Below are 111,920 nucleotides of genomic sequence, written 5' to 3'. Positions count from 1 at the left end.
ACTTCACTTATTTGAGAGGTTCTCTTTTTTCAAATAGAAGTATAATACACAATAGTGGTGCGTGGTAGAGACGTGTATTCAGTATAAGAATTAAGTATGTATTTGCCCAAAGGTAAAGACTTGGACCCAATGTCTTTTTTATCCCCTTCCATTCGCATGCTGCTCAGTGTGACAGAAATGCCCAGATTGCATGCCCTCATCACCTCACTGTTTCACATTTTTATTATGGAATGCTTGTTGCATACTATTTTGAAGCCTCCGCACTTATGAGCTGCGGCAGATGCTCCTTCGGGAGTTGGACCATGCTCTTCTTGTTTACCCCCCTGAGAGACTAGGGAGGGATTTTTTTTTTTTTAAACAAAGCTATCCATTGCTGCGATGAACTGCAAGTTAACTCCAACCTTAGGGCCATTCAGAAATTAATTCTGGTGACCGCGCACTACTATGTGGGTGTGTCCCGAGAGGTCGAGCGCACTCCACTCTCATTCATTTTCGAAGATAGCCCTTTTTGGTGCACTCTGAATGGCTTGAATGACACATTTGACCAACACTTTTAAGTTTATGAACAGTCACGGTGAACCACTGTGCGCTCAGAAATAATTTATTCTTGATCAGTATCGGGACACTTCCCCACTCTGTTTTGTGGGAATTGGTGAGATGGTGAGTCGACTGTGCAAATGGTGGACAACGCCGTGTGTCCAATTGGCGTGTTGTCAAACACATGGCCACTATCTACCCAACCATTTTTGTTAATTTGCAAGCTGTTTGAGTAACTTCAGCCATGATTTATTTAGTTGTTTATTTTAATATACGGAGCAATACGTGTTTCGTGTGACTATGCGCATGTACAACACTTGTCAAAATGGTGGTAAACAAGCCACAAATTGATGGAAGTCATAATTAACAGAAACCAAGCCCTCAGCAGGGGCAGTGTTATAAGAAGAGAAATCCTTTATTAGTCTCACAATGGAGAAATTCCCAATTCACAGCACAGAAGTCATGAAAGGAAGAAGTAGAAGAACAAAATATAGGAGCTGCTGGAAAGGCAGCCACACTCTCGCGGTGCCATCTTGAAGTCCAAATAACACAACACAACACATAAGACAGACAGTCGTGCAATCTTGATCACTTTTCCTGCATTCACTTTGTTGTTTGAAGCAGTTATAGATGAAAGAGGAGAGGATTAAAGTGTCCTTTCACCAGTGGCTCAGAGACGTCATGCTGAAATTTCATTCCTCCCAATCAAAAACAGTGCTGGTATACACATGTTGTCGAGAAGGCGCAACCACCAATCTCCTCCAGTCTCCTCCTTGATGAATGTCGTGCCCAAAAAATGGTGAAAAACAATCCACATCCGGTCCACACGATGCAACAACAAACACAAAGTGACAAAACAAACACAAAAACAACAACAAAAAAAGCAAGGCTCATGAGAGCACCTGCCTATTCGGGCGCCATCTTGGACTTTGAGTCAATATTCATATCAATATTATATTCGTAAGGTACAGGTAAAATTAACCAAGTGGGTGTCTTTGAGACGGTTGGCAATGATTCCACGACACTGCGCATCTTTCAATATGAAATGCTCCCACACTTTAACCATTTCGACACATTTTTCTTCCCACTGCACCAACTACATGTTGCCAAATAAAGTTTTGAATTACCGGTATTGATATTAGGCGAATATGAGAATGCCAATATTCTTCGGTTTTCTTTTTTTAACAAGCTGCATACATTCGCTGTGTGCTGAGGGCTTGACCGTAATACGCAAATTGCGCACATGTTTGGAGGGAACATTTTACAGCAGTTGGTTACCATATTTTACCATTGCACTTCCAAAAATGTCCACCATTTTTGAAACTGGAAAAATAAACTCTATATAACAAAATGTAAATGTACACACTGATGTATAGTATAAACCTAAAATGGTGCGTAACTATTGCTGCTACTTGGCGGTATCCTACTACCGTCATATGAAAACATTTCAGGAAATCAATACCATATATTGTCAGGGGTGTAGTGGGCGTGGTACGCGGGGGGTACGCCGTCCACCCACTTCTCCCGACGCCACATTCAATTTTTATTGAAATGTTTGTTGATCATTGTTCTAATGCGAGTTATGCTTAATAACGTTGGCCTGTGATTATTTTGTAGTAAAACATTAAATTTAACGTTAGTTCAACTGGTGTTGTAGCTTATGATTGATGTTCTGTATGTCTATATAGAACATCCCAGAATCGCGTACACCAACTTCAAAAATCCCCACTACACCACTGTATATTATTATTTTCCATTGCACATGACATCAACTCAGCACCACCAAAAATTATGTTCGATTACCAAATTACTGTGCTAAAAAAAGTATCATAATTTATTCCATTGTCATGGATTGAAATGGTACAAACACGGAGGCGGCAGCAGATATCCCATCAAGTTCCACGGTCATTTTGAGACCCCACCGTGCAAAACGTATTTTAATATGCATACCTGTCAACTTTTCGGAGCGCCAACCTGTATAAACTACCAAAAAATCCTTAAAAGGGCAAAAAATCCTTATAACATACCAAAGCATTTTACATGTCAAAATAACGGCAGAAAAAACCCAACGAAATTGTCAATGATATTATATATTGTAGATCTCCATAATACAATGTCTGGTTAATGTCTAATCATCATTCTAGTTAGTGGCATTACTGTGTTCAGAGTTGTATTCCTGCGTTACTTTTTTCACCAACTCCAAATGCTGACCCATCGGCTCGAAGTTACAGCATCCATTCATATTTACTTTGGAAATGAACTAGCACCATTCGGGGGGACGGACGGAAATGTTCAGAATCCGTATGATTTGTGCGATACGGCCATATACGTAAGATTCACCACAAAATCCGTATGAACTATGGCTAAACCGTATGAGTTGACAGGTATGATGAATATGAGACCCAACGCCTGGTACGTCGTCTTCACAAACTCTTAAACCACGAGCGAAGCACTAAAAACGATAAACCGACTGACACTGTATGAGGATATTAATGTGCACGGAGATTTCGCTTCATGGCTCACGGGGGCTCGTCTGCAACGTAGCATTACAGAGCAAATTATTTTAACAAAACATGGCATTTTAAATGTATCGAACGTTACTATTTTCACTCGTTTCTCCAAATCAGGGTTCCCCAATTAGTTCTCACTTGAAGCCAAATTATGTCAAGGTTGTCAAGGTGGGCCAATTTGTGTAGTATTGGGTTTTTTTTCCCATTGCATCAGTAACAAAAACAGCCCCCTCCCCCCCCCAAAAATGATCCGGAGTTAATATGTTGCAGCCATAATTTGCACCTGCTCGCGAAGGATGAGACTCCTCCCATCCCTCGTGCAAACTGCGCTGGCTATTGTGCCCCATTATCGACAGTCGGCTGATATGTTTCTACATCAATGACACAACTCTAAAAAGTCATTGCAATGACACGTTGTCCGTCTGATAGCCCCCTTCTAGCAGGCTTTTTGCTACAGCGCAACAAAGTGAAACAAACATCGAACTCGGGTTCACGAAAAGAATAAAAAAAAAAAACCAAGAGGATTAAAAAAAAAAGAACAAAGCGGTGGCGGTAAGTGTTATATCTGTTGCATAAAGAAAACGAGTGCTGCTGTTTGTCCAATTCTCACTGAACATCACATTCAATGATTGATTGCACATTAGCGGCTAATATTAGCTTGGATTCACACCAACGGTGTTTAGTCCGCTTTATTAAAAGCTGGTCCGGTCCTCAGAGAGACGGTTCCCGATTGGGAGCCGGCGTTGTTCAGTTCAAAAGAGGCTGAAGGTGCCAGTGTCTCCAATGCAACTGGTGCTGCTTGTTGTCTTTGTTGTTGTTGAGCATCCTCCAATTGGGCCTGATTGTTGCTTCGAAAGACGCTGCGTCCCGGGTACCAGTTGTTGGGGTTGTCGATTGGGGACTGTTCGTAGCCCGAAGGCACACCCAACACCGATTGGAGGTCGTTCCCGAGCTGGCCAAACTGTTGCTGCTGATGCTGTGTTCGAGTAAGTGTAAACAGGTAAACAAAAATATTTACAAAATCTCAACATTATTTATTACACATGACAATTTGACATTTCGGTACAGATTTTAGCAAGGATCATTCAAGTTGACACACATGATCCTCGGAGGGGCCACAAAAACTGACGTGGTAGGCCGGATCTGGCCCCCGGGCCTTGACTTTGACACAGGTGCTCTCTCTCTCGCTCTCTCTCTCTCTCTCTCTCTCTCTCCTCGCCCACCCCCGAGCATTCATATGTACATGACCGAACATGAAATGCTTGTTTATAAAATATTTGCAAAATAAAACAATTTCCACAAGATTTAACAGCAAACCATAACCACAAAGCTTTTAACCAAAAGCAAATAAATACTCATGCATAAAATACATTCAAAGTATTATATTTCTGTTGTCATGGCAACGAATCAAAGGTGATACGAGCCCCCGGGCAGAGTTGTGAAGCGTAACATAACGGTGTTGATATTTGACTTTAGTCCTACCTGAAACATAAAGCATAAAGTGGACATATGTGCCGACATTCATAATTCAAATTTCTAACATGCAGATTGTGCATTTCTGACACACGCTAATGATGTCGCGTCATCTTTAGCAGATGTCCCTATCAAATGACTAGATTGGTATATGTGTGGGTGCAAGATTGGCATATGTGTGCATTTTATTTCATGTAACCGTGACTGCGGATGGTATGATATACAACGACTACTTGTGAAAGTTGTTTGCTTGCTATGGTGGGTAAGTAGTGATTTTGGTAGACGTTGAATGTAAAAATGGAATATTCTTCATTTTAAACCGATTATTTGAGCATTGTAGACCAATTAGACATTTATTCCTTTAATGTGCAGTGAATATAAAACAAATATGGTGGAGTGTCACAGGGTCTAAAAATACTGCATCCATTTGAAAACTCACAGATATAAAAAAATTCCCCGAGGTATTGGGGTGGCCACAGAGTGACATGGAGTGACTTTGGCGACCCTTTAGCTCCGCCCCTATCATTACTGTGCAAACAGGCAGATGTCTCATTCTTAAATCCAATGGCTTTCAGCAAACTGCTGAGCTCGGTTACATCAACGCTTAACCATTTTTTTGTGCTAACCGAATCATGTTGATTTTTTTTCTTTTCTCCTGGGATCGGTTCGTCCTTACAGCTTGGCCCACTTTCTGTCATTCTCCTTGAATTTCTTGCCTGAACTGTACTGCTTGTGGAAAGAGATGGTAACGTTAGCTACAAATGATCTTATCATAAATCAAATCATTGAAATAGCGGATTGCCAAATCTCAAGTGTTTCACGGCATGAAATGTTATCTATCTCACACGTCCTGCTTCTTGCTCATGAGCTGTGAGGGCAGACAAATCTTCACACAAAATGAACTGTTCAGTGAAAGATAATGTGTCACCATCCAAAGTTATTACTTACACGGAATGCTTTTCAGTTTACAAGTCTTTCCTTTTTGGGGGGATTTTCAAGGTCGGAATCACAGAATAACTAATGATATGCTATAATCCCGATATTTTGCCCATTATGATCAAATGATCCAATTACAGACTCACCTCAACTCAGCTTTATTTACAGAGCGCTTTCACAACAGCTGAAGCTGTAACAAAACGCTTTTACGGCAGTGTTCTCCAACAATGATTGAGCCAAGGCACAGAGTATTTCACATCAGAATTTATTTTTAGGGCACACCACTTAGCAAAACGATTCATGAAAAATGGATACGCAGGTTACCGTATTTTCCGCACTATAAGGCGCTTTGGAGTATAAGGTGCACCTTCAATGAATGGCCTATTTTAAAACTTTTTTTCAGATATAGGGCGCATAGAATAGAAGATGCATGTTTTTGGAATGTGGGAGTACACAGAGAAAACAAATGCTAGAAGCTACACTGCGCTAAACGAATATCACCAACGCCATTGACTTTTCGACTTCAACTCAAGTTTCGTCATTCTAACATAAATCGCAATAAATATATAAATAAATAAATAAACCGTTGTTCGGGATTCCACCCCTGCTTTTAACGTATGAAAAAAGAAAACATTCAGTGTCCGACTCAGGACTGAAATGTGGATACACTCTTATTTCCCTAATTTTTGTTTGTTTGTTTTTATTGGCTGAGTGGCCCCGATCACTGAGGATTTCACTCAACATCATTTCAAGTGTTTCCTTTGCCAGCACACTTGGCACATAAAATGTTGTGTGAAACCCTCTGACTATTCGTCAAGAGGCCGTCTGAGGTAGTCTATGTGTTTGTCCTTTCTTTATATCAACAGTTTGACTAATACATGTCGCGGCATACTTCATGTTGGCATCAGCAATGAAGAAGCTGTCTGCGTGAATGATGTCGGTTGTGATTGCTGCCAAGGGAACCTGCCGTCCAGATTGTAGCATTTAAACAGACATTTCCTTGAAAGCCTGACTGTTGAAGAGGGTTGTTGAAAAAGTCATCGGGTTCAGCTTTTAGTTGTATTCAAATTTGCGATCATCTGCACGATGGATGGACATTCGACAAAACTGCAGCACATGCTGTGCCATTTAAAAAAAATATATATATAGTAATAATCCGTTCAAAAATAACATCTTCCAGGAAAATAGCTGCCTCATCCAAGAATGTTTGTCAGCGTACTTCCCACTCATTTTGAGGTATCATTGCTTTGGAAGCCAAAGGGTGTGTCTTGTCATCCGGCTGCTGGCATCTGAATTCAATATTCAGTTCTTAAAATTAACTGCTCTTCCACTTGGAGCCTTGGAGGGTTTTTGTCTGCTATTAAATGGAATAGCTTTGCAGATCACAATGTACAGGCTTAAGTCAACAGAGGCAAATGTATTCTGCAACAGGTTGTGGTCATTATTTATGCCTCATACATAATTATATGGAAGCTCTTTCAGAACCAAAATAATGGTGGTGTATTCTTAACGCTAAAATGTGATTGCTTTTATTCCAGGAATTTTAAAATGACATAAACTGACTTTGTCATTTCTAACATGCTAATTATTCTTCTTCCCCGAAGTGAGTGGTTCTCCCCACGACTTGCCAGCGACGTTGGGAAAACAGCTGTTCTATGTTCACAGCATTATAAAGAGGTAAAGACGATATTTTTTTGGAATATGTAATTTTGATATTTAAATGCAGAACAAAGTTTAGAGGATTCTTCTCCCCTTCTTGGGACTTTTAGCTATTTTCACTGTTTTGTTTTTGTTTTCTGTCAGCATCAAGAATCACGAGAGATTTTGTGCTACCGGTTACGGCTGTAACAAGAAGCCGAAGGTAAGAATCAATCCGTATCTCAATTGCTGACCAAAGGTTAGATGCACAATTAAGATAAATAAATAAATAACTACAACAGGTATGGGTATTTAAGTTTATATTTTGGGTCGTGGCTGTGCTGGAGCCCCTGCCGGCTGTCTTCGGGCAGCAGGCGGGATACATTCGGAACTGGTTACGAGCCAATCGCGGGGCACACATTGATAAACACCCATTCTCACTCACAATCACACCCAAGGACAATTGAGAGTGTTCAATTATCCTACCGTGGATGTTTTTGGAACGAGCGGTGTAACTCGAGTACCCGGGGAAAACCCACACAGGCATGGGGAGAACATGCAAACTCCACACAGGAAGGCCAGGCCGGGATCGAACCTTGCACCTCTGCACTTAGAGGCGGATGTGCTAATCAGTCGCCCAGCGTGCTGCTGACAAACCTAGTTAACATTACGAGAGAGTTAATTCTTGTGAAAAAATGCGTACAATGAGCTCTTACACTGTACAGTAGTTTTGTGCTGTCCTTGAATTGTAATCGTTATGCTATTTTATGGAAAAAACAATCACAGAATGTGATTTATTTAATTATCCAACCATCCATTTTCCGAACCGCTTGATCCTCACTAGGGTCGCGGGGGGTGCTGGAGCTGTCTTCGGGCAGTAGGCGGGGGACACCCTGAATCGGTTGCCAGCCAATCGCAGGGCACACAGAGACAAACAACCATCCACGCTCACATTCACACCTAGGGACAATTTTAGCGCGTTCAATCAGCCTGCCATGCATGTTTTTGGAATGTGGGAGGAAACCGGAGTACCCGGAGAAAACCCACGCAGGCCCGGGGAGAACATGCAAACTCCACACAGGGAGGCCGGAGCTGGAATTGAACCCGTTACCTCTGCACTGTGAAGTCGACGTGCTAACCACTGGACTACCGGGCCGCCCTTATTTAATTATTTATGCTTCAAATCTTTGTTGTTGAATAGTGGAGCAGTATAGCATGTGTTTTGCTTATTATTATTAGTATTGTTATATGTATGATTCAGAAGTGAGGCGAACCTTCAATGAATGGCTATTTTGTAAAAAATGTTCATACATTGGACGCTTCGCATTATAAGGCGCAATCTACAATGCCTCCACTAGATGGTGCTACGCTCCTTCCATTCAACTCGAGAGGCGTCCGTTCAACTTGAGAGGCGTTTATGACCACTTCTGAAAAACGTAAATTAACTATTACTGTACTGAAATGAAACTACGAAAATTGAAAATAATGCATCAAAACAGGAAAATCAAGCGAGGAAATCACAAAATAAATTCTATATCCCCCTAAAGAATATATATTTCAAGGATTTTATATCCCCCTAAAGAATTTATTTTGTGATTTCCTCACTTGATTTTCTTCGTGGTTTCATTGAAGTAATAATTAATTTTACGTTTTTCGGAGGTGGCCATGAACGCCTCTCAAGTCGAACGGAAGAAGGCACGGAGACAGACAAAGACGTACCTGTATTTGTTGAGACTATTTTTATAAAATTAACACCACAGCTCTCCTTTTTTCGGAGCTGCAACACAAACTTATTTAATAAAGCAGTGACACAGTTCACTGAACCAACAGCAAGTTATAACATTGGAAGCATGTCTCCAGGAAGGAGCCATCTTGGAGTCGACGTATTACCTTAATGACCATACACAAGATGCACCGGATTTTTAGGCGCTCGGTGAGCTTTTAAGGAATTGGAAGACTTTTTGGTGCGCCCTATGGTGCGGAAAATATGGTACTAATCTGAATAATGCGTGCATGTGAACATATTGGCTATTCTCATTCATATGGTACTTAAAAATAACGCAAAGGGAAAAAAAACTTTCATGTTTCTCCTTGATTGTTGTCCTGTCGGTGTTCCCCTTTTTGCTGGAGTGATGAACTGAGAGGTCCCAGAGAGAAAAAGTGAAAGGGCGCAAGATTATCACAATAGCGGGGACACTTGAGTGAACTCCAAGAATGGCTTTTTACACATTGAAAAGCCTCAATACTTCAAAACCAAAGTCTTGAAGCTTGATTCCGCTGAAACAAATTTACCCGTTTGAGGGGTGTGTGTGTGTGTTTGGGGATAGGGGGGGGGGGGGGGGTTGGATCGAAACACTTTCGATCCACTTGTAAAATGTTATTTTCTACTTTTATCCTTTCACCTTTAAAAGTGCCATTTTTTTTAATGGGCTAAAATCAGCAGGATCATTTATGCTGTTGCCGTGGAACTAATTTCATCCATTTCCCTAACCCAAACAACTCACCACAATTAGTCTCTCGGGATGAAAGCGGCTATTGTGCTCAAAACATCGAGTGTTCTTCTGATTGTGACTCAGGGTTGGTTCCTTCCCGGTGTCCGTTCACGATAGTGTATCTCTGTCAAGTGGTTGTGCGGCTCTGGTTATGTGATCTCGTGAGGCTAAGCTCGCCTCTAGAAATTGAAGTACACAAAGACACATCTCCAACTCCCTTTCCACTCCCACGTTCTCTCTCACTCACACACACACACACACACACACTGTCTGTCTGACCTGGAGGTCAAGGTGCATTGACTTTGAGGGTTGTCTAACTGGGCCTCTTGAAACTTGCATTCCAGCTCCAGGAGGAGGAGGAGGGGAGGGGGGGGGGGGGGTGTTGTTGCAAGCCAGGCTTATTACCAGAGCGAGAGAGATAGAAAAAAAAAGGAGGGATTTTGGGTAAGAGAAAGCAAGAGAGAGTGGTGGGGGTTGAAAGAAGCTGGAAGGTATTATCCCCCGTTTCCTTGCCTTCGAAGAAGCCGCGGGTCGTTCCCTCCCACTCCGTCGCCGCAGCTTCACGACAAAGTCGAGGGAAACGGCGAAAAACTTGAACCTGCTGTTCGACCTCGGCCTTCGAACGGGCTCACGTGTTTTCCTTCCCCGCTCACTCCCTCTCTCTCTCTCGAGCTCCCTTCTCGCTTGCCCTCTCCTTGTTTGTCTCGCTCAGTTTTCCCTGGGCTGCGTGTAAGAGGATCACTTTGTTTCCGTTGCCTTTTTTTTTTTTCCAACGGTGCCACAATCCCACATGGACGAGAGGATTGCATTTGAGCAGATACTGATGGGGGTGCACAGCTGCAAACGGTCCCTTTCCATCGCTCTCCGCGGCAGAACTAATGTCTACACCCCCCGCCCCCATCTCGGTCTACCTCGCTCTCTCTCGGTCTCACTCTCTTCTTTCTGCCTCTCCGAAGGGTGGGGGTGCTGTACGGAAAGAAAAAAAAAATGGAAGGGGCATCGGACAAAAGGGGAATCATACATTCTCTCCGGGATATTGGGATCTCTGTGGTAAGTATTTTTATTTTTCTCAGTTGGCTCTTTGGACTTTTGAAAGTTTGTGTACCACTTGAAAAAGGTTGATTCAGCAGCATGGTTCGCGGGGGAAAGGTATTTTTTACTCCATTTTTATTCTTTTCATTCTTCCAAGTCCAGTGTCTCTTTTTGTTATGAATTGAAGTGGTAAGGAAAGGCTTTCGATTTGTGTTTAGGGTCAAGGTAGAGCGAGAGCAGAGGTGCGCTAGGGGCTGACTGGGGGAAGGGAATAGTGGGGGCAACACAGTCAAGCTGAAACTTTCAACTTGATATGATAATCATCTTTCGATTGGCTTGTCGATAGTCGAAAAGCTATTCATACAGAAGAAATCAATCAGCTGCATCATGCAAATTGTTGTTCATTGTTCAATAACTGATTCTGAACTTTATCGCTCAAAGTTGGATGTTTTATGTTGTACGATTCCACAAGTCATGAGTATTCAAGGCAGAGAGTAAAATTAGTGCATTTGTTATAATAGTTCTTGCTTTATGGTCGAATTTTACTCATGGGAAAAAAAAGGATTTTTTTGTTCTTCATAAACGTAGGCTAAGTCTGAAGTAATGTGAGGTGTTATCTTGACCGCTCTGATATATTAAACCCGATACAGCCATTCAACTGTACCTATTTTCCAAAGGGGCCACGTGGAAAACTGAAACGGATTTTGAGGGCCACGCTAATCTCAATTGTGTTCCTCATATACGTAATGCATTTAAATAAAAGATTATATCGTATTGTTTGAAAGAGCTGCTAATTGGGGAGACATGGCATATGTTCTCAAAATGAGGAAAGAAAAATATTAACACTATCAGCAGTCATGAAAATCACATATGGACACTTGTTAAATATTCAACATTCAGGAAAACAAACGGTGTGCACTGCATATATTTTTAACCCTTTCATTGAGTGGACACCTATTCACATTGTTGTTTTCTCTTATATGAATCAATTTTAATGTCACAGTTGTGCATCAACCACTACAATGGACGCTTATGTGTGTTACCATCCACTGCCATATTTTTTTTATTTTTCACATCCCAAAAAACTGGAGAGAAGAAAAATCCTGATGTAGGTTATTATTATTTGTGCATGAAAGGGTTAAAGTCAGCTCACATTTTGTCACCAGCTGTACAGTATTAGCCGTTCCTAGTTGAAACCCTGAGGACAAAAAACCCTGGCCCCCATTTACCGCCTATACGCAAGAAAAAAAGAAAAAAGATGCAGAATTGAGAACCGCTAACGAAATTTTTTTGAAAGGGCTCCAAACGTCACTAAATATCAAGATGATGCCGCAAGGTTAGCTCCACAAAAGACACAAGTCGGTGATCTTGCAAACCTGTACCACCTTGAGTGCATATCAAAATAGAGCACTTTCAAAACAAAAGCACCTCATTTTTTTTTGTAATTTTATTTCTTTCTTTATTTATTTGATTTGACTTTAAGACTGTGGAATGGCCCGATCAGAGACTGTGTCTGCGCCAGATGAGGCCCACGTGTTGTACTTCGCCTAAATCTGTCATAGAGTCCTTGTAAACTACCACTATTTGAAGAAAAAAAAAAAGTTCATCACGCCTCATTTTGTTTTGGCAATAATGTTCTTTGTTCCTTGTGTTCTGCCGTTTTGGTTTTGTAATCCGAGCAACCTATTGCTCATGTTCGTAAAACTTGCTGTGGGCCACAACCTCTTCTGAGTCAAAAATATACACAAATTAAGACAGCAGCAGAATGTAGCTCCCTATTTTGAGCAAGTGGGTCGTAATATAATGACGCCTCTGAGCCGCGTTAATGAGGTCTCGTCAACCGTACGGTCAAAAAGTTGCGCTGTTCTGCCGCAATTAAGTTTCTTTTGATCTAGAGCTCTTTGACTATGTCTCTCACCTGTTTCAAAGTTATCACGAAAATCATCTCTGTATGTGATGTGAAGACTTGTTGGTATGGTTTGTATTGCTGGCTTGTTGTCAGATAACCTGCTTGACCCTCCCACACAGCCAATTATAGCTTCTCTTCGGCGTGCGGCGCCTGGTTATAAATTAGCCCAGTTGTTGTTTGCAAGCAGTGAAAGGAAAAGCTCACTTAGTAGCTGTGATTTATTAGTTGTGATCCTGCTGCTGCCACGTGAATGACTGAGGTGCCATTCAGGATGAAAGCAGCAAATCAGCCAGCTAGTGTGTTCTCACAGCTTGAACAAACAAGAAATAGTTTCCTTTACTGACACCCTTTTCTGTCTAAAAATAAACAAACAGATTGGCCTTTGGACGCATCTTTTTAATTGTAACCTCAGCAAATATTTGGGCGAATGTGACCTGTTGCAGAGCACGCAGAACAATGACGAGCAGTCTTTGGTGCAGGGTTAGAATGGTTTGGGATTTTTCCTGATAGTTAGTTTTAATGTGGCTTTTTTTTTAACCCTTTCAGGGACAGCGGTTACTAAAGTGGACAGCTTATCATGTTATCAGGTTACAGCAGGGGTTTCAAACCCATTTTCGTTGTGAGTGACATTTTATTTACCATTTCCCTTGGAGGGCCGTTATGACTGAAATCATAAAAAGAAGTCAAGAATAACGGTTTATTCAACTATTGTTTAAGTTACTTTAATGGGGTGTTTGGCAACAAGAACATGTTTACAATATCTCTCTTATTTATTAAATATGAGAATTTGAAATTTTGGTCCGTATTTTAGCAAGCATCATGGGAGTTGCCATGTTTGATTTGCTTTCGCGGGCCATATAAAATGATTTGGCGGGCCAGATCTGGCCCCCAGGCCTTGACTTTGACACCGGTGGGTTACAGGCTGCATGAAAGGGTTGAATTGAGTTGGCTTTAAGGTTTTGCTGTTTTTAGTTTTTATTAGTTTTTTCTTTAATGATTTATTTTTGAGAAAGTTTTTTTTTTTTAGATGAGTTTTTATTAGATTTAGTATTAGTTTTAGTTTTTCGATATATGGAGTATTTGTCGAGTGTAAGATAAAAAAAAGTCACTTAGTATTATTAAAGTAAAGTAGACTGGAATTCTCAAACGACTGTTTGACTTTGCTTCTTCCGAACAGGCGTCCAGCGATTCTGAAATGAATACAAAAGATTTATGGTTTCTTAGTTTTAGATTCGGGGGTTTCCGCAGTCAAAGTAAAGAAAAAAAATTCTTGCATTTAAAATGAACACAAAAAGCTCATTGTTCAAAAATGAAAACAAATTACATTTTTTTTCTACAAGGATAATAATAGGTAGGTTGATGAATGTGAGATTTAGTTTCATTATTCTTTTTTCTTTTTTATTGCGTTTCGGGAGCAAATATGTTTTCGTTAGTTTAGTGAATTAAAACAAAATAACTTTTGGTGGACCTTTATCTTTGCATAAGTCAGCTTCATCCGGAGCCCTATGGAGGAGAAGTGCGATAGAAAATAAATGAACGAATGGAGCACAAAATAGACCTCAACTTCATATCATTGACCCTTATTTCTTGGCAGTAAGGCATAGCTCAATCGTGCAACTCAATCTACTGCGGAGTATCAACTATCCTTGTGTTTCTCCTCAAACGCAAGGACAGCGACGTCTGTTTATACCAAAAGTTGCGTGCTCGCTTAAGTTCCACCCAGTTTCTTTTTTACTGACAAAAGTTGTGAAAGGATCGTTTCAGTCTACTGGGAGCTTCAGTGACTCCAACATGGCCAACGTTCCCTTAGCTTGTTTTCTAGGTATGACTGGCACACGCCGACTGAGAAGATACTATCATCTTTATTATCTAATAAACCAAGCTGTCTTTTTTTTTTTTTTTTTTGCCTTGAATATATATAACCTATAAGAGTAAAATATTCATGTTTCATAAATCTGATATTGTTTGTTGTTATACAGAATCATTTATTGCTTGTGGTTGAAAAAAAATACATGGGAGGAGAACATTGAAAAAAAATTATCGCATATTAAATCGCTATCATAAAATTTGAAAGGGGTAAAAAAAAAAATCCCAATTAGGTTACTCTTTATGGTCGGTCATCCTTAATGAAAGTCACAAAATTCACATCTACAGATCAATTGCACATCGTTTTCAGATATGATAAACTGTTGCTACAAACAAAATGGGTCCATTCTGGTCGTAGTGTTTATCAAGGAATATATCCATACTTATTATTGGAGGTCACATGAATCTAACTATGTATAATATGTAGGACTTCCATTTAAAATAAACGATACGCAAAAAATAGCAACCCCTAAATTAACCTACGGCTAGCTCAACGATTTCCGCGTTTTGTTTCATCATTTTTCACTAATTGCATATTTAACCCTTTCATGGGCCCTGTAACCTGATAACATGATAAGCCACAGGTGTCAAAGTGAAGGCCCGGGGGGCCAGCCCGGGGGCCGCCACATGATTTTATGTGGCCCGCAAAAGCAAATCAAGCATGTCAAGTCCCATGATGCTTTTGCTACAGTCTGAACCAAAATGTCAAATTGTCACATATAATCCACAATAACAGTCATTATTCTTGACTTCTGATTTTAAAACCAGCTATTCATCAATTTGTTGTGTGCTGTGTATGTATATGTGGAGGGGATCAAACATTTATAAGGTTTCCCAAAATTCACAACGGACCTCCAGGGGGAAACCGTAACTACAATGTGGCCCGCGAGAAAAATTAGTTTGACACCCCTGTGATAAGCTGTCCACTGTCGTAACCACTATCCCCGAAAGGGTTAAATTAGATTTGGAAAAAATAAAATCATAATAGTCAAGCAAGTACAACCCAAAATCATCTAACTCCTCTGAATTTCCTCTCCAAATTTTAACCCTGCACAGGTTTTGTTTACATCACATGACAGCAAAAGACATTTTAGAAGCCGATATGAAATGATTACTTGCTTTGTGTTTGATGATTTCTAATTATAGTGCAGAAGCATGGTGAGGTTAGTGGTTAGCACATTTGCCTCACAGTTCTGAAGTTGGGGTTTGAATCCCATGTGACATTTTGCATCTTCCCCACATGATTTGTTTGTTGTCCTCCCACCGCCCCAGGTATTGATGAAGTCGCAAAACTATGCATGGTAGTTTAGTCAAAGTCTCTAAATTGTCTGGATGTCTTATGTAAGTGGAGATGGTTGTGCAGTGCAGGCTGTGCCCGGCCGCCGCCGCAAAATCAGCTGGGATAGGCTCCAGCACACCCGCGACACTAATGAGGACATGTGGATGGACAAATTGAAAGGGGTCAATCCCTGCCATTCCATTTACAATACCTAACATAATCAAATGTTGCACTTTTATTTCACTGTTAAAATGTTGTCATAATACGTTGCGTAATAGCTCCAATTTGTACTTTGGTTTTAGTACATTTCACAACTTAACGCAACTGTAATTTCATTACAAATAGTGACATATCCACCAATGAATACAGTAATTCCAAAAGACTTAATTCTTGAAACTACACGAGGAGAGACCTCACAAGTCAGATCATGTTTGTTGAGTAAAATCGAGTCATGTGTGCAGGTTTAATAAATCACTTAAATTTTGTTCAAGGTCTTGTGCCTTTTCTTTCATACCTTTTTTGAATGGAACTACCACATGTTGATCCATGACATTTATAGCTGTGATTTTCCAGGCATCCATTTTCTCTACCATCCATCCATCCATTTTCCAATCCGCTTATCCTCACAAGGGTCACGGGGGGCGCTGGAGCCTATCCCAGCCATCTTCGGGCAGTAGGCGGGGAACACCCTGAATAGCTCGCCAGCTAATCGCAGGGCACACGGAGACGGACAACCATCTGCATTCATACTCACACCTAGGGACAATTTAGAGTCTTCAATCAGCCTGCCATGCATGTTTTTGGAATGTGGGAGGAAACTGGAGTACCCGGAGAAAACCCACGCAGGCCCGGGAGAACATGCAAACTCCACAAAGGGAGGCCTGAGCTGGAATTGAACCTGGGACCTCTGCACTGTGAGGTGGACGTGCTAACCACTGGACCACCGGGCCGCCCCATTTTATCTACCCGTTAGACTAATTGGAGTTGCGGGTGAACCGAAGCCTGTTGCAGCTAACTTGGAGGAGAAAGGCGGGATACACAGAAAACAGGTTGCCAGCCAATCACAGGGCACAAATAAACTCCCAAAAATTAAGCTGGAACCCGGATTCAAACTCCCATCTTTATAACACACGGACATATGCGGAAGGCGGTCTCCAAGTGCCCACTTCACAGATTTGTGATCACCTTGGCCAATTTTACATCATCCGCTCACAGAGGTCTGCTTGCAGTTCCTTCTCAAACATCTTTTGCACTCTTCAAACTTTTTCACATGGACTCCAGAAAATCGTTTTTTTCCTTTCACCATGTCAGAGACGTGCAACCTCTCGCACTCCGATTTTAATGAGCATAAGAAGCACCACTTTTATTGGCAGCGAATTAAATTGCCTGTGTTCAATGTCCACAGCAACACAAAACGCTAATTTTCAACTGCACCAAGCTGCTTGTGTCTGCGAAAATACCGAAACGAAGGCTAGCCCGCTCTTGCACAGATTTACGGCGTGCCTATCGCCAGCGTTGGTGTGTGCAAAAAAAATTGGTTTTTTTTTTGCACGTTGACTTCACAGTGCAGAAGTACCAGGTTCAATTCCAGGTCCGGCCTTCCTGTGTGGAGTTTGCATGTTCTCCCCGTGCTTGCTTGGGTTTTCTCCGGGCCCTCCGGTTTCCTCCCACATTCCAAAAACATGCATGGCAGGCTGATTGAACACTCCAAATTGTCCCTGGGTGTGAGTGTGAGCGCAAATGGTCGTTTGTTTCTGTGTGCCCTGCGATTGGCTGGCAACTGGTTCAGGGTGTCCCCCGCTTGCTGCCCGAAGACAGCTGGGATAGGCTACAGCACCCCCGCGACCCTTGTGAGGATGAAGTGGTTCGGAAAATGAATGAATGAATATTTGTTTGGTTTTTTAAAAATGTTTTAAAGCAGGCTCCCATTCTGGGTCAAGAGATCAATGGCAATTTGTTTAAACTGACAGCAGCCCATCCGTTAGTCAAGGGGGTGTAGGGCCTTTTTGTGTTTATCAGTTGGATGTGTAAGTTCGGGTGCATATTGAGACGACGTGTATGTATTTCCTCTGTGCGGGCAGCAGTGGGTCGCCACGTTCAAACCGTGGGGTGGGGAGGGGTTGACGGGTAATGCGGACACAATGGGCAACGGCAAACATTTGCAGTGGGACAAAGGACGTTACGCTCGGGTCACTGAGTGGCTAACTCTTCCCATTGTCCGTGGGGAAGTGATCTTAACCCTTTATAGGGTTCTCGTTGGAATACTTAGCAATTCAAAATCTCAACTTCCAGACATTTATTGGAGTACATGACAACATCTTTACAACGGAAGGATCTAGCATTATAATTGGAATATGGTTATCAATATTGTCGTGATTATTAACCCTTTAAGGGACAGCGCCTACTGCAGTGGGCAGCTTATCGTGTTATCAGGTTACAGGGCGCATGAAAGGGTTAAAGTTGACTAATTGGCGGGGAAGAAGCATATGCTGTTTTGGGGTGTTTCTTGGAATCAAGCAATATCGTGTCAGCAGCATTTTCTAATCATCTCAGCCTTAATAAGGTCTTATAAAGTCAGCAGTAACCACACATACATACACGTGCACACATAAAATAATCAAATTTTAATTGAACAGGCTAACAAACGTCAGCTTTTACTATAGGTATGGTGTAATAGATCCTGCTGTGGTGAAGGCCCGATGTATTTAGTTAGATAAACAGCCTATCAACTTGGGGTTCTGATTTATTACCCGAAAACAAGCCATCATTTACTAAGTACACCTATTCATTAACCTTGTCAAAAGCATACTTTTTTTTTTCCGTATGTCATTGTTGCTACACTGAGAAGAAAGTTTGCATACTTTAGGCACTGAACCATAATCGTCCATGCGTCATGTATGCTGTGTGTATGGTGATGGAGGGAAGACAAAGACTTTTTTTTTTTTCAAAATGTGTCTCGTGAACATCTTCATATTCACATGCAGTCGTCCCACAGTTTCTTGTGAGAAACCCAATGCGTGTTTGTGTGACTGAAGGGCCATTATGGGATGGGCTTTTAAGCCAGACCTGGGAAGTGGAAACTTAATACTGCCTGACTGGCTGCTCTCGTTTATATGAACCCCGCAGCTGCGAGAAGAAGAGGAGCGAGCGACGGGGGGGGGGGGGTTGGAGGAGAGTGCGGTGTGCTCAGTAATTAGGTGTCTGGTTTTGTATTGACCAGTCTGGTGCTGAGACCTTAGGGACTGTTAAATTTGCTGTTGAAAGTGAAAGGATTATGCGCCCAAAATAAATTAAACGGGAGCAATGAATATTGAGGGAAGCAAGTCAGACCACTGGGTTTTCTCTCCTTTCCTCTTCAACCAGGGTTACATTTTAGTTTTAAATTCTTTTTTTTTTTTAAGACCACAAACTGCTCACTTTATGTTCCAAATCCATGACCGATCATTTTATTATGTAATAACTCACCTATGAAATAAAATGAGTGCATGTGTTTCCTATTTGTGTCCACAAAAATTCAATTCAAAATGGGTTCTGTGAGGGAATGTCGTAGGCTGTGTGAAATGTGAAGGTGGAGACGAGCAGACTAGATTGATGGTGAAACCTAATGATCAAGAGCAGTCACCAGGGAGGAGGCCACAGAGCTACGAGGAAGTGTGAGTTGCTACGCATTGCAGAGCGGAAAGAAGGAGCAGCAACAGCAAAGTCAACATTTCTCTCGTGTGAAGCTTTCCCACATTTGAAAGTAAAGAACAGAGCGAAACATGGTGGCAGCGCGTGTGTAGAAATTGGCGACGTGAAGAGGGGGTTGGACGAAACGCTAGCTCGTTAGCACGGAAGCTAACCGCGGACGTTAGCACGGAAGCTAATTGCGAAAAGTCGCTACGCAGCTGGAACCCATCACCAGAGACCAACCAGCCGAACGCCAGCGAGCGTGAGGGAGCCGGCAACCCCACTTGCCACGTTAGAAACACCCAGCAGCAAGCCCACTGGACACGTCACAAACTAGCATACAACTGGCTAGCAACGAGACCCGACAAAATGCCACCCAAACAGAAGCAAGACACAAAGCAGGATGAGGATTTCCTGACCCTCACTCAAGTAAACGAATTACTCCAGCAACAAAAAGAGCTTTTTACGGCGCTCTTGCAACAACAACAGGAAAATTTCAAAGGATTTGTCAAGATGATAATAGACTCAACAAACTCACGACTTGACACTTTTACCAGGGAAGTCCAAGAAATAAAAACCAGCATCAACTTTACCCAAAAAGAGGTAGACGACATTAAAAAAAATCTAATCTGTCAAACTGGCCATTCCAAAGACATGCAAACAGAATTCTACAAAATATGTGACGGCATGCTTGTATTAACAGACAAGATGGACTACTTGGAAGGACAGTCAAGAAGAAACAACTTGGTAATTGATGGAATTGAAGAAAAACCGGGAGAAACGTGGACTGAAACAGAGGAAAAAGTTCAAAAAATCCTCAAGGAGAAGCTGCTGATACAGGGGCAAATTGAGGTGGAGAGAGCTCACCGCACAGGAAGACAAGAACCTGGAAGACCTCGTCCGAGGCCAGTTGTGGTGAAATTTCTCAAATACAAGGACAGATCAAGGATCCTACAAAAAGCAAAATACTTAAAAGGCTCCAACATCTACATCAACGAAGACTTTACAGATGCCGTACGACAAAAAAGAAAAGAGCTCCTCCCAAAATTAAAAGCTGCACGTGACAGAGGGGAAACTGCCTACTTAAGACATGACAAACTTATCGTCCACCCCCGCACCAGTACTCCAACACAACAGGCTCGAGTTCAACACCATCAAGCAGCATACTGAGAATTATTCACCACCCGAAGATATAAACTCTGACCCTACTGAAGCAGGAAATTCACATACCAAAAACATGGACTTCGAACCCTTTGATGACCCTTCCAACCCTTTGATGACTTCCAACCCTACTGACCACAAGATATTTGACCCTGAGAACAACTTGGACCCGGACAATAACTTTTTCAAGACCGACCGACCGCGAGGGAGCCAGCGACGACCGACCGTGAGGGAGCCAGTGATGACCGCGAGGAAGCCAGCGACGACTGCAGGGAAGCAAGCGACCGCGAGGAAGCCGGGAGACAACCAGCCAGCGACCACCGCGAGGGAGCCAGCGACGACCGCAAGGGAGCCAGAGACGACCGAGAGGAAACCAGCGACGACTGCAGGGGAGCCAGTGACCGCGAGGGAGCCGGGAGACAGCGAGCCTGAGGGAGCCGGGAGACAACCAGCCAGCGCGCGTGAGAGAGCCGGGAGGCAGCCAGCCAGCGAGCGTGAGGGAGTCGGCGACGACCGCAAGGGAGCCAGCGACCACGAGGGACCCAGAAGACGTCCAGCCAGCAACCGCGAGGGAGCCAGTGATGACGGCGAGAGAGCGAGCGACGACAGCGAGGGAACCAACGACGACCGCGAGGGAGCCAGCGACGACCGCGTGGGAGCGGGAAATTCACATCCCAAAAACATGGACTTCCAACCCTTTGAAGATATTGACTATAAGCCATTCGATCCCGAGAACAATTTGGACCCAGACAACAACTTCTTCCAGAACAAACAAAGGGTAACAAACTCTGACTATTACCTGGATGAACAATTCAACACTAATATAAAATTGGAAAATGCACTTTCAGTAATACACTTAAACAGTAGAAGTCTCTATAAAAACTTCACAAAAATCAAAGAATACCTGACTAAATTCAATAAATTTAAAATAATTGCCATATCAGAAACTTGGCTTGATGAAGATAAAACAACTGAAATGGAAATAGAAGGTTATGAAATGTTTGCAACTAATAGGGAAAACAAAAAAGGAGGGGGGGTTGCAATATATGTAGACAAAGCACTTAAATGCAGTAAAATCGAGAGATTGACAAACACAATAGAAAACCTAATGGAATGTCTAACCATTGAAATACATAATAAAAAGGCATCAAATATCATCATAAGTTGCATCTATAGGACACCAGGATCATGTATTGACACATTCAATAAAAAACTAACAGATATGCTCAGTTACAACAACGATAAGAAAACACGAATAATATGTGGTGACTTTAACATTGACTTATTAAACCCAAATGGACACAAAAAAACAACCGACTTCATAAATACTATGTACAGCAACAGCTTTTTCCCAGTAATCCTGAAACCTAGCAGAATAACAGTTGACACGGCCACATTAATAGATAACATATTTATAAATAAGATTGACCATAAAATGGAAAGTGGACTTCTCATTAATGACATAAGTGACCACCTACCTGTTTTTGCAGTTTTTCATCATTATTTTGATAGAAAAGCTAAGTCAACAACTCACATAACAGAAATAAGACTAAGAACCCAACGCTCCACCGACGCCTTTAAGCAAGACCTAGAAAAACAAAACTGGACCGAGGTCTACTCAAACGAAGACCCAAATACAGCGTTTGAAGTATTTCAGTCTACCATAATCTCTTTATATGATAAACATTTTCCATTAACTAAAGTCTCCAAAAAGTATAAAGACCCAAGTAAGCCATGGATAACGAAAGGCATAGAAAACGCATGTAAAAAGAAAAACAATTTATATAAATTGTTTTTAAAATTGAGAACTGAAGAAGCAGAAAAAAAATATAAGACCTATAAAAATAAACTAGTAAATATTATAAGAACCAGTAAAAGAGATCATTATCATGCACTATTAGAGCAGAATAAAAGTAACACACAAGAAATATGGAAGATACTTAACCAAGTAATCAGAAATAGTCCTAAAAAAATGTATTATCCAGAGTATTTTATCAAAGGCAAAAATACTATTTTGGAAAAAACTGCAGAAATAGCAACTGAATTTAATGAGTATTTTGTCAACATCGGCAGTAACCTAGCAAAACAAATTCCTGATCCAACAAACTTGTTTGAAATAGATAGATATGTAGAAAAAAACTCCTCCACGATGTTCCTTACTGCTGTAAAACAAGAAGAAGTATCAAATATTATAAAAACTTTTAAAAATAAAAAGTCAACTGATTGCTTTAATATTGACATGACAATAATAAAGCAGATTATAGAATATGTAGTGCGACCTTTCACGCACATATGCAACCTGTCATTCAAAGCTGGTATCTTTCCATCAAAAATGAAAATTGCTAAAGTTATTCCAATCTATAAAAGTGGAGAAAGACATCGGTTTACAAATTATAGACCAATATCACTACTACCACAATTTTCAAAAATATTAGAAAAACTATTTTCTCGCAGACTTGATAGCTTTATACAAAAGCATGCGCTGTTAAGTGAGAATCAATATGGCTTCAGGGAAAAACGGACCACCTCAATGGCAGTTATGGAGTTTGTGGAAGCATTAGCCACTAATATAGACAACAAAGAATTTACTGTTGGGGTTTTCCTAGATCTAAAAAAAGCTTTTGACACAATAGATCACAGTATATTATTGAAAAAACTAGAAAGATATGGCATTAGAGGTGTAGCTTATAAATGGATAAAAAGTTATTTAGAAAACAGATATCAGTACGTGCAACTCAACAATAAAAAAACGAATCAACTAAAAATCACTCACGGAGTTCCTCAGGGGTCAGTGCTTGGTCCAAAACTATTCATCTTATATATAAATGATATCTGCAAGGTCTCAAAACAATTTAAATGTGTCCTATTTGCTGATGATACAACTTTCTACTGTTCTGGAATAAATCTGAAACAGCTCCTGACAACCGTAGAAAACGAATTAAACAAATTAAAAAACTGGTTCGACAGAAATAAATTGTCACTTAACCTGAAAAAATCGAAGTTAATTGTTTTTGGCACAAGACCAATCAAACACCAAGCTAAAATTATGGTAAACTCAATTGAGATAGAAAGAGCGTATGAAACCAAGTTTCTCGGATTAGTAATAGACTCAAAACTATGTTGGAAGCCACATATCGATAACGTAAAAAGAAAAATAGCCAAAACCGTAGGGATCCTCTACAAAACCAAGGAAGTGCTAAATAAGAGATCTTTGTACACATTATACACTTCATTATTATTACCATATATGACCTACTGTGTGGAAATATGGGGAAATGCCTGCAAAACAAACACACTCCCTATTCTCAACCTACAAAAAAAAGCAATTCGAATTATTAATAGATCAAAATATACGGAACCCACAAATCCACTATTTATCAAATTAAATACGATGAAATTTTATGACCTGGTTGACTTTAAAATCGCCCAATTAATGTACAAAGCACACAATAACCTGCTCTGCCAAAACATTCAGAAGTTTTTCGAAATTCGAGAAAGCAGCTATGATTTAAGAGGTACCAACTTATTCAAAAAACTCAAAACAAGAACAAACATCAAGCAAAGAAGTGTATCTATCAAAGGTGTTAATCTGTGGAATAATCTCGAAACGGACCTGAAAATGAGTAAATCGCTTGCTGAGTTCAAAAACAAATTCAAAAAAATAGTACAAACAACCTACATCAATCAGAGTTACAATGATAAATTCAAAACATTAAATATAATGATAAATCAGAACTAAGTTGATAAATAGAGAAAGGTATATAAATATCCATTATGAATACAAGAGAAAATTGACACAAGAGTGTCAGGGTGTGGAAGTATATAATCCCGATACAAACCAAAAGTTGTAAAAATATCACGGTTAAGGGTAAAGTATGAGCCTTAATGGAGACTTCTTTCTTCTTACTTTTTTCTTTTCTGATTGATATAAAAATGATTTATTAGATACAATCACATAACGGGGTAGGACTAGATAAGTTTTTTACTTCTTCCTACTCCCTTGAACATAATAACTGTGTTGTATGAAGATTGATTTCTTTCTTTTTTTATCTACCTTATTTTCTGTCAAATTATTACTGTATATGTGTTTTATGTTCAATAAACAAACCAAACCAAACCAAACCAACTACAAGGGGGAACTCTGCGAAAGGATATTTCGTCTCGATTTTGTGTCGAGTGAGTTTGGTCCCATTATTTTCTGGGGCACAGTCAGGTGCGAACATCCTCCAAACGCCGTCAGTATTTGGTAATATTAACATCCAAACCATCCATGGTCTAACCTGTGTGGAGCCCGGAAGCAATGCTGCTGGGACAAAAAAAAAAAAAGAAAAAGAAATTCTGAATGCTAACATAATGATCTTGTAATAAGCTTCAGCGGGTCACATTTTAAGGAATATCTGCTGTGAGTTGGATCGTTCCCTTTTCGTCAGATCACATTACTTTCTTCCCTCTGGAGCATGTGAACCTGCTGAACTCTGAGCCTCTGTTGTATGATATCACACTAAGTGATGTTATATTCAGCTTCTATTACTCTACATGCGAATGGGTTGGTTGCGATACATGGGTTTCACCACCTCACAGTTTATTTCGAAATGCATCTCGTCGATTCAGATTGTTTTTCTTACCATGTCACTACTTATCACTCTTAAAACGGTATTTTGAATAGAGCCTTCCCGATATGGGATTTTTGGGGTCTATGCCAATGTTTATTTTGGGGGCGAAAAAAAAAACATTTGACATATTCGTCAGTAACTGATATATCTATATGTAGAAGAATGGTGATATATGCAAGGTATACAGTATGTAATATACAGAAGCATCAATTCTTATAACACCCAAAATATGAAACCAGAAGAAAACAGGACTAAGACAATTAACTTCATTCGTAACACTGTCAGCATGAGGGCAGTATACTTTAAGCTGCATAATGGAGCAAATTAATAGTCACATCTATCTTTGTTTATCTCACAGGAATAATTTGGACTGCTTTCAAACACTGTCATGATGGACATGGAAATTAACAGTCACATTTGACTTTGGTAATATTGTGCTAGCATGAGTTCACTCTGGGTCCTCTGGCGCCCTTCCTTGAAGAGGACGTAAATTGGCCATATGTGTGTGACTGTGAGTGTAACATTTTTTTTGTTTCATACTTTATGTGCTGAGTTATTTTCTAGTCCAGGGTTGACCATGCCCCTGCCCAAAGTCAGCAGGGATAGGCTACAGCTAGCTTAGCTTAGGACAAGTCGTAGAGAAAATGGATGGATGCTTTTTACTGGGCAAGTCAACCCCAAATTTTCTTTACAGTAATATGTACTGTGCAGCCCCACTAGTCTAAACACAGCATTCTGATTAATATTGCATTTGTGGAATATGAGTGAAGCAGCAAAATCCACACTTTTTTTTTTCCATCTCAGTGAGCGGCCATTTTGCGACTGAAAATAACATCATAGTTATTCAGGACTCAGGTAATGACCAATCGTGCCTCAGCTTCAGAAAACAGGTGCACTGTGATTGGTCGTTACCTCAACCCTGAGCAGCTGTGAGGTCATTTTCAGTTAACAGAAAGTGGCAAAATGGCTACCCCCCCCCCCCGAGATTGCTAAAAACGGGTGGATTTTACTGCTTAACTCATCTTCCACAAACACAACGTGAATCAGAATGCGGTGTTTAGACTCGTGAGGCTGCATCGAGCATATTGTAAAGAAAATTTGGAGGTTGACTTCCTCTTTCAGTGAATTATTCACTAACTTCACTTACTATTTTGGCATAGTAGTTCCTACATATAGATAGCCACTTTTTTTCAATGATATGGGATACAATATGTATTTCTAATTATATGAAAGGTTTCTTTTTTTTCAAAGTTGCATGTGTATCATCTCTTTCAATGGGGAGAATCCTGCTAAGAAATTATCCAATCAAATTCCTTTGCTGTGTTTAATCATGGTGTAAATACCGGAGGACTTCATGCACAAGTGGGTGACACTTAGCTAGTGGTAATCAGACAGCAGTTAAAATAATCAAAACGATCCTTCAGTCCTTACTCCGTTTATTGAAAATGTTTTGTTTTCACGAGACATCATTCATGGCGCTAAAGAATCCACCATGTGGCCGCGTAGTCAAGCTGGAAAGTCCTCAAGGTTGCAATGCTGCAGGGGGTCTATCAAGGTCTTGGAGTGACAAAGCGACTGTATAACCTGCTACTTAAAAAGGGACACAAATGTCTTTCTGTTCAATTCTAAACCAAAGCCAACATTCATTCTGAATGTGTCTTAGCGATGATGGATGGCTCTGCCTTTTTGTGATACGTGGATAAGGAAAATACTCAACAATCGCGAAGGAGTTTTGAGTGCAAACTTAAAAGTCTGATGCCGTTTTAATGTTGCAGTTAAATGAGTGTTATTGTCCTTCATTCATAGTTTTATGACCGTACTGCCTATGGTTTCATTTTATTTTGGATCAAATGCCAGGTTGTTATGATATTAACCTTTTCAGGAACAGCGGTACCTACAGTGGACAGCTTGTCATGTTATCAGGTTACAGGGTGCATGAAAGGGTTTTAAAAAAACAACAACAACAACAACAACAAAAAAACAGCCAAAGTTAAAAATTGTCAAAACCTTTTCTGCCACTGCGCCAAGCAAGTTTCATCGGACCAGAACAAATTTTCATACACGCTTTTCGGAGATTTCAAGTGTTTTTCCTGCAAAACTGTAGCCAGGTTTGAATGTTTTGATTTGTCGCATATGGCTTCCATCGTGGGCGGCCCGGTAGTCCAGTGGTTAGCACGTCGGCTTCACAGTGCAGAGGTACCGGGTTCGATTCCAGCTCCGGCCTCCCTGTGTGGGGTTTGCATGTTCTCCCCGGGCCTGCGTGGGTTTTCTCCGGGTGCTCCGGTTTCCTCCCACATTCCAAAAACATGTATGGCAGGCTGATTGGGCGCTCTAAATTGTCCCTCGGTGTGAGTGTGGGCGTGGATGGTTGTTCGTCTCTGTGTGCCCTGCGATTGGCTGGCAACTGATTCAGGGTGTCCCCCGCCTACTGCCTGAAGACGGTTCGGAAAATGGATGGAATGGATGGCTTCCATCGTGCCGCCCGCTAATCCAGGCATACTGTATCAAGAAGATGGGAGATATTTGGCACATGTACTCAACAGCCATGACTTGCCAAAAATCCCTGCAGCAACCCAATTGTTGCCTTTAGCCTCTTGCCAGCCTCCCTGACCAGTCTTCTTATTTTAACCAATTTTGGAGGGATGTCCTCTTCTTGGTGATGTCACTGTTGCATCATATTTGCGCCACTAGATGATCACTTAAATTGAATGCATCGCAAATCCATTTGTCTACTATTGACCGATACCTTTCAACAATGACCTTTGATGCCGTGAAAGCTCACTGCGGACCTTGGCTTGTGTTTCAAGATGTGACGACAAAAATGACAGGGAAGGCCTACTAAAACAGCTGAACTTTATTTAGGGGGTCATGAAAGGCACTGCAGTTGATATGTGCTTGGTTAATTTTGAGAACAGCAGCATCCCCATCCCTATCAGAGGCTATGTACACATGTTTTACTTCCTCTCTCGAAAAAGATTTTGTATTTTTCAGAGTTGTACAGGTTGTAGGCTAAATGACTGGTCGGAAAATATTTTTCTTGGGCAGTTGTGCGTCGACTTTTTATATCCATTTGGTTGATTCGAGTGTTCTGATTCATCAACTTGGCTTTAGTCTTCAGTTATTTGTGATTTGCATTGCTAGTATATTGTTGCTCGTATCATTTTTATTTTAAAAACTAGCGATGCATTTGCCATTTTTTGGCGGGGGGCATTCTTGGAAATAAGAATTGCGTTATTGTTTTTAATATGCTGACACACAAATTTAGTATACCACAGAGTTTGCCAACATTTTGGCAAGGCTACACAATATTGTCAGTTGCATGGGAAAGGGATACATTGTGGTTGTGATTGACCATAAATTTCATGTAGCTGTTTGTCATTTGTATGCAAGTTCTGTAATTGCGTAAGTAGTAATTATGACAAGTCCATAGGGTGATCTGCTTTTCCAGATGTAAGTTAACCCTTTCATGCACCAATAATAATAACCTGTAACCTGATAACACGATAAGCTCTCCACTATAGTAGCCGCTGTCCCTGAAAGTGTTAATATTGTTGAACACTGAATTATTTTGAAGCATTTTGTGTAACTCGAGTTTCTGCAATCAGCATTTCTTCCACTGCTGCTGAGCGAGGAAGCAGGTTGACTTTCTATTTTATTTCAGGCATAACTGCAGTGAGGGGAAGAGAAAAAAAAAAGCAGTGAATAAGATTTGGGGGGTTTTAGTGTGTCCGCCAGCTGTTGCGAGCGCACTGCCCCTCCTAATGAGACTGCAGCAAGCTTCGGTGTCCCGGTGTTCAGTCGCTGAAATTAGCCGTGTCTTTTTATCCCATCCCCCCCGCCCCTTTTTTTTTTTTTTTTTTGGCCTCGTTGCTCTTGGTTTTAAGTCCACATTAATACAGACTGAGCGAACAAAGGTTTGTCTCCCGCCAAGCAGTCGGGTGGAACAATAGAAGCTTAGGACATTGTCACGGTGTGTAGCAGGAGGCCGTGAGGACGTTAACGCCGACTTCAGGCCAGACTGGCCCACTCAAAGGGCAGCCACGGCTGCAAGGCTGTGCAAATCTGTGGATATTTTATGCCTCCACTTTTTATTGCACGCTTCTTCCTCCGATATGATTTCATGATTCTGAGGTCATTTATTTTATTGTCTTTGAGATTTTTCTTTTTTGGGGGGAAGGGGGGAGCTGTTTCTAAATCCTATGATTTTGCTGTACACTTGAAGACTTGGAGGAAGGGAAGGGACGCCTTTTCAAAAATCGTCAACTCATTAACGCCAATAATTTTTTTTTTTTAATAGAATTCGGAAATGTAAATGCAATGGTTTTTACAATGAACTAAAAGCAATTGTTGTCGAGCTGCTGATAGCTTGACATCATTTGTCATATTGCTTTTGTCTAATCACAGGCGGCCACGTTTGAATTTCATTTTGTTTCATTCTGATGAAGCTATTTTGGGAACAGAAGAGCTTTGACAACTATTCCACTTTTATAAATAAAGCCATATTTTATGATACCTCATTTATGGCTTTGATTTAATTATGTAAGTGAGTCAGCAGTTTTTAGTTCCAAGTAAGAATCATATTGTTGATCACTAATTTGGATTAAGGCTTTTTTTTCCCCTCGCAGCACATGTCATGTGGGCAACAAAAATAAACCAAATAAACCGTTTTAGAATTGATCACAATACTGTACCATCAAAAATCTATCGTCACATATCCACAATGAACAGCAACTGATCTGAAATACGGCAATGCAATTTGCGTGGTTTCATAAGACCCGAGGCTGACAACAGCATTGACCTTGACTGTCTGTGACCACAAGCGTGCAGAGAGACGATGCAAAAAGACATCGTGTGACCGAGTCACTTTTTATATTGTTTTGGTGTCAGTAGTTGCTTTTTTTGTTGTTGTTGTTTTTTGTCCCAACCGTTCCGTGCAAATGTGTGTTTTCTAACCCAGTGGCAGCTGCCATGGACAACGATCTAGGTTGCTGTTTTTTTTTCTTTAGCATATCCTGTATTCATATGGAAATAGAGGGCAAAAGAGGGACAGAATCTCACATCAACTTGATCCGGTCATGAATGCTGCCTGTGTTTAAACCGACCCTGGGCTGTCGTCTAAAGACGCACTGCTCAGTCTCCAACCTGAGAGCAGAAAAAAAAAATGAAGATGCTCACTTTCACTTGCAAAATGAATCGAGATCACACCATTAAAAAAAATCTCAATTTTTTTTCTTAGACAGCTTTTAAATTATTTCATCGAAATCTTTTTTTTTTTCTTCTTCTCAGACACCTTTCTTCAATTAACCTTTGTTGTCTCTTACTGACGCAGACCGCCACACTCAGATAAATGACTTTAAAATCTCTTCTTCAATTATTTTAAGTGCAACAGAAAAAAAAGCCAAAATAACGTTAGCGGTTAAAGATATTTCCATTTAATTCTATTACACCGCATTTACCAAAATACTACCTAATCACACCCATAATGAAATTATTTATTTGCATTTCGGAAAAAATGTCAAAAAATGAAATTGGAAACAAATAAATAAATAAATCGTACCCGTTTGCTCATCATGATGAAATGTACAATATATGAAATGGGGTTTTTTTCTGTTGAGATTGAGCAAACGCACAATGCATGGTTGGATGACGATAATTTGCTTTTATGTTATGTGGAAATTGTTATTGTATAGCCGAGTCCCGTTTCTAATAAAATTGGAGCGTGTTTCCTTCTTTCAGTGTCTCTGACACAAAGGGCCTCCCAGACGGGGCTGCTGTGCTCGGATCTTAGCAGCAGGGATCCATCAAACAAGATTTGCTTCGGTGGATGTGCTGGTTTTGTCCGTCAGCATTATTAGAGTCCGACGGCCATATTCAAAACTCACTTACTGCGGCTTTTATGTGACCATGTGGCTGAAGTTCATTAGTCGGCTTTTTTTTCTGCCTCAAAAAACAAATTGCGAGATAAAAGAAATATTGATGACATAAAGAAAAAAAAACATTTTATGTTAGCAATGAAATGAAGCAAATCATTTTAAATTCACTCCAATGTGTCATGATGGGAACATTTTTGGTGCATTTTCAAATGTGCTTTAATATTAATATCTTAATGGATATTGCATGTATGTGGAGTTATTATTTCATCTTTTGCTTGCATTGAATTATCGGAAAGCTTGATTTACTCCCGTCGGCTTGTAAAACCTCCATTTTGCTATGCGGAAATCTTTTTTTTTTTTCCTTCTCAGTAATATATGATCCGAGCACGATTCTGCTTCCCAAGGCCAGTGTCCACTGTGAGTCCATAAAAAGCTAAATGTGTTCCGGCAGGGCCCTCAGTGTGTGTCGCACATGCTGCTTTGTCTCGCTATTAGCACCTATTGAAAAGACAATCACTTAGAAAAGCAGACAGTGGGCTTGTTAACACACACACGGGCCTTCGTTGAATTAGTGAGCGAGGGGACACTCCTCTAGTGTTATGACGGGGGTCTTTCACACACCCCAAAAACATCCCTCTGACATCGCGAGTGTCCGGCCACTGAATAGGGAGGATTTGTTGCTCTACACCTAATTAAACAGTGCTTTGAATAATGGTTATGGTGCAGGGCCTTTGTTCCAATTCACCTTCTGAAGCACCGTCCAAAGCACAATGTTTGACTCTGGTGACAGTGTGACCAAATCCCTGCCGTGATGTGACACACACACACACACACACACACCGCCACTTTAAAGCTTTCCAGGTTGTTTAGAATCGCCGGTCTCTTCTATTGTACTCGTTCACCCCGAAAGTTAGCTCAAAGTGAATCCGCTGAATTTAAATTGTGATGAACCGTTTAAGGGACGACGGTCACTACAGTGGACAGCTTATCATGTTATCAGGTTACAAAGTGCATGAAAGGTTTCATTTGATGTTTTCCTGTCCAGACCAACATTTAAACGAGGAAGACCGATCATTAGATATAAATAACATTGAAGAGGCACTAAAGCATTTGATTTTACTACGTTTGGCTCCACGAACGCGCGACCCTCCCCCGATTCATAAATAGCTCACAGTATTTCTTGCTCGCGGTTCGTAGCGACGTGTCGGCAGCCAATCGGTAAACAGGTGCGTACTTTGGTTGCCCCGAACCACGTGACGCGATGACACATCATCAGGAGAGGAAGTGGCACTCAAGACAAATATCGTGAAACAATAACCAACCGACAATAAGCTATCAAACTGACAGCGTAAGTTTAGTGCATGGGTGATTTCAAGGATCTTGATTACGGTGCCCCCCGTGTGCGGTGTGCAGCGTGTGAGCTTGACCTGGTTATTTACAGTATTCAAACGTTTGTTTGTTTTTTTGCAAAAGAAAGCCCGATCTGTTGGAAAGGCGGTTGAATCTGATATACTAATTACATTTCATGTCATCGAAAACCGGAGCACTTTTCTTGACCACCAAGTTGTCAAAGCTGAAATTGAAGATTATTCTCACGTGGTCTTGGTTTAATTTTTAATTTGGAAAACGTATATATTATTTATATGGCCTAATCTCTCCATTTCTTTCGGAATCTGTGACCTTGACCCACGAGGAATTTCATTAGTTTCAGTTGTATGGGAATTTTTAGCAGAGTGGTCATTAAATCCGATTTTTTTTTTTCAACACTGTTTCAGTCCTTAGTACACTTTAAATTCTGAAGTAGGAAAGAATTCGTAGCCATAGAAATGCTTTGACAGTCATACCTGACTAAATTTTTGATGTGTCTGTCACATATCTTGCCGTCACTGTCTGCTTCCTCGGAGTGTGACCGGAGCATCACTTTGCTTGCAATTTGTCTAGTATTTTGTTTGCTTCACTACCTTGTAACGATGTGTTGCAAGCGAGCGGGAGAGAGAGAGCAGACAAGAGCCCGAGTTGCACTTTGCATCCAGCTGCCTGCGTTTCCAGGTAGGACGACTGAGGTGGAGGGACGTTGTTTACTTGTCTGTCACTAGAAAACATTTTGGCAGATCTGTTATTTCTCTATTTGGACGAGAAATGTACCGTACGTAAAGGCAGGAGGTTCTTTTCCTTTCATTGCCTCGTCACAAACCCTTCGAAGATCACATTTAGCTTGAGTAGGCTTATTCATTTTCTTTAAGTTATGGTACATATGGCGATTTGTTTTGAGGATTTGGCATTAATGTAGCAGTATCGAAAGCATCAAGCTATTACGAGCTATGTCGGGTATTACCATCGCCACGGCAACCCAGGATCCTACTTTAGGTATTCCGGAGTTCTGAATCTTTTATTCTCATGCAACTTTGGAGACGACTATTTCGGTGACGGACAATGAAAAGCATGCATCCCCAAACGATGTGGTATTTTTTTTCTCCTTTTATACAAAGCATGAAGATTGTTGTTGTTATGTCCTTGATTAAAAACAAACAAAACAAAACCTCACAAACTCTACAGCTATAATGTGTAATGAAAAATCATTTGAATATACCCCAGTGGCATTAAAATCAAATACATTTTGCAGATTTGGTTCTCTGAGCCGTGCCGCGCTACTTTAATGTATTCCCGATTGGCTATTTTCTTCGGGTAGTAAAACATGCATTGCACAATGCATTCACCAGTTTGATCACAATGTCATTTGTAGCTAAGGTGAATGTTTTGCCAGCATTGAATTGACATTTTTTTTCTCAAAATCCCAAGTAGAGCTGTGAGCTTTGACGACACCGCTGGGTTCAGTGATATAAAACGCAAAGTTGTTATACAACATTTCCCTCCACCACTTTCTGTCACTGCCTCTGTTGTTTTTGTACTGCGTGTGGATAACCCTTGCTCGCTGCAGATTTTCAGCGGCGGAGGAAAACAGCTCCGCAAAGCAGCCAAACAATGGCTTGGCTTTCTTACTTCACTGGTTCCTTCATTTATTTATTTTTTGGCTTTCCTTCTCCTCGCCTTTGAATTTGCTCTTTTTCTGCCGGCATTGTTCCCCTATTCTGCCCCCTTAATTGGCCCCCGCGTAGCGACCTGTCACACGCCGCGCGGTGGATATCACAGCTCCTGCGACCTTTTGGAATTTTATTATTTATTTTTTTGTAAATAGCTTGGTAATCATTCACTTCATTTTCTGATTTGGCTCGGAATCAAGATGAACTATAGAAACTTAAATGTCGTTATTTATATGGGGAAAAAAAAGAAGAAATGATTAGAATGAAGTTACTGGGGGAAAAAATGGCATTTTCCAGGAAGTGAGAATCCAATGTCAACTTAACTCCAAAATGAGTTTTACTTTGTAAATCTTATCGATCACCTTATACATGGGCAGTATGCTTGATGGAACAATATTGATATGTTGACATTGATCGTCTCACCTTTTACCAAAGCTTTATCCTTGTCTCTCTCTTTTCCCCACTTGTGCGTTTAATTTCCCTCGTCGCTCGATCTCGATCGTTTGCCTAAATAGTATGGATTGTATTATTTGGTTTTAATTGTTGATATTTGCAACGCAAGTGGCGGTCGAATAATTGAAACGTTTATATTCAGTGTTTCCCCAGAACTGAAAGGTGAACGTCGTCTTTATCATGTTCATTTAAACATGATTGTCATGATACTACTTACATTCACGAAATAATTTATTTCATATGAATACATCACAGTCGGAGCAAATGGCTCAGATAATTTGTCCAAATGAAAATGAGCAAATCCAATTTTTGCTACCAAATCCCTACTAATTAAAAATATACCGAGTGGTTAAAATCTCAAATTGCTATCAATTTAAAATGAGGTTCAAAAAAATATGAATACGTTTTGAGAAAATATTCCAACTCAAGGGGCCCGGACACAGACCTGCGAGGAGGGAGGGCAAACTGCTCACCAAGCTATCCGTTTCACACACACGGGGACAGAAGGTTCGATATTCATTCGATCGATGAATGAAAAGGCACAATGGCAAAAAAAATAAATAAATAAAAAAATTGGACGGGGTTCCTTTTCAAACACACGTCTCCGAAGTCCCCCCCCCCCCCCCCCCCCCCAACTCTTCTCGCCGCACCCTCCGCAGCCTTCAGTCGCCGGGCGGCTGCCGTGGCAGGCAGAGGGAAAGAGAGAGAGAGAGAGAGAGAGAAGAGCAAGGGTTACATCAAGGCTGCTCCCTGGACCGTGCAAACAAGTCTAGACCAGTGACCTGTTCAATGGGTCCTTTTGAGGAGTGGGGCAAGTTCGAGCAGAGCGAAGGAGAAAGACACGCATACCCTCTTTTCACTGCCGAGGCAGCGCACAGCCTGCGATCGACAGGAGGTAAGGAGGGCCGGGAGGGCAAGCATCTGCTTCCATGGTTACGGGCCGGGTATGGGGGACCCGACAATTGAGAAAGCTCCGTTCTCATGCTCCCACAGAGGCAATGTCACGCATTTAAAAAAAAAAAAAAAAGCGTCAGGCCGGAGTGAGCACCTTATCCACCAGCAGCCGTCAGGGAAGAGAAATAAAATGATAGTTGCTCACTTTGATGTGGAGGACAACCCCCCGAAAAAAAGTGAAATGCAAATTGGTGGTCTGCCTATTCTTGAGAAAGAAAGAATACAATCCTAATGCCATTGGACTTTTTTTTTTGAGGGGGGGGGGCAAAGCGTAGATTTGTTTTTAACTCAAATTTGCTTCATGTACATTTGAAATGGAAACATTCCCTTGATGATTTATCAGGGAGCAAAGGTCAAGGTTTATATGGGGAACTCCTTTTGTTGAGATGCAGGGACATCCTCGGAAAGAGATTTCTCTCCAACCATGCTCATTTTAGTTGGGGGTTTCAAAAATGCATCATCTATTCTCCCTTTTTTTTTTTTTTTTTTTTTTAACAGCAACATTCATCCCATTCATCTGTGATCATTCCTCGTTCGGAATAATATTGGACCAACTCAGCTTGAGCAAGCTGCGTAATTATTCCGAGGATCTGTTCAGTGATGTGTTTGTGTTTGGCTGCAAGTCATGTGCGCTGACTTGAATGGATGCGTTGGGCTTTCTTTCACCACAGAGACGTGTGTTGGAACGTTGAATTTGGTTGTGTGGCTGACACTTTCCCCCCCGAACATGCTCCGAACAGAACGGACAGATGGCCGGCCTTGAGGAAGGGCTCAGGGTGCTGGATTTGCTCTTGGACCGTGGGAAAGTCTCTGGCTGACTTCACCTGCTTGGGGGGGTTAAAGAAGGGAGATGACAAGAGTGCATAGGACTATTTTTTTTTCATATTTTGCCAAATAGAAAAATTGGAACAAATGACCAATAGAAACCAATTTTTCACCACTTTAATTTTTTTTTGGCCAGAGGAGAAACAATTTTCAATCTGCTTGAGAACAGTTGACCCCTACTTTACTGGAGTTTAAAGACTTCTGATATCCTTTGCGTTTGATCATCCCTTTCTCTGCATTTGATTACTTCGGCCTTCAGAGAGACCGCTCTGTGATATGCTATCATTTTAAAAAAATATATATATATTTGGATATTTATTCAACTTTCATCTGTCGAGCTGTAAATTCATCATCGCGAGAGTCGCCGTTTCATGCGCCAAATGTCGCGTCACTTGTCTGTTTGGATTTGCAGGAAGAGCAGTTGGACCGGGGAAACGTGTGCATATTTGGATTTTATGACGATGTCGCTTGGAAGTGTGCTGACAAGTGTGCGAATACCTCTCCAGTCTTCTAAATCAACTGTCAAAAAAAAAACAAAAAAAATAACAACAACAACAAAGGGTCTGAGACTGGGAGAAAGATTAGTGTCGTGTAGCATCCAGACATTCTTCCCCTTTATTCACTGTCTAGGAATTCCCATGAATGATCTGAGAGCAGATCTCGAAACAGGAAAATCAACTGTGCTGGGGTTCAAATGCTGTAAAATTGCTCGATTGATGCTGTCTCGAAAAAAAAAAAATGGAATGAGATCTGTTTTGCATTAGTTCAATTTATTTTGATCATTTTAGAAATAGTCCAAATATATGATATATATTATTACTGTCATTTTCCCAGGCAGCAATTTAGAAGAAAACACATTTGTTCCATTTACCCTATACCTCACTGAACAGCTCATAAAAAGAAAAAAAAATCTCTCTTAAATTACAATTTACAATCGCAATTTAAACACACACACACACGCACGCACACACACACACACAACAGGCTTGGTACATCTGATTTCAATTTGAGCGAGAGTCAAGAGCTCTTAATGTGAAAAAGGATGTGTGTTGCTTGAAGGAGGGGACCATTAGTGTGTTTGACAAAAAAAAAACAAAAAACCTTGACCTTGTTGCAGCAGCTGAATTGGAGATTTATTGTGCTCTCCGCATTCACTCAGGTGCCGCATTTCAGACATTTTATCGAGCTACACAGATGACATTACGTTGTCCTTAATTGGCTCCGTTTCCCGACAAACGTGGCTGTGGAAAAAGCCTCGGCGGTTTTGCTCACAACTCCGATCGGCTTTGAGGGCCTTGTTGTTTTCCCTCTCACCTGTTATCTCTCAGCTCAGTTGACAGTCAAGCACCGCGCTCCTCCCCAGATATCATCTGAACGCTTTCGATGTACAAAGATCATCGAGCCGATCAGAGATGCTTCCTGTTAACTCGGAGTGTGTTTTGTAGAACGTCATCAAAAGTATGCACGGTGGCTCTCTGACTGTGGATGGACATTAATTGGCTTTCTGGACCTCGTTCTTTATTTGTTAATGCACCGTGTAGTAAATACACACCCAGAGACATTTTGTGCTTTGGCCTCGCTGACCCGATCACATCACGATTTATTTTTATCGTGGTAATTTGCCATTGGTTTGATGGTTTTGGGTTTCAGAGGTCCGCATCGTAAATCATTTGTGCTGGTAATGCGGAATGCATTGAACTGTCTCTCGGAGGATAACACTTGCATTCAAAGGTACCGGGTGCAGAAATGCCTCCTGGGTAACCGTTGCACCGTGGGTCCTTGGTTCACGACAGTACGGGCAGATTTTTTTGTTCCGAGGTTACGAACAGCACCTGATGAACTTTGTTGCTGAGCTGAGCTGAGATGTTTTTACTGTTTTTCAACTGATTGGTTTATATTCTTGACCTAAATATTCGTCAGTGTGAGTTCTTGACCTCTAGCTTAAGCTAACCATTGTCAATTGGTTTATATTCTTGACCTAAATGTGCGTCAGTATGAGTTCTTGACCTCTAGCAAAAGCTAACTATTGTCAATTCAGAGAAAAATACACAGTAAATTCCGAAACTATTTGCTGATATCATAATACAGCGATTATGGATATATTAGAAGAAACTGAAGAAAACATTTAATATCCCCCGCCCCCGCATAATATTCCCTGAATGAACAATCATGGTATATCTTGTTTTCGTGTGTTCCATTTCTTGTCTTGCTCATTCTGTCTTTGCTTCCCCCGGTTCTCATCAGCCTCTGTCCCTTGCATCAACCAATCAGCTCCTTCCTCAGTCACTTGTTGTCAGTTTTTTAGTACCGTCTTGTTTGTTACTTTGTGTCTTGTATTTTGGACTTTTGTTAATTTGGTATTTTTGATAAATTCTTTGTTTTTCCATGATTAAAAAAAATAACGTATTCTAAATCCCGCACTCCTGCTTCCGCCCCATTTAACACAATTCGGGAAGAAACTGAATGGCGATCGCATCCCACAAACATAGACACAAACAAAAGTCCGTACAAAAATAGTGATTCAACACAAAAACGCTCCGACAAAGTAGAAGCAGAAATAGTTGGGCAAAAGAACCGGGAAAACAATATTTAAAAAGTGCTTGCAAATGGCAAGGTTAGTAACACCAAGAATACAAATGAAACGACTAATGTCCAATTTCACAAAAACAAAAACATGAGCAAGATCAAAGACAAAAAAAAACATGAATACTTACAAAGTGGGAGACTAGAGCGCAAAAATGACGAGATTGAGAGGGCTAGAAAGCAACACTTGAGCAATAGCAGCAACAGGGTCAATAAGCCGATGAGACATGGGATCTTGGCAGTCCTTAAATCCTCGGATTACTCATGAACACAATGGCAGCAGGTGTGCACGCTCGAGGAAAGGCCCTCCCCTGCCACCTGCTGGAGACACACAAAAACTGGATCATGACACCATCCGGGTCCTGCTTTTGTCTCCATACCACAAAAACTATTGACTGTAACTACTTCAGAAAATGCATATCAAAGATTTTGTTTTAAGTTGTGAAGTTATTGTAAAACATTCATTCATTCATTCATTTTCCGATCCACTTATCCTCACAAGGTAAGCTGTCTTCGGAGTAGGCGGGAGACACCCTGAAACGGTTGCCAGACAATCGCAGGGCACACAGAGACGAACAACCATCCGCGCTCACACTCACACCTAGGGACAATTTTGAGCGTTCAATCAGCCTGCCATGCATGTTTTTGGAATGTGGGAGGAAACCGGAGTACCCGGAGAAAACCCACGCAGGCCCGGGGAGAACATGCAAACTCCACACAGGGAGGCAAACTCCACAATTCCATTGGAATTGAACCCGGTACTTCTGCACTTTGAGGTTGACGCACTAACCAGTCGACGAGCGGGCCGCTATTGTAAAACAGTACCTGCGATATTTTACGTTGGAAACCGAATCATTCATTTTTCTTAAATTGGAGTGTGGAGGCAAATTAACCTCATCCGGTTTTGGCCATCAGACTCCAGATTAGGGTTTCATAGTGAGTCCTTTATTGGTTTGTTGTCATCTACTCTAAACATGACCATTATCCAGGGCTTGGTTACCGGTAATTAAAACCAAATGAACTCTGTTCTTGGGGGTGTGACGTATTAACTCTGTGGCAATCCTCTGTAACACCTTTGAGGTCATTATTCACCACAAAACGCACCCCCGGGGTGTGTGACACATTCCTGAAAGGGGTTCTTCCGCGGGATTTCAAGGGTTAACAGCAGACAAAGGGAGCTAGGACCATGTCGCCCAGCAGGGGAGACCCCGTGGAAACACCAGGCAGCCATATAATCCCTCCTCGATCACATCCTGTTTTCACTGTCCGCAATCATTGTTGACTGACACTCTCAGAAGGGCTACCGAGCTTTGGAGAGCGAGCGGCACCTGTAGACGGCACACACATTGAAAATGGAAATGATATCAAGATTACCATGATGATGAAAGGGAGCCAGCCACCCTCCCCCGCTCTCAAACGTCGAACGAAATACGTTTGATTTTGAACATCAGTTCCAAATTCAGCAACCCTACGCACTTTTGGACCTTGTAAATTGAAAATAGCAGCACCCAAAGCTCACGCACGCAAGTCCCCAGGGAATATGTTCCATATGACAATGATATATTTCACCCTTTCATGCAACAATAATGACAACCTGTAACCAGATAATATGATCCACTGTCCACTGTAGTAACTGCTGTCCCTGAAAAGGTTAATTAAGGCCACAAATAACAATTATTTTACTAATCCATTAACCTGCCAATTATTTAGTCGATTGATGAATTGAATTTAAAAAAAACTTTTTATTTACGATCCCTGTATTCAAAACCAAGGCATTATTTCAAAGTGACAGGGTAAAAATTGCACAAACATAAATTAAATTTTCAGTGACTGGTTTGATCTGTAACAGGTCAGAAAATGGGCACACAAAAAAATGCTGAGCACTGTTTTTCAAAGTAAAAACAAATATTTTAGTTTTAATAACACAACCATGATCAGTATGCAACCGAAATCAGAGAATATTCATTTTTGAAAAGCTGGAATTCTAAGGACTTCGACAATTTTGCTTTAAAACCGATCCATCCCAATGATTAATCAATAACAAACATAATGATCATTTGATCATCAATCACTGGTAGTTGTCGATTAACCGATTAATTGTTGCTCTGATACATTGAATCAGATTTACAGCCTATTCAAAATACATGATAGCCAATTGATGAATTCCAGGCTTCGTAAGTAATTCATCACAATTCAAACCCAATAAAATATTGGACACAATCGACAAGATTTTTCAAATCAAATAGATTTTGATCGCTGAATAGGCATATATTTGAACATTAACAACAAAATTAAATGCTGGTGTACACAGATTCTGGTTGCACTTTTCACTGGGGGGTGGGGTGGTCCACCATCCATGTGCAACATACAAATCCACGTACCTCCAATTTCCGAGCAGCTTTGCCACTTGCGCACCCAACACAACCCATGTAAAATATTTTTGTCACGATAATTACAAATTTGAAGTGCCAAGACTGTCACGGTTCAAAACGAAACGAATAATGTTTTAGGATCCCAGAATGGTCGACACCAGACAAAACTCCGTACCAAAAAAACATTTATTTTATTCTTTATTGTAGAGTCATCGATTACTTGTAACACTTCAAATTTATTATACCTTATAGATACAAAATATTAATACAATTCTAATGCATAAAAAATAATATACATAAAAAAAGATGTATGTATATAAAAGCTTTAATTATCGAGGTAAGGCAATTTGGAACATGTTTTCATTTGAAAGGCCAACCTGGCTGCAGCCAGCAGAATGAAACAAAGCGGGGGGGGGGGGGGGGGGGGGCAAATGCGTTTATTTATAGGAAGGTTATAAATCACCACAGACCAGGGCCTTGATTGTGTCCTGTGAATAAGTAAAGCAATTACCTGCTATAAAGTTACACACATTCTGCCAACATTCCCATTTCCCAACACCACATTACATTTGAATATAAACACAAGCGCAATTATGAGCTGATGGTTTTGACTGTTGAACAACCCCAATACAAGGGTCTGCTTCATACTTTGGCTCACGCCTTCGCAAAATGATTTCCTTCTCGGGAGGTCCTTCTGGTGACTTTCTGTAAATGTGCAAATGCAAGAAAAAGTATCCAACCATCAATGTTTGTACCACCTCGTTGAATAACATTAGTGTCCATAAACCTACCATTTATAATTCCATCCATCCAACCATTTTCTGATCCGCTTCTCCTCACAAGGGGCATGCCGGAGCCTATTCCAGCTGTCCTCGAGCAGTAGACAGGGTACACCCTGAACTGGTTGCTCGCCAATTGCAGGACACGTATAGACATACAACCATCTGCGCTGACACTAACACCTGGGGACAATTTACAGTGTTCCATTAACCTGACACGCATGTTCTCGGAATGTGGGAGGAAACCGGAGTACCCGGAGAAAACCCACGCAGGCCCAGGGAGAACGCGTAAACGCCACACAGGAAGGCCGGAGCCGGAATCGAACCTGCACCTGTGCACTGCGAGGCCGACGCGTTAACCAGTCTATCCCTGGGCCCACCCTGTTTTTTTCAATAGCATTTTACATATATTACAGATACTCTAAAAATGCATTTGAAGTAATACATTGAAATAATTGCCAAACAGGGTTTTGACAAGGACAACGGGAACAACTATACATCAGTCTTCAATTAAGCCTACATGCATGAGGGTTTTTTTTGCTTTGTTTTGTTTTTTTAATTGGAGTAAAAAAAAAAAAAACGATCATACTCGGACTAAACCGCTGCAGCAAAGGGAGAAAGTGCTAACTCATTACTGAAAGATGTCAGGCGAGATTCTAACTCAGACACTTTCACTTAGTCATGCTAAAACTTAAACCGCGGAAATAAATAACAATGAAACCTTTTTTTTTTATTGAATTGAATTTAGTTATTGAATATTGAAGATCCTGCTGTCCTCAGTGTACACAAGTGTGCCCCCCCCCCCAAAAAAAAGAAAGAAACCAAACAAAATAGCTGCATCTCCCACCAGCACAATAAAATTTGCATGCTGCGCTGTGAATAATTTATTTATTCGGAGCATGTTCTCTGTTCCATTCAAAAAGTGCTTAGAAAGCCATTTGGACGCTAATGGCCGGGCCGCGTGCTGATTTACCTGCAAGTCACCTGCTTTATTAGCCACCCCGAGATCTGCCCACACTTTTCACCTTCCAGTATCCAACTGTTATCGAAAGGTGTTGGAGTGCAAATTACCATTTCAAAATCATCAAATATTCCTCCTTCTCTCACCCCTGCGCCTGAATTTTAGCGCGCTAGCTGCTAACACTCAATTAGGTGGGTCTTCTCTCCTTTTTCACGCATATTCACTGAATTTCTGGTCTTCCTTTCCCCGTCCTCCAACGACTGCTGTGGTTATCCACGTTTTGAAACATTTGGGAAGAACAATTAAGCGGTTGTTGCCCTTTCTACCACCAACAATCATATTTCTCTTCGGCCCTGGAGAGAGCGAGTCAAAAAACTGCTTCTGTGACATTATCGTCCGTCCTTAAAAATCGAATCGATGCTATTTTGAATGGCTGACCGAACCGACGGTGCACAGTATTGAGCAGGTTTGTTGAAATCTGCCATCATAATCGTGTATGAGGATATGAGAAAAGTGAGATATAAATGTGCCAGAGTGTGGTGGTTCTGTCGTCCCTTGTACAAACCGAAAGATGTCGTGTATGTCATGACAGTACGCAAAAGTGTTAATGCATTTGTACACTTGAGTAGGTCTACATGTTTGCCCTTTTCTTTTCATCCACAAAATGAATATTACTACATGAAAATCAAACGAGTTCAAACTTACAAAGAACAAGGGGTGGGACGAGAAAAGTTAGTTTTTACTTCTTTTTCTACTTCCTTTGAACATGGAAATTGTGCTGAATGATTAAAATGTTCTTTTTTTTTTTTACTTCGCTTTACATCCTGGCAAATTTCTATTATCTGTTTATATGTTCAATCAAAAAAAACAATTTAATAACACCCAAGGCTATCAACCAAACATGCAAAAATATGTCTGTGCACTTTTAAGAACCGACAACCATCTCATATAATTTGCGGATGTAGTTGATAAACTGATGGAAAAAAAACACACTCAAACGTACTCAAAAAATGTGAGTATACTGCAGGGGTGTCAAACTTATTTTTTGTCACGAACCACATTGGAGTTATGTGTTCCCTTGGATGGCCGCTATGAAACCACAAAAAATTACACAACAAATTAACGGATTACTAGTTTTGAAATCAGTCAATTGTTATAGTTTGTTCAGTTACAGGGTAGGAAAATGATTGCCAAAACTCAATGTTATTTATTACATATGACAATATGACATTTAGGTAGAGATTTTAGCAAGGATCATGCAAGTTGACACACACAATTTTCTTTGGCGGGTCAAATAAAATAACATGGCGGGCCAGATCTGGCCCCCGGGCCTTGACTTTTGACACCTGTGGTATAGCACATTCGTTTTAAATTTCTCACTGATTTGTAAAAACAACAACAACAAAAAAACTCTCAACTTGTGAGAACAAGCAACAGCAGTAAAACATTGCGGTTTCGAGTTATGGCTGATGCATTTCCATACGCTAAAAAAGATCAGTGTTGTTTTTTTTCCCAAGCCATGATCTTAAACCAGCAACTTTTGCAAGAGAAGCAGAAGCCCCGCAGCGGAAAGCAAATAAACAAGCCGAAAAGGTAATTATTGCTTCCTGTTCATTTCGCTCCATTTTCTCCCGATTTGCCTTGAGCTGGCTCGATATTGCTCCCGTTGCCTGATAAGGAGAGCGCAATAACGACGGAAAATTTACAACAAAACAATCCCGAAGACTTAAGACTTCAATTGCAATATCCTGTATTTTTTAATCCATTTTAATTTCTGTTTGATTGAATTTGCTGTCGATTAAGAAGATCCATTCCTCTCGCTTTGTAAGGCGTTCATTGATCGGTTCGGGTTACTTGACGCACTCATGTGTGGGATACATTTATGTTTCTTTAATCCGGCCATTTGGAATTCATTAGCTATCGATTTGCTTTTTCACTCGTCCAAAAAAAAAAAAGTACAGTCCGACAGCAGCGTCGCCCGACGTCAGCTAATCAATTGAGCGCCTTTCGGAAACATGTCTTTCAGTTCTGTTCTGGCTTTGCTAAGATTGCAAATATACGTCTCTGAGCGAGTGACTGATTATCAAGCAATAGTCACGCTCAAGAGGTGCCAGAAAATGACGAGACGATTTTGCTCTTGAAGAATTTTTCCACCTTTGACTCATTCCCTTTTCCCCTCTTTGTAGTGAGCGGAGTAAGGTTTGGTTGTTTGAGCGCGGCATCTCCTTCTCCCTTTACCTCGCCCAGGCTGACTCACACATGCGCATTCTGATTGGCTGCTGATTAGTCGGTTGCAGCCAATCACGCTTGGTAAAAATCGTCTCAGAGTTTTCGTCTGGTGCTAGGCAGCGGGATCGACAGACAGGTGGGCCGGGCAAAGTCATCAACCCCCCGCCCCCCCGGGCTTTCTTCACAAGAAATTGTTTTCGTTTTTTTAAAAGCAATATTGCACCCCAAATTGACTGTCACCGAATATGATAATATGGAAAAAAGATCAGAAGGGGCATCGGTTTAATAATGCGCAGCGTGCAATGAGGCCACTTTTTAAGGGGAAGGTGGCTTCTCATTGCTGAATGCGGTTTATAGAAACGCCGGACAAAAATTTGAATCACATCAAATGTTCTGAGTGCAATATCACATTTCAGCATGGTGCTATCTTCGGCAATGTGAGGTGAGATCTCATTGAGGCAAACTATACAAATTTGGACTGAGATACAGTAAACCTGTTGAATGTTATTTAATTATTATTTTTTTACTGTGATGGCTTGAGGCAACATTAATTTAATGGAGATAAGAGCCGGGCCGAAAATAACTTGTGCGCCTGTTGAGAATAACAAAACACAAATTGCCTGTTTAGCTGCCAGCATGATGAACTTGGTTAAGAAAGCAGATGTGTGTCACAGATTTTGTTCCATTTCAAGTGTTGCGTAGATGATTTCTTTGAGGGGTTCGCATATGCTGTATATTTTTGATTGTTTTTTTTTTTTTAATGACAGTTTAAATGGCTGGAGATGTTGAAGCAGTTGTAATTGTATGTGTGTGTGTGTGTGTGTGTGTGTGTGTGTGTGTGTGTGTGTGTGTGTGTGTGTGTGTGTGTGTGTGTGTGTAGCATATTTCTTCCTCCCCCACAGATCTATCACATTATGTCTGACTAGGTTGGAAAATGTGTCTAATTTTTTCACCCCTGTCTGGTTGGCAATGGTTGATCCCATCTCAAAGGGGGTCTTCTAACCTCTGCTCCCCTATTCTAATTTGAACTCTGACCCTGGTCTGCTGCCTTTCAGGATATGAAATGACCCACATTCCCCCCAAGGGAGACTGTTTTGGATCTTTTTTATTTTTTTCTATTCTTTTTTGTTGAAAGGCTCTTTTGCTCATTTCAAACTGTGTACATATCACTGAATGAGTTGTGATACCTTATGTTTAAATATAAGTTTAAAGATTTATATTGCGACATAGATGCTAGTTTGGTGAGCCCATCTGGCATTTTCATTGTGTATTAGCATTAAGCTAGCAGAGTTTCATAAGACTTTTGTAATTCTTTTTGTCTAATGTTTAGTTTCAAACTACAATCTAGGATTGACTACACACAGCCACTTGGCCTCTTTTTGGGGAAGAATTGTTCACTATCTGCCAAACTGCTGCTTATTGTTTAGTTTGCCGACGCCATGTCGTGCTTGTAACGCAGAACAAAAAAAGGCTGGGTGATAGCTGGCATCTTGGCTTGTATCTACAGTATATTGGTGTTCTTTTATTCTTTGATTCCAGGACTAGCTATGAAAATCGTGTTTATTTATTTATTTTTATAATTATTTGTTTATTTTTACACCAATGCAACACTTTTCGGATTGAATCCTGATCTTTGCATCTACACTAGTGTAGTGTTTTATTGTCCACAAATTGATTCCTACCTCGTTAACAAAGACCTCAGACCTTTATGTGCATCCATTACCAATAATGGATCGGTTTAGTCCTATCACTTGTTTCAAATGATCTATCAGGACTTGTTCAAAGAACCATAGAGTACGAATGATGTTTATTGTGACAACAAAGAAGTTTGATATGAACCAATCATGATGACCTATAGATTGGATGTGTGCGGGTAAGCGTACTGCAGATGGATCGCATACATTTTCAATTTTTATCCGCATATGAAGGCGGGACGGTGAACAACTGGTTAGCATGTCCGCCTCACAGTGCAGAGGTGCAGGGTTCGATTACGGCCCCGGCCTTCCTGTGTGGAGTTTGCATGTTCTCCCTGTGCCTTCGTGGGTTTTCTCCGGGTACTCCCCCCCCCCCCCCCCTCCACATTGTGTGAGCACAAATGGTTGTTCGTCTATGTTGCACACCCGTGAACCTCATTTGGATAAGCGGATTAGAAAATGGACGGGTGGTTGGATTCACATTCGAAAGAGGCCCTGGTCGAATTTGAAAAAGTGTTGCCTTGTACCGTTCACACTGCATGAAAAAAAAATCTGATACATGTTGCATATGCGATGAAAAAAAATTGTAATTGACCTGCAGTATGAACATAGTCTTATTTTCCAGTTCAAGTGCGAAAGTGCTTACACTATTGTAGATCGACAGTATCATTCCCGATTTGAGTTAACTTAGCCTTTGTGTTTATATTTATCTTCTCTCACTGTTTTTGCAAATGTGTGAGTTCAATCAAAGTTATGCATTGCTTTGTACTTTTTTTTTATAGCAGATAAGGCTGTTTGCGCCGATGTGAGACAAACAAAAATATGTCTTAATTTATATTGCGATTTAAAAAAACACACACACAACTGTTAAAAGTTAATCCTTGGCGAATGTCCATGCTCTACTCAGATCTATTGGATCATTTAAAAGTGTGATGGAAAAAAAATGGTGTTAAACTGAGTGGAAAAGCCAACATATGTGAGGCTCCAGGGACAGACCTTGATTCCTTCCCAGTTGGTTATCCATCCATCCATTTTCCAAACCGCTTGATCCTCACTAGGTTCGCGGGGGGTGCTGGAGCCTATCCCAGCTGTCTTCGGGCAGTAGGCGGGGGACACCCTGAATCGGTTGCCAGCCAATCGCAGGGCCCAGTTGGTTATGTTGCTCTTCAATGAGACACGGGTCCATGACTTGAATTGTAGCAAAAACCCGAATTTGTTTTGGCCGCAGTTGTGACCGAACTGCAGACATGATCATCATTTGCCTAATTGCATCGTTTTTCAAGTCATTTAAACATTTCCAAAATAAAAAAAAAAAACCCACACACTTTAGAAAAGAACATTTTTATTTTTTTGTATTTGGAAAACAGTCAGCTACAAATGACTCGAGTAAGGCTAATGACATGAGAGAACATGCTTGCTATTTTATCTGGGATTCTTTATTTTTAAATGTACAGTCAAAGAGCTTTATGATCAAGACTAAATAAGATGAGGGAAAGTGCGATATTTGTACAACCTGGACTGGTCACTAGCCAATTGCAGAATAAAAAGAAATGATGCACGTTCCGTTGGCAAACTCTGGCACCACCTGGTACTATTTACCGGAGAAGCCAGCATTCTAACCCTGCCAAATTCGAGGGCTGGGAATCAATAGGAACCTCACGATCCAGAGGTTTTTCTTTTTTTCTTTTCCTATACGTCTTTTTTACCTTTAAAATAAACTGCATATAACTTTATGTCCACTATTTTTTATGTAAAACAAAAACTGATGAGATCCGTACGCAAAATGTAACATTTGCCAATGAATCTCTCAGATCACTGCAAAAAGTCAACGGTGGTGTGTCAATTGTAGATGTAGAAATTATTGGCATAAGTTGCATCACTGTTAAAGCCGTGGTTTTCAAATATTTTAAACCAAGAACCACCAAAAATGTGAACTTAACTCTCCAAGTACCACCAAATTGTTACTAAAGATTAAATGCAAATGTATTCATCTTATAAGTTCAATACAAGTGTGTGTGTGTGTGTGTGTGTGTGTGTGTGTGTGTGTGTGTGTGTGTGTGTGTGTGTGTGTGTGTGTGTGTGTGTGTGTGCGCTTAATGAATTGCGTATGCCTGTATTGCAGAATTGTCCTCAGGCAATGATTCTTTCACCCAGCACGAGAGGTTAGCGGACCATATTTTGAGAATCACTGGCTATTAATTAATGAGGGAAATTTGTAGGTCTGCCACTCTCTCATCACACGCAAATCAGTATCAAAAGGACAGCGGTCACGACAGTAGACAGCCAATCATGTTATCAGGTTACAGGTTATCATTATTGCTGTATGAAAGGGTGAAAATATCCATCCATCCATTTTCTGACCCGCTTCATCCTCACCAGGGTCGTGGGGGTGCGCTGGAGCCTATCCTAGCTGTCGTCGGGCAGTAGGCGGGGGACACCCTGAACCGGTTGCCAGCCAATCGCAGGGCACACACAGACGAACAACCGTTCGCGCTCACCCTCACACCTAGGGACAATGTAGAGTGCTCAATTAGCCTGCCACGCATGTTTTTAGAATGTGGGGGTAAACCGGAGTACCCGGAGAAAACCCACGCAGGCACAGGGAGAACATGCAAACTCCACACAGGAAAGCCGGAGCCGGAATGGAACCCTGCGCCTCTACACTGTGAGGCCAACGCGCAAACCAGCAGACCACCCTGGCCGAGGTTAAAATATATGAATCAATTGGGAATTGTTTACATTCCATCACGAACATCTAAGAAAAAAAAAGATTGATAATAACCAAGTCATTGTTACATTTAAAGATATACTTTGCTAGAAATGACAAAAATAAACTTACATCCAATCTTGAGTACCTGCACGCATAAGATAGAATGGACGTTTATTTTCACATTTATTTCGGTATCATGTGCCTCCGTTTCTGCTTTTCTTTTCTTTAAAGCTACTGTCCACTCCCCTAGAAGTCAACACTGTCCTTTTTTCCTCATCTGTTGTTGTCGTTGCTAAGCAGGTCTGTTTTCGAATGAAGCATTCCGTAAATTATTCGTACTATTTGGATCTAACGTGAGTTGAGCTGAAGTTGCCTTTGCGATTAATGGCATAACCTTTTTTGTCGTGACAAATGATATTTCAACTCACGAATATTAATCCATGCGGTAAATTTCACATAAAAACATTTCATATGCTTACAGTGCCTTCAAAGCATTTCCATCATCATCACTAAATATTTATAATCAGGGGTGAGTTTTTCTTCAATCGCGTTTTGTGCTGAAGAACAAACATTAAGCGTTGCACCTGAAGTAACCAGCAGGCTTCTACTCGAGTTGACTTTGGAAGGCATCAAACATTCCTGCTCAACACCACATTAGCCTCTACCTCGACCCTCCTCAGGGTACTGGGCGGCGTGCCATGTAAGGGGGTTGCCATGACTCCTGAAAAGAAAGTGGCAGATTTTGGGAGGGGGCACACTGGGGCTAATATTTTGATTCAGACAAAGGATGTCTTCACAGTGTAAGCTGAATACCGCGCAGGGCTCTCTGGTAGGAACTCATGATATCTCTCTTGCCAGGATTTTATCATTATTGTGCCAGCACGAATACGGGAGGCGTGTACGGGGTCGGATTCTGAGTTAACGATTGTAGCAAAAGTTGAGTTGCAGCTTTTCTCTTCTCCTGTTTTGGGTTTGTTACTTAGAAAATGGCGGACACCACCACTGCGGAGCTGAGTCTGTACATTCCCCGCACGGGGATGCTCATTTTAGAAGGCTTCGAGTAAAAAAACAACAACAAAAAAACGCCTGTGTATTCCCGCTGCTCTTTTGAATTGAAAAAAAAAAATCCAGATGATAAATCAGATGACATTGCGACGGCGATTTCATTGTCTGCTCTCTTCTTGTGTTGTCGCACTGCGACCGGAGGAATATTCCATTGCTGTTGGCTCTCTGGCACTGGCACAGTTAATGGTAGCTGACCGTGGCATGCTTGATTACACTGGCATCTCTCTCTCTATGTCTCCGCGCTCGACTCTCTGCGGTTTTTGGCTAAGTTGAATAAACCCCTCACACCACAGTAACATTCATGCCAGCCAGAAAGGAGACGAGTCGAGCAGCTCCGTGGCCTTGGTTGGGATTGTAAGTCCATTACAGTGGAGTAATTGCTGTTAGAACAATGGATTTGTGGGAAATGCTTTGGCGCGATCCTCTTCCACAACACACACGAGTTAGCACCAGCGATTTGTTTTTGTCCGTTTTGTTTCTTTTTCTTTAAAAACCAATGTTCTTTTTTTCCCCGTTCTTCTCATATTAATAATAAAAAACCCAAAATGTGTTGTGGCAAGCGGCAAAGACACACTATTGTGGAATAGTAAAAAAATAAAATAAAATAAAAAGAATAAATAAGAACAGGGTCTTTTTTCTCTTGTTTTTAGGGACTTGAACTCGAAAATGACCCCGGCCAGAAAAACAGTCGATTGAGGAACAAATCCACGAAGGGTAGGTTTTATGCTATTGTCTTGCCTTTGATTCCACCACTGATCATATCTGGGATGACAATTCCAACATTTTTCTTGCTGTTGTTGTTGTCACTTTGGATCTCTGCATGAATCCGTCGTTCGTCCATTCGTGCCGATTCTATTTTCTGAAATTGTTTTGATACTCTGGCTCTATAACCATGTGGCGCAAACCCGTAGATCCGATCTTGTGGCAAATCTGACAGCACAAGCTCGCCTCTGTGGGTCTTTGTCATTGTGGTGTGAACATCATATTTCAACCATTTTTTTCTTTCTTTTTTTGCTGCAATGCTAGGTTGATCGAGTGCTACATTCATACCGCACTACATCAAATGACGAGCGACGCCCGACTCACATTTGTGGCACGGTGGCGTGACGTGAAATATGAAATGGGACATTTACGAATCTCAAAAGAAAATGTGTGCATCCGGGTTGAGGTAGTAGGTTGTATGGTTTAGAATTATACCCTGGGAGTTAACTGTACAACCTTCTAGCTTTCCTTGGAGTACACGTATGACTACAGAATGTACACAATTTTGCAGTACTGTACTCGTGATACAGGGCTGCACTATACAAACTTCAGCGCCTTCCTATAAGATTTGTGTTGTCACTTTACAGTTGATCTTTAGCCATGGTCGATAGCTAGTATTTTCCAACTTCGTGGTTAGTAGCTAGTCAGAGTATTCACACTACACTGAGCGCATTCATCTGTACATCTTGAGTTTGACGGGTTTTTTTGTTTTTGTTTTTTTGTCTTCAAATTGTATTTAGTTACCTTGGGACGGCAGTACATTCTACTTTTGTGTGTCATCATACAATACATTCAACAATATTCACACGATAACAATCAACATCGATACAGACTGGAGACAGAATGGCACAGGCAGAAGCAAAGGCCAGACCAATTTTGTTTTTTGTTTTGTCAACACAATTTGCTTATGGTACTACTTTAAAAATGTACATAAAAACAAACAACCCCTCTGCAAAATAAATAAACAAACAAATATATATATACCGGTATATATATATATATATATATAATTTGTATATATATATACAGTATATATTGCAAACCAGAACTTTAAAAACTAAAAGTGATTCACAATATACATATATATATATACACAGTATATATTGCAAACCAGAACTTTAAAAACTAAAAGTGATTCACAAATTTTCCAGAAAAAAAGATTGGCGTCATACCAATATTTCACTCCAACAGCAAAATAAGTCTTTTAACTTAATAAGGTTTGATAATGGATCAATATGTTTTGGCAAGCTGAGTCATGCTGTCACCCACCCAACCCAAAAAATCACATGCTTGATTATCAACCTACAACCTCATCCCGGTCTTTCGAAGATCCATCATCAACACATTAATTTGCTTAGTTGTTTTTAATGTTGCCAGTTTAGTCACGACACACACAAAAAAATGGTGTGTTGAATTCACCCAAATTTATTTCGTCCGGTGGTTGCACAAACTAAAATCATCTCAATGCAGATGCATTGTTTTAACCCTTTTGGGGACAGCGGTCACTACAGTGGACAGCTTATCATATTATCGGGTTACAGGGTTATCATGATTGGTGCATGAAAGGGTGAATTATTTCAACATTTCCACCGAGGCTCTTGCTATTAAAATGCATCAGGGAAAATCAATTTCTATTCAGTCTTTTTAAATTATTTTCAGTATCGGAATGAGAATTGCATTGGTAATTATGATAAGGATATGCGTCTGGGTCTCAAAGTCATATGATTTCTATTCGGTTGACTTAGGGGAAGAAAAAAAGTGGGCGTCTCATGATTGAACTCAAATGTTTCATTCGCCGTCGTATCGTTACTTTCCTTTGTTGAGGTCAACTATGCTTGATCACCGTTCGGATTTTTTGGAATCCAATGTCACGATGGTCACTTACGGTTGGTATAATGTTTCCAAATGACTAAATATTAACGTTTGTAACTGCTCGTAGGATAGTCCGTTTCAAAACACAATTTCAAATCACCCCTACTTCATTGTTGACATGAATTACAAATACAATTACTTTATCTTGTATCTTTTGAAGAAATGGTGGCCAGTCCAAGTGAAATACTGTTGAAAACGGATGAATTGAGAGGGCTCATGTATTAATCAATGTATTGACTAATAACTGATTACCATTTTAAATTGTCCAAGTCCTTTGATTTCAGCCACTCAACAGTATTTTTTTTCCATTTACTTTTCATTTCGTTTTCACTTTTTCATTTCGTTTACTGTAGTCGGCCATGAAAACAATCTTTGGGTTCCATCAAAATAATGTTTACAAACATCTGCTTTAACTGACCAAACTAAGTGTCCACTAAACTAAACTAAGTGTACTTTGCTCCACAATCCAGATGTGTGGAGCAAAGTATCTCTGCTTAGTATCATGCTGCCTCAGCATTCTGTGGTCCAAATGCTCAAGCAGCACATCTAAAAGTCATTGGTTCCATCTGGGCCTTCATTTCTGGGATGGTTAAACAAATAAATTATGGGATTAGATAGAGGTGGTTCAAGATGGGCATTTTTTTTTCCCTCTATTGGCTGTCATAATAGCCCCTTTGAGAAGTCCGCGAGCCCAGAGCCTCAAGGTTCTTTCGTTATTTAAAACATCCCATTTAAAAATGACTGCATTTGTGGGTTGCAGTCATTTGGTATCATGCCCCCCCCTCCCCCAAAAGAAAAAAAAGTATTCTTTCAATTTCCAAGCAGCGTCTCTTCCCAAAAGTAGAGAGCGAAACTCGTTTTCATCATTGGCCACGTTAGTAGTGGTTGTCCTCAGGGAAGCGGGTATGATGGTTGGAGCCACATACAGTGGTACCTCTCCTGATGAAATTAACTGGTTCTGGAAGAAATTTCTTAACGAGGAAGTAGAGACGCGTTTTCCATGTAAATGCCCTAATTTGTTCCAAGTCCCCCCAAAAATCTGACATAAATGTTTCCTAAAGTGAAAGAAAAGCATCAAAATATGTAAAATGTATGTTAAAATTAGTTTATTGCACAATGAGAGTTGTGCATCATGTAAAAAAAACAAAGAATAAAGACAAAAAAAATGATGGTCATTAAACTTTTAACTGCGTCCTCATCGTTTTTTGCCCTCTTTAGTTCATGTTCTCTCTCAGAAGTGGTTTTTGCCCGGCGTTTTGGAAAGAACTGATCCAAGGACATTTGCTTTTGTCGGCTTTTAACAATCCTTCGAAAATCGGAACACCTCATGGCCTGAGGGGCGAATGACGTGGACGCATTTCTATCTATCTCCACATATAGAAACATAAGGTTGAAGTACCTCTTCGCCAATGGCATGCCAGGATGTTGCTCGGAAGTAGCCAATGGCAGAGCGGCTATAATAAGTATGTTACGTTCAGGAAACTCGGAGCTGCGAGTAGCAACCCATACTGTATTTTTACCTTTCGTATCTTGAAATTTCTTTCGTAACAAGAGGCAATATTTTCCTGTTGAGGCGTTTCGTAACTTGAAAATTTTGGATGAAGAGACGTTCGTAAGTCGAGGTACCGCTGTACATGTTAAACAAGGTGCAACTGTGTCATCGTGTTGTATTAATGAATGATGCAACATTGTCTGAAAGGCGCAAACGTTAACAGAATAAATTTTCGCTGCCTGACGCCGATGGACACAACGTCTCGTACAACAAACATTGACAATGCTTTGCTACCACTCCAGTCCACATACCCATTTGTCCCCTGTAATATTGATATTGTGCCTCACGATTAACAACATTAAATTGAAATAAATGCACTTCTCAAGGGAGAACAATGCAAATAGTTTCAAAGAGAAGGCAATGAAAAATTACGGGCCACATAAAATGATACAGAGTGGTCAGATTTAGCCTGCGAGCTTTGAGTGGGATGGCTGCATTTCAGAGGATTGTTGCCTTCATTTTTGAGACGCACTGTTCACGGGGATTGGTTCAAAGTTGTTGACGTCACGGACGGGCAGAAACCCTCGGAACAAATTGCCTGACACAAGAAAAGTGGGTTCGCTAGCTCTGCTGCCGTATAAACTCTCTGATTAAAATGACTCTACCAAAATAAATGAAAGATGTCAGCTGTGCCGCTGTTCAAGCTCGTCTTGCCAATGAAATGTATTCCTTACATGCGCTGGCATAAATGGCAAATGAATAAACATAACACACCAATGGCAGACGGGGGGGTGGGGGGTGTCATCGATCTGTCTGGAGTCAGCCCCCTCTCTGAATGCTGCATCAGCCACTCCTCTCCTATTGATACGCTCTTGCCCCTTGACCCCTGGGACAAATCAATGGCATTGATTGAAGAAGGGCAGGGACAAGGGCAAGATCTGCTGACTGGGACCGACAGCTTGTGTGACAAGACATGATCGTCATTAATGTCCCGCTGGTGGACTGACTGGCTGGCTGGCTGGAAAGGCGTTGTGCAACACATATTCCCTGCCTCCCACTCCCCCCCCCCCCCCCCTTCTATCTTGCACCACACACTCTCCTCCTCTGCTCACCCCCTTCATCCCTCCTACTTTTGCCTCCCTATTTCGCTGTCACTTGCACTGATTCATTTAAGAAAATCACAATCCGATAGTTCCATTGTCTGTCTTCAATCTGCGCACATGCAGTATTCATAAGCGTGATTCGTTAGGCAAAAAAAAAAAAAAAAACAGTGCAAGTCGGCTTGTGTAATCTGGGTTCATTGTAGGTGTGAGAATTACAAAACAGCCTGTCCTATTTTTGGATGCTTTGAAATACTCCATCTCAGTGCAGTTCAAATGGATCTAAAAATGTCTCGTGCGTGAAACAGCGACTGGATTGCTTATCTGTCACCGCACGGTATTGGCTCTGGTGGCCCATTTCCACCACTCAAATGCTTTCTATTTCCAGTCTAGACTAGACAAGAAGCGGCTAATATACTGTATGTGTATGTGTGTGTACTTAGAGGGGTGATGGGCGGGACGCAGCCAAGCTCCAGACTCTGCAGTGTCACTGCTGTAATGGAGCTGATTGATCACCTATACGGTCGCCTGCTGGCCCCCGCCGGCTTCAGTAGAGAGCCATTCGCAACCCCCGCCTTCCTCCCTCTCTGCGCCACCGCCGCTATCACCAAGCCAATCTGCGAAGGCAACCCCCCCCCCCCCCCCGCCCCACACACACACACCACCACCACCATAGACTTCAACCTGGCCACGGTTTTGACATTGGCTGCAGGATTTACTTGCACACGTCTTCTGCACTTGGCTGGCTCTTTTTCGGTAGACGAATACAGAAAATGCCCGCCATTTTCCAATTCGACCGCAAAATAGCCGCAGCAGCATTTAAGGACGCTGTGGTTTTCCGCCCTTATTAAAGGGCATAATCAATCAATGATAATACTTGCAGATCTCACTCCCTGCCCCCTCGATGTCACAGTGGGGGTCATAGCCCAAATCTATCAAGGGTATTGAAAGCAATTAAAGGCTGAGACTCGGACAAGCTGTCAAGCGCAGATGTAATTTCAAACGTGAACGTTGACTTTTTTCTTTTTTTTTTCAACTTATTGTATTTTAGCCTATGCGTGTATATTTACAGTATTATCGCCTTGTGTTTGTTCGTCTACATTGTTATCTGGAGACTTGCTCTGTCCATAATGCTCGATTGTTGATCGCTGAGCAAAAATGTGTCTGTCTCGAGCTGCTTTGGGCTTTCTTTATTGGATTCACTCGCGTCTGCTCTTGCTCGAGCGTGAGCTGCGACTTCTGTCCGTTGCGCGCGCCCCTTATTCCTGTGTGCGTTTTCTCAGACGACAGTTTGCGCTTAATTCGAAGCAATATCTGCTCAATAGTTATTTACGCGTGACAGATAAGGCCCCGTGCTTTGAGAATGTGCAATCCCTAAATGTGCAACCCCCCACCCCCGCCCCACCTCCCCTCCCTCCGCTTCCACAGGCAGACAGTTTTGCTGCAGTCTGTGATTGTCTGAGAAAAGAGAAGAAATTGATCAGCATAGGGTGGAACTTGTTCACCAGCTAAGGCTGGATGGAGGGTGTGTGTTTGTGTGTAAGAGAGAGAGAGAGAGAGAGAGAGAGAGAGAGGGAGGGAGAGAAAGTGCAAGGGCTGTCGCTGCAGACTCCTGCTGCAGTAGCTCACTTTGGGCAAGCAGCTGCAGACAGGGAGTAACAGACAGCAGAGGCAAGCAGACAGGTACAGACCTGGTGTAATAATGGGAGGGGGTAAGAGGTGGAGGGCAGTGGATGCTGGAGAGTTCGGGGTCAGGGAGCAGAGGTCAAATGGGGGATGGGGGAGGCGGTTGGGGGATTGCGAGGTCGCGGGATGCGGCGGCAGGCAGAAGCAGCTGGAGGAAGCAAATGTTTTTTTGTTTTTTGTTTTTAAATCTGTGACGGGAGCTTGTCGTCGTGTCGGATGCTGAAGGAAGTGGGAAGAGGTGGAAATATGAAAGTGTGGGTGGGGGCGGAGGAGGCGAGTGCTGATGAGTGTCATGACATGTCTGCTGCCCCAAATGTCTGGAGCAGGGAGGCGGGGAGCGGTGGTTGTAGTGTTGGTGAAGGCGCTGAGATGGAGCCGGTGAATCAACAACTGCGATGGAGTGATGCGGCAGAGGGAGGGGAGGGGGGCTTGCCGGGCAAGGGAACTTCCAACCTCACTGTCCTGCATCTGGCGGCCACTTCCCTCACAGACACCTCAGCGTCACCCTCCTTCTTCATCTAACTCTGTCTTTCTACCCTTGGCACCTTCTTCTACTGCCGCATTCCCCCCCCCCCCACCCCACCCCCCGTACTTCGTCATCCAGAGCTCAAAGGAGGATTCGCAAAAAGCCGAAGTCGGTGGCAGGCAGAAGAGTGAGCGCGCGAGGCAATACGTTCTGGGGCAGCGCAGAGCATTCATTTCCGGAAGCTTGCACTTTGCTTGGCCTTCCCCAGAGAAAAGGAGACAGTCAGACGTCTATGTGATTTTTTTTTTTTTTTTGTTCTCTGAGGGGGAGGAGCCAGGTGGCTAGCGACGGGTGGCGGGAGGGAGTCTGGATGAGATGGGGTGAAAAGAGGAAGGGGGGTGGGGGGGGGGTCTGATGCGTTTGGGTACATGATACTATGTCTTCATTATTTATCCGCTAATATTTCGAGCAATTTGCCATTTCATGACATCCATTTATGGGTTGGTAGGTTATACCCGCAGTGCGTGTTTAGTTTTTCGAGTCACTGTTTAAGATGCTGATTGATGCCAAGTGATTACCTGCCATGCTTTCCTCTTGACGGCGAGACCGTTTTCTGGTGAGCTGTTATAGTTTGAACTTGCCACTAGTCTTGACTAGATGTTTTTTTTTGGGGTTGTTTTTAATTCCGTTTTTTTTTTTTTTTTTTAAGAGCAGCTTCAATATCGTCCCAGAAATACTGAATTGTTATTTTTAAAATGAAACGTATCGAACACACTCAGGGGTTTTCACTTTGCGAGGCTCGGCATCTATTAGTCAAGGTGAGCGGACCGTCTGTCGGACGGGTCCGGGTCGTGCCGTCCTCGCGTGTGTCGACTGTTGAACGGCCGATGCTCGAGGACACAAAGGCTGCTTGGCTGCAGGGGCTTTTCCTTTTTCAAACACAAAAGGCGAGTTGCACAGAGCCACGGGCTTGTGTGTTTGTCTGAGCCTCTGCTTCGCTCTTGGCGCAATTGGGAAAATCATTTTGTCATCATGTCGTCTGCGACAAATCGAAGCCGTTTGTGTTTCTTTGCTGTTGATGCTGCTTTTTCTTTTGTTATATTTTGCATGAGGAAGCATTCGTATGTCTGTCATTACGAAGAATCACACTGAGCCTCCTGGTCGAGTTATGCTGACTGGATAAAATTTGCAAATATTTTGCAATGGGCATAAATAGACTCCTTTTTAAGTCACGATAGTAAGAAAGCGTATGAATATACTGTAAGTCGAGAAGAACAATGGTGTCTTGCAGCAGACTGCAGCCCCTCAGTTAGACTCTGTCGTACTTCACCTGCTCCCTGAGACCCTAACTTGTGAGCTCTCTTGATAAAAAATCACGGGTTAGGCTCTTGGGATGCGGGCGGAGGGCACAATCGACTTTCAGGCGCTGGCTGAAATAGACAAAAGAATTATGATTTCGCTCAAGGAAAGGACATCACATGTTAGCGGGATGGCTGTGATCACATGAATGGAATGTGCATGTCTCTGCGGATTGGCGTTGTGTTTTTATTACGTGAAAAATCCAGCATGAAATCCGGAGTATATACGGTACATCCATCCATCCGTTTTTGTTTTTTTTGTACCCTTTATCCTCACGTCAATCGCGGACGCACTGGAGTCCATCGAAGCTGACTTTGGGTGAGAGGCAAAGGCGGTACACCCTGAACTGGTCGCCAGCCAACGAGTTTACACATCGCTCGGAATGTTTTGCAACATTGGCGTGCAAGGAAAATGTCATGAAGATTAGGAGAGGAAGGACAGCACCACACCCCAGACTCATGCTGATAAAGTCCTGACACCGCAGCATAGAAATGCTGAGACACAGCCAATAGCTGTGATCTGGACTGAGGCAACTCCTCCCAAGTGTTCCCTCCACCTTCATTCTGACACTATAACGAAACATCTGCTGCTCTTTTCGACACAAGAAAGCAATGTCTTTTTTGTATAAAAAAAAAAAAAATCCTAATGTATAATGTTAACCGAGCGACAAACTAAGACAGAAAGAGTAAAAGAATTGAAGACATTCGTCAGGAAATGGTATTTGTGTATATCGTGTTGTTAAACTTTAAACTGTTGTTAAACTGCGCAGGAAGCAAAGCTGGAATTCTTTTTCTCTCTTCATTTGACAATTAATGTCCGAATGATTCATTGCCACGTCATGTCAAAACCAAGTTAGTCGTTTTTGTCAATCCACATTCAAACTGGGGCTGTTAATATGACTTGATCAGGAAGGCCTGGTTAGAAAATGAGGTTGGATATTAACAGGCAAATGAGAACATGGAATTGGCCTCTTACGGACATGACCATAGGTGTGTCATTACAATAAATTAGCTGTAATGGGTAAAAAAAAAAAAATCTCACCGCTGTTCAAAGGTGTGAGGTAATTCGTCATTTATAGCTCGACCTCGTTTGACGACTCCTCGGGCTTTAAATCCACATTATGTAGCGCCAAACATTGTTCGTACCCTTCTTTCAATCTCTTTGTCTCCAATCTTACGCCGTCTAATTATGTTTTTTTTTTTCTTCCTCCGTTTCCCATTTGGTTTCATTCCTAGCGAGCATCGCCGATGCCAAATCATCAGACAGTGTCTATGCTACATAGCCCCCCTCCACCCCTAACCCCCCAGCAACAGCTGAAGGGACGCCATGCCCCATGAATACAGAACAGCCACGCACAGTGCGACAAGTGCTGAGCAGTCAGATGCGCCGCAGCCAAAGCGGAGCTGGTGCCCACAAAACAGCCAGACAGTTTTATTAGGCTCTGTCTGACACGCAGTCAAGTCTGGCAGCACCCAGCCCTCTGATGAAATCATCAGCGGCTCCCTCAACGGTAAAAAAAAAGCAGTGAGCTGGGTGAAATCTGCCAATAAATATCACCTTGTAAAAAAAAAAAAAAAAAAAAAAATTAAAAATTGGTCCCCAGCTAGTTTGTAAATACGACACGCCGGCGATGACTACTTAGGTGAAAGTCAAACTAATTTGCATTGAACAAATGGTACATTTACGTCTCATTTACGTCAAAAGCAACGTTCCATCGGTGGCGCGGGAAGTGGGGGGGGGGGCGATGAATGATTATGATTAATGAATTGGGCGAAAGCTCTCAAGGTTAATTCATTCGCATTTGGTTGCATTTTTTGTTTGTTTGTTTGTTTTCTTCTCCATTAAATTGATAATACATGTGTTGAAATAGAGGAAACGCCCCCCCCCAAAAAACATTTTTGGATTCTATATAAATAGCTGATGATATATAAAGGCTGCAATATATCACAAAAGTGCCCTTGTTTATGGACAGTGTAAAATATTAACCTTAACTCTTTCAGGGACAGCGGTCACTACAGTGGACAGCTTATCATGTTATCAGTTTACAGGGTGCATGAAAGGGTTAAACATCTCAAAATTCGATATAAAAATCATCAATCAGTTTATGTATTATTAACTGATTCCTTCATTTGCATTTTAATAATAAAGTAATCCCTCGTTTATCGCGGTTAATGGGGACCAAAACCAGCCGTGATAAATGAAAATCCGCAAAGTAGCGACTAATTAATATATACAGGTAAAACATTTTTATTTTTTTTAAGTCCACAAAAAGTCCGCAAACAGTCCGGGAGAAGCTGCAAAACAACAGCGAGTCACATAGAGCAACATATACAGTACTGTACTCCTTGTATATGGATTTTTTTTAAAACAATTTTATGAATATGTTTGAAAAAATCCGCGATGCACTGAATCCGCAATAAACGAACCGCGAAATAGCGAGGGATCACTGTACAGTAATGTTGCATTTTAATGAAAAAAAATACACAACCATGAAAGGGCCTGCGAAATGTTGAACAGAAGTACGAAAAAGGAAGTAGACTTAGTCCAGTTCTTGAATAGGTGCGATGAACCAAAAGGCTAGCGTTGATGAACAACGAGTGTGTGCTGAAGATGACCGGAGTGCATTGTTCCGAGGTGGTCGTGTTCGAAAATGCGTCGCCACATTGCTCGCTGCTAAAAGTTGTCAGGGCAGATTAATGTTTTATCCACTGCGTTAGGATTTAGGGCTGATCTGTGAATGAGGAGTATTTTTTTATCTTTTTTTTTTGCGGGGCTCTCCCTTTTTTTTTTGCATCGATTTTCACATCTTGTTGTTTGGTAAATTTGCTTGTATTTAGTGGATCTCTTATCACAGCGGGGTGGGATGAAAAAAGGAGGAGAAAGAAAAGAAGCGGGACGTCAGGTATGCTGAGTAGCAGCGCAACATCGAAGAAGAAGAGGGGGCGGAGGTTTTTTTTGGGGGGGTGGCGGGGGGAGTGTCTGAATTTCCAGACACTGCGGCAGGAGGCCAGACAGTCACCTGAACACACGCACGCTGATGATGACGGCGCTCACGTGCACCTGTACGACAATATGCGGACACGCATCTCTTTCTACGCTCCGCCTCTTAAGCTCTGCATTGAAGCCGATTCAACGTTGTTTGCAATCCGCTAAAGATTACGAATCATCGTGCCGCCAGTAATTGTGTTGGCTCGTGCATTCCAGGGCAAAGTTTTCTTCGGGGCGGGGATGGATGGGACAAGCGATCAACTTAATTAGCGTTCTTAGATCACAGTAAGTGATGTTTAAAGCGAGGTTGTCAACCCGAAAGGACAATCGAGAGATGCGCTAAGATTTGAGGACTCTCACGATGAAGATGTGATTGACAGGCAAGGAACCATGACAAAGTGGAGAAGACCCTGCACGTTATGAGCTACTTGTCTCAGCCAAGATGCTCTCAAAGCAGATTTGTTGAGGGCGCATTCCGCCTCGGTCCCGCGGGCCCTGCTGCCTGCCTCCCCTTGTCTCACGTTAGCTCCCCTTTTCTCATCATACCCCATCTGTGATTTACCTGAGAGGCGTTGCCAGGGAAACGCGGTCTCAGGCTTGCGCCTTGATGGACTTATTGAACTGTAACGGGCTGGGATAATTGTCCTCTGCCTTCTAGGTTGGCTTTGAGACTCGATTGTGACTTCGAGTTTGCCACAGGTAAAATCTTTTCACATCTTGGCACCGGATATTCATCACGTTTTTCATTTCAGACAGATTCATAGTCAGCGTACATGTTGGAATTGAATTACTCTAATTAATAGTATTTCATAAGTTCAGGTGGAATTATACACAAACATGAACAGGCATTTTGTTTTCCCATCTGGACCAGGTCATGACCATGAAACACTTCCTGTGTTGTTCAAGCAGGCAGGTTGAACACTCAATCGTTGTATCAGCCTTCGTTTACTCTGACTGGTTGGAAGGAAAATGTATTTGACCAAAAAAAGGAAGACATGTTTTATGTTTACTTTCGATGGGTCGCCAACTGTCACGGAAAAAATGCCGTGACCAAATTAATGTATAATCAAGAAGAGAAATTCCTGGTCAATAACCTTTTGACATGTATGATGTAATAAAATCATGACACCTGTGGTCGTGATGTTCCATTTCTATGAAGTGTACAGAAGAGGTGGGAATCTTAGAGTAAGTGACTCTTAACGTGAAATACACTCTTAAAAAAAATGGAATGAATTACTGGGTAGCGAATCCAGCACTGAGTCCAAAAAGGGTCAGAGCAAATGCTGGGCTATTGCTACCCAGCATTTCTGGTTGACTGGAATTTGAACCCTGATCCCCATGCCCACAGAGCCATCGAGCTGCCACCAACATTTTCGAAGATAATCTTACATTAACCCTTTCAGGCACAGCGGTTACTACAGCGGACACCTTATCAGGTTGTCGGGTTAGAGTTGATCATTATATGTGCATGACAGAGTTCAAATTGACTCCAGAATACAACAAAACTGTGTCCAAAATAGGAACTAGCTTCAGATCCAAACTTCAACCCAATCTGCTGGCTGAAAATATTTAATAAAAGTAACCCAATCTTCTGAAGATCCACAGCTACCCAGCAAGTGTGTTTAAAAAAAAAATAAAGAAAAAGAAAACAATCCTTTGTGCGTGCATGCGTGCGTGTGTGTATACAAAAAAAACAAAATACAGGATATGACCTATAGCAATATCTATGAAATTGAAGAAGGAAAATAAAGAGGTTAACTACAGAGAATACAAAATTTTAATTTTCCCTGATTTTATACGAACAGACAGGCTTGGAAGAACACAACGTATATTTCAGGTGTAATTCCTCATTGGAAATACAAACTTACAGAAAGTGTTTTCACAGTCATTCCCTTGATTAATTAAAAAAAAGAAAAGAAAAGAAGAAAAAGAAATCTGCAAATATGCAGGGGTCAACTGTAGTCTTATATTGTAATATCACCATTCACCACTAGATGGCAGTAATGACTTACTTGCACTCCCACTGGATATTATGCCGCCTTATATTACAGTGCAGTGGTTCTTAACCGTTTTAGAAGTACCGAACCCACCCAGTTAATATGCACATTCCCCAAACCCTTCATTAGTGAAAAAAAGTATTTGTTATTATTATTATTATTATTTTACAAATTCAAGACATAAAAAACGCATTTATTAAAAACAGAAAAAATGAAATAAAATTTCAAGACATAAATATACGTTTTTTGAAAAAATTGTGCACAAAATGAACCAGCCAGTGATGGCCGAGCGGGCGTGTCATAACTAATTGACACGTTGAGTTGGGTGTGTCTTTCCGTCCATGGCGGCGGCTCCGTCGAACCCCTGAGACCGATTCACCAAACCCCCTACTAGGGTTCGATCGAACCCAGGTTAAGAACCACTGCTACAGTGTGAGTAGGCCTTTTTTTTTTTTTTTGCGGCTATGGCATGATATCCAACACAAACGTTGCACCTTCCTAAAGTTATAATTTGAGTTGATGTTTGTGGAAAAAAAAGTACAACCTGAGTTCTTGCACTTATTGTTGGTTTCTTGTTCAGCGGGTTTGTGTCGTCCACAAAAGGTCAATTTTATGCAAGAGAGCTCTTTGCACTGGAGGGGGAAAAAAAGTTGTATTTTGTTCTTTACTTCAAACCCTTTGCTGTTGTGTTAGTAAAATGGATCTTTTAGACGTTGAGAAATCTGTTTTCAAAAAGAAAAAATACTAAGAGCACATATTTTGAATGGATGCGCGTATTTTGTCCATATTTAAAAGAGCATTTTTGTCATGGATCTGCTGTTTAGCGAGGGACATTTTTGTTGTAAGAGTAGATGCAATGCACTTCTATATTTGATATATACTGTATATATATTTTTTCACACCGGCTAAATTGTTTTCATTATGTTTTTCCGCCTATAGGAGATGAGGCGCTTGTCCTTCTTTTCTGGTCACAGGTAAGACACAACTCTTTGTGGCTGGCAGTGTTAGATGGAGGATCCTGTTGATTTTCGAAGTACTTGGCTGGAGATAAGTGAATAAAAGTCAGTCTGCTATAAGTCTGCATGAGATAATTCGGCCCGAGTCCTTTGGAAGGTGCTCAGGTGGCCCACTGCGTACACGTAGAGACCAGATGACCCTCTTGCCCCGCTCTGTCCCACAGCAGTCACTTAAAACAGTGATAGATGTTCCCTTCGACACCCCCAACCGCCACCCCGCTTCCTCCGACGGCACCATCCTCCGTATTTCCCCCCTCTCCTCTGTGGCGCATGAAACAGCCTTGCTTTCTTTCCATCCTTCCAGAATGAGGAGGAGGAAGATGCAAGAGAAAGCCGGGCAGATTTGAAGTGAAGTGGAGGAGACAGTCCACCGCCACCCGCGCCTCAAAACCCCCAAGCTTCAAATCAGTATGCAGCGGCTGTTGCTAAGGTGATAAAACCGCTGGATGGGGGCCTAACTGCAGAAACATCAATAGTGCAATGGAGAACGGGGTAGCCGGTAAGGACAATGACAGAGCGGGTGGGGTGACAGACCGGAGGGGAGAAGAGGAAAAGCATCGATACGCTTTCCTGAACGGTCGCTATATACGCTGTCCTGTTCACATTAACCGGCCGCCATTTTGTGACCACTGTCTGATGATATCAGCGCAAAAATATCTTGCTTTACAAATATAATGCAGTGGTACCTCTACTTACGAACATCTCTTCATACGAAATTGTCAACGTCTCAACAGGAAAATATTGCCTCTTGTAACGAAAGAAATTTCAAGATACGAAAGGTAAAAATGCAGTCTGTCTTGCTACTCGCAGCTCAGAGTTTCCTGAACGCAACATACTTATAGCTGCTCTGCCATTGGCTACTACTGAGCATCATCCTGGCATCCCATTGGCTAAGAGGGACCTCCACAGAATATGTCAAGATGTGTAGATAGATATGTGTCTATGCAGAGTCCTTGTCATTCGCCCCTCGGGCCATGAGGCGTTCCGATAGTTTTACGTAAATGTGAAGCACCCAGAAAAAGTGCTCACCAGTCAGGTGAGCTCTCACTATGCTGTTGTTTGCTTTGGAAATTTTTTGTTAAAAGCCAACAAAAGCAAAAGTTCTTGGATCAGTTCTTTACAAAACGCCAGGCAAAAAAACACTTCTGGGAGAGAACATAAACTAAAGAGGGCAAAAAACGATGAGGACACAAAAGTTAAATGACCATCATTTTTATTCTTTACTCGATTCTTTGTTTTTTACATTGTGCACAACTCTCATTTATTGCGCAATGATCTAATTTTATTTGTTCCATATTTTGATGCACTTTTATGCTTTAGGAAACATTTTTGTCTGAATTTGGGAGGATGGGGGGGCTTGGAACGAATTAGGGCATTTACACGGAAAATGCCTCCCTACTCACAAAATGTTCTCGTTAAGAAATTTCTTCCAGAACCAATTAATTTCATAAGTAGAGGTACCACTGTAATAGTCAGTTGAATTTTTCAATATTAACCGACAGCTGGACCCTTAATTCCCCGAAAAGGTACAAAGGAGTTAAGCAAACAAATCTTGCTAAATTTCTACCGTCATGAGTTCTCCAATGTCACATTCTATAGTGGCTCGTATTTTGTTATGTATTATGTATTTTCCTGCTGATCTTTGTTGAATTTCAGGAACAACTTTAACGTGCCCTTTTTCCCAGATTTGAACTCTTTTAGACTTTGCGGCACGGTACTCGACTGGTTAGCACGTCCGCCTCACAGTGCAGAGGTGCAAGGTTCGATTCCGGCTCCGGCCTTCCTGTGTGGCGGTTCCATGTTCTCCCCCTTGCCTGAGTGGGTTTTCTCCAGGTACTCCGGTTTCCTCCCACATTCCAAAAAAAACCATGCATGGCAGGTTATTTGTTATATGTTGACCCTTTCATGGTAAAAAGCTGACACTAAAATGACACAAAACAATGGTACTGTAATTGGGTTTTTTTTTTATTTACAGAGTAAATCAAGACTGTATAAAGATAGATCTTTTTTACACAGTTCTATTATTTGATCTCATTCGACAGAGCAAGTGGTAAGAATGTTGCTGCCAGTCCATGTTAAATAGTCCAATAAAGTTAGTAAAAGAATGTGTAAGAATATCTGTATTATTATTCATTTTTTTTATGATGTGCTGAGTCAGGTAGGACGCACCGGTGTGCCATTTTAAAACCGCCACTTCGATGTATTTCTTCTTGCAGAGGTTTGTACTCTCAATAAACGGCTCGCAAAAGATCACGTTTTCTCTTTTTCTTTGTGTACACGCGAAATGTTAGCGTTAAAACAAACAAACAAAGCAGGAATCCTCCAATTTCCTCTTTTTTTTTTTCATGAGTGAGTCTTTCATTCCCCTCGATATGTAAGATATTGGCTTTGTTGCCACAGGCGGCATGAACCATATAAGACAAGAACTCATATTTTCTGTGTGTGCGCGTGCGTGTGTGCGTGCGCGCGCGCGCGTGTGTGTGTACGTGTGCAATGAGGGAGGCAATGCGGCCAGGCTGCAGATATCATCCATCTCCCTGTCAGCGGCCCAAGGGCTGCTGGGAAAGTGGCAGGCACCTCCCCACCTCCAACAAACAGACGCCGCATTCAAATGTTCCGTCACAGAAAGCTTTACAAAACCTGCAGCGCTCCTCCCTCGTCTCCTCACCAGTACGCAGAGCCATTAACCCCATGATGCGGGATCACGGCCGAAAGAGAACTCACTCTGGCCACCGCCGCTGTGAGCCCTGACGGCCAAATAGCATGAGATGGGGAGAAGCAGTCTAGTTTGTTCCAGCCTAAACGCCGCCGATACCAAACTGCACAAGTGTGGTGACATCACTGCATAATTCCTTAAATCACATTAAATGGGGGGATAGGGGGGCATGTTGTGACAGCCACTATAACTGGATTACATACTTTCTGCCTCGCCATGACAAATTGTTCTTCAAGCTATTGTTCAACGTTTGTATAGCTTTTGTGTTGAATCCGAGGGTTCTTTTTGTGTCCGAGCTTTAAGCTTCATATAAACCGCAGCGTGCATCAAATCGTCAGTAAACATGCCACGTGGGGGCGGCAAGACATATGAAGGAATGTTATTTATACCCATTCTAAATTGGGAGTTGATTGGAATTTTTTTTTTTGTTTATATATTTGACAAACCAAAAGTCACATCAATTCAATGGTTTGAATAAGTCTTCATTGTCCAGAGTACAATTAAACACATGAAAATAGATACTGTAAAATGTTTTGATGGTTTGTTTTATGGTGCGCCTGCACAAGTGATCCAATTCAACATCTCTATTTAAAAAAAAAACAAAACGAATAATTGTTGACACTTTCCAAGAGGTATTTAGATCACTCCACCGCAGTTGTTGTTTGCATCTTATTTTGCTACATATTCCATGAGTACCCTTTACAATAAAAGGAAAATGGACGGTTACTGTAAAATGTAAGAAATATAATGATATTTCACCTCAGTTACGAGCAAAAAGGGAAAATAATAAAGCAAAACGTGGCCTTCTTTGTCGTCGCGTAGCTTTTTTGCAAGTCTAAGGAAAATGTTGGCAGAGTAATTAATAACCACTTGGCAGTTTGTTTAATGAACCTTGAATAAACACCCAATGTAAAGAGGAACCTTTTGGGTCCAACATTTCCTGTATTTTTTACACAGAAAAATGCTTTGTTTGAAACTCGGTAAGTTAAAACACAACCCTGAGCATCATTTCTCAACGCATAATAACATTGCCAGCGGGACAAGGTTGATCTGAGGTTTTTTTTTTTCGTGCCAAAATCAGCTCACACTCCTCCTGACCATGAGCTCAGTCCAAATGTCAACAATTTTCAGAATCATTTTGCATGAATGGGCGGATTTAATTTATTTAGATAATACGCAATAGATTTGGTCAAGGGCGAGGCACCTGCTCACCATTATGTTGCAGTGTTACAATTTCAGTCTTCTTTCGCAATGGACTCATTGACGACAAACACAAATGAATTGGATTATGGACATAGTTTGTTCTCTTTTAGATTTTTTGCTCAAAGGAGATCCGCCTTAAGTGGGGAATTAATCCACGTTTTCTTTATGTCCAAGAATACATTCCATGTGTCAGCGCTTAGTCAAAACACGGTACTCTCGTGAAGTGTTCATCGAATGAGAATTAAAAAGAAGATTTCATCAATGAAAAGGCAGTGACGTGTTTGGAGAAATAATTTTCCGTTGCGGCCCGGAAGGGACGTTGAAGCGCAAGTCGTGCCTGCTACTGTGTTGGCTGACAGACTATTTGACGTGAAGAAAGAAATTCTGAACGGCTCACAATTCGATCAGTGTGTATGTCGAGGATCATATTTATGATAATGATGTAGTTTTGGGACACAAAGAAAACACTTGATGTTGCTGAGTATGTACTAGCAGTTTGGTTTTTTTTGGTTGGAATGATTAATTAAAAAGATTTTCGTCTATCATGATTTTATTAACTGCCCAGAGCAGACTTTAACCCTTTCATGCACCCTGGAACCTGATGAACATGATAAGCTGCCCACTTTAGTAACCGCTGTCCCTGAAAGGGTTAATAGCTCCAAGATCTAAATCTGACAGCAAGAAAATAAATAAACAAGAAAAACAATCTTGTGCCAAATATCTGTTTAAAGTGTTTCTTTTATGGACCAATACACTGCTCATCACAGAATCTAGCACAAAATTACTTCACAGTTTGTAGCTACTGTTGTATGTTTTCAGAGTTTCATGTTATAGCGCAGGGGTGTCAGGCTTAATTTTGTCATAAGGCACTTTGGAATTACGTCTTCCCCCGGAAGGCCGTTATGACGTTTCAAAAACGTTTCAATTGTCTCATTACATTATCCATCCATCCATCCATTTTCCGAACCGCCGGGGGGTGCCGGAGCCTATCCCAGCCGACTTCGGGCAGTAGGCGGGGGACACCCTGAATCAGTTGCCAGCCAATCGCAGGGCACACAGAAACGAACAACCATTCACGCCCACACTCACACCGAGGGACAATTTAGAGCGTCCAATCAGCCTGCCATGCATGTTTTTGAAATGTGGGAGGAAACCGGAGCACCCGGAGAAAACCCACGCAGGCCCGGGGAGAACATGCAAACTCCACACTGTGAAGCCGACGTGCTAACCACTGGACTACCGGGCCGCCCGTCATTACATTATTACTTGTCCAAAACAAATGAATTGATTACTAGTTTTGGAAATCAGTCAACTATAATAGTTCAGTTATTGTTCAAGTGAGTCTAAACAGGATAACAAAATGATTGCAAAATCTCAATATTATCTAGTACACATGACAATTTGACTTTTTGGTCCAAATTTTGGCAAGGATCATGCAAGTTAACACACATGATTTGCTTTCGCAGACCACATAAAATGACGTGGCGGGCTGGATCTGGCCCCCGGGCCTTGAGTTTGACACTTGTTGTTAAGGGTGGCATGACAGACACTCAGTGTGCACCCCTCTCGTTACTCTGGAAACATCGATCTAATTGTCAAGCTCTGTCCAGACTCCCTTCAGCATGTCTGGAGTGGTCATGCATTTTGCGCCACTAATCCATTTTTTAGCTTAATGCAGGGTTGCACGCAATATTGAGTACATAAAGCCTTTCTCTTCATATCCCTTAAGCCCAAACTGAGGAGTCACAAAGTCTTAGGATGGGTGACTTCACGGGCCACTTGCAAAATGTCATGATCCTGTTCTTGTGGGTCTCCAGCAGGTGGCAGACGAGTGCCTTTCCTTCGGCGTACACACCTGCTGCCAATTATCATTAGCCTTGTTTTTATGGACTAAAAAACAGCCTGGAGTTTGTCAGATTTTTGTTGAGCTCGTTGCTGCTCTTGCTCAAGTGATTGTTTTCTAGACCGCTTGCTATTGTCATAGTCGTTCTGTTCCCTTAGTACCCCATTTTGTAACCTCAGTTCTTGTTTTGTCATTCGACTTTGTTTTTGTCTTACGTGTGAATTGGCTTCTTGACTTTCATTGTTTTTCTCGGTAAGTATTTCGTTGCCTTTTGCAAGCGCTTTTTGTTGTTGTATTGTTTTTTTCCCTGGTTCTTATTTGACCCGCGATTTCTGTTCATACTTTGTCGGTGCGCTTGGGTTTTTTGTAAAACAATTTTTTTTTGTTACGGAGGTTTTTTTTTTTTGGTGTCTATGTTTCTGGGATCCTAAATATTATTTGGTTCATTTCGAACCTGACACAGAACAGCTGATCATCTGGTATATGCATCTTGATGAAAAAAGGTCATCAGAAGCCACACAGTCAATTTCATAGACTACATTTTACTCTCAAAAGACTCTATTTGGTCCCTGTCTAAACTAAGTAAAATTTACACTCGGAGAGAGTAAAATATAAGTAAATGTTAGTCAACTAGTGGATTATTAGTACTCCAAATGATTAAAGTCAACTTTTATTTGATAGAAGCTTAAATTATATTTTACATTGAGCCTCATGTATGCTGAGTGAAGAGATTTTGATCCAAGGTTTACTCCCACTATCGCACACTGAAAAAGAATTTGGAAAGCTATTTACTTACAAGTAAACTGAATTTTTTTGCAAGTTTCACAAGAGTTTTGGGCAAATTTTACTTGCATAGTATTCATTTATTTAAAAAACCAACAAAAGACACTAAAAAGCTGAGTAACAAACCCGCAAACTTAGGGTCAACTGTGAGTTGGTATATTCCTCGTGTCAGGGCCGATACCTGTTCACTAAAAAGTGCAGAATTTACCCAGGTTTCTTTCTTCAAGTGGTTGCACAAAATCCGGTGGATCCAGATACATTTTGGAAGTCGATGTACAATCTATTAAGTAGATGTACAGTATGGTCGACTTCAAAAATATATATGGATTCAGATGATTTTATTGAATCAAAGACATGAGTGGGACTTCGTGACAAGATATCTTTTCCTTCCACTCGGTGTCACTTCAGAATAATGTTTCGCCAAAAGCTGTCAGGAGCATGAGCTTTACAAATTCAGATGAAAGCTAGTCGACACTTTTAACGTATGTATTGATGTACATATTCTTTTTTTCACTTTTGCTGTGGAACTTTCAAACACAGGCCTAGGATCACAAATTCTGATGGGTCATAGATTTTACTGCAACACCATAGTGAGGGAGATGTTTGTATGAGGCAGTTTTACAGCTATGCAAACTATGAGTTTGCTGGAAAACAGTGAACAGCGAGACTGCAACACACTTTTATCACATTTGAATACCTATTCTGCCCAGTAAATATCTACATTAATAATTACTTAGCCCGTTCTCAAATTCGTACTGTAGAAGTTAGCTAGCTAACAGTTAGTTAGCTAAGGTAGCTTGATTTGATACCAAGGTCATTGTTGCTGACTTTGACTGTACAGTGCGTTGATTCTTAAGCTAATCATAAATATGCTTTGAAATGCTCAATGAACAATCAAGTTAATAACGTATTCGAGTTTGTAAAGTCATATTTCAGTCAAAAACAGTATGGTACATGGAAAAAATAGGACTTATATTGATGGAAATGTCCTTTACACACAGTGCAAGAGTAAGGGTTAAAAAAAACTGCCATCTAAATATTTTTTTAGGAATTAATAAAATTTATTTATAAAAACTCTATTTCAAAAGTCATCCAAAAAACATTTCTCCTCAGTTGCAATATGAGGATCAATGACAAATCATTTGAGGCCATGTTTCCAGACCAAGACTCTTTCAAATATAAATTGAATTTTGATATTGATTTGCAACAATTTGTAAATGACCAATCTTCTTCTTGTCATTGTTGAATAGGTTTAGCTGCAATTGTTTGGAGTGTAAAACACTTTTGGATTGAAATGGTGTTCAATTCGGGTACATTGTTTTTGAGAGGTGTGAAACATACACGATACATTTGCCCATAATGACAATATTTGACTGTTTTGATCATCTCTATTTGTGAAGACCACTGCATTCATAATCACTTGACTTGAGACTGTACTTATCAACGGACTGCACATAACTTGCCCAAGAAAAATAAAATTGGAACTTGTGTGTTTTGACCTGAGATTTGCACATGCCTAACTTGATCCGATCTCTGACTTCTTCCATCTTGTGGACTGTCCCGTCCCTCCTGTCAGTGTCACTAAAAATTGTTGGCAAAGGATTTATTTAAACATGTACATTTATACGTGTGTGGTCAGTCAAAAATTATTTTTGGGACCAATAAATGAAACTAGATAGTTAACACACACCTGATACACCCATTTATTAAATAAGAAAATCAGAACATCTGTCCAATCCATTCAGATTTCAGGTTTTTGCAGGACGTCAAAGCAATCCCCAGCGCGCTGGGGCCTCCATATAAATATGTGCATTTCCGATATTCATTCTTCGGTCACACATAACAGCTAGGCGAGTGTGCATACTTCTTCTTGTCCACCATCATTTGTGAAAATACCAAATTATTTGTCCTTTAAGGGTTCATCATTCCAGAAATTGCGTTTGAACGGATGGGAATAGCTGCGGTAACTTCGTCACCAAAGGGTGCTCTGACGCCATCTAGTGGTCTAAATGGAAATCAGCCATGACAGCAACCCAGTTGTCAAAAAATATACGACAGAACCAACATTGAGGCCTGAAAAAAAAAATATTTACCACTCACACAACAACAACACTGTCACTTTCTTTCCACACATTTTGACCGAATTTAACTTTTGAAGAATATCGAAACCAATCATAGTCAACCTCAAATTAAATGAAAGTCAGCATACCATTTACCGATTTTTCGAGAGATTGTTATTCATCGAATAAATGAGATGGCTTTTTTTTTGTACTTTTGTAGTCACTTGTAGGATAAGACATGGTCAGCACCAAACTTCCAGATGCAGGCACCATCCGAGGAATTTCGTTGTACAAAGGTATCAGTCAGGAGAAGAGTACAAAATACTACTTACAGGGCTTTAAATATAGCAGGGAACACCGTGAAGTTGTTCTTCATCTAAAAATGATTTCCAAACACCATCGAGATTATATTTGTGTATTTATGGGAAATATTTTTAATCTTAATGGACATGAATGATTGATGTGCTAAAATACAAGCCCACCGTGCTGCCCGGCAGCAAATGTTTCAACTATAGTAATTTGGCTAAAATTCATTCATGTGTATGTTATTAATCTAACAAAGCAAAACTGTGGATAAAAGTGAGCAAAAGCATAAACGGTTGTGTTTACAGACGACAACTTGACGCTCCACTGGCTGTCATGCTGTCATTCGACTGACATGACTGTTTACCCGCCGAGATTTAGCAGCAGATGACAGGAGTACACCGACACGAATGCGACAGGCTACAGCGTTCCTTGTCACAGCAGCCAGGTGCCGTCGTTTTATGCAAATGCGCTCCTGAAGCGCGCATCACTTTCACCGTCCCTACTGTGTATTTGTGCACAATGCTCCTGATGAGTTCGTCAATATGTGCAGAGCCGTCCCACGCAAGTTGGATCTGTTTCAGGGCAATATTGTGAAGCAAGACTTTCACTACATTTCTGTGGTGCCTGTTTACCGGGCAAAATGTTATGTTTGACACTCGTTGAAAAAGCAGACTGGATCTCAGTCGGGTTGTGAGCATGAATGGTGTAGCTTTTTCCAAACAATATTTTGTTCTCAATTTGGTCCGAAAGTCAATTGTGGGGACACCCTGTCGAGAGGGAAATGAGACACTTTGACGAGTGACATTTTCCATTTAGGCGTCTCCTTTTAAGCATGTCTGGTAGCATTTGTTGTGGCATGAAATTCAAATGGAAAGGGCAAATAGATTTGACTGACACAAGGAGAGGTTTTACTAGTCATTTTTTGTATTTTTGATGGAACCGCAAAGGTGTTGGTTGTGTTTTCAGTTTGGGGGGGGGGGGGGGGGAGATTTGACATTTGGAAACGCTGCATGTTGTTTCAGAAATGAAACTGCCCTGCCAATGTTTTTCCAACTGTTCATCAATAGAAAAAAAAAATGAAGATGCTCTGTGTCTGACTGATGCCCTCTGATCTCGTTTCTATGCACGGGAATCCATGGTGTCAGCAATGTTGGGTGTTTTCTCTTTTCACCAATGAAAGCATATCAAAAAACATGAATTTGTGAGCATGACAATTAAAATGGTTTTCTCGACATTTGTCAATAGATTTGGTTACTACGCGTTGTCCCTGATTGTAATTCAGTATAGGACAAAGAAACGTAAAGGAAAAAAATTGTTGGAAGTACAGTATAGTCCCCAAAAAAAAAACAATTTTTTTTTGACGTTATTTTTTCAAATGTTTGTTTGAATAAAGCGCAGAGGATTCATAAAATGGATTTCTCATTATCACACGTCAGTGGTTTGATCAGCATTTTCCAGACAATCGGATTGGTCGGCGTGCTTCTGTGGAAGGGCCTTCCTAATTCTTATCTTGCCCACTTGATTTTTTTTTTCTTCTGGGGGCAATTGACGGCCACGGAAATGAAATTATCCCTGTCATGCACCCTGTAACCTGATAAGTTGTCCATTGCAGTAATCTCTGACCTTAAATGGGTTAAAAAAAAAAGACTGATAGAATTTTATTTTTTTTTTGTCTGAGCAGTATTGTATTGTAACGGTTAGCACACTGAAGAGGTGCAGACGGGAGTTTGTTCAAGTTTATACCACCTGAATTACAGTTGCATATTCCTTCAAAATGCCCCTTCATGACAATTGTATTGCTCCGCTTTTCTTCCCCCAACAAGTGTTTTTTTTTCTTTTTTTGATGCCTCAAAAAAATCAGACAGGGAATTTATCAAACAAATTGACTTCACCACAGTCCTTTTGCAGAATATTAGTCTGTCCCTAATATTTTTCCTGGAGATAAGTGGCTTCTTTTTTGTCCTTCATGACCCCAGGCAATCCTCCAAAAGTATTTGCCTCATACTCATACCTGCCTGTTGCCATTCCCTGACTAAATTCTCCACTGGTGGTGCTCCGATCCTGCAGTTGAATTAACTTTCGAAGACAGTCCTGGTGTTTTCTGGACTCTCTTGGGCCCTCGAAGCCTTCTTCACAGCAATTGGATCTCTCTCCTTCAGGTTCAATTCACCCTTTCATGCACAAACAATGATAACCTCCATATTTTTTTCTCAAGGGGTTTTATTAGTCTTTAGGGATGAAAAAAAAATAATGGCAGTGGATGGCAACACACATAAGGTCCATTATAGTGGTTGATGCGCAACTGTGACATTCAGATTAATTAATAGAAGAGAAAACATTTGAATAGCTGTCCACAAAATAGTAACCACTGTCCCTGAACGGGTTAAACTCATTTTCACGGCGAATGACTTTGCAATTTATTGAAATCCATCTGATCACTCTTTAAAACGGTTCTTCTTCTCGAGTCACTACGTATCATCAAATGAATTTGTTGATAGCGTTGTGTAGGTGAAGGATTCGCAAGTGCAAAAACACCTGACAGGGACCGCGACGTTAGAGTAAATTGCCATTATATATATATATATATATATATATATATATATAAAGAATAGGTGGTAGACTTTGTGAAAATGTATACATGTGTCATTTTCAAAACCTTTGGCCACAGCTGTGGCATTCAGTCGCCAAACAGACAAAGTTAGCGGGACCAAACCAGATTTTTAGCGACCAAACATGTCGAACGACGTTACGAAAAGTTTCTCGGAAGACATTGTGGTGACGTATCAAAGAAAACACATACGGCATGAGATAGACTACATGTAAAATGATCATCTCTTCATTCTCTTATACATACAATACAATACAATACATGCTGATTTATATAGCGCTTTCACAACAGCGCTTAACAAAACAGTTAACATAAAGTAAAATAATATACACAACACATAACATAAAACACGGACAGTCGTGCAGTCCTAACCACTTTTCCGTCACACGCTTTGTTGTTTGAAGCAGTTTGAGATGAAAGAGGAGAGAATCAAAGTGTCCTTTAACCAGTGGATCAGAGACATCATGCTCAAAATGTGCACACGTCGGCTACAAGCTAAATTTCAAAGTCAACAAGAAGCTGTAGCATCTATTGACAAAAAAAGAGATTGATTCACTTCTCCTGCCCCATGGAAATCCATTTCAATTCCAAGCGGCGACTCTCGGTTCCAAATACGCATCGGCGCTCTGCGCCAACGCTCCTCTCTCCTCATCCATAAACATAAATTGTGTTACGATTCAAATGGTTTCCAGATCAATTGTCTCCCGATATCATCCTTTGCGTGGCGAGACAACCGTGGCGCTCTGAAAATGAAAAAATAAATACCTGAAATCACCACAGGGCGGCGCTGTTTAATTTTGGGCTTTTTTTTTGCATCCCACACTTATTTTACAAGAAATCAGAGGTGGGTAGCGTAGTCAAAAAATTGTATTGAAATCAAAGTACTGTTGCTTCAGAACATGTCTCAAGTGACAGTAAAAAGAATCACTTTAAATATTTACTTAAGTAAGAGTAAGTACAAAGTGAAGTCAAGTGCTGAATAACTAGTGAGATACTTTCGACTTTTTTTTTTAACAGCATGAACAAATCAATCCCAAATAAATACATAAACAACTAAATAAATATGCTCCCCAGGCAGGGTTTATAAAAATGTCAGGTTTGGGCGTGTAAAAAATGAGACCAAGATTTGTAATTTAAGACCTTTTTTACATTTAATGTAACATGTAGCCTGTATGACTCAATCAAACATGACATGACGTAAAATGCTTCTCGAGTACAATTTCACCGAAATCACAACTGAAAAACTATAACCTGCACTTAATGTTAAGCACAAAGAGTATATTTGGAACCAGTCTCAAGTCTCTCTATTATTTTATAGTGGTGAGACTTAATGACAGTGAAGTGATGTCTCCTTTGAGAACAATGCGGACAGATTCATCTCACTACTACCTGTGCTGCTCACGTAAGAAGCTGGAGGAAGATCACTTAACTTAATCATCATGCAGACTTCCTATTTGCTCCGACTCTCTCTTGTCTTTCACCCGAGTCACTTTCACCTTCAAGAAAATGGCGCATGCTTTGCATGCATAAGTAGATGTAGTAGTTGAGTGGAGTCATTCCAATTGTCACATATTGAACAGCATGTGTTGTGGTGGAATGTCAATCCACTCTCGCTTTTATGACAGATGACATGAGGTAGGGCTTTTGCCAATTAAGCTTCGTCTGAAATGACCAGTTGTCTGTTAAGAAGACACACGTTTGAGAGAATTCAAATAAGCCTCCAAGCTTACCTGTTTCGAAAGATGAAACTTTGTTCCCCATCTGACTATCAATAAAAATCCTCTCTCTACTTTAAGACTACTTAATTCCACTCAGACTTCCTTATAGAGCCATTCACTTTTCCACTTTTTTGGTGATTTTTGTGTAATAGCACTAATGTCCTGAAAATGGAAAAATATTAAATGTGTCATTTGGGTCAACATAAACGGTTCAATAAAATACAACTGTATTCCATTTTATTCATTGTTGATCTTTTGTTATGCCTTTTATATCCTATGGACTGTGTTCGATTGATAAACATCTTTACGCTATCAACAGTTTTAGCTTAAAACAACAGCTTTGTGTTGATGCTGTGTTGCCTTGTTATCAGGACAATAGGATCTCTTATGTCTATACCGACAGAAATGATCAAAAACAAAATACGGAATATACGCAGTGTCCTGGTTTAGCTTCTTCTAACTGCCTCTTGGCATTTTGTTTGGTTAAAGATTCCAACACAGGATCTGAAGCGGGATACACACACACACACACACACACACACACGCATGAAAATGTCATGATCCTGTTCCTGCGTGTCTCCAGCAGGTGGCGATCGTGGGCCATCCATTCAGTGTGCACACCTGCTGCCAGTGATGGACTGTCAAACTGTCAAACGTTTGTCGGAATCTTCTTCACCTTGCTCACGACTTTGTCTCCAAGTGTTGACTACTCGATCTCTCTTGTTCACGCCATGTATTTTCTCACCTCGTTTTTGCATTCGTCATAGTAGTTTTGTGGCTCAGCTTAGTCTCGGTTTTGTATCCTTCGTGTTTTGGCTATTTTCTTTTCTTTTTAATGGCTAGCTATTTCGGTTCAATATTCTCCTTGCCTTTTGCATGCGTTTTTTGATTAGATTTGTTTGTCCCTGGTTTTTGTAACTAGCGTCCCTTTGTTGTACTTTGTCGGTCTTGCGTTTTTGAATGAATAAACTATTTTTCTTCAAATCCATCTGAGTCCATGCTTTGTTTTGAGAGTCCGATTCTGTTCCGGAACCGTAACAGAAAAAAGAGGCTGACTTTTAACCACCAAAAAAAAAAAAAACATCTACTTTCTATGCTCTTATAGTTCTCAATCGAGGGCTCAGTCACTGTTTGTCTGCCATTTTACAAATACAATATGCATTTAAAGTCAAGTTTATTTGTAGCCCTTGCTGGCAACAGTTGACAAGATTACGACATACCCTGATCTAAAACCTCCCCAGCCTCAAAACTAAAAACTGATTTGGTGGGAAAAAAGAAAAAAAACTTTGAGAAGAGTCCACACATTTGTAATCTGTGCTTCATTGTACAAATGTGTTTGTCGTTTTTTGTGACCGTATATTCTAGTGATTTTATTTATTTATTGTACAGATTAGATTCTGTTGATGTTTTCGTTCTTTTATTGTGGCTCCACCCACAAATTGAGTTTTGCTCAACTCTTGTTTTTTTAACACATTAACCTATTGACGCTTGCAACCTTAATTATTCATTCAATGGACTTCATTGGATGGAAGTACGCATGGAATCTAGGGCCCCCACCATCACCCCCCTCCTTCTCGGCCATGGACTGATAAGCCGGGACTGTCTTCATGATGAGCAGACCTCGACGAAGCAGCTATGACCTGTACACGCATACACATACACAACTGGACAACCACAAGCGCATACACATCCTTGTTATCACCGTCTTCATCGCTCCGATTCTTTTTCCCCCGTGACGTGGTTCGATCTGCAGAGCGCACGTGTGTCCGTGCAGCTGGTCAGGACGGCCGTGTCGCGGTCACCCCCCCCCCCCCCCCCACTTCCCATTCATCCTCCCCCTTATTACATGTTATGTCTTGTGACTTGTAACTGTCATATGCTTATTTATGTGCTAGGGTCTTTTTTTATCCTGGACTTAAATTATCCTCAGAAGAGGATAGTTCGAGCGTGGTTTTTTTTTTTCCCCTCTCCCTACCCAGCGTTTTTCCTTTCTGAATTCTGATTGTAATTTCCCCATTGCGGGACAAATAAAGGATATCTTAATCTTAATTGCACAGTATTTTCTGTTGCAGCCAACCTGTGATATATAAGACATAAATCTTAAAACACAGGGATTTCATTTACAACAAGGTCAGAACCGACTGATAAGTAAGTAAAATTCAATCCATGGCAATTCCATGGATTGGATTTTATGATCTTTGGCGCGAAGCAAGCCTCTCTCTCTATACTGTATGTATGGTTGTGTGGTTGCGTGGGCGTGTATGTGGGTGAACAGCGGCACCACTAGGGGGCAAACCTCCAGAAAATTGACAGAATGTGAAGAAACGTAGAACGTGGCCACATTGACACAAAGAAAGAGCTAACAAAGGCTGAGAGATTGATTGGAATGGATTTGAGAACGATTTACAACATCGGCAAATTCCATGACATGGCAACATATAGGTGAGGTCTGACTGGATGAAAAGAAATCAAAGCCTGGCAGTCAAGACCTGCTAGAAAATGAAGGTGACAGACTTTTGAAAATCCAAAGTAAGTGAATACCATTTCATGTAAGCTCTAAATGTTGCTCTGTGCTTCTAAAAGTGTTCAGGCCAGCAGAGAAGATCCCTGACAAGCACACCAACAGCAGACCAAGAGTATGGCTTCGCATCTGGTATTCATGAATTAATTCATTCATTCAATTTTAACATCTCTTAAATTGCATTGTAAATGGATTTAATGAAAAGATGCATTTCACCGTAGGAATTCAGTCCAGTCATTGCATTAAAAGTCTGCAGCATGTAGTAAAATTTGTGGCAGCGGCAGATTTGCAGATCTATATAATCTGTCTTTAGCCGCTGTCGTCTGTATTAATGTGGGTGTACGCTAAAAGAAAAATCTTCCAGAGAAGTTGAGAAAACCATTTCCATCTTCAATTTGCGCAATCATCCTTTCGTGCAGTCAGACACTTTGCTCGATAATCCACTTGTGGTGCCACACACATCTTTGTGAAATCCTCTCTTAGCATTCATCATATTTGTTGCTCACGGAGAAGTGGGTCCAGCCTGCAGGCTTTTATCGCAGGCTTCAGGGTTCACTGAAAGATGGCACGATGATTTGTTTTGTACCGTGTGGCTCCACTCATGGGGCATCTGGCCCTGACAAAGAAGCTCTTGGTCAAATTAACATTGGCCATTATGTGTGTGTGTGTGTGTGTGTGTGTGTGTGCGTGCGTGTGTGGTGTGGTGTGTGTTGCTCTATTGACAGCTACTTGGATGAATTTCCCACGCCATCATCTATGTATGTATTCTCTTGGAAGTCCACTAAAGTTCCTGGTCTGTAGTGCTGCGTCGACAGTATGAATAAAGGTGTTAATCATTTGCCTCATGTGAGGTGTAAATGGGTCAAAAGATGGCTGCTGGGCCCCTGGTCGTTTAAAGTAGCCATCTTGGTTGCTCTGAGCACAGATCAATCGCTCCTCAGTCGCGGTGACGTTAAGGAAGGCCGTGATGAGTCGGAGCTGCGGGAGGAGAGCCCTCTGGAGCTCCTCATAATGGATCACCTGGAGGTGACGTCCAAACTTCAGCCAACTCAATGCATGGGATGCCCACCAGGGGGCGTAGCTGGAGACGAATTCTGGCCATTCTGCGGTACAGCATAACGTGGGATTTTGACATTGACCGTAGATTGGCATTTCATTCATTGCAGTACACAGTCGAAACTTGGTTTTCATATGCGTTTGCGTCACATTTCTTATTAAAGTCAGACCTTCAAAATATATGTGCATGTACACAGTTTCACCACATTCCCGTGCCACAGTGTGGCTAATTTAAAAGTCAGACTCAAGTAACAAGCTTATAACTTCACAAATTTCTCTATTTCGATAACTTGGGTATTGGCCCGGAACGAGCACTAGCACAAACACGGTGGAAAAGGGCCATCAGGTGCCCTCAGCAGGTGCCAAGAAACTGAATCCAAAGGGCACAGTCCCTCTGTAAGACTAAAACTGATTCTCGCAAACAGCTGATGCACAGAATTGTTGATGCACATTACCCCATAGAGCAGACAATTGATGTGATTTACTTTACTCGCCGGCTTGTCTAGCTTTTATTTTATTTTTTAGTCTTCCACTGTTTGTGTTTAACGCCTGTTGCCAGTGATTAGAATCATTACAAGTTGGATCTGATTCAAACAGAATTCTCAGACTCACAGGCTACAATGAGTGAGCGTGTGGGCCAGAAGAAGTCTGTTGGCCGCCAGTTTTCCATGCCTGCATTATCATCATTAAAAGTCACTCTTCCAGAATCAATTGTGAGGCGCTTTTGGCATTTACCGTATCATTTTCATAAGCGGCGGAGCCCAATAGGAGTGTTCTGATAAAGATAAGAAGGGTTCATGTGAAGGAATGGCCAATTGCACATGAGTTCTGGAATATCTATTTTTTCGTTTTCCGACAATGCATGAAATCTCTTGATTCTTGCTTATGGTAGAAGTAGGGTCTTGTTCGTACAACAATGGTCATTAGAAAATCAAATATGTCCCACGATGCATTGCGCTGATTTAGAAAAATGATTGAGTTATGGTCAAAAAGGATCTTTAATGTAAGTAGAGCAACACATCATAAACATATTAAATGGCTTTTTGTTTGTGGGTAATTGTAAAAAATAAATTTACAAAAAAACAAAGTTTAATTTTACTGTCATGGACTGATTTGTTCACTATTTCTTACAGAAGGTAATTATGAGAGATAATGTAATTATGTAATCAGAAACACATTTGAGATTGGGCTCAAAAAAGATTTTTCTTTCGATTGAGAAGTGAAGTATTACTTCTGAAGCGAAAAAAACCCTATGACCCCCGCGTATTCCTTTTTTTTTTTTTTTTTTAATGATTATTCACAGAAATGCCCGCATTTTTCTTTTTCCGTCAGTGACTCAGCTGTACACTGAACCACTTGACCAGAGTTCATCAACCTTTTTGAAAGTGAGAGCTACTTCTCAGGTACTGCTTAAGTGCAGGGCTACCGGTTTGACAAATACTTCTGACATGAGAAATTTGCTCAAATGTTGTTAATAATAAAGAATGACATTTGTGAACCCACCGACCATTTTGATCATTTAAGTACCAACAGGAAACAGATAAATGTCACCACTGTATTTCTCCAAGTGTTTCCATTTTCAATTGCACATTTCTACATGACTAGGAAATCAAAATATTACACCACTCCTGAGTTTTTTATTTTTAAATTTTCTTAGAACAGGTCCGACCTGCACTAGACCATATGGGTACGAAGAATAGAATGTTACCTACCTTTGCTTTTCCATTGGGCATCTGACGCGTGTCCTAAATGTCCAGCACACTTGCGATTGAATTCAGCCATCAGGGACCGATAAGGATTCCGAATCAGCAGAATGGCGGAGTCGAACATCTCAATCTCTTTCTTTCCACTCTCATGAGTCTTGACACAAATACTACGACCACTCCGCCAGAAGTCCTTCTCTCCTTTGAAACCTGGCAGAGGTAAACAAAACAAAATGATCATCTGCAAGTCAATACGTCCATCAACGGTTGTCAAAACACACTGGAAATGACGCCATTCCCACCTTTGCTGTATAAGGTGCCATCAAAATAGAAGCTGCCAGTGTAGTAGCCTGTCATGAGCTCGATCAGGTGTCGGACCCAAGTGTTGCCGGCACCGGGAAAACTGGAGAGAGCCACGACAGAGCTGGATCTCTGTGGTAGAAACATCCTCTCCTTGCACCTGGAGTCTAGGAGAACATTTTTTTTTGTGTTTATTTTTGTCAGGAAGCTGAAAGTGTTACATGTGTTACAGGGGGAGTAAAAAACAAAACAAAACAAAACGTGGAAATACTTACTGTACTGCATTATAACTACACAACATCTGTGAAATGATGTTTTACGAGATCCTCCAGTATCAAAGGGGGAAAGAACAATTTTGACGTGTTCCCCTACTTAAATAATTAATGTGGCCCTGCCTCTTTCATGTTGAACTCACGCCTTTTTCCCTTAATGTCCATGGAGAGGTAAGCATTTTTTTAGTGCTGGAGAAACTTTTGTTTTCATGTACAAGTTTAAGTATTTTAATACATTGCTGTGCCATATAATTTGTATTAGGGTCTGCCGGATCAATATAATTGGCAAGGAGGACATCGTTTTTGTCCGGCTTTGTGAAGTGAGATGATTCAACGCAACCAACACAAGAAATCCTGCCGTGCGTCATCAATCTTCTGAAACACAACACAGTCAGACCCCACCATTTACACCAGTGCTTCTCAATTATTTTCTGTCATGCCCCCCCCCCCCCAGGAAGAAGAAAACATCTCGCCCCCCCACCAACTATAAATAGTATCATTTGTCTATAAAATTGTTAGAAGTACACCTCTGCATAACACTGTATTCTTATTAACCTATAAGAAACCTATAAAAAAGAAAGAAATATGGACCAACTTACAACAAAGAATAGCTTTATTAACTGTAACCAAAAAGATTTAAAGTGCATCTGAAATTCAAAAATAAAATTAAATCCTTATTCAAACTGTAAACATTTTTGACTGACCATGTCAAACCATACGATACTGAAAAATAAAATTACATAAAATCAATGATAATGCGTTCAAACTGATCACCAACATTAACTCAGGAGCACAATATAAAAAAAAAACGTTAACCTGCAAAACAAAAATATTAAAATAATTTGTGCTGTTTTTTTTTTTTTTTAAATCAAAGATGATGTCTGGATTAATGGCTACATTGAGCACGTTTTGCAATGCAAAGCTTTTCGAAGCGAGGTTTGAAGCAGGACACAGCAACACTGGGCTCCTGCTCAGCAGGTCACTAAAATACAGGTAGCAGTCACAAAGCGGCATGATTGTTGGCAACATTGGCCACTATTTGAGAAACACTGGTTTACACTGACATAGTGCATTTACTTCAAGAATTAAATACTGTCCCTGGCAAAGTTTAGCGTACAAAGGAAGCCAGAGGACTCCCGTCCTCCATTTCCTTACCACACTGTTCCTCAAATGTTCCACTTTCCAACAAAAGTGAACCTCAGCACATTAGTGATTTGGCGTTGGACAATTGGCCTCTTTGCGCATTTTTAAGGTTGCCCATTAAAAACCCATCTATTCACTGTTTTGGTGGTGGGGCAAATCAGGAACAGCATTATTTGGTGCCATATAGTGGCATAGTTGTGCCAAAGAAACTATTTGAAGAGACTTGATGAGCTTCATTTAGAAAAAATAAAGATATGTCATTTGCCACATCTGTTGGGAACCATGAAACCCTTTTAGAGGGGGTGTCATATACTCGTGGATTATCACAATTAGCGGCAAGGATTGGTCGCAATTACCTGGGGGTTCACTGAAATCATCAAATGGAGGCAGAGCTCTGGCACGGTCTTGTCATCCCGAAAAATCTAAATCTGCTGAACCACTGGAGGTCTTTCTGGACTGTTGTGAGAGCTGAGGCAGGGTGGCATGCCCGGCGCATATGCAGAGGTTTACGTAAGAAGAACTCACATGAGTTGTCTATTTTGCGTCGTAAAGTGTGACTGTTTTTAAGCTTGAATAAAAGCAACAGCTTTATAAAAACAAGTTGCAAGTACCGTATTTTCCGCACTATAAGGCGCACCTAAAAGCATTACATTTTCTCAAAAGCCGATAGTGCGCCTTAATCTGATGCGCCTTATATATGGACGTAGTGTTTTAAATGGTATGTAAAGCGCTTTGTTACAGCTACAGTGGTTGTGAAAGCTCTATATAAATAAAGCTATATTGTATTGTATTGCCTTTAGCGTAGCTCCATCTAGTGGATATGTAGCGCAACTGCAGCCACTATTGTATCTTTTATTCTATGCACCTTATAATACGGCGCACCCTATATATGAAAACAGTTTTAAAAGAGGCCATTCACTGAAGGTGCACCTTATACTCCAAAGCGCGTTATAGTGCGGAAAATACGGTCGTTAAAAAGTAGCTCTCCTGTTGCAGACCAACTGTGGTTCGAAGCCGCCATTTTGAAGTGCATAAAACGACGTCACTGCACATTACGCCAAGATAGCATCCGCAGACAGAACTTCCTGGGTAGTTGGATTGTCATGTATACAGTCAAACCTCGGTTTTCGAACGTCTCTGTTCTCGACCAAATCGGTTTTCGACCAAAAATTTTTTGTTTTTTATGCCTCGGATTATGACCGAAAATCGGTTCTCGACCAAACTGAGCGCACTTGAATGCACCACTTGACTCCTCTCGCCCTCCTTACACGAGGAAGTGACGCTTCCTCGGGTAGACGAGGAAGTGATGCTTCCTCGTGTAGCGTTTCATTGTGAGCAGACGTGTTCAATAAAGATTTTATTTTATTTTTTTAAAGAGTGTGGTTTCGGTTTTCGAACAAATCGGTTTTCGAACAGCCTTCCGGAACGGATTATGGTTGAAAACCGAGGTATGACTGTATATGATGTCTGATGGGATTAAGGTTACCGTATTTTCACGACCATTCGACGCACCGTATGGTTGGGCGCAGTCTCATTAATGGGTGCTATTTCTGTATTTTACACATAGACAAAACGCACTGTATTATTGGGCGCAATTTTAAAGTGGTAAAACATACGCCAGCTTAAACATACGGCATGCATGCGCGCACGCTAAAAACACGTTAGCTTGAAGCATACGGTAGCATGCCAAGACATACAGATACAAGCTAAAAACACGTTTTTAAAAAGGCAACGGAAAACTGAGTTCCGTTGTATTTTATTTAGCCATCGTAGAATGTACTCACGTTTTTCGATCACTCATCACCCAGAAATCCATCAAAGTCCTCATCCTCTGTATCAGAATTGAACAATTGTGCAAGTACGGGTAATCCATCAAAAACGCCGTGTTCCCTCTCGTTGTCAGTCACTCTCATTGCCATGTGGCTCCACAGAAATGATGCCGGCTTTGCCAAAAACTCGAACAACAGTGCAAGCAGACACGTTCGTCCAAGCAGCCACAATCCATTCGCAAATTGTGGCGTAACTCGCCCGGCGCTGCCTCTCACTCTTTGTAAAGTTGTGTTTGCCATCGATCATTCATTGTTCCCATGCCGTTCGCAACTTTACTTTGAACGCCCGGTTGATGCCGATGTCCAGCGGTTGGAGTTCTTTAGTCAAGCTCAGAGTTCATTTGCTTGACTTGGTTTTTCACCGCTGCTGTGAGATGGGCACGCATGCCAAAAGCATAACCGATGGCTTGAAGTTTGAACTGAGCTTCGTAGGCGTGTCTCTTTGTAGAATTTATTTTCGGGGGTTCTTAGAAACCAAAACCAAAGTTGTTTTGCAACAATGCACATAGCCACACTCTATACAGGTGTTGGTACCTGCTTGGGGCGTACCTTTAGCGTCCACTTACACGCCCACCCTTCACCCATTGGCGGACTTCTTCCCCGCATGCCTGTCCTCACTCACATCTGCCTTTTCTCTCTCTCGCTCTCCATATGTGTATATATATACACGCCCACCCTTCACTGATTGGCCGACTTCTTTGCCGCATGCCTGTCCACAGTCACTTCCGCCTTTTCTCTATATAAACAGCGTGTCGGCTGTCAGTCAGGTTTTGGAACTCAGCGCATAGACAAGACGCTCCGCATCATAAGGCGTCCTGTCCATTTTGGAGAAAATTTTAGACTTTTAATGGTGCCTTATAGTCGTGAAAATACGGTAATCTTTTGAATAAAGCCCACACTAAAATAAAAAAGGGGGTCTCTTTGCTGTATGATTGTAATTCTCTATTGATTGGCTGCTTCATCAAGTCCCGAAGATCTCTCCTCCTGTGTAGACTATCCTTTTGATAATGGCTCAATCAGGCTTGGCCTTAATTTCAAACTACAGACACCCACATGCAAAAAAAACAAACAAAAAAAAAAAAACACTGACACAGATTTATATATAACATTTATGACAAATAACTCACCAAGAACAGGCGTGTGATAGACCTGATAGTAGTCCTGCCCAATCGATGTTGTAGGAGTGGAGTTACTGATGCCGTCCATATCCGTGTTTTCCAAACATCGATTTCTAGCAGACTGCTGGTCCAGACTGTAGAGAGAGGATGTCCAAGTACAGAAACAATGGGGCTTCTTGAACACGGCAAGCGGGAGCTCCTACAAGGCAGATGCACAGATGAGCATGTATTTCATGACTCATCCGGTTTATTTACAATGTATCACTCGGACCCCAAGTGGTGAAACACACCTCCCTAATATTTTCTCACACGTACATTGATAACACCAAATGCTCTACTTTGTTTTTTAAACTCATCCTACTCGTCAGTAGGCATCTCTGGAAGGGTAACCGACAACCGATCCGAAGGGTGGGGGCATAGATACAGTACATGAGGTCCGCCAGAACCTCATTTACATATTAAATGCGGGTAGCCATTTATGTTGCCTGTTGTCACACCGGCAAAAAGAAATGAAAATTCTGCGGGAATGCACGGCTTCCTGCTTCCTTTTCCATGTTTTAAAGAAAACAGGAGGAGCTGCGTTAATTGACAGCGAATGGACTGCGCTGTGTTCACGCTCACAATGGCGCAAATTGCCATTTTTTAAATGTACCGGTTTGAGCGTGTCTGTGAAATTACCAACACCCGGTCAAACCCGACTCAACGGATATTTATGGAGTGTGGTGCACCGACTTGTGCATGTTACAAAAAACAGAGCCTTCAGTGACAAGTAACTAGGGCGAACACTCCATGGAAAACTTATGAAAAAGTTTTGCATAATTACACAGACACGCTTACTGTGATAATTAATCCCATACAGTCATGAAAAATATTTTTACACGCCATTCCATCTTTGGGAGGGGACCAAGCTGCCTGCAGGATGTCACTATAGAATTGAGATTATATCTTTCTCATTAGAGGAACAAAAAGGCTGATCCGATGCAAAATTCCAGAAGCTGTCTTCATGTCATAGGCCAGGGGTGGGTAATTCATTCATTTTCCAAACGGGACACGGGACATGTGAGACAACTGGAACAGTTGTTGAGGCCCACCCTAAAATGTTAACCTCAATTGTGTTCCTTGAGATATAGATATATATATATATATATATATATATATATTCTTTTTTCTTTTTTTAATAGTTGGGGGGCGGGGCGGAAAAGTCACGTAATGTGGTGACAATTTTGCTATGGTGGCCACATTGAGGACATAATACGTGCACAACAAAATACAAGCACCAAATATTTTATGTTCTATTTTTACTTAATATAGATTGTGAGGGCATGCCAGAGACTGTGGATTACGGCTGTGGATGTCTGTCACAGGCAAAACAAGGTTCACGACAGTGGCCAAGTCTTTAGGGATAAGAAATGTATTCAAACCTGGTCGGTGCAAGTCTCGATGCAGGACTGTGAAGTTAGATTGGTTTGAATTGAGTGAATTGGGAAGTTGTTGGTCGTGTTGTTACCCAACTTGAAGCAGCCTCGCTGGTGAGCATTCCTGACTGTGGCAAAAGCAAGGAATAACAAAAAACACACACAAATATAACCATTAGATTTCAGTAAACTCATTTACTAACATAACTCACTATTTAGAATTAGCGATCCATCCATCATCTGAACCACTTATCCTCACAAGAGACACGGCGGGCTGGAGCCTATCCCGGCCATCTTCGGGCAGTAGGCGGGGGACACCCTGAACTGGTTATATGGGATTAGCTTTCAAAATAAATTGTTCTGACATAGCAGCCTTATCCTAGACCAGCGGTTCTTAACCTTCTAAGAGGCACCGAACTCAAACAGTTAATATGCACATTCACCGAACCTTTTTGTGAAAAAAAAATATATATATATACTGTGTATATATAATATACGGTACTTCAATATATAAAAAAACACATTTATTAAAAACAAAAAAAAATACATTAAATTTCAAGAGATAAGTAATTTTTTTTGTTTTAATTGTACGACGTACTATCACGACAGTCACACGTTGACGACTAAGTGAACTAAATTTCTCACAGCACCGATTGGACAAGTAATGTAATGTGATCATCTGCAGCCAGTGATGGCCAAGCGGGCGTGTCATAATTAATTGACATGTGAGTCGGGTGTGTCTTGCCCTCCATGGCAGAAGCTCCGTCAAACCCCTGAGACCGATTCACCGAAGCCCTGGGGTTCCATCGAACACAGGTTAAGAACCACTGAACTAGACGTAGAGTAAATCATATCATTTGAAACGGAAACAGCACAATATCAAAACAACTGCAACCACCAATCTCTTTCCTCAAAAGCATTTCAACATTGTATTTGAAATCCATTCTCTTTTAAAATAAAGCCTGGTTATCGTACTTTGTAGTTGTACTTGACTTACACTGCACTTCCACCCAGAGCAAAAGAAAACCAACATTCGAAAATTCCATCCCACCGTTTTCTAATACATTGTGACTGACAACAAACAACCATTCTCATGATCTCATATTGGCAATTCATCAATGAAGCAAACGTGCATGTTTTTAAAATGGGAAGGAAGCCGGAGTACCATGCAAATACTGCACAGGAAGGCCGCAGCAAGACTCAAACTCAAAATCTTTTAACTTTTGAGGTCGATGTAAGATTTGATTTGGTGCATGGTGGAAAAAAAAAGGTGAACTGAACTCTTGGCTACATAGTTCACACGGATGACACGCTAAATCATTGTGATCACCATGTAAACATGCGCAAACATTTTTGCAAACGCACAAATTTCAACGACTCGCAATATTTAAAACCGAAATGGGAGAGCGCTGAATACAACCAGGTGGGAAATCGATGTCAATTATTTCCCGAGCTGAGAAAAACACTCAAGGCTTGTTTGTATGAATCCTCAATGGGCATGGCGGTCGGATAAAAAAGAGATGGAACATATTTTTCAAGGATTTAAAGATGGCCCGAGGACACAAGTGGATTGAGAGGCCGAGGCTACTGCTGTTGAATTGCTTTGTCGGCAAGTTGACGTTGACATACTTTGTGCCGGCCCTTGAGAGAGTGCATCCAGATAGAAACATTCCTCATCAGATGAAGAAGCACACTTGTGCTTCAAGTAGGGCGACTGTGTGACATTTTTTTTCCCCCAGACCAATCTGTTCAGCAGCATGCAGAGATCTTGTCTCATTAGCCTCAACTTAGGTTGCAGCGGTGATAAAAGACGCTGAAAATATGGAAAATTTAGTGGTTAGCCCGTCTCAGAGTGAAAATGTTCGACTCTCGACTGCAGCCTTCTCTCCCTTAAGTTTTCTCCAAGTACACTGACTTCCCGCCGCATTTCAAAAACATCCATATTCGATTAAAATTGAGTAGTCCAAACTGTTGGTGTGCGATTGTGAGCGTAGATGTTATTATTATTATTTTTGTCCATACTGTATCTCTCCTCAAGTTAACTGGGATAGGCTGCATATGGACTCCGCTGTGTTCACTGCGATCATAAAGAGGACGGAAAACAAACATGGTTGGATTGACATGACGATAATAGTTATTTTTATATTTGACAATTTTCTAATTTAACCCTTTCATGCACCCTGTAACCCGATAACATGATAAACTGCAGTAGCAGCTGTCCCTGAAAGGGTTAATGGAAATGGCATGGCTGTAACAGGAAACAATTTGTCTTGTACATGCATCGCATGATATCAGCGCTGCTTGGGATATGTTTGATTTTTCACATTATTTTCTTTGTATCAAATATTCACAACCATTGAAACTGACGTATACGCCTTTGTCCAATTTCGAGTATTCAGTGCACCTTACGCGCTGTAATGCATTCGGCCTGACCGATGGAAAGGTCAGCTGGCATAACAGATTCCACCGTCAAATATGTAAGGTACTGCAATGCCATCTGACTGGGGGTGAAAAAAACCCCTGTCGTTAAACGTGTGTTAAATTGCGGTACTTTCAATGTCGTTTCCTTTAATGATGTTAATTTATTTTGACGTGTCACAGACGCGACTTTGATGAGCCACTATACGTGCATGCAACATGCTGTGGCTGGGCGGCATGGTGATCGACTGGTTAATACATCCGCCTCACACTGCGCTGTGTGTGGAGTTTGCATGCCCTCCCCGTGCCTGCGTGGGTTTTCTCCAGGTACTCTGGTTTCCTCTCACATTCCAAAAACATGTATGGCATGTTAATGGAACACTCAAAATTTTCCGAAGGTATGAGTGTGAGCGCGAATGGTTGTATGTCTATGTGTGCCTTGTGATTGGCTAGCAGCCAGTTCAGGGTGTCCCCCGCCTACTGCTCGAAGACAGTTGGGATAGGCTCCAGCCCGCTCCGCGACCATTGTGAGGATAAAGCGGATTTGAAAATGGATGGTTGGATGGATGTTGTGGTTGGTGGTCTACACAGAAAGTTCCAAATAAAAAGATGTTGGTGAGTCAGGAATGGGTTAGAGTAGACCCCCCACACTCAATGACTCACATTTTCACTCATTGTTTTCCATTAATATTTTCAAAGTTTGATGATATTTTTTCAATGTTTCTTTGTTTTTTTTCTTGGCGCCAACGGCCATTACTTTTTGGTTTAGTCCCACTCATTCAATTTTTCTTTCAACGCATTTAAAATGTGTGCCAATGATATGGAAATGTTCACAATGGATCGCGAGGTTCCACTGTACTTTAATTTCCACTTAAATTTTTTTTTCCCTAAACCGAGGTTAATTCCACTTTATTTTCCTATGTGCTCATTGTGTGCAAAGAATCAAGAAACTTCTATTCATTTTCACTCAGGATGACTTGACTCACATTTTCGGTGACCGGGCATCTGCTCCTGCACCTTGTAAATGGAGAGACGTCCCACGCCGCCACAAGGAGAACCCCTCTCACCCCGGCATGCCAGACTACAATCCTCCTCGGCAACCTGCAGGCTGTTGATTCTGTTCCCACAGTGACATTCGGCGCCATACTCCAAACCTGCAAACTGATACCCACTAACAGCACACACCCGCACAAAAAAAATATATATATATATATATATACAGTATAGTCCAGTGGTTAGCACGTCGGCTTCACAGTGCAGAGGTACCGGGTTCGATTCCAGCTCCGGCCTCCCTGTGTGGAGTTTGCATGTTCTCCCCGGGCCTGCGTGGGTTTTCTCCGGGTGCTCCGGTTTCCTCCCACATTCCAAAAACATGCATGGCAGGCTGATTGGACGCTCTAAATTGTCCCTAGGGGTGAGTGTGAGCGCGGACGGTTGTTCGTCTCTGTGTGCCCTGCGATTGGCTGGCAACTGATTCAGGGTGTCCCCCGCCTACTGCCCGAAGACGGCTGGGATAGGCTCCAGCACCCCCCGCGACCCTAGTGAGGATCAAGCGGTTCGGAAAATGGATGGATGGATGGATATATACAGTATATATATATATATATATATATCTCCAGTAATTATTACTATTTATCGCCCAAAGAAAAGTCGGTCAATAACCTTCAGGCTAAGTACACTCCGCAGGACATTTGTGATTATTTCAATACATCCCTTGTGTCAAATCTCCTCTCATCTAATCTATAGTACATGATGTGATTGTTATAGCACATCCTCCTTTACTCATCTAGCAAATTCTTCTTTTTGAGCTATAACACCTGTCATCTGTAGGCTGCTGCGACTCCTTCTCACCACTTCGCTCGTTATCCTCTGTTCTTAGGCAAAGACAGACACCTCATCAAACCTGACCTTTACATAGTTGCATTTGGCGCTTCCTCGTAAATTGCCTTGACTTTTTAGTTTTTGCCAGTCGCAGTAATTGGCCCAGTCGGTTAACGAGCAGGATTTCAGTCGGTGTGAATCAGGAGTGAACGAGGGGCCAAGGGGCTATGTGGAGGAGGTTTGCCTGCTTGTTTGAGCAGTGAGCGGCAAATCTGCATTCATGTCAGGTGTTAAAGTCTTAAACGGAATAATTCCTTTCTTGATTTCGCTGTGAAGAAATCCACCTGCTTCTCTCTTTTTTTTTTTTTTAATGCAGTCATGCTCTCCTCGAAGATTTCGTGAAGTGTAGCTGCTCTAGCAGCAAGCCGTTGATGTCATCAAATGAAGCTCTCAAAAACACCCACACGCATGTACACACACACGCACACCTGGCCGGTTCTTACTTTTGCAACAGATCCGGCCTTATATTTGCTTCTTTCACCCCGCCTCATCTTTTACTGTCATCTAGCCACCTGGCGCTCCGCTGGCTCAACACACAGGAGGCTTTCATGAAGGAGACTGAGAGCCAGAGCATTTACTCAAACAGCAGGGCTTCTGTGGTCCCCCCCAATAGAGGCTCCATGAAAAAAAAAAAAAAGCATTACCTTTCTGAGCAGGTGTCTTGACACAGAGAGCTGGTCATTTTCCGCAGGTCATAAAGCATAATTCCTCCAAGGGCTCGCTCGCTGATGTTGTGCAGGAAGCAACCAATGTAGGTCCCTATATGGATCAGAAATGTTTTTTAATAGTAATTAGATGGCTGCATCCACCATCATGTCGAGTACACATTGAGGAACGTATATTATTTTTTTTTCCTTGGGAAGTCTATGACTACAAATAGAGTATTTTGATTCCTAATGAGTATCACTGCATATATCTGAAGCACACGTATGTCAACAATTCCTGTTTGGCAATGACTCCACAGTAAATTTCATTGTTGTTAAGTTACAGACATACCTAAAAGCAGGGCTGCTCAATACGTCGATCGCTATCGACCGGTAGCTTGCGGACTGGTACCAAGTCGATCGTGAGGGGTGAAGACGGGAAGAAAAAGCCCAACCCAAAACATTGGTGTGTCTGTGTGCGTGTTATCAATATGATATATTTTTGTGTCAGCGCACACTGCACCTTTAGCATCCTATCAGTCTGACTTTCACAAAAAGTATTTCAAATATAAAAGAAAAAAGTCACCTTTAACCTACGGTGGCACATGAACTGCATCACCAGAAGTTATTAGCGGTCAGCAATCTGCAATTGAAGCTTGCGATCAGAGCTGTTGCAATACAGTGTATACAGTAATCCCTCGTTTATCGCGGTTAATGGGGACCAAAACCACCCGCGATAAACGAAAATCCGCGAAGTAGCGTCCAATTAACATAAACAGGTAAAAAAAATATATATACAGTATATATATATTTTAAAGTCCGCAAACGGTCCGCGAGAAGCTGCAAAACAACAGCGAGTCACATAGAGCAACATTTACAGTACTGTACTTCATGTATATGTAAAAAAATAATAATACATTTTATTTATTTTTTTTAATATGTTTGAAAAAATCCGCGATGCACTGAACCTGCGATAAACGAACCGCGAAGTAGCGAGGGATCACTGTATATCTATTTTCTAAATTCTTATTCTCATTCAAAGTTTATTTCATGTACAATTCACGGATAGTACTGACAAAGAATGGCAATCTGGAGTGCCCAGAGACGCATTTTAAAACGGCTACAAAAGTGCGTCCTAGCCTCCTCGTCAGGTCTTGATGAAGGGAGGCAGTGATTTCCTTTTCACAAACCCACAAACTCCTCCGTCTAGTTTATTTTTCGGTTTCATTCATCTTAGGGGCCGTTATGGCTGTTGCTCATTATGGCATGCGTGCGTGTGTGCAGCAAAGGGGGCGATCGTGCGAGGTTTATAGATCAAAAAGTAGATCTTTGGTCAAAAAAGGTTAGGCACGCCTGCCTTAAAGTAACGTGCTTTTCCAACAATGGATTTCAGAATTTGTACTCTTTCACAGAGCGAGGTTATGATTCATCATTTTCAGGTCTCTGTTTGAGTTCGACATCATTCAGACAAGTGCTTTCAGGAAAAAGCTACCTCAGAGTGCTCTTTGGCGTGCCCGTCACCAATGACTCATTGACTAAAGACCTGTTAAAATGCTTCCTGTTCACATACGAGACTAATAAAGGTTTTCTTATCTTATATCAGCATCTACTTCTTTCTCGCTGTTGTTGCCCACACCAGATGGGAGAAGCCGGAGGCAACTACTACGCCGAGTGATGCTAAATACAGCAGTATCGATAATTACAATATGAAATACTAATATCCATTTGTCACAGCGGACCGATACGCTGTCAATTATTCCCACTCCCAATAATTCCATGTTGACACACACGCCTTTACCTTGACTTGGTTGCCTTTGTCTTAACCCTTTCATGCACCCAGTAACCTGATAACGTGATAAGATGTCCACTGCAGTAATCGCTGTCCCTGCACGGGTTAACTCTGGCACTGATAATTACCTCAAACAATACCAGCGCAGTGTTTGTAAAGTATAACGCGTATAAAATAACATATTCGTATTCTTACAGTAATGTGAATGTATTTAGCAACAAAACAAAAAAAAAACCCCAGCAGATAGAATGGTTTAATGTATAATAGGCTTTGACAGACTATTACGATACACTGGCAAGATTAAGGCTACTTCCAAAATGTCATCCAAATTCAGCCTTTGATGGTATCCCTTTTTTTTTCATAGCCGATACATAAAAGTCGTCCTTTCAAGACAGTGTGTAGCGTGAAATGTGTGTTTGTGTTTTCTTCAGTTTCTTCAGAAGACATAATTTATTATCTTTCCCCTTGGGGATGACACTGTCATATTTTTAGTCTATGTGCTACGTTTTACTCATTCAAGAGCTACACGCCGTGAAGAAAATATTTTTTGTCTTTGGGGTGCCTGGAATGCATTCTGTGTTGACTTTTAAATGTATTTCAGAAGCTCTCCCAAGAGACTTTTTTTCTAAGATGCGTTTGCTTTTAACATTTGAAGGATACGACGGTTTGAGCGTCTATTTTTTCCTTTTTCTCTGTTACTACCAACATAAAACGAGATTGCTGCCAAGGGCCAAAGAGTGAATCTAGGGTGTTGGAGAAAATAAATGGAGGGTGAAAGCATGTGGCATCAAGGTGGGGAGAAAGCAGCAGAGCTTTGAATCCTGTGGTGCCGACCATGCACCAGTGTACGGAATTCATGAATTCACTTTGCGAGAAATATCAGCCAGTCAGAGCAATAGGAGCTCAAAGCTCAGGTTCCACCAAGCAATACTGCTTGACACTCAAAACGAGGGTGTTTGTGTTGTCAGAAATTGTGTTGGGTACCGAAATAACATCCATTCCATACCATTTTTGAACACACTTGTATAAGATAAGCAACCTCCAAAGATATGGGACCGAAAAGGTGGTGCAAAGCACGCTGCAGTGCAGTGATTGGAGAAAACTCCAGCTATGCGCACAGTCGGACTGCATCGACTTCCACTTTCCATCCGATTCTCATCATTACAATTTCAACAACTTCCGGGAATTCACGCATTGCGGTTGAAAGCTAGTATTTTTCTTATCCCAGAAATTCCCAGCATTCCCCAAAATTCAACATGTTCAACCAAAAATCCGAATTCATTCCCAACGGGGACATTCAACATCATAGATTCCAATCATTCTCATTTGAATTTCAAAACAATCAGCACATTCAATTCACCTTGGAAACAATTTTCATCTTGCCAAAAAAACAGGATTCGGATTCTTCATCAAGAACCATTGAGATCCACCAAGTGCAAAGGTCCACGCATCCATCCATCCATTATCTGAACGGCAAATCCTCACGAGGGTCACGGGCATGCTGGAGCCTATCCCAGCTGTCTTTGGGCAATCGGCAGGGGACATCCTGAACTAGTTGCCAGCAAATCGCATGGCACACATAGACGAAAAATCATTCGTGCTCATAATCAGACAAATTAGAGTGTTCCGTTAACCTGCCATGCATGTTTTTGGAATGTGGAAAGAAACCGGAGTACCCGGAGAAAACCCACGCAGGCCCGGGGAGAACATGCAAACTCCACACAGGGAGGCCGGAGCTGAAATTGAACCTCTGCACTGTGAAGTCGACGTGCTAACCACTGGACTACCGGGCCGCCACTTTACAAACACTGGTAATAAAATAATTGTGTAAATTCATATCAGATGTATTTTTTCCTCTACACCAGGGGTCACAAACCACGCAGGCACAGGGGGGAAAATGCAAACTCCACACAGGAAGGCCGGATACCAGATTTGAACGCCGGATCTCTGCAACAGTGAGGCTGACGTTCTTACCAGTCATCCACTGTGCTGCCCTACCTGTAATTAACCAGTGTTTACCAGTAATTTAGCGGGAACCCCCCCCCCAAAAACATCCTTTTTTGGGGGGGGGGGGCAATAGTCTGCACTCCTGCCATGCCTGCAAACGGTGTCATGTTGCGGTTCTATGCGATGCTGGCATTGTGGATGCCATCCACAATGAATTGCTTTAGTGTATTGTCCAATAATTTCAATGTCTTTCAACAACGTATTTTTTTTGCTTTAGTTCCATCAAGACTCTTTCCACTAGGTCTTAGGTCTTTTATTGCAAACATTTGTGTGGGAAAATAAATAAATAAATGAGCTAACCTTGGGGACCATTAGAATTAACACTGTTTGAAAAAAAAATCAAGTCAGTTTCATTTTTTATCATGCAGTCACAGAATAAAACATCTCAAGTCATTTTTTTGCAAGGGTTGCAGCACACGGGACGAATGAATCTTCATCCCTTCCAAAGGCAATGACCAACAGGTGCTCTTAAATTAGCTGCGAAGTGTGGAGCCAAACGTATCGTGGGAGGGACACTGTCAAGACATCTCTTGAAAGTCTGAAATTGAAATTTGGATTCCTTTTGCCAAGTAATCAAAAACCGATCATTCCTATTCCTCGGTACTGTATGTGTTTGTTCATCTTTTGAATTCCAGGTACCTCGCACATTGAGAAGCGTGACAAGGAGACCAACCACTTTGGCAACAGGGGCAAGGGAACTCCTCTTCAATAAAAAACAAAAAAATCCAAACTGAAACACCAGCAGCTGCTGCATTCAAGGATTAAAAAGAGACTGGATGGAGGAAGCATCTTGCATGTCGATGCATCAGTTTAGGTTCCAGTGTTAGCCCACCAACCCACCCCTCAGGCGCTTTAATCAAAATGAAGAAGCGGCCAAAGGCATTTGCAGCTGGGCTTAATGGAGGGAAGTGGCCCAAACTCTCGGACTGAATAAAAATGAGAGTGCTTGGGTCTGATACTGTGCTGCCTTCTTAAATGCTAAGACAGATGGCTGGATATGATTCTCCCCGGCAGGATTGGATGAAAAAGACGAACGATATGACCAAAGAAAAGAGCATGCACCAACCGGAACTCTCTTCTCTGTTGTTGACCGCGTTTCAAATATTCCTGACGATCGGTGATGCAAATCATCAAACCGCAGCAGACGGCGTCTCATTACATGCCGCGTTAGACCATGTCGGGGTCAGACCCTAAAACTCCAATTATCCAGCAGGTTACGAGCAAGTAAATCTCATTTGCATGTGCCAGTGAAGCTCATCGACTTTTTTGTAAAAGAGAATATTTGCTAAAAAAACAAAACAAATGCTTCGTAGCTATGCTGCAACTTTGAAAATATTCTTATAATTTGTACCTTCACACATCTCTGTATTATTTGTGACGTAAATTTATTGATGACATAAAGGCATTTTTGACTGATCGCATCAAATTATAGAGCCCCGTTTATTGTGTTGGATTTCTGTGGGTAGAGCTACAGAAAACAATACAGTACCTTTTCCATCAAATAAAATGTTTTGGCAGTTATTTTGGCACTGTGTCTACTGGTGTAAAGATGAGGAATAAAGCAATTGCCGTATTCTCTGCTCTATAAGGCACACCTAAAAGCATTCACTTTCCTCAAAAGCCGACAGTGCGCCTTATAATCCAATGCGCTTCATTTCTTGTATTTAGTATATTACATGTTCTGAAAAGCACTTTGTTATAGCTGCCGCGGTTGTGAAATCTCTAAATTTAAATAAAACGGTATTGTATTGTATAGTATTCTCTTTAGCATAGCTCCATCTAGTGGATGCATAATACAACCGCATCCACTAGTGTAGCTTCTATAGAGTCTAATAATGTGGTGCATCCCATATCCAAAAACTGTTTTAAAATAGGACATTTACTAAAGTTGCAGCTTATACTATGAAGCGCCTTATAGTGCGGAAAATAAGGTACATGAAACACATGTTAAAAAAGAAGCCCTTCTTCAAAATGATGTCAGCCTACACAATAGATGCTCCAGCAATCGTGAATCTTTGCCTCAGCAAAGTGAACATGGCCAGACAAACAACAGCCTGATGATTTGGTTTTTAAAAGCAAATGCAAAATAATGACTTTACTTTTGCACTGTACATAATCCAAACCCTCAGATATGTGACAAATCATTACTCTGAGCCTGGCATTGTGTGCATGAAATAAGATAAGATAAGATAAGATATCCCTTATTTGTCCCGCAATGGGGAAAGGAAATTACAATCAGAATTCAGAAAGGAAAAACGCTGGGTAGAGAGAGGGGAAAAAAAAGCACGCTCGAACTATCCTCTTCCGAGGATAATTTAACTCCAGGATAATGCCAATGCACTTGAGTATTTTTACATGAAAGCAGTTCTCCCAGATTGCTAGTTGTAGAATGATGGCTTTCGTCATTCAGCTCTTTCTCGACACATTCCAATGGCATCGAATCACACCTCCAGCATCACTCCTGAAATGTTTTAATCCTCCTTTCATCCCCCCTTTCTGAAATATTTTGAATCAAATGGGATGCATTGTATTTTAACACGGGGTCATGTGGGAATGACTTGGCTGAAAGCGTTATCCTTCCTGCATTCCCCTCATTGCATTGAGGTTGCTAGATAACCAGCAGAGACTTCACCAAGTTCCTTATCCCAGCATGAGAGCCGGTCCAACTCTTCTCTGAATACTGGGCTTTAACCTACACATGCACTCATCGACCTTTTTTTAAATCGCATTCTTTTAATTTTGATTTTTAAAGTGACTTACAAGGAACCCAATGATGCCTTCTTCTTTTTTTGTTCTTTCACAAAGAACACAATCTACAAAAAATATTTACCAATGTATTACAAAATAAATACATACCTGTAAATAAACACATTAATTAATTAGAAAATACTATATGGTGAAAATGTAGTCATCTTTCCAGAATGTTTTACAGGGTGAAAATGTTAAAGATGACGCAAGGCAACTGTTTTCGGTGGTAAATTCAACGTCCTTTTCCTTCTGAATGAACGCAAACATTCAGCTAATTAAAAGTAATATTTCAGGATGATTTCCATGCAATTGGCATTTGTTGGCAAGAAGACAGAACTGACAAACTTAATCTAATAGCAATTGCTGAAATAGCACGTCATCAGAAATGATAAACCTTTATTTTAGAAGATTGAAATAGCTTATTTCATTAAACCCCGACCGAGATTGGGGACGTTATGATAAGCAATGTCATTTTAACATTGTCCTTTTTGCGCTTCGACTGTGTTGTATTGCTTTTCTGATTCAAGTTTTACAACGTGTATACTGAAGTTTTTTTATTCCACAGAGAAATATGATTCATTTAACACATCTGTACTTTCAAATTAACATGTTTGACTGGCTAAGTCGGGCGGCCCGGTAGTCCAGTGGTTAGCACGTCGGCTTCACAGTGCAGAGGTACCGGGTTCGATTCCAGCTCCGGCCTCCCTGTGTGGAGTTTGCATGTTCTCCCCGGGCCTGCGTGGGTTTTCTCCGGGTACTCCGGTTTCCTCCCACATTCCAAAACAAACATGCATGGCAGGCTGATTGGACGCTCTAAATTGTCCCTAGGTGTGAGTGTGGGCGTGGATGGTTGTTCGTCTCTGTGTGCCCTGCGATTGGCTGGCAACTGATTCAGGGTGTCCCCCGCCTACTGCCCGAAGACGGCTGGGATAGGCTCCAGCACCCCCCGCGACCCTAGTGAGGATCAAGCGGTTCGGAAAATGGATGGATGGATGGACTGGCTAAGTCAGGGGTCGGCAACCCAAAATGTTGAAAGAGCCATATTGGAAAAAAAAATAATTATATATATATATATATATATATATATATATATATATATATAGTATATATACACATAGTCAAGAGCCGCAAATAATTAAAAGCCTCGTCATGAACTCAACACATGCTGTATGTATCTATATTAGTGACTACTATCAGCATGACTAAGTTGGCTACAAATACAAAAGCATTCATGATTAAATGTTTTTTTCCCCTGCAGTTCATCCTGTAGAGGAGGAGTGCCCAAACCTTTTTGACCTTTTTGACTTTTCGATCAACCAACCTCCCGTGATCGACCCGTTTACGCACACGCGGGCATACGCACACACTTACCCACTCATGCCGCAATGAGCAACAGCCATAATGGCCGCTAAGATAAATGAGGCACGGGATGCACTTTCGCAGCGTGCTAACTATCGTAGCTCATGTGTACCGTTTAAAAATGCTTCTCTTGGCCGGCCAGATTCCCATTCTTTGCAAGTACCCTCGATGAATTGTACAAGAAAGGCTGTTTTATTTTTATTTATTAATTTTTTTCCCACAACAGCGCCTGACTGACATCCCACCCTGACATCCCACGCCTGACCGACATCCCACCCTGCAAATAGAAATGTGTGTTGCTGGCTACGACGCAAATCCTCGTTGACGAAATGTTGACATTTAATATTTATTCGACACATTTTTACAGTACCGGAAAACGTTAATAATGTTTGTGTCATGTTTGTCCTCTTATAAAAACCATATTAAATCTTTCCATTTTCAAACATTTTTGAAAAAGGTCCAGGAGCCACTGGGGGGCGCTAAAGAGCCGCATGCTGCTCTTGAGCCGCGGGTTGCCGACCCCCGGGCTAAGTAATCAACTAAATATTACTGCAAATTAACCCTTCCATGCACCAATAATGATCACCTGTAACCTGATAAACTGTCCACTGTAGTAACCGCTGTCTCTGAAAGGGTTAAGTACTCGCCTACCTGCCCATGACAAATGAAAATATCTCGTTGCCGTCTGTGTTTATAAGTGATATCACGATAGGAGTGGCTTGCGTTTTATCCCTCAGGCAATTTCACCTCCAAGCCACAATGTATCTGTGTAATTAAAGGTTGTGTTCGAGTTACACTTCTTTGATAAGAACCTTTGCCAGGTGGCAGTTATTAAAACTGATTTCTTTCCAGGCCTTGGCATTTTTCATCGGTATTACTCCTCAGTGACTCAGTAATTGTCTGCTCTCTTGAAAACAAAAATGGTTTCAGAGCTCCGGTGGGAGGCTTTTAAGAATGAGCCGGGCGAGCAAACGTTCCACTAGAGGTAATTCCATAGGATTCGTCATCTCAGCTAAAATGCTCAAAGCATTGACGGACAAGGGAAAGAAATCTTTAAGGATCAATTAAAGATGGTATTTAATTGTGCCGGGTAGGGCCGAACAGTAATTGGGAAAACATGTCATGCAAGAAAATAAGTAGGCTAAATGTATTCTTTGCTAATTAACCCTTTCATGCACCAATAATAACTTGTAACCTGATAACATGATAAACTGTCCACTGCAGTCACCACTGTGCCTGAAAGGGTTCATTTTAATAACTTACTTTTTTTTTTTAAATTTAAAACAGGACATTTTTTTACAGTTATGTCGTGTAAATAAAGCATTATATCTATTATTTAAGGCTATTTAGGATTAGTACAAATCCACCTGTTTTAGTATTGGACATCGATGCACATTTAAGGTCAGACAAAAGCGTGCAATTCCATATGAAACGCAACGCACATCTTTGTAACATGCATATTGCATGGACCATTATCGCTATGACAATTTATTTTATTTTTTTTGATATACGGTGCAGCCCGAGTACCATCTTCTTCACAGCGGAACCTTGTGAGGGATCATTTTAAATGTCACTGTGAGGACTACAATCTAAAATAAATAAATAAATAAAATCGAAGGCCTCTGCATCCGAAAAGCATCCTAAACATTCTAAACGTTCCCAGGTCATGATTATCTGCTCATGAATGAACAATAAAGTCTGCTGTGAAGGTGTTCTGTGAGCCCCCTTGTATTACCTCAGCCTCGGGCTATCTTCACAGTCGGACACATTTCAACAAGAACATACAACGCAGCATCTTATAATATTTCAGAGGAAAATCACTGTCTTGCTCCAGACAGCAGCACAATGATATTTAAATGTCATGCGTCTTCCCTTTCATTGCATGTTTTCTACTGTAAACCAGTATCACGTTTGATGAAACAAGAGAAGAGAGATGCACTTTCCGTCAATAGGGCTACATTTTGGATCGACAGCGAGCGAGAGTGAGGTAAATGAGTGGTTGGGTTGCTTGGTTGCTAAGTAGACACGCAATAAAGCTAGATAATGGATTGGTAGAGAATGGATTGGTTAATTTGGTCAGATGTGGATAGGCGAATACACGGTAACATTGGGAGAGTAATTTTTACAGTGTGTTTTTATTCCTCTAACTGAGTTGTATTTAAACATATTTAAGTACAATGGCCTCCCCCGGCCACCACATCAGGAGAAAATCTTCAAAAGGGAGCAAATCTCTTCATTGACAGTACCGGAGGCTCGACCCCCTACTCTCATCAGTGGAAAACGTGGGTGAGTAACGTATGTTTGTCCTTGTCAAATAAAAGTTTATCTTAATAATTTGGTGTACAATTAATCCACTCCTCTGAGTAAAATTTACTCTGATTATTTGACGCTCGGCGGCCCGGTGGTTGACTGGTTAGTACGTCGACCTCACAGTGCAGAGGTGTGAGGTTCAATTCTGGCTCCGGCCTTCCTGTGTGGAGTTTGCATGTTCTCCCTGTGCCTGTGTGGGTTTTCTCCGGGGACATTCCAAAGACATGCATGGCAGGCTGATTGAACACTAAAAATTGTCCCTAGGTGTGAGTGTGAGCGTGGATGTTTGTTCGTCTATGTGTGCCCTGCGATCGGCAGGCAACCAAAGCAGTTCAGTGTGTACCCTGCCTACTGCCCGACGACGGCTGGGATGGGCTCCAGCACGCCCCATGACCCTTGTGAGGATAAGTGGATCAGAAAATGGATGGATGGATGGTTATTTGACACTCTTCCAAGTATCATTTTTACTCTGTTTAGACTGGGAACAAAACCACTCTTTTTTCAGAGTATGACTTTCTTAGAGTAAAACTGTAAAACTGTGTCGGTAGGTCAGTGGAGAACTAAGTGATACTGAGTGGTTGAGTAGATGGATGGATACCTTTATGGGTGGGCTTCTTTCGAACAGGACCTGCATTCTCTGGACTCTCCGTGAATGTACCATGAAACCAGTGGCGATGCAGGTGTTGGCCTCTCAGGCCTCGGGAGGCGGGCCAGTGTTGCTCTGACTTGGCGCCAGCTCCAGATGCAAAGTGTACTGCGGCCCATCTGGAGCGTGCCCTCACACCCGAGCCTGCAGTCCCAAGGGTGGTCGGAGGTGCCGCAAGCGACAGCAAGGGAGGAAACCCGAGGAGGCTTGGCTGGGCTACTCGGACGTTGGAGCGTTGCATGAGCAGGATGCTGCCTGCCATGAGATAGGCGATGCCCAAGCACAGCAGCAGCATTTGCGCCTGCTTCAAGGGGCAGAGCAGTCTGGAGAGCAGCACTGCCATGCCTGCTTCCGTTACAGTCTCTCATCAAAGAGGAGGGCCATTTCATGGATTAGGTGCGAGAATGACAGATCTAGTAACCTACTTACAACTTCATAATCTTGGCAGGAGCTGCAGCATTTGGCAGTGTCACAGAAATTTAGTCTCGGTCCTTCGTTGGCACACAGTGCTGCTGGAACAATGGATGCGTCACGGCACGGGGGGATTTGATATGCCGGTCTGTGGTCACTGACTCCAGGAGGATCCTTGAGGGAGACACACACGAAGGCACATAATACAATATATGCGGCTGCATTTAAAGCAAGAGGATGTAATACTGTTAGCGAGCATACTCAAAAAGAAAAGTATTTTCCAGGAGGATGAGAAACACAGTGCAAGTTGATAGTTGGTTTGTGTTTGTGTCTTGCAACATCTTGCAACATCTCCCCCCCCCGGCATACACACATTTTCCGTGCATTGAATACGTTTAACCTCAGTGTTTTGGGGAGAAATGTTGGTGTTTAATTGTTAAGATTTTTTCCCCAATGCATATCAGTGGGCGTCAATTACAGTATATGCAAATTTTTGGCTATTTGTGGGCCGGTCCCAAGAGGTTGACTGTACAGTAAATAAACCAGTTATCGTATTTGTTAAACTCGCTCCTCGTGTGCAGCCTAATTATTTTCAATGTTATTTGTTTATTCATGAGATTGCGTTCTGTTACACAATTCCCAAAACAGACGGACGCGGTGCGATTTCATCAACCTTCCATACCATTTTTAATCTGGATTATTTTTCTGTGCAGATGTTCCATTTACTTGCAGCAGTGTTTTATGATGTGTATCTCCCCAACACTATCTCTGCAATCTGAGACTCAGGAAAATTACATCACGTAATGAAAAAGAAAAACAGTCTGCAAAGCGCATTAAGTGTGCCTATGAACTGAGGTTTATCACTGCAGGCTGACCTCTTCCATTTGCATGCATTTGGAGATAAATTCTGTAATATTTTACAACATGATTTGAAGTAGAGATGTTTAAAATGCACTTTCAAAAGCCTCTTCTGTCCCACATCAGATTTTTTTTTTTTTTTTTTTTGTGAAGCCCAAAGAGATTCCCATGAAACAAAGTCCCCTTCATCTCAATTCTCTGGCTGCCTCACTTGAGCAGACACTGCACCCACAAAAAGTCGGGGTGCGGTGCTCCAGAGGACAGACGCAACAGTTTGCCGAATAAGTTAGCATCAACTCCACATCGGATACATTAAATTCGCATTCTAGCATCGTCCTTCCCTATGTTTTGTTCAAGCGGTTGGAATGACGGGAGCTCGACGGGGAACGAAGCAAACACAGAGTAAGATGTACACGTCGCATATTAAAATAAAAAATCTGCAATTTCCATCAATCCCTCTCCCTCGCGATTACGCAATACTTGAATGTTTGAACACAAAGATTACCTTGAATCGCATGTATCCACGAACAGCAGCGATCACTTTCTTGGGTTAATGCCGTCCTGCCTCGCTCCGGTCACCTCTTTTATATAATCTCTCTCTCTTGCTCTCCGTTTCTCCCTCTCTCTCTCCCGCTCTTGCTCTCACGCGCTCTGAGACATTTACACGGCGATAGAATGTACTGTAGGCTACCGTGTGTGTGTGCGTGTGTGTGCGTCTGTGTGTTTGTGTGTGTTGGGGGGGGCAGTCCCATTTGCATCGACTACGTGCGCGCGTCACGGCGGCTTGACTGTGCAAACGGGTGAGTTGTGTTCAGTAGTCAGCACAGCGTTCGACACGGCGCCGTATCCGTCGCAGCGATCAAACAAGCTCGACGCGCCACCGACACCTCGGTGAGTTGTCAAGAGGGGTGGGGGGGATCAAGACCTCAACCGCACTAACAGTCGACTTTGTGGAATCAAGGTCTGATTAGGAGCAGCAAAGGAAGAAGTAACAACAACCTGAATCTTAACCTGGTTGAATTGCTGCATCACTGATCTTGAAACTCGTCCATATGTTCGGGTTTGGTACTATGGTTTGGGTGAAACACAAAGAGTGGACTTAACCATGAGTCATAGATGACGCATTAAGTCAGTCGACCATGTGTGACCCAGTTGACGGCTTTGCATTTCAGCGCTTCTCTGCACGAACGGATCAAAGGAAAGAGTGAAAAGCAAAGTGCATGAGTGACCTTCAAACTAAGCCTTCAAAAACCAAAATGGCCTGGACACAAGCGCCGGCGTGGTGTCTTCAACGACGCAACCGTGTGCATCGCCAGTCTTCATTTATAGGGAGCGTTTCAAATGTTAATTTGTCCGCTGAGTCTGTGAGTGTGTGAATAAAATAAAATCATACGAAGAAAGTGACATATGCTGTGGGGGATTTTTCCCTCAATTCAGTTTGAAGACTTCTCTCAGTGTGAGGACAGTCATGGTGGATGGATGTTAAAATGTGACCGATTCACATTCCCGGGGAAAGGGTGCATTTTCCCTTCTTCAATTCCTCTTCCATTTTTCTTTTGTTAAATGCCCCCCTCCCCCTCAGAAAAACTTCTCCACAAACGCTGCTGTATTAATGTCACATGCAAACACACGTATGGGGTTTAACGCTTTGCTCAGGGGTATCTCGAAAGTTGTCAGCAAGCTGACACATCTTTCAAACAACCAGTACATTCTTCTTTTTTTTTTTATTCTGCAATGTGATTTTAACCCTTGACACTCCAGTGTCAGACTGAGCCACTGCCATCACCGCAATGTGTAAAGTCTTCACTGAATGTGCGGCAGTAGTCATACAGAAACTTTCTTTTTCCCCAAAGTACAACACAAAAGAGAAGCCATAAGAGGAAAATAATGCACCAAGTTGATTTCGGATACTGGCGGTTCAAGACAGTTTTACCTGGGATGCGAGGGGGTGGCACTTTTTATAACGCACAGTTCATCCCCTACAAACACACTTCTAATTCATTTCTAATTCTAATTTCAATTAACTATTCAGCAGCAGGCGGCCCGGTAGTCCAGTGGTTAGCACGTCGACTTCACAGTGCAGAGGTTCAATTTCAGCTCCGGCCTCCCTGTGTGGAGTTTGCATGTTCTCCCCGGGCCTGTGTGGGTTTTCTCCGGGTGCTCCGGTTTCCTCCCACGTTCCAAAAACATGCATGACAGGCTGATTGAACATACTAAATTGTAACTAGCTTTGAGTGTGAACGTGCATGGTTGTTCATCTCTGTGTGCCCTGCGATTGGCTGGCAACCAGTTCAGGGTGTCCCCCGCCTACTGTCCGAAGACGGCAGGGATAGGCTCCAGCACCCCCCGCGACCCTAGTGACGATTAAGCGGTTCGGAAAATGGATGGATGGATATTCAGCAGTACGCTCTGAGGAAAGCCCATCTCGGCAATATTCTGAAAACCTCTGTCGTCATGCATGGCAAAAAAATGCCAGCTGCCCCAGAGAGGACGTCCCCGCAGCTCATTAGCCGTAGCTTTATTTAGGATGCCACTCATGCCTGTCGAGTCGATGTGGAGGATTTTATTATGTACCACGCAAACATGCGCAGTAACTGAGTTGGATTTTACCCTTGGCCACAGTGCAGAGTGGGATCCTGTTTAAAGTAAGCCATTTATTTTTAAACCTTAAAGTAAAACTATTGGGTGTTTTTGGAGCTCAAACAGTGGCAGGCGGCCACCAGCATTCACGACAGGTCGACAACAGCGCACTGAACACTGGTGGCTGCCTGCCACTGTACTTTACAGTGCAATAGATTCATGTTGCAAATAAGTGAATGGGAGGCTTTGTAAAGCTCTTTGGTGAGACATCGTATGATGTAGATACATTGATATATAAGCGCACTCCATGTAGCATTTTCATGTACAGTATTTGATTTTCCTCACATGGGTTCGTATCCGGCTCCGGCCTCCCTCTCTGGACTGGGGCTAGTCTGAAATTACTGCTAATGTAGCGTTAGCTTGACCGACGCAACACAGATCTATGACAAAAAGAAAACTGGAAATTCTGAGATCCAAAAATAAATTCATAAATATAAAACAGTAACAGTGCTAAAACACTGCTTAACAGAGCCAAACACTTCGACTAAAGTCATCCACTTGGCTCCTGGTAATCATCTCCTGCCTCAACACTGCATCATCTCCAGCTGGCATAGCTCTGAAATGCTGGTAACACTTGCCAACTTGTGCTCTTCTCTCTTCTCTGTACTGCCCTTGTTGATGCCGGTCCTTCTTTTAGAATAAAGGTCTAAACAATATATATACTGTATATATTTTAATTAAAAAAATAAAAATAAGAAAGAAACAGAAAATAAAGAAGAAAGACCCAGCAAAAGTTTAAGTTCATGCTTTGATGCTCTCTGAAAGAAGGTCTTGTGGGGTATGCCGAGGTTTGTTTGTTTGTTTATTGAACATATAAAACATACGATACGATAATAAATTGACAAAAGTGAAGGTAAGTAAAAATTGTAAAAAGGAAAAGAAAAAACAGTCATCATCACAATTTTATGTTCAAAGGAGTAGGAAGAAGTAAAAAACTGATCTAGTCCTACCCCTTGTTATGTAGTAACATATGAATTGATCGTTTTTCAATACAAAAAAGAAAGGAAAAATCAACATATCATCAAATGCTTTTACCCTTATGTGTACTATACTTATCTATTTATACAACTTTCGCTTTGTATATACTGTACATACTCACTCTTGCACATTTATATATCAATTTACTCATATTCATAATAAATACTACATTTCATTAAAACATTTAATAAGTTGATCAATGTAATTCTGATGTCTTACTATATTTTATAAATATATCAAATTTATCAGCTTTGTACTAATCTTTTGAATTTGTTTTAGAACTCGACAAGCGATTTACTCATATTTAGGTCCGTTTCGAAATTATTCCACAGATTGACACCTATTACTGATACACTCCTTTGCTTGATGTTTGTTCTTGTTTTGGATTTTTTGTATTGGTTAGTACCCCTTAAATTATAACAACTTTCTCTAATTTCAGAAAGCTTCTGGATGTTTTAGTAAAGGAGGTTATTATGTACTTTGTACATTAATTGGGCAATTTTGAAGTCAACCAGGTCTTAGAATTTCATTGTTTTAAATTTGATGAATCGTGGATTCGTGGGTTCTGTATATTTAGATCTATTGATTATTCTGATTGCTTTTTTTTTGTAGTTTGAAAACAGGGAATGTGTTTGTTTTACAAGCGTTTCCCCATATTTCCACACAGTAGGTCATATATGGAAGTAATAATGAGTACCGGTAGTATAATTCAGATTCAGATTCAGAAAACTTTATTTATCCCCGTGGGGCAATTAGAGTTGTGCAAGAGCGGCTTATTATAGAGACAGTCAGAGCAAAGGAAAGACATAGGATGAGAGTGGGGCTGTAAGCTTAGCACTTAGAGGTCTTGAGGTAGTGGTTCCAGCAACAAAATAGTATTGCACATCGAGCAGTATTGCACAGTAAGGACACAGTAAAGACAGTATTGCACAGTGAAAACAGTATTGCACGTCAAAGTATTGCACCGTAAACCCGTATTGCACAATGGGGTGTGCGAGTCTGTATGGGGGGGGGGGGGGGGGGGCTCAGGGTTCCTTTTGAATAAGAGGATAATGTGTACAAAGATCTCTTATTTAACACATCCTTAGTTTTGTGGAGGATCCCTATGGTTATGGATATTTTTAACGTTGTCTATGTGTGGCTTCCAGGATAGTTTAGTATCTATTACTAATCCAAGAAACTTATTTTCATAAACTCGTTCTATTTCAATTGAGTTTACCTTTATTTTAACTTGGTGTTTGATTG

At 41.4% G+C, this 111,920-nt stretch overlaps 1 protein-coding gene and 1 long non-coding RNA gene across 12 annotated transcripts; one reads left to right on the top strand and one right to left on the bottom strand.

Annotated features, from left to right (window-relative positions):
* Positions 1-10,107: 10,107 nt before the first annotated feature.
* LOC147193493 (uncharacterized) lies at positions 10,108-79,617 on the top strand. 10 transcript variants are annotated; one of them, XR_015103025.1, is made up of 5 exons: positions 10,108-10,636; positions 51,305-51,368; positions 65,316-65,350; positions 65,697-65,891; positions 79,216-79,617. It is a non-coding gene; the product is annotated as an uncharacterized LOC147193493 (long non-coding RNA). The 10 variants fall into 10 exon arrangements; XR_015103024.1 differs by having other exon boundaries at positions 79,213-79,617; XR_015103028.1 differs by having other exon boundaries at positions 10,109-10,636; positions 65,697-65,822; positions 79,213-79,617.
* A 1,382-nt stretch (positions 79,618-80,999) lies between these two features.
* Positions 81,000-107,699, bottom strand: LOC147193492 (sialate:O-sulfotransferase 1-like). Of its 2 annotated transcripts, XM_086131487.1 has the most exons (9): positions 107,563-107,699; positions 105,741-106,373; positions 94,930-95,044; positions 93,391-93,575; positions 89,993-90,114; positions 88,581-88,770; positions 84,212-84,376; positions 83,919-84,119; positions 81,000-82,253 (listed from the first exon to the last, which is right to left on the bottom strand). In XM_086131487.1, exons 2-9 carry the CDS (start codon positions 106,129-106,131, stop codon positions 81,901-81,903), a joined length of 1,722 nt encoding a protein of 573 aa, XP_085987613.1. In that variant the 5' UTR covers positions 106,132-106,373; positions 107,563-107,699; the 3' UTR covers positions 81,000-81,900. The 2 variants fall into 2 exon arrangements, with proteins under 2 accessions (XP_085987613.1, XP_085987614.1); XM_086131488.1 differs by lacking the exons at positions 105,741-106,373; positions 107,563-107,699 and having other exon boundaries at positions 93,391-94,808; positions 94,930-95,036.
* Positions 107,700-111,920: the final 4,221 nt, after the last annotated feature.

The sequence above is a fragment of the Hippocampus guttulatus genome, chromosome 15, assembly GCF_054856545.1.
Source record: "Hippocampus guttulatus isolate MCC_2025c chromosome 15, RoL_Hgut_1.0, whole genome shotgun sequence".
Lineage (NCBI taxonomy): Eukaryota > Metazoa > Chordata > Actinopteri > Syngnathiformes > Syngnathidae > Hippocampus > Hippocampus guttulatus.
This window is presented reverse-complemented; position numbering and strand designations above follow the sequence as displayed.

What these genes read in the sequence shown, in the direction of transcription:
- LOC147193492 (XM_086131487.1), bottom strand. Translation starts at nt 106,131, where the DNA reads ATGGCAGTGCTGCTCTCCAGACTGCTCTGCCCCTTGAAGCAGGCGCAA. An exon ending in CTATCACACGCCTGTTCTTG is followed by an intron (nt 84,377 to 88,580) that starts GTGAGTTATTTG and finishes ATGTTCTCCTAG; the next exon opens with ACTCCAGGTGCAAGGAGAGG. An exon ending in TGGCACCTTATACAGCAAAG is followed by an intron (nt 84,120 to 84,211) that starts GTGGGAATGGCG and finishes TACCTCTGCCAG; the next exon opens with GTTTCAAAGGAGAGAAGGAC.